This window comes from Pogoniulus pusillus, chromosome 11 (assembly GCF_015220805.1).
Source record: "Pogoniulus pusillus isolate bPogPus1 chromosome 11, bPogPus1.pri, whole genome shotgun sequence".
Classification (NCBI taxonomy): Eukaryota; Metazoa; Chordata; class Aves; order Piciformes; family Lybiidae; genus Pogoniulus; species Pogoniulus pusillus.
The window spans coordinates 27,583,941-27,727,451 of record NC_087274.1 but is presented as its reverse complement, the minus strand read 5'-3'; the positions used below and the strand labels follow the sequence as shown (position 1 = coordinate 27,727,451).

The following is a 143,511-nucleotide window of genomic DNA, read 5'->3' as shown; positions in this document are numbered from 1 at the left end:
CCCTTCTCTGGACACATTCAAGCATCTCAACATCCTTCTTAAATTGAGGGGCCCCAAAATGGGCACAGTACTCAAGGTGTGGCCTGACCAGTGCTGAGTAGAGGGGCAGAAGGACTTCCCTGGTCCTGCCGGCCACACCACTCCAGAAGAGAATCACAGAATTAACCAGGTGCTTTCCTGCAGTCCTCTAGTTCCCCTTCACTTCTTTTCTTGCTGAATTCCTACTGCTGTAGCTGATGGCTGTAGCATATCACAAATGGGCTGTGCAATGTAGGCCATGTGGGAACCAAGACTTAGGGTCAGGCTTACACAGAAGTATGAACAAATAAATTACACTATCAGATGAAATTTAATTAGCAACAAGCTCTGGTATAAAGGAGCTGTTTGCCCTTGTGGATACAACACTGTTCAAATTATAGCTCAGAGTAAACAAAAGATCTCAAGGCTATGCTGAAGTGTGGTTGACAAGATAATGTTATAGAACAGAATCAGAGCATCGTTAAGGTTGGAAAAGTCCTCTTAAGGTCATCAAGTCCAAAGCCACCATGACCACTAAAACATGTCTATATGTTTCTTGCACACCTCCTGATTCCACCACCTCCCTGGGCAGCCTGTTCCTATCTCTGACCACTCACAGCAATGTGAGTGCAACTTGATGCCATTTCCTCTCACCCTAAAATGATAACAAAAATGAAGAGATCAAACAAATCTATTTGTTACCAAAATGCAGAACTGAAACAACTACTCAGTTTCTGGTAGTAATAAGGTAATGTGCACACTTGGAAGACTTATTGCCATGGTTTAACTCCAGCCAGCAACTAAGAAAATCATAGCTGCTCGCTCACTCCCCATGGAGGAAACAATCAGAAGAGTGAAAATGAGAAAACTTGTGGGTTAAGTTAAAGAGAGGTTAGTAACTAAAGCAAAGCCTGTGCAAACCAAGGAATTCATTCACCACTTCCCATCAGAAGGGATCTGTTAGGCCATCTCCAGGAGAACAAGGCTCCCTCACACATAAAGGTGAACTGGGAAGACAAATGTCATCACTCTGAATGCCTCCTCCTTCCTTCTACTTTGCCAGACTGAGCATGACCTCATGTGGTCTGCAACGTGCCTTGAGACAGCTCTCCCATTTGTGTGCCCTCCCAATTTGTGCACTCCCAGCCTACCTGCTGGGTGCTGTGAGGAGCAGGAAAGGCTTTGACTGCCTAATCTCTGTTCAGCAGTAATTGAACCACCTCTGTGTTACCAGCACAGCTCTGTTCTGATGAAAATGAACTCCAGCCCAGCCCAAACCAGCAAAGATTTACAACTGCATTTTCTGAGACATCTTAAAGAAGCCATAGTGGCTGCATACACGGCCTGAGGGTGAGACCTGTTCACAGGCTGACATGGCAGGCTTCAGCATCCACACACATCTATTCCCAGATGCAATTCAGAGCTTGTTGTGTGGCTTGGAAACTCTGTTCTCATTCCATGCAGCCCAGAAACCTGAAAACTTTTAAAACCAGGTTCAGTAAAAGCTCTTTGTTACCTGCAGTGACTTACTTGTTTCACCAACACCAAAACGAAGCTGACAGAGATGCAGAAGTAGCACTGAAGTTTCAGAAGAAGCAAGGGAGGGGTTTTGCACTGAGATGACAGAACACTTTATGTCAAGTGTCTATTAATGATTTCAAAGGCAAGCAGAGACATCTCCATCTTTTCTGCAGCACATTCATCTTCACTGACATACAAATAATAGTGCAAAGATAATTTCACTGTACCACTGTGATTGAAAGTGACACAAAGCAGTAAATGTAAGTTAAGAACAGCAGGTATGTACAGATTAATGAAATGTTTGGATACGTGCTGGGAGGGAAGCATAAAACAACTATTAACATCAGCATTCATTGCAGAGGGAGAAGAACTGACTTTGCAAATGCAAAGCTCTGGAATATGCAGAGGGAAGTCAAATATGGAACATGAAGGCAGTCAACAGTTTGCAAGGGGCATCTATACTGATGACAAAAGTCCAAAAGGTCCTTTACAAAGTTCCTGCAGAGAAGAGAAGACTGAGAAGAGATTTGATAAATGTTTATAAGTATCTGAGGGCTGGCCAGGACTGGGTGGACAGGCTCTGCTCACTTGCTCCCTGGGACAGGACAAGGAGCAATGGGTGTAAGTTGCACCACAGGAGGTTCTGCCTCAACACAAGGGGAAACTTCTTTACTGTGAGGGTCACAGAGCACTGGAACAGGCTATCCAGAGAGGTTGTGGAGTCTCCTCTGGGGACTTTCAAGGCCTGTCTGGATGCATTCCTCTGTGATCTGTGCTAGATTGTGTGGTCCTGCTCTGGCAGGGGATTGGACTCGATGATCTCTTTGGGTCCCTTCCAACCCCTAATATCCTGTGATCCTGTGATCAATGTTTTGGTTTTGGACATCTTGAAGTCTTCCAGTTTCTTTATACATGTAGACAGATCATTAGCACCCCAAAATAGAAGAACAACTCAAGCAACAAACAGTCCACAGGATTACAGGTTGTTAGAGGTTTTGAGTGACCTCTGGGCATCATTGAGTCCAACCCCCCTGCCAGAGCAGGACCATAGAATCTAGTGCAGGCCACACAGGAACACATCCAGACAAGACTTGAAAGTCTCCAGAGAAGGAGACTCCACAATCAACCTGGGCAGTCTGTTCCAGTGCTCTGTGACCCTTAGACTAAAGAAGTCCCTCTTCATGTTAAGGTGGAACTCCATGTGCTGTAGTTTACATCCATTGCCCCTTACCCTGTCACAGGGTGCACCTCAGAAGACTCTGTCCCCTCCCTCTTGACCTCCAGCCCTCATATTTGTGAGCATTTATTAGATCCCCTCTAAGTCTTCTCTTCACCAGACCATAAAGCCCCAGGTCCCTCAGCCTGTCCTCACAGGGCAGTGTTCCAGCCCCTTCATCATCCTTGTAGCCCTCCCTAGGACTCTCTCCAGTAGATCCCTTTGCCCCCTGAACTGGGGACCCCAAAACTGAACACAGTATTCCAGGTGAGGTGTCACCAGGGCAGAGTAGAGGGGAAGGAGAACCTCCAACATAGAAAACCATTTGGAAGCACTTCATGAGCCAGAGAGCCACTTGTCTTCAGTGAGCCAAAGACTATATTTTAGAATGTAAACATTATGAGATTCAAATTTAGTTTTAATGAGTTCAAATGACTCATTAGGGAGAGGGGATGTGAGTGACCTCAAAATCTGCAAAAGGAACCTTCTTGGAAATGCCCATTGATAAAGGGGTCGTGTCTGACTCAATCTTAACAGGTGGTGTGAGTCACATTATCTGCCTCAAATAACACACATTGCAGATAGAGCCTGTCTCTGTGTGTGCAAAGTCATTTTGTGAACTGACCTTGGGTAGTGGAATGATTGAGAAGTATTCACCATGAAGACTGGAGGAACAATTTTCAGCTGCTTGATTTCAGTGAAAATTATTTCTGCTGCTTATGAAGTCACTTGAGTCCCATTTTATGATTCTGCTGCCTGCTTGAATGAAGTTATTTTCAACTGGGAAAATAAAAAGGAGAGAGAATGTGAGTAAGAAAGAAAGGAAAAGGAATTACAGTATGGTTACAACATACAATAATGCAGCTCTTCTTCAGGAGCAAGTTCAAGGTCCTGCATCTGGGTTGAGGCAATCCCAAGCACAAATACAGGCTGGACAGCGACTGGCTAGGGAACAGCCCTGAGGACTTGAGTGTGCTGGTGGACGAGAAGCTCAACAGGAGCCAGCAGTGTACACTTGCAGCCTAGAAAGCCAACCAGAATCTGGGCTGCATCAGTAGAAGTGTGGCCAGCAGGGCCAGGGAGGTGATTCTCCCCCTCCACTCTGCTCAGACCTCACCTAGAGTACTGCATCCAGTTCTGGAGCCTCCATTACAAGAAGGATGTGGATGTGCTGGAGTGTATGCAGAGAAGGGCCACTGGGATGCTCAGAGGGCTGCAGCAGCTCTGCTGTGAGCACAGACTGAAAGAGTTGGGGCTGTTCAGTCTGCAGAAGAGGCTCCCAGGTGACCTTCTTGTGGCCTTCCAGGATCTGAAGGGGGCCTACAAAAAAGCTGGGGAGAGACTTTTTAGGCTCTCAGGGAGTAACAGGACTAGGAGGAATGGAGCAAAGCTGGACATGCATAGGTTCAGAGTGGAGGTGAGGAGGAAGTTGTTGAGCATGAGAGTGGTGAGATGCTGGAATGGGTTGCCCAGGGAGGTAGTTGAGGCCCCATCCCTGGAGGTGTTCAAGGTCAGGCTGGATGAGGCTCTGGACATCCTGCTCTAGAGTAGGGTGTCCCTGCCCATGGCAGGGGGATTGGAACTAGATGATCCTTGTGGTCCCTTCCAACCTTGACTGATTCTATGACTCTCAGTTGTGCCCTGTGATAGGACAAGGGGCAATGGATGTAAACTCCAGCACAGATCCTTTACTGTTAGGGTCACAGAGCACTGGAACAGGCTCCCCAGAGGGGAGTCCTTTAGAGGCTTTCAAGACCTGTCTGGATATCTTCCTATGTGACCTGCACTAGATTCTATGGTCTTGCTCTGGCAGCAGGGTGGGACTCGATGATCTATGGATGTCCCTTCCAACCCCTAACATTCTATGATCCAGTGAAATGAGGCATACAGAGGTGGTCAAGATACTAACATGATTTATCAGTCAAAGCCAAGTAGTCTTACCAAACCATGGCCAAAGTGAGAAAAAGGTCTCAAGGTGTTTGTGAAAAAATACTTCTAGAGCAGGCTTCACTTGCTGCTGGCGAGAAAACAGGAGCTCCCCACTGAAATGAGATGAGCATTTTGTGTTTGCATAATTACATAGAAGCATACACATCTATGTTTACACAGCCATTTCTGTCTACTCAGATATATTATCACAGATCTGGAGTTAGAAGAGTACTCAACATTGATAACATCAATGACAGCACGGTACAGAAGTGTGGATGCTCCTTCACTGTACTCAGGCTGAGATCTATTGTACTCAGGCTGAGATCTATATCTGATTCTCTCATGCTTATAGGATCAGAGAAGCATTTTGGTTGGAAAAGACCTTTAAGATCATCCAGTCCAGCACCAGTCCCTAACTCTACCAAGGTTGGTGCTAAACCATGTCCCTCAGCACTACATCTCTGCCTTTTTGTAACACCTCCAGGGATGGGGACTCAACCACCTCCCTGGGCAGCCTGTTCCAGCCTTTGAGAACCCTTTCAGTAAAGAAGGTCCTTCTACTGTCCAACTTAAACCTCCCCTTGTCCTAAACACCTGTGTAAATCTGGGACCAGACTGTTGCAGTCAGTTCTACAGTCACAGATCCATGAAAATCACAGGATCACAGAATCTCTCAGATTGGCAAAGCCCTTCAAGCTCATCAAGTCCAATCATTAGTTTCACACTGACAAGTCCTTGACTAAACCAAACCCCTCACCACAACAGCTCATCACTGTCAATCCCTATGGTTGAAAAGGACCACCAGAATCAGTCAGTCCAACCTTCATCCCAGCAGCCTTCATCACTAGACCACAGCCTCAAGCACCACATCCACTCTCCTTTTAAACACCTCCAGGGATGGTGACTCCACCACCTCCCTGGGCAGCCTGTTCCAGTGCCTGACCACCTGCTCAGGAAAGAACTTCCTCCCAACAGCCAACCTAAACCTCCCCTGATGCAACTTGAGGCCATTTCCTCTTGTCCTATCATTAGTAATTTGGGAGGAGAGACCAGCTCCAGCCTCACTACAACCTCCTTTTAGGTAGTGGTAGAGGGCAATAAGGTCCCCTCTCAGCCTCCTCTTCTCCAGACTAAACAAGCCTAGCTCCCTCAGCCATCCTCACAGGTCATGTTTGCCTGATCTCTCCCCAGCCTAAAACCTGCCTCAGCACACAGCCAGCTTACAGAGAAAAAGAGGGGAGTCAACAGTAATATTCTGCATGCAGGGAACCTATTATCAGGCTGAGGGCATCCACAACTCTCATAGAATCATAGAATATAGAATCATAGAATAGTCTAGGTTGGAAGGCACCTCAGGGATCATCCAGCTCCAACCCCTCGCCATAGGCAGGGACACCTCCCACTAGAGCAGATCGCTCAAGGCCTCATCCAACCTGGCCTTAAACACTTCCGGGGAGGAAGCAGCCACAACCTCCCTGAGCAACCTGTGCCAGTGTCTCACCACCCTCACTGGAAAGAACTTCCTCCTAACATCCAGTCTAAATCTGCCCTCTGCCAGTTAAAAGCCATTACCCCTTGTCCTGTCATTACGAGACCTTGTAAACATTCTCTCCCCAGCCAACCACAACTGTCAAGTTGGTTGATGCAGGGTGAGCATCAGGAACACCAAAACCAAGAGGAGAGATGAGACCAGACTAAAACCCTGTAAAACCAGCTGTGATCTCTGCCTAAAAGAAAGGCTGACTTTAAAAACGTCCGCTGGAAGAAAAACAATTAGCAGCTATGCCTACATCTCTTCAGTGCTGTTTGGGCTCCAGAAGCCAATGCAGAACACCTGCAGGCTGCTAGACTGCTCCTAATTAGCCACTCGTATATTTTTCACACTGGCAACTTCAGCCTTATTGCAACGGGCAGCTGTATGAAAGTAATGGAATAGGAATTCATCCCCACAGTAAAAGCCTCACTGTGGAGACAACTGATGCACATTAGAAACTTTCCAACAGCAAAAGCATTGCACCAGAGTAGAAAACACTCTGTCCTGTATCACCCTTGAATCCACCACTGCAGCTGTTGTAATAACCTAGGCAGGTTGTTTCTAGAGATTACAGGCAAAGCTGAATGGTAACTCAGTTCTTGCCTCCTCTTAAATGCTGATTTCACGATGTGGGTTGGCCACAGCGAAGGCAGGAATGATCTTTGAGCAGAGATAAACCTCCCTCCAGGAGTGACAAAGCTAGCAATGATTTGCCAGCACCTGGTGAAGTGCATCCATTTAGGAAGCTCAGATTAGGAACTCAGCTCCTCCACATAGCAACAAATTCTCCAGCTAGTGTTTGTGTGCACACCAGTGCAAGGCATTCCTTTTCTTGCTTGCATATGAAGAGATGCTGTAGAAAGCCTCAGTTCCTAAGAGAAATTATGCTGCTCTGTTTTTCTTCATCTCTAACCAAACCAGGTATCCTGTGCTACCCAAGTTCCTACCCTATTATTTCAATGTCACTTCATCCCTAAAGGGCTCCTTTATAAATAACATTAAGGAACAGAGAGAAGGGTATAGAGGTACTAGAGCAGATAGGAGGTAAATGTCAGTTATTGCTCCTGAGCCATTACTTTGACTACACAGTCTCAGTGATCACATGCTGCACAACTCCTGGGAAAGGTCTGCATTGGCCTGAGTGAGGGCTGGTAGGGCAGCTTTCATTCCTTTCTTCCCTTCTTTTCCTTCCTTCCTTTCCATTCTGTCCTGTAGACACCTCTTCCAGCTCTATGTCCTTTGAAAGAGGCCTATGGCAGGAACTGACACTGAAAATCTTCCTATGCTGCTCCATATCATAGAATCAACCATTGTGGAAGAGACCTCCAAGATCAGCCAGCCCAACCTAGCACCCAGCCCTAGCCAGTCAACTAGACCATGGCACTAAGTGCCTCAGCCAGGCTTTGCTTCAACACCTCCAGGGACGGTGACTCCACCACCTCCCTGGGCAGCCCATTCCAATGCCAATCACTCTCTCTGCCAACAACTTCCTCCTAACATCCAGCCTAGACCTCCACTGGCACAACTTGAGACTGGGTCCCCTTGTTCTGTTGCTACGTTGGCTTCATGCCTAGCAGGGATTTGTCAGTGGGGGCAGAGGGCTACTGGTGTTGCTCCTGTAAGAAGCTTTGAGGCACTCCAAGCTCAGCTCCAGGTGAAACGACATTGCTCCCTGCATTGTTTGAACTGCTTTTGGATTGTCCATCTGCTGAATGGTTCTTGATAGCCAGTTTAGAAACTGAGGAGCGCTGAGGCAGAGCAGTACTTTGGAGAGCTGCCTCTGGCATATTTATTCTACCATCAGATCAAAGCATCCGATTCTTAAGGCAGCTCCCAACATGTAAGCATCCCTTTACTCAAACTAAGACCTTGACCTAGGCAGACAATGTAAGTGACCCCCTTGTCCTTTTGCTTCAAAAAGGGTTTCAAAGGACTCGCCAGGAAAATCTTGTAGAAGCCTTCCAGTCCCTGAAGGGACCTCCAGGAAAGCTGGAGAGGGACTTTATGCAAGGGCCTAAGGTGACAGCACAAGGGACAATGGTTTTAAACAAGAGCAGGGTAGACCAAGTTTGGACATTAAGAAGAAGTTCTTTACTATGAGAGTAGTGAGACACTGGAACAGGTTGTCCAGAGATGCTGTGAAGGCCTCATCCCTGGAAGTGTTTAAGGCCAAGCTGGATGAGGCTTTGGGCAGTTTGGTCTAGTAGGAGGTGTCCCTGTCCATGGCAGGTGGCTGGAACTAGATGGTCTTTAAGATCACTTGCAACTGTGATTCTATGACTACTGGAGACACTTTTTGCAAGAGGTACTGTCAGCAGTTCCTAATCACAGAGGAGAAAGGATTTCTCCTCCTCAGCAGGAGGTGTGATTATTCAGTGACTCTGAGCAGATGCCAGCAAGTCAAGCCCTGAAGCTGCAGCATATGCTGCTCAACCATGAGTCTGTTTTCTTCCCACCTGGCCAGTTCTGCCTGCAGACCTCAGAAACCTGCCACCCAAAAGCCTGCTGTCTCATTTATTGCATTTATCTGAAGGATGAGCAACCAAGAAGACACCTGTCAGCTCAAGACAGTCTGGGTAGGAGGCTGGCTGTCCTCAGAGAGGCTATGAATGACGATGGAGCTAAATTTGGTGAGGTAAACTCTTCTGATGTGACAAATAATCATGTGTCAGGTATGGATTGGTGCCTCTTAACTGAGAATGACAACAAAATGTGGTGGGAGTGTTGTGATAGAGATGCACTGAGCCAGGTGGGGGTTGGTCTCTTCTGCCAGGCAACCAGCAACAGAAAAAGAGGACACAGTCTGAAGTTGTGCCAGGGGAGGTCTAGGCTGGATGTTAGGAGGAAGTTCTTCACAGAGAGAGTGATTGGCATTGGAATGGGCTGCCCAGGGAGGTGGTGGAGTAGCTGTCCCTGGAGGTGTTGAAGCAAAGCCTGGATGAGGCACTTAGTGCCATGGTCTAGTTGACTGGACAGGGCTGGGTGCTAGGCTGCACTGGCTGATCTTGGAGATCTCTTCCAACCTGGTTGATTCTATGATTCTAAACAAACTCTGAGGTTCACTTCAGTGCATGTGCTCAGCTCTTCTCATCCTCTTCTGCTATAATTCTCTCTCAGCATCTCAGTCTCTTCCTTGCTGTTGTTTAAAGTGCAGTCTGCACAGTGTGATCCTGTTCAGCATCATTTCTCAGACATAAGCTCTCTTAATTCATCATGCAGCTGCTTTCTATATGATGCTGCCTCTTTCTGGGGAAAATGTGCTGATCCAGTGAATTACAGCTAGTTCCTTAAAAAAAAACCAAAACAACTAAGCAATTTCCTAAATTGCCTCTATAAGGCTTTGTGTTCTTCACCTCCTCTAGTAAAAATGGTGTGGCCTTTTATTCCTGCCTCCTTCCTGAGGAGAAATGTCTGCGTGCAAGTATGAACTACCTAATAAAGGCTGAGTTCCTCCTCAGCTGCGATAACAGGAAGAGGTCTCTCCAGATATTCAGTTTCATTCAAGTTGTAGGAGTTTCATTTTAAACTTATTGTTATATTCAACTCATATTCTCCATCAGTTCTAAAACTCTCTAGCAGGACAGTCATATCCACACACAGAGCTCTCATTCCCTTAGGGAACCAGGCTACGGACACAGTTCTCTCTAGCTGTCAGCACAGCAGATGGAATCACAGAATGACTCATAGAATATAGAATCATAGAATCAAGCAGGTTGGAAGAGACCTCCAAGATCACCCAGACCAACCTAGTACCCAGCCCTCTCCAATCAACTAGACCACGGCACTAAGTGCCTCAGCCAGGCTTTCCCTGAACACCTCCAGGGACAACAACTCCACCACCTCCCTGGGCAGCACATTCCAACGCCAATCACTCTCTCTGCCAACAACTTCCTCCTAACATCCAGCCTAGATCTCCCCTGGCACAACTTGAGACTGTATTTCCCTTGGTCAGTTGATCTTTTCCCTCCCTTACTACAGCTGTGTTCTAAATGAGAGCCAGTGCCACCTCCTCTGTGTTACGAGCAGCAACCCCAGCATACAGGCTTCGTGGCTGGTAGATTTTAACAACTGCAGAGGTCAGACATCTTGGGTAACCATTTTCTCCCTCAAAATTACAGCCTTAAAAGAAAGACCTTGGCACTTTTGACCCACAATGGCACATGCTCTCACTGAGGAGATTGAACAAGCTGTGGTATCCTTCAGGAGAGCTGAATGACATCACACTTTGGAAAGACCAAAAGTCCCACACCAAACTTGTTTTCCTCTCCTTTCTGTTGGTGCTGGTCTCTTCTGAAAGATAATTAGTAATAGAACAAGAGAGAATGGCCTCAAGCTGCAACTGAGTACGTTTAGAGTGGGTATTAGGAGAAAAGTTTTCATAACAAGAGTGCTCAGGCACTGGAATGGGCTGCCCAGGGAGGTGGTGGAGTCACCAACCCTGGAGGTGTTTACACTCGTTTAGATGTGATGCTTGGGGATACAGTTTAGGATGCACCTTGTAGAGTAGGGTTGTTGGTTAGACTTGGTGATCCTGAGGGGCTTTTTCCACCTGAACATCTCTGTGATTCTGTTGCTCAGGGAACCACTCCTGCCCTGAAGTTTCCCATCTGTCCCATCTCCACTCCGTCTCCCACATGTGTTCTTGTCTGGCACAGCTTTAACACATCCCACAGCAAGCAACCTTCAATATGCTAACTGCCTTCTCTTCCTCTGCTCCTCTCCTCCCTTCTAATTCTTCATCAAAATACCTTCAGGCCCCTCAGCCCTTTAACAATCATCTGAAAAGGAGAAGTTACAGATTCTGGAGTGAAAACTGGCAAAATGTAACTAAGCAGCTGCCAGGGGGTAGCTGCTTTCTATACTGCCAGCAGCTGCATAATGCATCCTTGCTCTTCTCCCTCTCTCCCTCTGTGATGGATGCAATTGAAGCCCTCAACCAAATGAGCAGTGCTTTGGTACAGCCTCCACACGAGGTGAAAGTTTGAGTTGCAGATAGGCCAGAAGCTCCTCTAGACACGCCCCCAAAGGAGCAGAGTGATGGAGTGAGCATCAGTGCTGTGAGCCTGGGACACTGATCCTGCCATTAAGGCAGGGGAGGCTTTTCCAAGACTCATTTACCAAGGCACCAAGAATGCTGTGGGTGCAAGGAGCCTCCTGCACACCTTCCCTATTTATGTAACTTGACTGCAGGCCAATAACCTTGCCCTATAAATAGGGCAGCCAAAGTGAGCCCTCTTCGAGCTCAGCATGGCTGCACAGCAGTGATCTCCCCTTGAGCTAAGGCACATCAACTGCTCCTCGGGGCTGAGAGACCTCTTAACACTGATGGATCACTCGATGAGCCCAGTGTGAGTTCTCCCTGATTTGTAATCAGACTAAACAGGAGGCAACCATCCCTTTGAGCAGGTTTGAGATTCCTTACCAGAAAAATCACAGTGGCAGTGCCAACCACCCTTATCCAAACATCACATCTCTTCTCTTCCCTCCTAGGATGATAGCTGACTTTGATATGATCTTCATGCTCTTCTGAAGCCCAGTGCCTCAAATCACCACAAACACTGCACATCAGAGATGTTCTGAGACTCTTGTTCTGAGCTTACAACTTGGTTAGATGTTCTGTGAAGTTTCTATCAAATCCCAAAGCACTCCAAGGCACAGCAGCAACTGTCTGGTTGACTGCTTGTGTTGGAGCATGCTGTGACTGTGCAGAGGTCAATCCAGCAACACAGCACTCAGTTTGAAGAGTGCTTCTATTAAAGTGGGCTGCCTGGGTTTGTGGTACCTACCAAATGGCCACCTGAACGTTCAGTCACACCAGAAACCACACAGATAAGCTGGCATCATGCTACAGTAAAACAATGCTCAGTTTCATAGAACCATAGAATCAACCAGGTTGGAAGAGACCTCCAAGCTCATCCAGTCAAACAGAGCACCCAGCCCTGTCCAATTAACTAGACCATGGCACTAAGTGCCTCAGCCAGGCTTTGCTTCAACACCTCCAGGGACAGCAACTCTACCACCTCCCTGGGCAGCCCATTCCAATGCCAGTCACTCTCTCTGACAACAACTTCCTCCTAACATCCAGCCTAGACCTCCCCCAGCACAACTTGAGACTGTGTCCCCTTGTTCTGTTGCTGGTTGCCTGGCAGAAGAGACCAACCCCACCTGGCTACAGCCTCCCTTCAGGTAGTTGTAGACAGCAATGAGGTTACTCCTGAGCCTCTTCTTCTCCAGGCTGCACACCCCCAGCTCCCTCAGCCTCTCCTCACAGGGCTGTGCTCCAGGCCTCTCACCAGCCTTGCTGCCCTTCTTTGGGCACAGTCCAGTATCACAACATCTCTCTTGAATCGAGGAGCCCAGAACAGTGGCATGGAGTGAAAGTAAGACACTGCCCAGGGTTACAACTAAAGGTGAGCACTACGATGAAGAAGCAGGACCTGGCACAGTGGCAGACTGCCCTCCCTCACTGCATTTTAATGGAGACCCAGATCTAAAGGACATATGGCTAGGACAGTCACTCCCTGCTATGAAATCCATGAGAGACAAGGTAGAAGGCATGCTGCAGGGACTACAGAGGCAAGGCAGCCCCCAGCACTTGCCAGCCAGCAGAAGATCTGGGAAGATTGGAGATTTGAACATGCAAGTGAACAACAGAGCATCAAAGAACTGCTGGTGTTGATAACTGACCCTCTCCTCTGGGAAGTCACCACTGTGACTGTAGCTTTAGAATCTAAACCTGAAAGACAAATTGCTTTACATTTTATCTGTTTTCCTTCTTTAAACCAGAGATGAAACCTGTAATAATCTAACCACTGGAACTGGTCTTACACCGGGGCTGTAACACACACAAACCCTAACCCTGCAGACGCAGGCAACTCAATGTCCTCTGCTTTGTGCTCTGCAGAATAAAAGCCAGCTAATGGCTTGCCATTTCCCTTTCCTCAGCAAGATCCTGGCTGCTGGGACATAGTAAAACCAAACAGCTGCATTCTAAATACCAACAGCTGCAGAAGCTCCTTGCTGAAACCACGCTACCAACTTAGTGAAGAGCTGTTTGGGAAGAGATTTGCTACCCAGACAAACCAGGACAGAAAGAGAAACATTTTCTTTCCTGATACTGTTTTTAAATCCCTCTTCCCCATCCCTTCATGGCTCTGTTTGCTTTTCCATCTTAAACATATGGTAATAGTATTGATATAAAATCTATAGAGAGAGCTTCTCAAGTCCTCCCTAGTCTGGGAAACCATTTCCTCTCTTCAAAAGCTGAAATAGAGAGGAAATTCAGCTTTTGAAGATCATGTGCATACAATCTCTCTCTGTTGGTGATGGTTCTCCTTCATACAAAGATTTGTTAAGGCAGCAAACTCAACTCACCCCTGGTTGGTGGGGAGGACCTGCCTGAGCCACCCACGAAGGCCATGATCATCTGTACAAAGTCCAGCTGCAGCCAGGAGCTGCTGATAGTGGCAGCTCAAGGCTGCACAGAAGAGGAACTACCACTGCTGAAAAGGGATATGAGAAACAGAAGTTAATCCCCTGACTGCTCTACTCCCCATCAAAGAGCTCCCTGACTAACAAGTGACCACTGGAGGACGCTCAGATCTGCTGCTTTCACAGGATCCCATATTTTGGATATCTGCAGTGATCTGAGCCCAATATTACCAAACCTGGAGGATTTATGGAGTGTAAAAGCTGTTATCCTTTAAGGAAAAGCCAGAATGCCACTTTCCGTCAGAAACTTTACACCTCTCTTCAGTGATACTGCCACTAGCAGGAAATGTAGTCTTGTAACAACTCTTCTGACTCCTCCAAGCACTTCTTGTCCATTAATCCACTTTATATCACCTAAAACTGTCATGCTTTTCAGATGCCTTGCCAGGGCTCATCTTCCTTATGGCCTTATTTGCAGCATTTTTCATTTTGATCAATAGTTGTAGTCAGAAAAGTGTTTGGAAAACAGAAAATCATCTCAGCATGCAAAGAGGAATTCTGACCACTGGTTCTGTCAAGAGAGCCTCCAATTACTTGGCTGGTAGAAGAGATTAATAAAGACCATGCCAAGCAGAGATCAGTCTTCTGCCAGCCAAAGGAGGGAAAATATTCTGGATGTATATAAGCACAAATCTGATTAAACACCACCCCCACCCCCAGGTCCTAACTTCTATTTGTTCTCCTTTTAGTCTCTACATTCTCCTTTACTTACCATGGAGTCAGAGAATTGGTTTGGTTGAAAAAGACCTTTGAGATCATCAGGTCCAACCGTTCTCTAACTCTACCAAGGCTTCCCCATGCCCTCAGCATGACATCCCTGCCTCTTTGAAACACCTTCTGGATTGGGGACTCAACCATCTCCCTGGGCAGTCTGTTCCATGCATGACATTTAAGAGGGACATTGAGATGCTTGAGCGTGTCCAGAGAAGGGCAACGAGGCTGGTGAGAGGCCTTGAGCACAGCCCTACGAGGAGAGGCTGAGGGAGCTGGGATTGGTTAGCCTGGAGAAGAGGAGGCTCAGGGGTGGCCTTATTGCTGTCTACAGCTACCTGAGGGGAGGTTGTGGCCAGGAGGAGGTTGCTCTCTTCTCTCAGGTGGCCAGCACCAGGATGAGAGGACACAGCCTCAAGCTTTAGGCTTGAGGCAAGGAGAAAGTTCTTCACTGAGAGAGTCATTGGACACTGGAATGGGCTGCCCGGGGAGGTGGTGGAGTCGCCGTCCCTGGGGCTGTTCAAGGCAGGATTGGACGTGGCACTTGGTGCCATGGTCTAGCCTTGAGCTCTGTGGTAAAGGGTTGGACTTGATGATCTATGAGGCCTCTTCCAACCTTGGTGATACTGTGATCGTCTCAAGACTGAAAGTTATCAAGGAGCAAGCAGTTTGTGTTGCTGCTGCGATTTTCCTGTATCACAGAGTGAAGTTTCTGTGCAATGTTAGCTCCAGAGCAGTAGTGCAACTTCAGAAACAACTACTCATGTGCTAAGGGGAATGGCAGGGAAGAAACATTCACAGACAGAGATAGAACCTGGCCTTCAGAATCACATCAGGCTCAATAACGGCATTTACCTAGCAATGACATCTGTTGAGTTGTAATAGATAATAGAGCAAGACTGCCAAAAAAGACACCATTTAAATATGCTCCTCCCCAAGTGCTGTTCTCCACAACCTCACTTTAAGCCTGTCAAGGCTTGTAATTGTCACATTTGTTAACTGCAGAAGACAGAGAAATCATAGAACATTCAGCTCTGAAGCAACAATGAAAATAATAGCACGAGTTGATAATGCCCAGATCATTTTGTGGAAGTAAAGGCTCAGGTAAAATGCAACAATTAAGGGAAGAGTTTGATCTGGAGGTAGCTATTCACTCTAATTTCAGGTTCAATGAATAAACAGATGGTATTTCTACCACAGCCAGCACCTGAGGTGTAGCAACACAGAGACTATTCAAGAGACTTGCCTTGCCCAGATGTTAAATACCCATTTTTCAGAATCTTTTGTCCTCCACCCTGAATAAAGAGCACAACTTCATTGTGCTGCTGTAATCTCCTGGAAATTTTCATCACCAGGGGAACTGAAAAATAGTAACCTAAGGGTGACCCTCACACAGATCAGCTGATGTTTTGACAAAGCATCATCAACCTGCCACCAGGCAGCATCCTCCTCCCAGTCCCTTACTCACTGCTCTGACAGAGCTCCAGAAACACGAAGATTCTGGAGACAAAGCACTAAATCATAGAATCAGTCAGGGTTGGAAGGGACCACAAGGATCAGCTAGTTCCAACCCTCCTGCCATGGACAGGGACACCCTACCCTAGAGCAGGATGCCTACAACCTCATCCAGCCTGGCCTTAAACACCTCCAGCCATGGGGCCTCAACCACCTCCCTGGGCAACCCATTCCAGCCTCTCACCACTCTCATGCTCAACAATTTCTCCTCACGTCCACTCTGAATCTCCTCACCTCCAGCTTGGCACCATTCCCCCTAGTCCTGTCTCTCCTTGAGAGCCTAAAAGTCCCTCCCCATCTTTTTGTAGTCCCCCTTCAGATCCTGGAAGGCCACAAGAAGGTCACCTGGGAGCCTTCTCTTCTCCAGGCTGCACAGTCTGTGCTCACAGCAGAGCTGCTGCAGCCCTCTGAGCATTCTTGTGGCCCTTCTCTGGACACACTCCAGCATCTCCACATCCCTCTTGTTCTCCACACCCAAGCCACAAGAATGGAAAGATGAAATACACTTGACAGAGGCACATCAGAGTTGTCTGCCTCCAGATCATCCAAGCCATCCCCAGCCAATCCTTCATCTTCAGATCAGAGGCGCTCCTACAATTTCTGCTTCAGTCTTGTTCATTAAGGCCATCTCTATATTCTCTTTCTTGGCCTTATTTCTTCCAGCATTTAAATGCTATAAAACTCAGTCTTTGCAAGCTTCTGTCCAACTGGAGTATAAAAATGCAAAGAATGACACATGAATTCTGCTCCTAAAGAAAGCAACATCTCGAAATGTCAGCCACTTGTCCCTGCACAGTTGCTAGGAGAACACCTAAACACCTTCCCCAAGTCCACTCTCCTGGCCAAGGCACCACATTTCACGAAGTGCACTTTTTGTTTGTTAAAACTCAGCAGTGCTAAACACTTTTATTCTTCTAATAAAGGCCTGACAAGTGGCTGAATGAGATAGTCAAAGGTGAGAGAACATGGATAGGAGAGAGGAGGAACTGCAGAGAGGTTGGCTCTTCTGCTCCGGTTTTGCCTCCTTAGTACACAGCACTGCTCACAACTATGATGCCTTCTCAATTCCAGCTGTCACAGAGCCACCAGCACCTTTGTGCTGAATATGAATTTCCAGCTAAAGCACTCACTCATCTCAACTCCATGTACTCCCCATGTCACTAAAGAGCTGCATAAAACATCTCCTTTAATACTTGTGAATTAAGTGCTGCTCATGGGTCCCACAAAGGCCTGAATTGTGTTACCTTAGCAACAAAAGCATCTTAATTTAACGTGTGTGTGCTTGCATTCACTTCTTCCACTGCATGTTCTACAGGAATCAAGATGGACTAAGAGATATTCCCAGTCTCTCAAGCTGGAAGTTCAGCTTACAGAAGAGTCATGGAGGTTAACACAATCATGAGTGGTTCACACTGTTCATTTCCAACTCATTCAAGCTGAAGGTTGCCTTGGGAGGTTGTGGAAACTCCCTCCCTGGAGGTGTTCAAAGCCAGGCTGGATGAGACCTCAAACAACTTGATTTAGCAAGAGGTGTCCCTGTCAACAGCAAGGGGTTGGAATAAGGTGATCTTTAAGGTCTCTTCCAACTCCATCTATTCTATGAAGCTATGAATCCTGACAAACTGAGATGAGGCCTGGAACACAAGGACCATGAGGAGAGGCTGAGGGAGCTGAGGGTGTGTAGCCTGCAGCAGAGGAGGCTCAGGGCAGACCTCATTGCTGTCTGCAACTACCTGGAAGGAGGCTGTAGCCAGGAGGGGTTGGTCTCTTCTGCCAGGCAACCAGCAACAGAACAAGGGGACACAGTCTCAGGTTGTGCCAGGGGAGGTCTAGGCTGGATGTTAGGAGGAAGTTCTTCACAGAGAGGGTGATTGGCATTGGAATGGGCTGCCCAGGGAGGTGGTGGAGTCACCATCCCTGGAGGTGTTGAAGTAAAGCCTGGCTGAGGCATTTAGTGCCATGGTCTAGTTGATTGGACAGGGCTAGGTTGGACTGGATGAGCTTGGAGGTCTCTTCCAGCCTGGTTGATTCTGTGATTCTATGATCAGAGATTGCTGTCTGGGGTTTGCCCCTCACTGTGACTCCTAGGTTATCTCTGTTGCAGGCAAGGGTAGTTCTGTGCTGAACCACATTGCCACAAGCTGTACTGATCACTTATCCACAAAATGCCCTAAGAGGTCACTTCCAACCCAGCTGTATTCCAGAAACTGTAAAATTAATTGAATTAAAATTAATTGTATTTAAAAGTACATTCATATTTCTGATTGGGAGCTGGATATATGAAAAAATAAATGAAATTATGTTTAGTCTGGAGAAAAGGAGTCTGAGGGGATGACTACAATGCCCTGCAAGGAGGTTGGAGTGAGCTGGAGGTTGGTTTCTTCTCCCACGTAACAAGTGAGAGGACAAAAGGAAGCAGCCTCAAGTTGCACCAGGGAGGTTTTGTCTGGAGATTAGGAAGAATTCTTTTGAATCATACAATCAAGCAGGTTGGAAGAGACCTCCAAGTTCATCCAGTCCAACCTAGCACCCATCCCTGTCCAACCAACTAGACCATGGCACTAAGTGCCTCAGCCAGGCCTTTTTTGATCACCTCCAGGGACGGCAACTCCACCACCTCCCTGAGCAGCCCATTCCAATGGCAAAATTGCTGCAAGAGTGGTCAGGCATTGGAACAGGCTGCCCAGGGAGGTGGTGGAGTCACTACCTCCAGAGGTGATCAAAAAGTGTGCAGACATGGCACTCTGGGCCATGGTGGTGTGGAGCTGACAGTTGCACTTCTCAGGCCAGACACCACTCTGCAAGTTGTCGAAGTGGGGCAGCTGGGACTACGATGCTTTCCTGTGCTGGCTTTGATTCCAGCTAGCTCAACAGCAACTCTGCCATGAAATGGCATTGGACAAAACTGACATTGGCTGATCTCTCTTTCTTTTTTTTTTCTTTTTCCTTTTTTACTCCCAAGAGATGCTTCATTATCTCCAGGGAATTATTGTTCTTTCATTGATTTCAGGCAGCCATGAGAAGAAAGAAATGCAGTGTTTTGATGTGTGCACAGGAACAAAGGACAATGCAGCCAGCATGCAGACAAAAGGCAGTGATGCTCCAGCCACTGTCTCCAAGCCACTTAATTACATTTTACACTAGGCTGCAATCACCTCATTCTGCTGCTGAATTGAAGCATCTGAAACAATAGAGCAGAAATTTGTCCTCTGTTCATTTTTTTTCTGCTTTAAATAGAAGACCAAAATGGTTTCAGCATGAGCAACCAAGAGGGATGTTGACTTTTGGATTGAGCTGGCTGGTAGAGAAAGAAGTGGGGTTCAGGCAGGACACTCTTTCTGTGGCTCAAACCATCAGCTGAAACCAGCAAGGCTGGAATCACACTTCCTAGCTCACTTAAATGGGTCAGCCAAAGAAAGATGAATATTCCTGCTCAGCAGCAGGATTTTAGGCTGTGACTGATGGATTGTGACACTCAGCAGCAGCAGCATCCATTGCACTGCAGTCAAGAAGACGAGACACATAAACAAGCAAACACAGAAACTGGCCTCTGGCTTTCAAGAGGATGAATACCAAAGCACTGCCTCAAAGGAAGATCTCATCTCTTCCTTCCCCAAAATGTGACATGGTGTTTGGATTTTTGTCTGTTGGTTTGCTGAGGTCTGCTGGGGTCGAAGGGGAGTTCTGCTGTTAAAGATGAGGAGATGTGAAGAAAAGAAAATGAGCAAAATCTTGCTCTGCAAAGCAGCTGGAAGCACATAACTGGAGCTTTTTGCTCCATCTTGCAGGAGGGAAGGTATTGGAGTCACAGAATGGAAGGGATTGGAAGGGATCTCTGGAAATCCTCTAGTTCAACCTCCCTGCTAATACAAGTACAGAGCAGGCTGCACAGGACCAGAAGCAGCAGAGCAGACTGGACTTATTGCTCAGTTCTAACATCTTGAGCATGGTGCCCTTCATTTGCACAGGTGCTCAGGCCCAACATAGAAGTCCCCCCATGCATCTAGTGGCCTCAAACTGTCCCAGAAATCCATATTGTCCCTCTGAAGGCAGATGAGCACAGCCAGCAAAATGGAGAGCAAAATAGCAGTTCTTTTTCAATTCCAACAAGGACCAGTAGCATACAAGAATAGAATCTCAGAGGTTGGAAGGGATCTCCAGAGATCATCAAGTTCCAACCCCCTGCCAAAGCAGGGCTACCCAGCACAGGTCACACAGGAACACATCAGAAGGACTTTGAAAGACTCCAGATTAGGAGACTCCATAAGCTCTCTGGGCAGCCTGCTCCCAGGGCTCTCTCACCCTCACACCAAAGAAGTTTTTCCTCATGTTCAGATGGAACCTCCTGGGTTCCAGCTTGTACCTGTTATTCCTTGTCCTGTTACTGGGCACCAGTGAAAAGAGACTGGCACCTTCATCTTCACATCCATCCCTGCAGAAGCAGTTAGAACGTTGGAGCTACTGAATGCAGTAGTTAACAGGGCAGGTTTTCTAGCTGTTTACTGTGGTGAGCAACACTTGCACGTTCCTTAGGCTTTTTGGGTTAGTTCTTACCACAGGAGCAATTTAAAGCTGCCAACTGTCCTTTGTATTTCTCCATCTTGTAAGGATCTGGAACTTTGTAGGCTGACCTGGAGCCCTGTTGCACCAGTTCTGCCCACATGGTGTATTTCTCTGTTTGCCACTTCAGAGGAGATCCTGAGTGTCAGACCTGCCTGACAGACCTTCAGCAAATTCTCAATGCTCCACTGACTCTGCTTCTGCATGATGCAATGCAGGTGGTGCAGTGAAAACAAAGAGGAGTAAGAAGAGCCACACAAATGTAGAATCTGGGGGCAGTTGTGCAGTGTCAGCATGTCGGAACACATCTGTTCAGCTCCAGAGACAAACTATGCTAGCTGCAGATTAATCTAAGCCAAGCCTCAAGGAGGTACACTACAGCCTGGACTAGCACAAGGCAGGGATTAAAACAACTGACAGTAGGGGTTTAACTTTGGACTAATTTTGACTCACAGAAGAAGGATTAAAGCAGAATAAGTATGTCAAAGGCTTCCTATTTCAAGAGAGACAGAGAAAATACTAGACAGAGTCCAATAGAGACATGAAGGTGCTGAGGGGACTGGAGCATCTCTCAGAGGAGAAGAGCTGAGAGACCTGGGACTGTTTAGCCTGGAGAAGAGCAGGCTGAGAGGGAATCTGAACAGTGCTGATCACAGGCAGGTGAACATGGGCCAGGTCTCCCAATTAAGTAGCAATAGGATGAGAGGAAAAGACCTCAAATTGCACCAGGGGAGGTTAGCCATTAGGAAAAATTTCTTTGCTGCAAGAGTGATCAGGCACTGGAAGAAGCTGCCCAGGGAGGTGGCGCAGTCACCATCCCTGGAGGTGTTCAAGAAACCTGTGGACATGGCACTTGTAGCCATGGTGTTAGGTTGATGGTTGGAGTTGATGATCTTTGTGGTCTTTTCCAGCCTTATGAATCTGTGAAAAACAACAAGCAAACAAACCAACTAAAGCTTCAGAGCTTCAGCCATGGGTATCATTTATGGCTGGGGTGGAGAATCCTTTAAAGTAAGCATTTACAGGATTTCTTAGGCTTTCATCTAAGGACGCTGGCTGCTTACAGAGCACAAGAGCAGAGTGACAGATTTCCCCTGGAGTGCTGTCTGTTCTTTTTGCCTCTGCTCCCAGACTGGGTAATTGGGAATTGATATTATTAAAATCCTCTGTCACTAATGACAAAGAAAGACAGTGCATATGCTGCTGGGTTTGGGTTATTTCCCTTAGAGATTAACATCGTTAGACAACAAGTTCCCCATGGCACAGCAATGTGCCCTGCTGGCCAAGAAGGCCAATGGGATCCTGGGGTGCATTAGGAGGAGTGTGTCCAGCAGATCAAGGGAGGTTCTCCTCCCCCTCTACTCTGCCCTGGTGAGACCTCATTGTGCATACTGCGTTCAGTTTTGGGTTCCCCAGTTGAAGAGGGACAGGGATCTGCTGGAGAGGGTCCAGAGGAGGGCTATGAGGATGATGAGGGGACTGGAGGGCACTGCCTGATGAGGAGAGGCTGAGGGACCTGGGGCTGCTTAGTCTGGAGAAGAGAAGACTGAGAGGGGATTTGATAAATGTTTGTAAGTATCTGAAGGCTGCCAGGAGAGGGGGGACAGGCTCTGCTCACTGCTCCCTGGGATAGGACAAGGAGCAATGGGTGTAAGTTGCAGCAAAAGAGGTTCTGCCTCAACATAAGGGGGAACTTCTTCACTGTGAGGGTCACAGAGCACTGGCACAGGCTGCCCAGAGAAGTTGTGGGGTCCCCTTCTCTGGAGCCTTTCAAGGCCTGTCTGGATGTGTTCCTCTGTGAGCTGTGTTAGATAGGATTGTCCTGCTCTGGCAGGGAGGTTGGACTTCACAATATCCTTGGGTCCAGCCCCTGACATCCTGTGATCATCAGTAAAGATCAGAGGCAAATATTCTCTACTTTTTCTTTCCTGTTGTTTCCAAAACCAGAACAAACATGCTGGTCCTGCCCTGGCTAACATCCTGCCCTTAAAAGCTGTTCTCTCTCACAGCAAAGTGCAAAAGAAGGGACTCTTCAGCTCTCCCACAGCCCCTTAGATTGCACAAGGAAAAAAAGATGCATGTTCAGGAGGGAATTTTTAATAGTCAGCAGTTTCAAAGCTACCAGGAGGCTACAGATGCTAATTTCTAGAGTGTAATAATTTGCATGATGATTCTCAGCCTACTAATTTAAACAGCCAGCTGAATTTCCCAGTTTCTGAAAGCTTTTTAAGAACATCTGTGTACAAATAAGAACATTATGTGTACAAATATCTGAGGCGTGGGTGTCAAGCGGCTGGGGCCAATCTCTTTTTCATGGTCTGAAGCATTAAGACAAGGAGCAACAGCTACAAACTGGAACATGGAAGATTTCACCTCAACACGAGGAGAAACTTCTTTACAGTGAGGGTGCTGGAGCCCTGGAACAGGCTGGCCCAGAGAGGTTGTGGAATCTTCTTTTCTGGAGACTTTCAAAACCTGCCTGGATGCATTCCCGTGCAGACTACCCTGCTTTGGCAAGGAGGTTGAAACTGATGATCTCTGGAGGTCCCTTCCAACCTCTAAGGTTCTGTGATTCTGTTATCTTCTCATTTTCTCATCAAGACAAGAAAAAATTAATGGGAAAAATCACAGAATCACAGAATGAGAGGGGCTGGGAGGGACCCTGAAAGCTCATCCAGTCCAACCCCCCTGCCAGAGCAGGATCACCCAGACCAGACCACACAGGAACACATCCAGGCAGGTCTTAAATAACTTCAGAGAGGAAGACCTCCATGGGCAGCCTGTTCCAGAGTTCCAGCACCCTCACAGTGAAAAAATTCCTCCTCATATTTACATGAAACTTCCTATGCCTCAATTTTCCACCCATTACCCCTTGTCCTGTTGTTGGGCACCAATCATCTAGGCAACTCCAGAAGGAATAAACAATTACATGCATCTATATCTATCTTTCTAGCTCTGTATATACATATATCAAATGTTATTAGTTGCTAGGTGACAACATTTTTTACCTGTCCTGTCAGAGTGTTTGCACAATGCTTACAGCCAAGATAATGAATGTTTCAGGATCTCATCAATTCTCTATTAGGTGACTCTGTGTGAAAAGAAAGTGAAAGAATAAGTAAAAGTATAAAGAATAAAATAACTCAAAGTTTGCTCTTGAGGATTAAATTCATTCCAGTGAGGGTGGTGAAACACTGGAACAGGTTGCCCAGGGAGGCTGTGGAGCACAGAATGACCCAATGTGATCGATCACATTGGGTCATTCTGTGCTCCACAGCCTCCCTGGAGGTGTTCAAGGCCAGGTTGGATGAGTCTAGTTGAGAGGTGTCCCTGCCCATGGCAGGGAGTTAGAACTAAATGATCTTTAAGTTCCCTTCCAACCTAAACCATCCTATAAATCTATGATAGAAAAACCAGAGAAGCAAGGCAACACTGCAAACAGCAGCAAGAAGAAGTTCAAACCATTCAGGAGGATCTGTTCAAGTCAGATATGAGGCTGGAAGATTATGAAATGAGATTAAACTGATTAACATGCCATGCATATTGTGGGAGAACTAAAAGGAAAGCTACATCTGCTTGATAGCCATCGTGCCCACAGGTAAAGTGCTCTGACAGGGCTTTCAGCATGAGATGAGAGCAGAAAAAACACCATTTCAGTTGTCACACACAAGGGTAAACACCAAGAAGTTGGATGTTTTGCAGCTTTCCACTGCAGGAGCAGATAAAATACAGGGCAGGCTTGCAAGAGCTACATCTGCTGAAACAAATGCAGCTGAAGGCATCCTGGAATAGTGCAGAGCAATGGTACCATGGATACCAAGACAGATTTAAGCAAGCAATTTAAATATCATTGCTTATACCTTGATCAAGGGATTACTGAAGAGAGACAGAGGGAAATGCCAATATACTAAAGCAGAGAGACAGACAGACATCAAAATCTGGGGAGACTCTACCCTTCCAGTGGATTCTCTTCATTCTGAAAGCGAAAGCAAACAGTTTTGACACACAAAAATCAACTAAACTGCTCACATTTTTTATTAATGGCCATAAAAATTAAACAGGAAATAAATATTTAAAGGCTTTTTGCTTTGATGAATTATGCACAACACCAAACACCTCGCAGTTATATTCAACCTAGCCATGGAGAGCCAGAAAATAAGGGACCCTGGAAAACAAGAGGAGCAATTCTCCTACCAAGTATGAGCTGTGCTGTGGGGATTGCTTTCCAGACTTTAACCTCACTTTGTGACACTGGCCATGATGTCACTAAAACCCAGAAGCACAGAGACCAAAGTGAGTATCCTCCTTCCTACTATCAAGTGATAGAAAGTTGGATGAAGTCTTGAGCAGCCAAGTGTAGCTGAGAGGAGTCCCTGCCCATGGTGGGGAGGTTGCAGTGGATGATCTCTGAGGTCACTTCCAACCTGAGCCATTCTAGAATTCCATGAAAGATCTTTTCCAATCAAAACAATTCAAAACTGTGTCCAGTTCTGGGATACTCAATTCAAGAGAGGTGTTGAGGTGCTGGAATGTGTCCAGAGAAGGGCAACAAAGCTGGTGAAAGGCCTGGAACACAAACCCTTTGAGGAGAGGCTGAGGGAGCTGGGGGTGTGCAGCCTGCAGAAGAGGAGGCTCAGGGCAGACCTCATTGCTGTCTACAACTACCTGAAGGGAGGCTGTAGCCAGGTGGGGTTGGTCTCTTCTGCCAGGCAACCAGCAACAGAACAGGGGGACACAGTCTTGAGTTGTGGCAGGGGAGGTCTAGGCTGGATGTTAGGAGGAAGTTGTTGGCAGAGAGAGTGATTGGCATTGGAATGGGCTGCCCAGGGAAGTGGTGGAGTCACCATCCCTGGAGGTGTTCAAGCAAAGCCTGGCTGAGGCACTTAGTGCCATGGTCTGGTTGACTGGCTAGGGCTGGGTGCTAGGTTGGACTGGACGATCTTGGAGGTCTCTTCCAACCTGTTTGATTCTGTGATTGTATGAAAACAAAACCTCTGTAATCTAGCAGTGTGATCCTTCGTCATAGCAGGGACCAAAGAGCTGCCCTGACCTGCTTTAAGCTCACAGCTAGCCTGGCTTTGTACCTGCTCTTAGAGAAGTCACCAATGCGGTGGCAGGTCCCTGTAGCTTTAAAAACAACAGATACCAGGAAAGGTGCATTAAGTAGTTACCCCTTCAAATAATCCAGGACAGCTACGGGAGCACAACTCACCTACCGTTAGGAGTGGGGCACTCGGTGGCAACAGGAACATAACTGGAATCCCCTGGCTCTCCAAAGTGAGCACAAATCAGACAAACCAGAAAGCAGGTATGAAGCCTCACCTAAAATAGCACAGAACATTAGTGCCTGATTGCTCTCTTAATCACCCCTGTTCTGCACAGAGCTTCTTTCTTAGTCATTCTTTCCCCCTATCCATAACAACCCCCAGTTAATTATGCTGCTCTACCGTAAGACTATTTTGGATTAAGGAAGCTCCTCCTCCCCTCTTAGTGACAATTATTCTCCTCTCGACAAGAAAGTGGCTACTTTCCCCACCCCCAACAGCAGAGCCGTTGTCTATTGTGCTAGCAAAGCCGTTGTTTGAGCAGTTAAATGGTGATAGCTTTCAGCAATCACTGTGTGATGAGTATCTCCCCCTTTTTTGGACATCATATTTCTAATGAGTTTTTCTTTCCTTAATCCACATATGGTGTTTGAGGATTCCTTTGCTAGGCTTTAAACCTCAGTCTCAGTAAAATAACAGAAGCAAAATGATAGAAGCTACACCAAGTTTCTTGGTGTGACACAAACCTCAGGCCTGCTTATCTTCACTGTCGTTTGCCATCTATGGAATCTTGGAATTGCTTTGCTTAGGAAAAAAACTTCTAAGGTCACCCAGCTCAGCCATTCTCTACCAAAGCTGGGGCTAAACCGTGCCACTCAGCACCACGCCTCTGCTTCTTTGAAGCACCTCCAGGAATGGGCATTTAACCACCTCCCTGGGCAGCCTGTTCCTGCCCTTTCACTGTGAAAGTTTCTTCTAATATCCAACTGAAACCTCCCCTGGTGCAAATTGAAGCCATTTCCTAGCACTTGTTTCTAGGAAGAAGATACCAACCTCCATCTCACTCCAACCTCCTGTCAGGGAGTTGCAGAGAGTGATGAGTGTGGCTCCCACTCAAAGGTCTGTCCTTGGAGGGATTTTTTCCACCATGCTTGAATGTAATTTGTTGCTCTGTGGCTCTCTTAAGGCTCACAAAACCTTGTCTGTCTGTGGCTGCATAGTGGGCAAGGCAAAATGGGTTTGATGGTCTTAGCACAGCTCCAAGTGGGCATATATGCATTCTGGGCATGATTAGCATCATGCCAATGATCAGGAATCCCTCTGCAAGCACTAGAAATGAATGAATGATGCCTAAGCTTCTCCTGACTTTGGAAAATGTGGGTACATGTGGAAAAATCAAGGATGCTGCAAAGTCTATGTACAGGGCATCCAAAAGGTGGAGCAATCTTCAGGTGGGGATCCTGCTGTCTCTAAAGTGCTTTTACAGGACCAAAAGAGGGACCACATGCTCACAGAGAATAAAGGCAAATGCATTCACCACTCACAGAGGAAATGATCTGTGTTGCACAAAGTACAGAATAGCAAACCATGAGGCCAGTTTCTCCATGGCTCAGGAAAGCCTCATTGCAGAATCACAGAATGGTAGGGGGTTGGAAGGCATCTCTGGAAAGCATTGAATGTACTCCCTGCTGAGCCAGGTTGACCTAGAGAGGGTCACACAGGAACACAGAATCATAGAACCATAAAATCAGTCAGGGTTGGAAGGGACCACAAGGATTGTCCAGTTCCAACCCTCCTGCCATAGGCAGGGACACCCTACCCTACAGCAAGATGCCCACAGCCTTATTCAGCCTGGCCTTAAACACCCTCCAGGCATGGGGCCTCAACCACCTTCCTGGGTAACCCATTCCAGCCTCTCACCACTCTCATGCTCAACAACTTCCTCCTCACCTCCAGGTTGTACCTCCCCACCTCCAGCTTTGCTCCATTCCCCCTAGTCCTATCACTCCCTGAGAGCCTAAAAAGTCCCTCCCCAGCTTTTTTGGAGGCCCCCTTCAGATATTGACAGGACACAAGAAGGTCACCTGGAAGCCTCCTCTTCTCCAGCCTGCACAGCCCCAACTCTTGCACGTCCAGGTGGGTTTTGAATTACTCCAAAGAAGGAGACTCCACCACCTCTCTGGGCAGCCTGTTCCAGTGCTGCATCATCACATCCTTTTGTAACTCTTCATGGCCAACTTTTGTGTTTACAAACCAAACCAATTTCACATTTGCTGCAGATGCTTCCTTTTCTTTCCTCGTTGCTTTTCCATGTTCTTTGTGATCTCTTCTCCTGGCATAAAAGTTTTAGATAAGTTTCAGAATGATACCCCTAGAATTCTGAGCTCCTCTCCACCTATCATCAAGATCCACAAGTAGCAGCATGGGGAACGTTTGAAATACATTAAATAGAAGGGAAGGTTGTGAAGGAAAAGGCATGAACAGAACTGTTGTGCCTGGCACTGCCTGTACTCAAGATTATACCTGGGACTGGTTTCAAACCAAATGTATCTGATTTCTCTTCCCTCTTTGCAATTGGTGATCCCAAGTATCTCTACCAAAGACAAAACTTGATAAATGTGGGAACTGAAAGCAAAAGCACTTATCTAGTCACAGCAAATTCACTGTCACCACAGCGCCAGCTTCAGCCCAAGCCCATCCAAAATCTGTGTTTAAAAAGAAGTGGAGAGAATCAATGCCAATTGCTGCAGACAACACGTTGTCATCAGAGGCATTGCTGGCCAGGAGCCCAACGATGCCCTTTGTTAGCGAGCATAAATGTTGCCAGAGAAGTTTGCAAGCCAGGTTAGAAAACTATTATCCTCTCTTACTTATAGCTCCAGGTACCTTGCCCAGCATGTGGCAACTCTCCTGTGAAAGTAAAGGAGAGTTTCTCCTGTCTCTCTGGGCTTTTTCCTTCTAAGTAGCACATTGCTCACTCTGCTATCTGAACCCCATCCCCTCTGGTGAAGCCTTTCCATACAGCACACTTTGTTTACAAGATGTGATAACTCCTCTGGATACCTGCTTTGTGGAATCCAGAACCCCTTAACGCTCCAGCAAAGAACTAAGACTCACAGACTTAGAGACTGCATTGGGTTGGGAGGGACCCTCAAAGACCTCACTGGGAGGTGCCATTTTTTCCTTTTATCTTTCCAAAGCAACACTTCATTCCTTTTGGTCTTCCCCTCAGAGATATTTCTGCAGCACTGAGTGCCATGATCTGGGAGCATTCCATGAGCCATAATGAGTTACCCTAGCATCATCCAGGGAGAGGCTGTAGACTCCAAACTGCCTCACTAACCAATCTCCTTCCACCACTCCTAACAAAGTGAACATGACTGTGAAAAATCAGGCAATTAGGCAACAGCAGTCCAGGATTGTGCAGTACATTGCAAAATAAAAGGAAATAAAATCCATAATATTCAGCTCTTTGGTGTTCTGCAGCAAAGGGCACAACATTTGCAAAGCCTGAGACAGCTACTGTCATGTTCTTGATACGCAGCTCTAGATATCCTCCAATCTTCACTAGTCAGAGCAGATATTCACATTCAAATCCATTCATTTAGTCCATTAAAAGCCATTAAAAACTCGGAGGACAGTGGACCATCCATAACCTCTGCACTCAGACAGCTCTTGTTAATGGGAAATCCTCGCATTTCAGTGAAAAGCTGAGTCCCAGCAGAGCAGCTCTCAGCTGCTGACAGGCCAGAGATAGCAGGAAATGTTCCTTTTATGGCTTAGCTTTGTGCTTTTAAGAATTAACTCGACTGGGAGAAGAAGTGCTTGGCTCCAGTGTGAGTTTACAAGTGAACTACATCAACTTGAGGGCAAGTCACTACAAATAACATCTTACTTGGCTCGTTTCTGAGTAACTCTCTCCCTGTCCTATTTTGGCAGATTCATCAGCAAAGAAATCAGCTGGCACTGCACCTATTTGTGGAAGCAAGTCTGACAGGTCTAGATCATACAGATTTTCCAGGGTTTCAGTGCCTATTTCCTGATTAAAACTGAACAAGCAGACAAAACATCTTATTTCTTCATCTTCTCTGCCTTTTAATACATATTCCCTGCCTGTTTCTTCTGGTGCTTTCCTACCAGGTACCCTCATCTGTGAAAAGAAGTTGTTTAGTTTTTACAGTCATGCAGGTTTTTTTACAGTGCCACAGGTAGAATCTGTAGAGTTCATTGAAGACTATCCTGGGTTTGGCTAGGGTAGAGTTAATTTTCTTCCCAGCAGCTGGCACAGGGCTATGGTTTGGATTTAAGATGCTGCTGCTAACAGGTTGATGTTTTAGTTGCTGCCCAGCAGTGCTTTGCACCATATCGAGGACTTTTCTACTGCACTGCTAGGGAGGAGGCTGGGGGTTGGCACAAGTAGCTTGTCAAGGGCTTTTCATCTTCTTATACTGCCCTGCTAGGGAGGAGGCTGGGGGTTGGCAGAAGTAACTTGGAGGGGACACAGGCAGAACAGCTGACCCTCAACTACCTAAAGGTCATCCATGCTGAATAAAAAGTAGGGGGAGCTGCCAGGGGTGGTGGGCTGCTGCTTGGATATCAGTGAGCTCGAGATGAGCAGCTGCATTGTGTATCACTCATTTCATCTGTTCTTTTGTAACTATCATTATCTTCCCTTCCTTTTCTGTCCTATCAAACTGTCTCTGTCTCTGCCTCAGCCCTGGAATTCTACTTGTTGTCTGATTCTCTGCCCCATCCCACGGTGGGATGGAGTGAGCAAGTGTCTCCATGGGGTTTAGCTGCCTGTTGGGTTAAGCCACGACAAAGACTCGAACCAATGTTTATCCATCAAAGGCAGACAGGAACATCTCATCCAAAACAAAGCTTCTGCTTGTGCTGTCTTTGAAAGCATCAGGCTGCAGAGCAGTGCTAAGGCAAACAGCAGTGCAGTGCCAGTGCAGGTAACTACAAATACCAGCAGGCAGTTTGTAAAGGCTGTACAAAGGGTCTGTTCAAAGCCCTGAATCCACCTGAGCAGCAGTCTGGGTCACATGGACTAAGTCATCAGATTTGTGTTTCTCTCTCTTCTCCTACTCCCTGTCTTAGCTCTTGTTAGCCATCAAAAAAACCACTTCACTCTCCTACTTATCAGTGCTTCCAGGAGAGCTTGCTGCTTCTCTGGGAACTTTCCTGCTGAGAGGATTTGTCCAAGTAAGAGCTGTCCCCTGTTTCAGTCACACACAGATCCGGTTGGCCACGAGAAGTTAAAAACCTTCCTGCCTATGGATGGCAGGAGGGAAGAGATACACAACCCCTTCTGCCCTGCCTCTGCAGCTGCAGGGTCCCAGCAATGCTCAGCTAGAGATTGCCTTAGCAACGCCATGGGACAGGGGAGAAAGATGGAGTCTGTGCAGTCTTTCCACAAACATCACTGATGTCCTGTGAAGCCTGTCAGTTGTGACTTGTTCTAGGTGAGCCTACTTGGGCAGGGAGGGTTGGACCCAATGATCTCCAGAGGTCCTTTCCAACTCCTACCATTCTAGCATGTGGACCTGTTCTTCTACGAAGCAAAACAGGAGCTCTTTCCTCAGACTTACTTTGTAAGAAGAGTGTTTGCTTTGCCCAGCAGTAGAGGAATGCAGGTGGAGCTTGGACAATCACTACTTGGATATTATCTCACCAAAGAAAGGTTAGAAAGGTGGCACCTTGTAGGTGCCACCTCCAAAAAGGCTCTTCCTGCCAAAGCCAAGGAGGCTCTTTCCCTGCTGAATAAAGGACACTAAAGGAGGACAGCATCTGACAAGAGCAAGGGCAGAGACAGGTCTGCCAGTCATGTACATGTCTGTGGCTAAGCACAACTCCACTGCCAACAGAAAAAGGTTGGTTTCTGGCAACACCTACAGAAGAGCTGATTCCATTTCTCTGTCTCTTCCCTGAGCAAAGTAAAGGCTTCCATCTCGTGAGGTTTGCCTGTCTTTGCTATGGACAAGACTGAGGCAAGCTGTGAGTAAGCCCAGGATTCCTGGGACAGTTTTAAAGTGTGATACTGCTTTCCTTGAACAGCCAGAAGAAACTGAAGAGATAAAGATGCAGTCAGAAAGCAAGCAGCTGCTGGCTCACTGGCTGCTCAACATCTGCTGTCATCAACTCAACAGTACCCACATCTGATATGTGTGCAGGGACAGCCTGCTAACGTTCATTTGAATTCAGGGCTCTTATCTCACTCCTCCTTTCCTATCTCTATTTAGCTCCACACTAAGAAGTAGGAAGCCCTTTTGATTAATTATTGGCCAGGGTATAAAAAATTGTCCTAAGCACCATTTACAAAAATGGGGAGCTCACAGAGTACCTTCCAAATTAGACCCTTAGGCATTTGAAAAAGGTATGTTTAGGCTTCTGCTTTGGGGTTTTTGTCTTAACTACCTAGATAATGACACAAAAACCTGAAGGATGCTATTCATACATATTAATGATCACTTTTTTTTCCTGCTTCTGAAAAGCCAGTGGTGCAAAACCCCTGAAATTGCACTGAGGTTAAATGAGAGAAGTGAGGGGTCCTGATGCTCATGACCAGTAGCACACACAGGAAGAACTCTCTTTAATACTCTATTCTCATTTATGCACTATTCTCATCTCTCCTAATTTATGCAGTGTTCTAATTTTCAGTTGAAACATGGATCTCTGTCTAGACACATGCTGAATCTCTGCAGCAGTGGTTAGCAATGTGTGAGGAGTACAATTTTCCAGCCCAGCTTTCAGACTGGCCATCTCCCTGCTTTATTGAAGTACTGGGAAGTAGAGAGGAGCACAGGGTAAATGTGAAATACAGTGTACTAGGAGGAAAGAGCTCTGGCAGCTTTATTGATTCCCTGGTTTGATTTCTCTTCTGATCCTTTTATTACCCACTCTTAGGCAGTCTAGTCAAAGCTGCTTAAATTTGTGGCCAGCAATACTACAGGCTTCTAAAGTTTACATTAGAACTGCTGACCCAATTTGGTTCTTCCTCCTTGTGCCATCTGCTTTTCCTCCCTCTTTCTGTCTTAAAGCACAATTGCTAGCATAGCACAGAGTCATGGAATCAGTAAGGTTGGAAAAAACCCTCTAAGATCATCCAGTCCAACCATCCACCCAACACCACCATGCCCACTAAACCATGTCCTGAAGTGCCATGTCCACAGGTTTCTTGAACACCTCCTGGGATAGAGACTCTGCCACCTCCCTGGGCAGCCTGTTTCAGTGCCTGACCATTCTTACAGCTAAGATTCTTTTCCTCATGCCTACAGTATTGTGCACCACAGAAATGAAGCTGACACCAGCTGCTATATCTGGGGGCACTAATGAACACCACGAGCATCCCCTCTTTTGGGTTTATCTCAAGTCTACCAAGTCCAGCAACCAAACTAATGGCCTTAATAAACACTGCATCCAATGTGGAGGTGTCTTGGGAAGGGGAAGAAGTAAGAAAAAAGTTAGCTGCAGTAGGAGGGATGCTCAGGAAATGTACTCAGCACTGGTCAGGCCGCACCTTGAGTGCTGTGTCCAGTTCTGGGCTCCTCAAATCAAGAGAGATGTTGAGATGCTGGAATGTGCCCAAAGAAGGGCAATGAAGCTGGTGAGGGGCCTGGAACACAGCCCTGTGAGGACAGGCTGAGGGAGCTGGAGGTGTGTAGCCTGCAGAAGAGGAGGCTCAGGGCAGAGCTCATTGCTGTCTACAACTTCCTGAATGGAGGCTGTAGCCAGGTGGGGTTGGTCTCTTCTGTCAGGCAACCAGCAACAGAACAAGGGGACACAGTCTCAAGGTGTGCTGAGGGAGGTCTAGGCTGGATGTTAGGAGGAAGTTGTTGCCAGAGAGTGATTGGCATTGGAATGGGCTGCCCAGGGAGGTGGTGGAGTTGCTGTCCCTGGAGGCGTTGAAGCAAAGCCTGTCTGAGGCACTTAGTGCCATGGTCTAGTTGGTTGGACAGGGCTGGGTGCTAGGTTGGACTGGCTGATCTTGGAGGTCTCTTCCAACCTGCCTGATTCTCTGACTGCTGTTAGAGCAAGCCCAGTACTCCCAGCACTGAATCACATCAGTGTTGTCCTTGTAGGAGACAAAATGGATCAAAATTGGCTTCTTACACATTTTGCCCTGAGGCTCACATTAATCTACCTGCCCTTTTGCACAGCCCTTGCCCTCATAACCCTGCAAAACATGTACAAAAAAGTGACACTTTTTCCATGATCTGGGAGTTAAAGAACTACTTCAAGGTCAACTCTCTCCCTCTGCCAGCTTTAACGTAACATTGAGATATCTCTTCAAAGCCCTCCCACACCTGGGTACAGACAATCTGTCAGGTTGAGTTTGCCCTGACCTGGGCTATGGAGTAAAAATGATGACAAATCTTTCCACATCCCTTTATTTCTTTGGAGCCCTTTGAGAAAATGAAGATGACAGAGAGAATTTGATTGGCCTCTCCTTGCACCTCATCCACAAAATTGCCTTTTAAGTTCAAGTCACTTAAACTTTGAGAAAAATCACTGCAATAACTAAGATGATGCTGAGGGTCAAAAGCAGCAGGTGAAACTTTTGTTCATGCCCAAGTTGTAAATGAGTGACCTTATGGAGAGCAGTGTGATGGAGGGAATGTGAGCTTAGAGAGGGAACACACTGCAAGTCATGATTTCTGTGAAACCCAAGCACTTCTGAGGAGGGGGCCACTGAGGTTTTGAGAGTTTAGGACTGGGATCCACCTCTGTGCAGTACAACTGTTCAAGCTAGAGGGTTCTTAGACCTCAGGTTGAGTTGATGGAGGGATTTTGTATGGTTAGAAGAGATGCTTAATGCAACCAGGCTGTATCCTTACAGCACTCTGGAGATGTCCCTGTTGGTGGACTTTGTGGGCAATTCAAACATGCTTGTTTCTACAAAAGCTTCTTCAGAAGACTGTGAATAGCCTATGTCTGCATAACCTCCAAAGTAGAGATATTACACAACACATTCCCAGCCAGCTGCCAAATTCTCCTGGATGTTTATGCCCTCTTTAACCTGTAGGTCAACACCACAATAGGCAGCTTGCCCAGGATCAGCTTCACCCACTTCAGGGAAAATGAAAAACCCTACAGAAGATGGCAAAGTGGTTTGAGTTAATGTCAATAACAAGGCTTAGGAGGAGGTTAGAAAATTGCTCTCTGAGCTACCTGATTTGCTTGGGGGTGTCCTTGCTCACTGCAGGGCGATGGAGGACTAGATGACCTTCCAAGGTCCCTTCCAAGCCAGTGCATTTTGTGATCCTATAAAAAATTAAACACACCCAAGAAGAGGTGACAGGAGAGGATGTCAGGCTGTAAACTCACATCACTTTGACCATCACTTAGAGCAGACTGATGTAAGTAAGAGTCAAGAAGTTCATGCAGCTAGCTTTGCACCAAAGCAGGTTTTGAGCAACCCACCATGTTCTGCACCTGAACTGTGGGGCAGTAAGACAGGGAACACTTTTGTCTCGGGTCATTCCAGCTATTCCCCTGCAGTGACTGTGCATTTTAATGACTGCTCTTTGACAAACAGCAATTAGCATGCTGAAGAGCTTGGCAGACACCTAAGCAGCTAGTATTTTTCTCATCTGTCTGAAGGAGAGGATGGAACGATGAGAGAGTTGAAATCTTCCAGACAAGATGGAGAGCCAAAAGTGAAAGAGAAGGAATTGATAAAGGCACCACAGCTATGAACCCCTCAAAGGCAGTAGGGGCAGGGGGGAATCTCAACAGTCCACACAAATGCATCTGCTCCTCTATTTCCCTATTCTACATCTGTCAGGTTGGCTTCCCAGGCTGTCTGGAGGCTCAGATGAAAGAAGTCCAGGAGGACTGTGTTAATACAGCAATGGGGGCAGTAGTGCCAGGGTCTCCACTGCTAGGAGCTGGTGTTGGTGGTGTCACTGCACTGCCAGAGCCATCTCCTTCCTCACCCTTATTCTCTGTCTGACTTTTCCACTTCTGTGTTAGTCTGAAGTGCAGGTGCTCAGTGCTTGCTTTAGTGCTTTCAGCTCTGCTTCAGCAAAGCACAGAAATACTTTCCAAACCCCAGGAAACCCAAAAAGCCACCATCTAGGACCCTCATTTCCGAGAATCACCTCAGACTTAAAAGCCTTCCTGGAAGCTGTGTTTACAGATTTTTCTCTTTAGTTTTGGGTGCTTTTTTTTCCCCCCTGTCTAAAGAAGCTCTTTCTGCTGTCCCTGGAGCTCTCTGCTTTCTCCAGACTTTCCAGTACAAAGAGACAACCTATCTTCTGTTACCTTCCTTGCAGCAAGGCACCTGGGACATATGTTAGCGAGTTAATGTGGCTAGAGAAATCCCACAGGGCACTAGCTAAAAACTTTTGATGCAAGCAGAAGTGCAGAATGCTGTGTCCATGATAATCTCTAGTGAAAACCAAACTGTGTTCTCTATGCTCCATCCTGCATTTGCAGCACAGAAACTTAACTCGAAGTCCTGCAGGCACACAAGAAGTATGCACCCAGCTTTATCTGCGTGGCTTGCCCTAGAGAGTTCATCTGCACTGGTGTTTGAGTTCAGACCAAGAGGATCACAGAATCTTAAAATCATAGAACTGTTGAGGATGGAAGAGACTTTTGAGACAGTCAAGTCCAACTACTCACCTTGAGCTCACAACCCCACCACTTCTGCTAAGGCACTGACACTAAGTTGCGCCTCAGCACCACATCCATGTGTCTTAAACACCTGTGGGGATGGGGACCCCACCACCTCCCTGGGCAGCCTGTTGTGTTGCAGCATCTGGGAACTACTTCTGGGAAGAAAGTTTTCCTAATATCCAACCCAAACCTCCCTGGCACAACCTGAGGCCATTTCCCCTCATTTTGAAGAGACTGACCCTCACCTCCCTCCAGCCCCCTGAGGTAGCTGTAGTCTCCCCACAGCCTCCTCTTCTGAAGACTAAGAACCCCCAGCTCCCTCAGTCACTCCTCATAAGACTTCCTCAAACCAGCCAGCTTGCTCTTCTGGGCAGATTTACTTCATCTGCTGTTCTTGGCAGACAAAATGAATCTGCCAGTGCCCCCACTTCCTACACTCTGGTTCATGTGGTGGAGAGGATTTAGAGCAGGTGGGCTTCATAGAGGTGCAGCTGTAGAACTGGTTCCAGCCACATCTTCATTGCTGTGCCTGGACACTTGGATAATCCTCACACCCCCCAAAGCCTCCATGCAGCAACAGAAGGACTTTGTAAGTCCAGTTTGAGTTTTGGTGGAATGAAGCTTGGATGGAGATGGGCTCCAGGAATGAGTTGTGCTGTGTTTCTCTGTCTAGCTCCTCAGGGTGAAAAGGAGATTTAAAGGCCTGCCCTGGATTTCTTGGTTCTCAGGGTACCAGTATTGCTGTGCACAAATTCCCAGGTCAAGAAGGAGAAACCCCAGTGCTTAAACACTTGCACTCTGCGCCCTGCTCTCTGTCTGTTGCCATTCTGTGGCAGGTTTGTCAGACCTGCCCACACCTCTCCATTCATCCTCAGCAAGCCTGGCAAAAAATACTGTCACTGAAATATTAATAGCAAGAAAAGAATTAAGCAGCTGGAAAGCAGCACATACATGCAGGAGTAAGGTAGTGCTGGAGCTGAGAGGAGTAATTATGCAGGGCAGTGTTTATTTTAGCTTGGTTTATGTTCTGTAGTGGCAGCTTTTATTATGATCTTTGATGCTTGAGGGGTAATTCTTGCAATCCTAAATTCTCCCAGGAGAGGTACCCATTTTGATGTGGGTTTTAATGTCATTTAAAATACCATTAAACTTATTTGGGCTACTCGTGGAACAAGATAGAACCAAGATTAGTGTTATCAAAGCCTTTGCCTTTATGGATCCCCTTCTCAGTTGGGCCAGGCCACAGTTATTCCCTCTCTTAATTTCTGCCTGGGACATGCAGGCTTAGATTAGGTACAAACAACAGTGGCAGCCTGTATTACCTTCCATATATTCTCTTGCAGGAGAAGAAATTTATGTTTCCTGATGTCTTCTTGAGGGCCAGGACAAGTTTCCACAACGGGGGTGGTCTACAGAACCATAGAAGAGGAGGCTCAGGGGAGACCTTATTGCTCTCTACAGCTACCTGAAGGCAAATTGTAGCCAGGTAGGAGCTGGTCTCTTCTCCCAGGTAACTAGCAACAGAACAAGAGGACACAGTCTCAAACTGCACCAGGACAGGTTTAAGCTGGATGTTAGGAAAGAAGTTCTTCACAGAAAGAGAGACTGGCATTGGAATGGGCTTCCTGGGGAGGTGATGGAGTCACCATCCTTGAGAGTGTTTAAAAAGAGACTGGATGTGGCACTTGGTGCCATAGAATCATAGAATCAACCAGGCTGGAAGAGACCTCCAAGATCATCCAGTCCAGCCTAGCACCCAGCCCTGTCCAATCAACTAGATCATGGCACCAAGTGCCTCAGCCAGGCTTCTCTTGAACACCTCCAGGGACAGCGACTCCACCACCTCCCTGGGCAGCCCATTCCAATGCCAATCACTCTCTCTGCCAACAACTTCCTCACAACATCCAGCCTAGACCTCCCCCAGCACAACTTGAGACTGTGTCCCCTTGTTCTATTGCTGGTTGCCTGGCAGGAGAGACCAACTAGATGGTGTTGAATGATAGGTTGGACTTGATCTCAAAAGTCTCTTCCAACCAGATTAATTCTGTGATAGGATGCACTGGGACCTATAAAGCTTATCTAGCCCAACCCCCACACAGTCAACAGGGACATCCCCAACTAGATCGATTTGCTCAGAGCCCTGCCAAACCTCACCTTGAACATCTCCAGAGATGAGAAGCTCCATCATTTCCCTGGGCAACCTGTTCCAGACTTTGCAACCTGCTGGGCCTGTTCTGTGTGACATTTAAAGCTCATGGAATTGCACTTAGGTCAGTCTCTTCAAGATGTCAGTCCTGATAAATGCTGAAATGCCAATCACAATGCAGGAGTCAAGAGGGAACTAAACGACAGTAACGGAACAAACATGAAATCCAGCCCTGTGTCCTACCTTCCATTTCAGAACAAAATGACTCAGATTGAAACAAAATAAAGTACAAAATTGCCACAGATGTTGTTTCCTCCAAACAGCTGCACCTTAACCAACCCAGCCATGAGGTGCTTGAAGATCTGCAGGGTTTCAACTCCCTTGCCTCCTAGATGAGACAGGATATCAAATTCAGCTCTCTACACACAAGCAATTTTTTGGACTTATGTGGGCTTCACACCAGTATTGCACAGCTGAAATTGATTTAATCACCTGGGAGGCCTCCAGTTCTCTTTCTCTTCTTTGCTAGTTTAACTGCACCAAGTCTGGACATCATAATCAAAGGCACAGTTTGCCTTCGAGCTGTTTGAAACGGTGAATGACTGAGAAGTAGCAGGGCACTGAGTGCTGCCATAATGGGACTAACTTGTGAGCAATCCAAACATAATTCCCTTACAAGAAGGGCATTATGGAATCAATTCCTTTGGGCAGTCAGTCAGTGAGGCAGCCAAGTACCATAAATCACCTCTGAAAGTTGGATGTTCAGAAGAAGTTCTTGACCATGAGAGTGGTGGAACACTGGGACAAGATGTCCAGGGAAGTGGTTGGGGCTGATTTGCTTTTAACAGGACAGGCAGTAAAAATTACTGTAACGTCTGCTCAGGTACTGATCTACCCTGTCAGCCCCAAAGAACCACCTGCACCATAGCAAGAGCAATCTTTAGTCCTCCTAGCTCCAAAATCCCCCCTAAGTCTGCTTGGATTTGTTCACCTTGAAACATAAGGTGCCCTGGGTATGCTGCTTTCAGAATCAAACTCTAGGCCAGCTCAAAATCCAGACAAGCTCTACTGAAGCTTTACCCATGGCTTAGTCACAGGATGTTAGGGGTTGAAAGGGACCCAAGGAGATCATGGAGGTCAACCCCACTGCCAGAGCAGGACCACACAATCTAGCACAGATCACAGAGGAATGCATCCAGACAGGCCTTGAAAGGCTCCAGACAAGGAGACTCCACAGCCTCTCTGGGCAGCCTGTGCCAGTGCTCTGGGACCCAAACAGTAAAGATGTTCCCCCTTGTATTGAGGTGGAACCTCTTGTGCTTGATCCTATTGGGGAGAGGGCCCAAATCCTGCTGCTTTAGTAACAATGCATCATTCTTCTCGCCCTTGCACAGCCTGGAAGCCCATTGCTGCTTGCACCTTTTCCTGCCCAACCCTCTTTTCTTACTCTTTTCCTTCATCCTCATCTCTTAATGCAGCTAGGAACAGTCTGCTTCGCTCTCCCTGTTGTTCAAAGGTTGGTGCCTTCAGCTTCCCCTGGTGCTCTTCCACAGGCACACTACCCTCACTGAACAGTTTGTCCAGCACAAGAGGTGCTCTCAGAGGTCCCTGTCCTTTTAGACTGCCACCACACATCTCTTTTCTCATGAGTAAGGCAGTACACACACCCTAGCTCACCGTGTTCATGAAGCTCTCACTAGAGCTGATATGTTAATAAAAGAATTGCCAGGAAAAGTGATATTCTACCTTACCTTCTCTTCCCTCCACCCATGCACACCTACAAGTACTGTCAGTTTGGAGGAAGGGGCAGGATTGCTGCCAAACAAGATTTCCATGCTGATAACTGTGAGCAGCAGCCTCACAGTGATGCCACAGGATCTATAATCCCTCACATCTGCTTTCCCCACCTCTCCCTTTGCTGTCCCCAGGGTGCCCTTCCAAGTGACGGCTGCCAGATGAAGTGTAGCATCAGGATATCAGAGTTATGATGGAGAGTCCCCTCTTGGGGAATTAGATGATTGCTCTTCATTGAGCTTTGGGATGTGACAAATAAAGCAATGATGACCGAGCCTTACCTGAGAGGACCCTGCTGCACGGCACACACAGCCTGGGAAAGCAGCTTTTGGTAACTGCTGGGTTATAGCAGAGAGGCACGAAAGGAAATAAGCAGTCACGGCTCAAGGGCTAAAGAAACACCTGATAAATGGTTACAATCATTTGCTTTGACAGTCAGCAGAGAGCAGCTTAAACACAGAAGTCCTTCTGGGGCTGGGAAGAAGGTGCAGGCTGAAGCGTGCCCTGTTCACTGAGACACAGAATCACTAAGGCTGGAAAAGACCTCCAAGACCATCCAGTCCAACTGTCAACCACCATGCCCACTAAACCACGTCCCATGTGCCATGTCCACACGTGGCTGGAACACCTCCAGGGATGGTGACTCCACCACCTCACTGTGCAGCCTGTCCCAGTGCCTGACCACTTTTGTGGCAAAGAAATTTTCCCTAATCTCCAACCTGACCCTCCTCTGGTGCAACTTGAGGCCATTTGCTCTTATCCTGTCCCTTGATCTGTTAGAGAAGAGACCAACACCCACCTGGCTCCAACCTCCTTTCAGGGAGCTGTAGAGAGCAATGAGGTCTCCTCTCAACCCCCTCTTCTCCAGGCTGAACTCCAGCTCCCTCAGCTGCTCCTCACCAGCCCTGTTCTCCAGACCCTTCACCAGCTTTGTTGCCTTTCTCTGGACATGCTCCAGCATTTCAATGTCTCTTTCATACCACAGCACCCAAACCTGAATCCAGTATGCAAGCTGAGGCCTCAACAGTGCTGAGCACAGGAGCATGATCCCTGCCCTGCTCCTGCTGGACACACCATTGCTGAGAGAGATCAAGATCACAGAATCATAGAATCAACCAGGTTGGAAGAGACCTCTAAGATCCTCCAGCCCAACCTAGCACCCAGCCCTATCCAGTCATCTAGACCATGACACTAAATGCCTCATACAGTCTTTTCTTGAACACCTTCAGGGTGCTGGCCTCCAGATGCTGTTGAGCTTCTTGGCCAGCTGGGCACACTGCTGAATGACTGAATCTCCACCAGCTGGGAGGAACAATGAGCAGACTCCAGAGAAGAAAGAGTGGCATTCACTTGTACTGACAGAGGTAGAGCAGTCACTGGCATGCTCCTGGGCTGACAGAGAACTGTTTTCTTTGAACACCACTGCTTCTGGAGAGGAGGGCAAACTTAAACAGCAGATCTTCACAGAAACTGAGCCTGACGGCATGGCATGCCTTGACCTGCTGCTGGGGGGGAGATGGAGTCCACTACCATGTATTATGTACGTACAATGGTGAGGGTTGGAAGGGACCTCTGGAGATCATCCAGTCCAACTACCCTGCTAAAGCACAGTCACCTGAGCATGTGGCCCAGGACCACAATGTCCAGGAAGGTTTTGAATGTCTTGAGAGAAGGGGACTCCACAACCTCTCTGGGAAGCCTGCTCCAGCACCCTCAAATTAAAGAATCATAGAATCATAGATTCTCAAATAAAAGAACACTCAAACTAAAGAAGTTAATTTTTAAGTTCAAATGACATTTCCTGTGTTCTAGTTTGTGCCTATGGTCCTTTGTCCTATCACTGGCCACCACTGAGAAGAGCCCAACCTGATCCCCATGTCCTCCACCCTGTAGCTACTGGTCACCATGGACCTTCTCCAAGCTGAACAGCCCCAGGTCTCTCAGCCTCTCCTTGTAAAAGTAATGTTCCAGTCCCCTCAGCATCCTCCTGACGCTCTGCTGGATGCTGTCCTGTAGTTTCTGCCTCTCTTGAACTGGGGAGCCCAGAACTAGACACAGTACTCCAGATGTAGCCTCACCAGGGCAGAGTAAAAGTGGAAGGAGAACCTCTCTCAAGCTTCTCCTCCTTCCTTCCTTCCTTCCTTCCTTCCTTCCTTCCTTCCTTCCTTCCTTCCTTCCTTCCTTCCTTCCTTCCTTCCTTCCTTACTTCCTTCCTTCCTTCCTTCCTTCCTTCCTTCCTTCCTTCCTTCCTTCCTTCCTTCCTTCCTTCCTTCCTTCCTTCCTTCCTTCCTTCCTTCCTTCCTTCCTTCCTTCCTTCCTTCCTTCCTTCCTTCCTTCCTTCCTCTTTTTATTCCCCTCCTTGTCTCTTTCTTTTCTTTTTTCTCTATTACAATTTTTATTCCCACTGATAGTGGATCCTGGAGAAGCAAAGTTGGCAAGGCAAGAAGAGCTGCTGAAACTTCACCAGGTTAGCATAAGACTATTTGTATTGCTTCAGCATTTGTTTTATAACAGAGCTGAAAAAAAACTCAAGCTAAACAGAGAGATTCCTGCCCGAGGAGGCATGTGAACATCAACTAACAATAACAACAACAATAATTATATCCAGCTGGAATTCAAATTCCCTTCAGAGCTCCACCAGTGCTGTTCAGTAAGTGAGGTGGAGTTAGAGCTTTTAACTTCTTGAGTCGGGCAGCAAACACCAGCACAGCCTCAGGAGGACACGTGGTTAGTGATGCCTCTTGAGGACAGCAGCTCCTCACAATGCTCTTTGCAAGATGCATGTTTGCAAAAACAGATTTTCAGCTTTTAATTTCTGATGCTCTTAAGGCCTAATCTCCTTTAAAATACCTGATTCTTCAAATTCCCTCTACAGCTCCTTCATGCAGAGCTACATATTAGGAATGTAAAATAATCTTAATTAGCTGTTATGTTAATATCCTCACAGCCCTTTGTAGCCACTGCAAAACTCTCCTGTTTGAAAAAGGAGCATATTTTTCCCCTAATGCAGCAAGAAAAGCTGTGTGGAAGAAACTAGAAGCTCTCCAGACAGCAGCAGTTATAATTATCTATTAATTGGACTTTCTCCTCAAGCAGTGAAAATTTCTCTAAGTGCATGGCAAGCATTTGAGTGTAGGAAAGCTTCAGCTAAGCATCTCCCCATGCTTGGCAAGAAGAGGAGAGGGAAAGTCTTCCAAAGCATCCCATCCCTAATTTTCCAGCTATCCTTCATAGGCAGAGAACAAAGATGGAAGACATAGGCTGGATATTAGGGGAAGTTCTTCACAGAGAGAGGGATTTGCCATTGGAATGGGCTGCCCAGGGAGGTGGTGGAGTTGCTGTGTCTGCAGGTGTTGAAGCAAAGCCTGGATGAGGCACTTAGTGCCACGGTCTAGTGACTGGATAGGGCTGGGTGATCTTGGAGGTCTCTTCCAACCTGGTTGATTCTATGATTCTGTGACAGAGCCAAACATAATAAACACAAACTAGAGCTTTCTTAGGTGCCATCTGAGCCACCACTGGCAAGAAGAAATAAAGCTGGATAAGGGAGGATTTAGATTGAAGACTAGGATGAAATTGTTTACAGAGAGGGTGGTGAGACACTGGCACAGGTTGCCCAGGGAGGCTGTGGATGTCTCCTCCCTGGAGGTGTTCAAGGCCAGGTTGGATGAAGCCTTGAGCAACCTGGGCTAGTGGGAGGTGTCCCTGCCCATGGCAGAAGGGCTGGAACTTGATGATCCTTCCAGTCCCTTCCAACTCGTACCATTCTGTGTTTCTGTGGGTTTTTTAACTTTATTGTTTGTTCTGATTAATTTAGATCATGGCAATTCAGTTAAAACACATTATTCTATTTTGAAGCATAAATATGACACCAAAATGCATAAAAATCCAAGTGCTGATGGCTGCAATCCAGCCCAGTCTGGTTTCTGCAATCTGATGAGGGAAAGTGAGGCTGTGGTACCACAATCATGGAATGCATTGGGTTGGAAGGGTTCTTCAGAGGTCAGCTAGTCCAACCCCCCTGCAGTCAGCAGGGACCATCCTCAACTAGATCAGGTTGCTCAGAGCCCCATCAAACCTCACCTTGAATGTCTCCAGGGATGGAGTCTCCACCACTTCCCTGGGCCAACCTGTTTCAGCGTCTCACCACCCTCACAGTAAAGAATTTCTTCTTATTGTCCAGTCTAAATCTGCTCTGCTCTAGTTTCCAACCCTTGCATTAAATCCAACAGAACTGAAAGCAATCATGAACATTTTATGAACAATGCACTTTTAATTGGCTGGAAAGAGTACAAAAAAATAATCACTGGGAGGCCAACCCCAGGTAGTTTCCTCTTTGTATTTTTGTTGCATTGTAAAGCTGAAAAGATCACAGTAGCTCCAAACATTTGCCAACAGTTGCTGCTTAATAAAAAGAAAGCAAGCTTCAAACATTTTGTAGCTGTCCTTGTTTAATAAAGAGAAAGAATTGTCCAACACTGCAGCTGTTTTGCTTAAAAGACTGAAATCCTCAGATCTCTGGATAAACTCTCCAGCAATGCAGGTATTTGCTGCATTAACTTTAGACAGAGGAAACACTTGGGTCTAATAATAGTGCATACCATGGTATTAAGCTTCTGAAGCTGGGAGAGCAGACACAGAGGTAACATCTAGGGCACAGAGTCTTTGACTCCAGTCAATTTTTCACCAAATCCATTTGCACATGGTGAAGCCTCATGTACATCCAGTCCAACCATTCTCTAACTCTGCCAAGGCTGAGGCTAAACCATGGCCCTCAACACCACATCCCTGCCTCTCTGAAGCACCTCCAGGTAGGGGGATTCAACCACCTTTCTGGGCAGCCTGTTCCAGTCTTGGAGAACCCTTTCTTCTAATTATCACAGGATATTAGGCATTGGAAGGGACCCAAGGAACTGAAGAGTAGTAACCTAAGGGTGACCCTCACACAGATCAGCTGATGTTTTGACACAGCTTCATCAACCTGATACTAGGCAGCATCCTCCTCACAGCCCCTTACTGCTCTGACAGAGCTCCAGAAACACAAAGATTCTGGAGACAAAGCACTAAGTCACAGAATCAGTAAGGGTTGGAAGGGACCACAAGGATCAGCTAGTTTCAACCCCTCTGACATAAGCAGGGACACCCTACCCCAGATCAGCCTGGCCACAGCCTCATCCAGCCTGGCCTTAAACACCTCCAGGGATGGAGCCTCAACCACCTCCCTGGGCAACCCATTCCAGCCTCTCACCACTCTCATGCTCAACAACTTTCTCCTCACCTACAGTCTGAATCTCCCCACCTCCAGCTGTGCTCCATTCCCCCCAGGCCTGTCACTCCCTGACAGCCTAAAAAGTCTCTCCCCAGATTTTCTGTAGGCCCCCTTCAGATCCTGGAAGGCCACAGGAAGGCCACCTGGGAGCCTCCTCTTCTCCAGACTGAACAGCCCCAACTCTTTCAGTCTGTCCTCATAGCAGAGCTGCTGCAGCCCTCTGAGCATCCCAGTGGCCCTTCTCTGTACTCTCTTTGTAATAGAGACTCCAGAAAAATAATACTCATCCTAAACCTGGTTTAACTTGAGGCCATTTGCTCATGCCCTGAAATGGGTCAGGATGTCTGCCCCCCCACACACCTCTGTAGAGCACTGCATTTCTGAGACACAGGATGGGTGAAGGAAGAGGAGCAAAGTGTGACTGAGCAGGGTGCTGGGTGGCAAGTTGAGAGTTGGAACGATGAGAACTCAGTGAGCAGCTTGAAAGGAAGATCACAATGAAAACTCCCCTGAAAGCACCTGAAAAGCCCCCAAATCCCACAGGTTTCCCACTGCATTTGACATACAACCAGCAGGTGCAGGGGGAAATGGCACAACAGAAGAAGAGCAGTGCCATTGGGTTTTCCCCCTTTCAGTTTGCACACGACAGCAGATAGGGAAAAGATTAACTTCTTAGCCTCCTACTTTTCCTCAAGATCAGAAGCAATCCACAGGAATGATTTCCAGGTTGAATAAACACCTTACTGCAGGAGCTCAGGAGTAAGAGACAGACATTTGGAAGGTTTCTTAGAATCACATAATCAAGCAGGTTGGAAGAGACCTCCAAGATCAGCCAGTCCAACCTAGCATCCAGTCCTGTCCAGCCAACTAGACCACGGCACTAAGTGACTCATTCAGGCTTGGCTTCAACACCTGCAGACACAGCGACTCCACCACCTCTCTGGGCAGCCCATTCCAGTGGCAAATCCTTCTCTCTGTGAAGAACTTCCTCCTAACATCCAGCCTATACTAAGGGATATCTAATCTGTGGAAGAAATTCCTCATGAGAGCCACTGGCTAAACTGAAGCCAGGCTCAAAGCCAGCTACCAGGCACAGGTTATTAACACTAGGTCCACTTTCTCCCTTTGGATCACCACCAGATGCTTTTCTGGAGGATATACTTCAGACAAACACAAGTTCATGGTTCACTAAGAGACACATGAGGAGAAAATCAGTGCCCAGGTAAGATGAACCAAAGTTCCCTTCTGATCTTCTAAATCTATTACCTGTGAAATCACAAATATCACAGCAATATTAAATATCCAACACTCTCCTTTTTGAAGGTGACCTTGTTTCCATGGCAACTTGTAGGCAAGCCAAGAGTTGGGTCATCACCTTTCTGGGATGCTCTGTGCTTTCCCTCTGAATACTGCCAGTCTGGCCCCACTTCAGTTCCACCAGTTTCACAAACCACTCCATTTAACAAGCAACAATGCAAAGAAATCTTCTGTTTGCATAAAACAGAAGCAGACCTTTGCATTTTCCTTTCTTCCTTGGGATGATTATTTTCTCTTTTGTGATTCATAAATTCCAGCAGGTGAAATGTGGGGGGGGGAAGTTACATAAAAAGCTTTTTAGGGTAATTATGTCTTCAGCTGGAAATTTTGACATTTGTGATCTCTCCCTTTGATCACTGCTATTAATATCTCTGTAGCAGATGTGACTTGCTGAGAGTTAACTAAATGATAGGGGGGAAAAAAACCTGCTTGGAGTTGCAAGAGTTTTCCCTTCTTTGTTTCAGCTGAAGCGACAAGGCTGCACTGAGCAGGATTATTACCTTTCCACTTAAGAGAATACTCCACAGACAGTGGTAAAAATATGAGTGTGGGTAGCAAAAAGAAGCTGGGATTTATGACTTCTATCTAATATTTAGGTGTTTATTTATGGGGTACAGGTATTTGCATTGACAAAGTCCCTGCAGCTTCAGCAGCTTTCAGGATCCTGGTGCTTTAAGAGCAGAAGAGGTGCTAATATCAGAGAGCTGGGGAGCTGAAGAATTAGAGAGTAAAAATACATGGACAAACTATCTGTACTGAAAGACAGGGAAGGGACAGAGGGGAAGATCCAACCCACCCAGCTAGGCACTGAGAACTGCAGGGTTATAAACCCAACAGCCCCATGGAGCACCTCCTGAGAGAAGTTAAGTTGCACTGCCCCTTGATGGTCTCATTCTCTCTTCATGTACCACACAAGAAGCCTAGGATATTAGGTTTCTCAGGCAGTGCAGAATTAGGTGGCATCAATCTACCTCAGAGAGGGGACTTGGAACTAGATTATCTCTGAGGTCTCCTCCAACCCAAACCATTCTATGATTCTATGGCTAAAGGACTTGCCCAGTATCAGACAGCAATTCCTTGGCTAAAATGAGAGTCTTGCCCACACATCATTCTGGCCCAGGCTGACCTGCTGTCAGAAACCCTTCCTTCCTCAGTTTGCACTTCTCTTCCACACCCAGCCTCGAGGTCAAGAGGTATTATCACCTCTTCTGATTGTGATGGTTTGGGTGTTACCTGCCCCCCTACACTTAAGAAAAGCACCCAGACTAGACTCAGCAGCTGGAAATCAAAGAATGAAGCTTTATATTTACAGCTTAGCACAATATACAAGCAGGTATTTACAGTCTAGACAGAATATATAAGTTAAAAAGTCATACAGAAACACAACAGCCCACCCAGAAACCAGAGTCCCCAGGAGGGGCTCCCAACCACCCTTCCACCTCCTTTCCACCTCTCTACTTTATCCTCGACTTTGCCTTACGTTCAAGGTGAGTTTGGTGAACTGCCCAGGGGAGTTAGGAAGCAGAGTTCCCCCCTCCTGGGGACTCTGGTTCCTGCCAGGGCCGTTGTGCTTCTATATTACCTTTTCAACTTGTGTATTTCTGTCTATAGCTGTATAGATTGCAAATACCTGCTTGTATATTGTGCTAAGCTGTAAATATAAAGCTTCATTCTTTAATTTCCAGCTGCTGAGTCTAGTCTGGGTGATTTTCTTAAGTGTTGGGGGGGCAGGTAACACCCAAACCATCACAAAAGTCTCCAGTGAAGGATACTGCACAACCTCTCTGGGCAGCCTCAAAGTAAAGAAGTTTCCCCTTCAGGTCAAGTGAAACCTCCTCTGTTCTAGCTTGTACTCACAGCCCCTTGTCCTATCAAGGCAAGGAAACTACTGCCATACTCAAGCACATAAGCCCACACACTCCTAAGTATTCTAACATGCATATAAATGGAGAATAAAAGTGATTTATCACCACCAGAACTGTCAGGCTGTGTGAAGTGGGTAGCTGCAGCATGGCATATCCTTTAGCTAGCACAAGGCTTTATTACTTTTTTATGATGGAAACATCAGCTCCTTAATAGAAGCTGTGCACCATGCATTCAGTTGTTTATTTTCACATCCAAGGAAATTATCCTCTTCCTTTACTCCCCTCCTCCCAAAAATGGCAGTAAAAAAAGATGGAATTAGAAAAGAGAGTTCAAGGAGGAAAAAAAAAAAGAGAGTGTTTCTTAGGGTGCAGCAAAAATATGATTGTGGTCAGTGTTAGGTCAAAGAGAGACCTCTGCTATCCAAGGTCACAGACTCATGGAATTGTTTGGTTGGAAAAGACCTTTAAGATCCTTGAGTTCAACTATTCTCTAACTCTATCAAGGCTGGTGCAAAACTATGACCACCCTCAGCACCACATCTCTTGTTCAACACCTCCAGGGATGGGGATTCCACCACCTCCCTGGGCAGCCTATTCCAGTGTTTGAGAACCCTTTCAATGAAGAAATCTCTACTTATGTCCAACCTAAACCTGCCCTGGTGCAACTTGGGGCCATTTCCTCTTTGTCCTGTCACTTGGTACTAGGGAGAAGGGACCAACACCTACCTGGCTACAACCTCCTTCCAGGGAGTTGTAGAAAGCTCCCCTCAGCCTTCTCTTGTCCAAACCACTACCCCCAGTTCCCTCAGCTGCTCCACAGCAGAGCTGCTCTCCAGATTCTTCACCAGCTCTGTTGCCCTTCTCTGGGCACTTCAGCACCTCAGTGTCTTTTACACTGCAACACCCAAAACTGAACCCAGTATTTTCAACAAATACAGAATGACCAATCTGTGCCTCACCTGCACAGGATCCCAACTGGTTCTTTCAGGACCCATCACTACATATTCACAGCACCAGCAGGGAAATGCCTGCCTTCATTTCTGTAATCGCTGCCTTGGAGCTGCTTAGCAATGCTTTTACTTGGGTGGGAGGGCAATCACTCTCATTAGATGTCAGAGCCAGACAGCAGAGTGCTTCTGTTTGAAGGACAGCGTGCAGAAGGACGATTTAGAGTCTGAGAGCTGGAGAGAGCACTCCCGAAGTGAAGGGGTGCCCCCTTTGGAAATGCAGCGACTGACAGCTGTTAGAACATCATTAAACACACACGGGAGCTCAGGCCCTCCTTGCAGAGTTCACTGCTGTACACAAAATTGGCTCACACAAAGAAGGAGCTGAAAGGAGAGGTCGCCTGCTGCAGCAGGGGTTGCTCAGCCTGGTCCCCTCTGAGAAGACTGGACTGAAAACGGAGGTGTCAGTGATGACCTTCCAGGAGCATCAGCCAATTAATCTCTACAGCAGAGGCTTTTAAATGCCATCCAAATCTCAGGCACAGGGGCATGCCAAAACTGTTTTGTGCTTCATTGTGAGCTAACTCTGCTGCACTGGCAGTGCCTGCTGTCTGATGGGAGTGAGGCAGCCCTGTCTTTATGCCTTGGGAAGCAAGCAATTATTAATCAAGTGTGAAATGTTATTGACAAGCCAGTGATGAGAATGATGTTCATGCACAGAGTTCCAGTCAGCAGAGGTGATTGAATTGTCTGCTGTGGTCTTCTGTGCATCTAGTGAACCTAGCAAAAGATGAACTGCAAGGCTAGAACGAGGAAAGATTGCTTACACAAGAGATTCAGCTGGCTGCCAGAGTGACTGCCTCTGTGATAGGAAGTAGGAGTAGGACAGTACTTGAGAGACTTCCCATATGGAGCAACTAAAACTGCAAAACTGAGAAAGACTGGGATAAAAACCCAAGCCAAAGAGAGAAGGCTAGGACAAGATATTTAAGGAAAACAGGACCTAGACTTACCAGAGGCTAAGAAGAGATGGGGACAGACAGAAGAGGCTGCAATGAATTATTAAGGTTGGAAAAGACCTTTAAGATGAGGTCCAAGAACACTGTGGCTGCTAACCATGTCCTGAAGGGCCATGTCTACACACTTTCTTAACACCTCCACCTCATGTATCATGGCTGGAGAGCCAGGCCCAGAGAGTGATGGTGGTGAATGGTGCCACATCCCGTTGGCAGCTGTCACTAGTGGTGTTCCCCAAGGACCAGTGCTGGGCCCAGGCCTGTTCAATATCTTTACTGATGATCTGAACGAGGGCATTGAGTCCAGCATCAGTAAGTTTGCAGATGACACCAAGTTAGGAGCAGGTGTGGATCTGTTGGAGGGTAGGAGAGCCCTGCAGAGGGACCTGGCCAGGCTGGATGGGTGGGCAGAGGCCAATGGCATGACATTAACAAGGCCAAGTGCAGGGTTCTACACTTTGGCCACAACAAACCCAAGTAACACTACAGACTGGGAACAGAGTGGCTGAGAGCAGCCAGAAAGAAAGGGACCTGGGGGTACTGGTGGATAGTAGCTGAACAGGAGCCAGCAGTGTGCCCAGGTGGCCAGGAGAGCCAATGGCATCCTGGCCCGGATCAGGAACCATGTGGCCAGTAGGACAAGGGAGGTTATTCTGCCCCTGTGCTCAGCACTGGTCAGGCCACACCTTGAGTGCTGTGTCCAGTTCTGGGCTTCTCAATTCAAGAGAGATGTTGAGGTGCTGGAAGGTGTCCAGAGAAGGGCAACAAAGCTGGTGAGGGGCCTGGAGCACAGCCCTGTGAGGAGAGGCTGAGGGAGCTGGGGGTGTGCAGCCTGCAGAAGAGGAGGCTCAGGAGTGACCTCATTGCTGTCTACAACTACCTAAAGGGAGGCTGTAGCCAGATGGGGTTGGTCTCTTCTGTCAGGCAACCAGCAACAGAACAGGGGGACACAGTCTGAAGTTGTGCCAGGGGAGGTCTAGGATGGATGTTAGGAGGAAGTTGTTGGCAGAGAGAGTGATTGGCATTGGAATGGGCTGCCCAGGGAGGTGGTGGAGTCACCGTCCCTGGAGGTGTTCAAGCAAAGCCTGGCTGAGGCACTTAGTGTCATGGTCTGGTTGACTGGCTAGGGCTGGGTGCTAGTTTGGACTGGATGATCTTGGAGGTCTCTTCCAATCTGATTCATTCTATGATTCTATGACCCAGGGTGGAACACATGGTCAACATGAAGGAGTAATGTACAGAACTCATGACCTTGAGAACTAGAGTAGTATAAAAGTGCAACTTGATCTAGTGTGAGGTGTCCTTGCCCATGGCAGGGGGTTGGAACTAGATGATCCTTGAGGTCCCTTCTAGCCCTGACAATTGCATGATTCTGAGTGTCCTAGTGGTGTCCATAGGGAACAGAAAGAGTTGAGGTGTTTTTGCCACAGACTATGAGCTTCCTGTCTTGAAGTGCTAATGAATGAGGCAGAGGTAGGTGTCATCAGTCAATCACGAGCTGACTGTGAGCTATCAGCGTGATGTAGACATGAAGAAGACAATTGTAAATCTAGATTATATCAAGTAAAGTATTTTCCATAGAGACAGGGAGTAATTAATGTCACCTTACAAGGGGCTGGTAAAACTTCATTTGTTCCACCATGCATAATCCTGGCAGTTGATGCTGAAGAAAGATGAAGGCAGGAAAAGATACTAAAATGATCAGAGGAACCAGCACCTAACTACTGAGTTTGATTAACCTTCTGAAACGATAGCTGTGAGGGGTAAAATGTGATCTGTCTGTCAACACATCAGTGAAGTAAAGACCAGGCAAGAAAGTTACTTAAGCCCATGGCAGGTGGGCTGGAAGTGGATCCTTGACATCCCTTCCAGCCCTGGCAATTCTATGATAATGCTGGAGGAAAATGATGAGCCTAAAGTGATCACAAAGAAATGTAATCTAGAAATGAAAACAAGCTTCCTAAATGGCTCAAAGAAATCAAAATTGATTTCCCTTGGATTTTTTGCTAATGGCTGATTAGGCCTCATGGCATCTCAGTGTGGGAATGCCACTTGCAGGTCTGCTGCTGATTTATTTCTCTGAAAGCCTTTGCTAAAGTGCTGCTATGCCTTCACCAGAGCCTGCAAGGGGAGGAAGGAACAAGAACTAGGAAATTCTGAGCTTGGAACTGACCAATCTTTGTGGTTCTCCAGGAGCCACTCCCTCTGACTGGACGTGAGGAGGAAGTTCTAAACCATGAGAGTGGTGAGAGGCTGGAATGGGCTGCCCAGGGAGGTGGTTGAGGCCCCATCCCTGGAGGTGTTTAAGGCCAGGCTGCATGAGGCTGTGGCCAGCCTGCTCTAGGGTAGAGTGTCCCTGCCTGTGGCAGGGGGGTTGGAACTAGATGGTCCTTGTGGTCCCTTCCAACCCTTACTGATTCTATGCCTGCCCAGGCAGCTGCCTCCAAGCAGGTCAGCTCAACCTCTCTTGCTGGAAGTCCTGCACACTGGTCTAATTTCCAGCCTTCAGATGGGAACAGCATGCCAGCGAGAGCCAGCCTGAAGTAGTGATGCTGTTCCTTGTCAGCAGTCATCTCCTGCCTTGTGCTAGCACTCAGACATGTCTGCCCCTGGTGCTTAGCTGCACAGCTAGCAGAAGGCTGTGTTTTTCTGCTTATTTGGCTGCTTGGTTGTTTTTTCTGGGCTAACTTTTCAACTACATCTCTCCCAGTCTGGTTCATACTGGGATCAGTAAAAACCCAGTGCTGGATGGGGGAAATGATGTTCATGCTGGAGAAGGAAGGGCAAAACAAAACCAGCACCTTCCTAGGTACTGCAACCTAAAGTGTGTCTCGCTACACCCAAATGATGCTGCAGTGCTAATTTGCTTTCTGTCCCACTTCTACCCCCATGAGAAATTGCTGACAATTCTTCCTGCTGGTCTTTCAAAAGGGATCAACAATCTGGAAAGAAAAAAGTACAGCCTACAACCTGACTGCAGCCCATGGATGGTATGAGACCGATTTCTCCTAACCATTTGCAGCCTCTGCCTGGCTCCAGAAGAGCACAGAGGAACAGGAATGATGTGGGAAGCACTTTCTGCATCTTGCTCCCTGCCAACAGCTGATAATCAGACATGACTCTGTCCTGCCTTTCCTAGGAACACCAAGGGAGTCCTTCTGGCTCAGGACTGCCATCCTAGACAGCTTGGGAATCTGCACAGGTTGATGCCAGGAGCCTTTTGATTACTGGAGCATCATTCCCAGGCGGCCAGAACTCAAACTTCAGACCCAGAATTTAAGTGACAGTGAAGCCCATTTCAAGTCACTATGTGGATATCAAGAGTAGTTTAAGCTGCCTGCCTTCACAGAGTGCCCTTGATGTTACTCGCTCACCCTTGGTTCACAGCTCCTTTCTTTCAACCATTAACCTCTTTGAGGGGCATCCTAAGGATGCCCTCACTGACATCCTTGGGAGCTGAGGTTCCCCCACCATCACAGCAAACATGAAAATACGAGAGCCCAGGCTGTCAGATGTTTGTCTTTTGCAAGCTGGCAATGCTCATGTGTTGATTTAGGAGGTTCAAAGTTCAGACTTTAGCTTCCAGGTCTGGGCTAAAGGGGAAAATTAAAAAGTGATGAGGAAGTGGCTGTGCTCTGACAGCCTCTCTTCTTCACAGCAGTGAGCACAGCAGGGCCCCTCCAGGCACCAGTGACAGAAAGCAGTCACTTCTCAGAACCCATGAGCAAACTGCAAAGCCTCGTTCCAAGACATAAAACTTTAACCCCTTAGGTGGCACACATCCCTCAGCCAACAGTCAGAAGTCACTCTTCCCTGTCTACAGATCGTGTCAGAATGAATACTGCATCCAGAATTCACTGCATTCAGTTCTGGAACCCCTAATACAAGAGGGATGTGGAGATGCTGGAGCGTGTCCAGAGAAGGGCCATGAGGATGCTCAGAGGGCTGGAGCAGCTCTGCTGTGAGCACAGACTGAAAGAGTTGGGGCTGTTCAGTCTGCAGAAGAGGAGGCTCCCAGGTGACCTTCTTGTGGCCTTCCAGGATCTGAAGGGGGCCTGCAAAAACACTGGGGAGGGACTTTTTAGGCTCTCAGGGAGTAACAGGACTAGGAGGAATGGAGCAAAGCTGGACATGCATAGGTTCAGACTGGAGGTGAGGAGGAAATTGTTGAGCATGAGAGTGGTGAGAGGCTGGAATGGGTTGCCCAGGGAGGTGGTTGAGGCCCCATGGCTGGAGGTGTTTAAGGTCAGGCTGGATGAGGCTGTGGCCAGCCTGCTCTAGGGTAGAGTGTCCCTGCCCATGGCAGGGGGGTTGGAACTAGGTGATCCTTGTGGTCCCTTCCAACCCTGACCGACTCTACGATTCTAGGTAACTTCACCAAATTCCTGAGATTCCTTGACAAAAGACTATTCAGACCCCACTTAGTTGAGGTGGCCACTGCAGAGGTACAGTGGCTGCCTTAGAGATTGCAGTATGAGTGTAAGGCTCTTTGGTGGGCTTGGTTTAACAAGTTTAACTTGTCTTACATCAGACTCATACACCTGCCACAAGAGAAAAGTGGGAAAATCTCTTCTACTTAAGTAATAAAGAAAGCCTTGGAAGGGAAAAAAAAAAACACATCATAAATTAGGTTACAGATTTAACAAGTTGGGGAAAAAAAAGGAAAACAAAATGCACAAAATTGTGGTTTAAAATCATCAGAAATATTTGGACTACCTTCCAAATATTTTCTTCCCAAAGTCTCTTGGGTTTGTAAAATGTAGGAGTCATGAAGTGATGTCACCTTTCAGGTTAACACCAGGCTAATCCTCAGTTTAGGGGGATTTTGCCCCTTTAGGTTTTGTTTCAGGCAGCATCCACCCACCCAGGTCATTAACCACCCAGCCTAAACCCCAGAAGACTGATTGTACTCAATCCAGGATTAATCTACCACTCCTTACAGAGAAGAGGGATGACTGAGTCACTGCATTATCTGCACTGACAGAAGACAGCCTGGAGGGATTGTTGTTGCATTTGAGAAAAGTGACATGATCTTAGAGGTCTTTTCCAACCAAAACAATGCTCTGATTAATGTGAAGAAAGAACAACTGTGAGGGTAAAGCCTGGTCAAGTAGAAAGGGACCAGAGCTGCTCAGAACTGTACTGGGATTTTAATAAATAAATAAGTAGACTGATTAGCTTTTACCTATGGAGCCTTCTTCTGCTTTCTTTATACCTGTACACTGATTGGATTTTACCTATGGAGCCTTCTTCTGCTTTCTTTATACCTGTAGCACTGATTGGATTTTACCTATGAAGCCGCCTTCTGCTTTCTTTATCCCTGTAGACTGATTGGATTTTACTTATGGAGCCTTCTTCTGCTTTCTTTATACCTGTAGACTGATTAGATTAGATCTTTCTTCTGCTTTCTTTATACCTGTACACTGATTAGATTGGATCTTTCTTCTGCTTTCTTTATACCTGTACACTGATTAGATTTTACCTATGGAGCTCTCTTCTGCTTTCTTTATACCTGTAGACTGATTGGATTTTACCTATGGAACCTTCTTCTGCTTTCTTTATACCTGTAGACTGATTGGATTTTACCTATGGAGCCTTCTTCTGCTTTCTTTATACCTGTAGACTGATTGGATTTTACCTATGGAGCTCTCTTCTGCTTTCTTTATACCTGTAGACTGATTGGATTTTACCTATGGAACCTTCTTCTGCTTTCTTTATACCTGTACACTGATTAGATTTTACCTATGGAGCCTTCTCTGCTTGCTTTATACCTGTAGACCTCAGAGAAGTCCTCTAATCAGGCAATTAGCATAGAATCATTTTGGTTGGAAACGATCATGAAGTCCAAGCATCACCTAACTCTACCAAGTCTGGTGCTCAACCATCATTTGAAGGATAGATCCAGTTCAAACAATTCACAGAACCACACAGAATTAACCAGCTTGGAAGAGGCCTTGGAGCTCATCAAATCCATCACCTAACCCTCTAATTAACTAAACCATGGCACTAAGTGCCTCATCCAGTCTCCTTTCAAACACCTCCAGTGTTGGCTGTCCAACAAGCAATCTTGCAGCTGATCTTTCATCTACCATAGCATGGTTTGTGTTGGAAGGAATCTTCAAGATCATCTGCATCCAATCCCCCTGCCATGGGCTGGGACACCTTCCACTAGACCATGTGTCTAGAGCTCAGCACTGCAGGCAGTTCATTCTTCCAGAGCAAACAAGCAGAATTATTTCATAACCACATTTTTTCTCACATCTATCCCATTTCTAATACCATTTATCATACAACCTCATGCTGGAATTAACCAATGTCATATTTTTTATTGCTGACTCCTGAGCTCTGCTGCCTTGACTTATTGGTGTCAGCAAATGTTGATGTAATAGAGGAAGGAATCACAGAATTAACCAGGATGGAAAAGACCTCTAGGATCATCAAGTCCAGCCTATCACCTAACCCTTCTAATTAACTAAACCATAGCACTAAGTGCCTCATTCAGTCTCCTTTTAAACACCCCCAGGGATGGTGACTCCACCACCTCCCCAGGCAGCCCATTCCAACGGGCAATCACTCTTTCCATGGAGAATTTGTTCCTATTATCCAGCCTAAACCTGCCCTGGTACAGTTTGAGACTGTGTCCTCTTATTCTGTCACTGGGTGCCTGGGAGAAGAGACCAGAGAAGAGAATGAGAGGCTGAGACTTCAATCCTGCAGTCCAAACAGATGGCTGTGAGGCAAAGCAGCCAAGACAGCAAGCTATAAGAACCTAGGGGAGGAACACCCAGTCATGGATGCAAAACCATTCAGTCCTAGGTTTATAGTACATTATGATCAGTATCACCACGATTTGGAAAGCAAACATCAGTTTGTAAGCCCACCACAGCCTTTCAGTGGTCTGGCTGCACTACCTGCAATGCAGTGTTTTAATGATATGTTCCTTCAGACAGGCAGCTCACTAAAGGTGTGTGTGAACCAAGTCAGCAGCTTTCTGCAGGCTGGCTGAAATTCAAGTGGAGAAGTGACCTAGTTGCATAAACCTGGTCCACAGCTTGGAAAGTGTACAGGAGTGACACTAAATGATGTGACTGCCACATAACCTGTCCCAGTCCATCAGCAGAAAGAAGGAGACAGCTTTCAAGTCTGTAAAGTCACTTGTAATGGCACTCAAAAAGCAGGGGGAGGAAGGGAAAGTTGCTTTGATACATTACATAACATTAGGGCAAATTTCTACCTACCTCTGCTTCTCCAAGCATATACAGTCACTGGCTCTCAAAGCAACAGTACCCTCCTCTGAGCAGATTTCCTTGGCCAAACATTTGCCTGGTTCAGAAAAGCCCAAACTGTGGCTTGGCCTATTTATTTCACGATCTCTCTAGTCTATTAGAGAGAGGTTATTCTTGCCCTGTACTCAGCACTGGTCAGGCCACACCTTGAGTACTGTGTCCAGATCTGAGCTCCTCAATTCAAGAGAGATGCTGAGGTGCTGGAACGTGTACAGAGAAGGGCAACAAAGCTGGTGAGGGGGCTGGAACACAAACCCTATGAGGAGAGGCTGAGGGAGCTGGGAGTGTTTAGCCTGGAGAAGAGGAGGCTCAGGGGTGGCCTCATTGCTGTCTACAACTACCTGAAGGGAGGTTGTAGCCAGGTGGGAGTTGGTCTCTTCTGCCAGACAATGAGCAACAGAACAAGGGGACACAGTCTCAAGCTGTGCTGGGGGAAGTATAGACTGGATATGAGTGCTTGGCATTGGAATGGGCTGCCCAGGGAGGTGGTGGAGTCACCATCCCTGGGGGTGTTCAAGAAAAGCCTGGATGAGGCACATGGTGCCATGGGCCAGTTGAATGGATGGGGCTGGGTGATTGGTTGGACTGGATGATCTCGTTAAGGTCTCTTCCAGCCTGGTTGATTCTATTCTATTCTGTTCTATTCTACTACAGAATACTGAGAACCAATGTTAGGATGGAGATTCAACTTGAAGTGAATGAGTGGCTGCAGTCAGGCTGCATGGCTCAGCTGGGGGATACAAATGCTTTCAGTTCTTTGGTTTTTTTTCCCCAGAAATGGAGCTGATTTCTGAGGACCCAGGAGAGGGCAGACTGGGAAGTACAGAGAACAAGGTGCCAGGCTGATCACCACGTTGCTATTTCATCAAGGAACTTGTGTGGAGCTAACTTCCATTACCTATCCACCAAAGAGCACTGCACAGGCTACACACAGTTTAGCAGCTGCTACTACTAAGTAAAAGTACTTCATCTCCACCATCTGCATGGGCAGTGAAGAGGTTCTAAGTGGATACCTCCCTGGGTATACCTTTTGGAAACCAGAGGTTTTCTTCCTCTGGCATTTATTTTCACTTTGAATCACACAAACCCAAAACCAGGGGAGAGCTTGGATGTAATAATGCCCTTATGTGAATCATCTGGCAGCCTTAGGGAGGGAGAGGAGGAGGAAAATGACCATAAGTGGTGGGGAAAATACACCCATTTCAGATAAACTACTTCCTAGCTTGTGTTAGTAGACTGCACACCCAAATATCTGCTGCCTTTAGGCATCCTTTCAATCCAAAAGCTGTTGAACTGATAGAAAGGACTCTTCTTTATTATTTTGTGTCATATAAACAAGCTGAAGAAGCCACAAAGTTTTCAGATTTCTTCTTTCCTGTTTCAGTTAGAACAGCAAAAGGAACTGTGTGGTAAGGTCACCGCATACAAGCATCCTAGATGCTAAAATAGCTTCTGATGCTGACAATGGTGAGAAGAACTATGAGGTGGAATCCTCTGAAGATCAGTTCTTCCCCAGCAGGCATTCCACTAAGAGTGGGTAAAGAACAGCAAGGGTGAGGAGAGATGTCTAAAGGAAAACATGTCAGACTGGAGTGATTCATAAATACGTGTTCTTGGTGTCTAAAGGAATTCCTCTGTTTCACAGTCCTGCAGATCTGAACTCTTTGTGACTGTACATTTATGTTTTGTAACTTCTTGACCAGTCTCCCAGTGCTTTAATGACTTTTGCAGACACAGAACCATAGAATGCACTGAGTTAAGATGGAATTCTAAAGGTCACCTAGTCCAGAGAAACAGAGTAGCACTGCCTCAGGATTCAAAGAATCATAGAATCAATCAGGTTGGAAGAGACCTCCAAGCTCATCCAGTCCAACCTAGCACCCAGCCCTGACCAATCAACTAAACCATGGCACTAAGTGCCTCATCCACTCTTTTCTTGAACACCTCCAGGGACAGCAACTCCACCACCTCCCTGGGCAGCCCATTCTAACAGCAAATCTTCTTAACCATCCCATTCCATCTTCCTCTTGACTCTTTATTAAGAATTATGTCTTGCACTAATGCTGTAATACATGACACAAACTCTCTGAATGTTCACTCACATCAAGAGAGTGGTGATCAATGGCACAATGTCCACCTGGAGGCCAGTGACAAGTGGTGTCCCTCAGGGGTCAGTGCTGGGACCAGTGCTGTGTATCTTTGTCAGTGAGATGGACAGAGGAATCGAGTGCACCCTCAGCAAGTTTGCAGGTGACACCAAGCTGTGTGGCACAGCTGACTTGCTAGAGGGCAGGGATGCTATCCAGAGAGACCTGGACAGGCTGGAGAGGTGGGCCCAGGCAAACCTCATGATATTCAACAAGGCCAGACCTGGGTCAGCACAATCCCAGGCACAGATACAGGCTGGGTGGCAAATGGCTGAGAGCAGCACTGAGGAAAAGGACCTGGGGGTCTGGGTTGATGAAAAGCTCAACATGAGTCAGCAGTGTGCATCTGCAGCCCAGACAACAACTGTGTGCTGGGCTGCAGCAAGAGCAGTGTGGCCAACAGGGCAAGGGAGGAGATTCTCCCCCTTTGCTCTGCTCTCCTCAGACCCCACATGGAGTCCTGTGTGCAGTTCTGGAGCCCCCAGCACAAGAAGGACATGGAACTGCTGGAGCCAGTCCAGAGGAGGGCCACGAAGATGCTCAGAGGGCTGCAGCAGCTCTGCTGTGAGGACAGGCTATGAGAGTTGAGGCTCTGCAGCCTGGAGAAGAGAAGGATTTGAGGAGACCTCATAGTGGCCTTCCAGTATCTGAAGAGGGCCTACAGGAGGGCTGAGGAGGGACTATTTACAAGGTCTTGTAATGACAGGACAGGGGCTAATGGGTTTAAACTGGCAGAGGGAAGATTTAGACTGGATGTTAGGAGGAAGTTCTTTACAGTGAGGGTGGTGAGACACTGGCACAGGTTGCCCAGGCAGGTTGTGGCTGCTTCCTCTCTGGAGGTGCTTAAAGCCAGTTTGGATGAGGCCTTGAGCAACCTGCTCTAGTGAGAGGTGCCCCTGCCTACAGCAGGAGGCTGGAGCTGGATGATCCTTGAGGTCCCTTCCAACCTAGCCCATTCTATGATTCTAATAGCTGAGTTCAAATGATTTCTCTGGAATCACTTGTCAGCTGCTAGTGCAGTTCTTAAATGACCCAATTGAAAAGACATTTCTCTATAAATAACCCCTTTAAACATATTAGAACTCAGAATTGGTTTTAAGAAGACAGAATACATAAAACTAGATGTTTTATGCAGATGAAATAGTAGATTGAAGAGTCAGTGTTATTATTACTGCTATCTGAATCCCTACCAAGCACCAGAGTTGCCAGCCTGACGTACAATCTAACATTTAAGTCACCAGAAATAACTCAGCCTGAGCACAATTTGCTGCAGAGGTCTTAGTGGAGATGTTTTCTTCCCACCATGCATCATGGAAAGCTCTTTCTATGAAATGAAATGGTTGCTCCCCTTGAAAATCTCTGCTTCCTCCCTCCCATGCAGATGTCTTCTCTACAACTTACATAACTGCAAGACTCTCTTCAAAAATAATCTTTTAAAGGTGTATCTCCTGACTCAGTCTTACCTTTGGCTTGCCAGAACTAAACCTGGGAAGCCTGTAGATGACTTATGCACTACTGGAAAACTTAAGGTGTTTTTGAAGGTCAGCTACACCCCTTCCCCAGGTGGTTTATTGTTCATTTGATTTGAAAGGTTTGGAAGTCACAGGATGCTAGGGGGTGAAAGGCACTTCCATAGGTCATCCAGTCCAAGCCTCCCTGCCAGAGTGGGGCCATAGAATCTAGAACAGGTTACACAAGAACGCATCCAGACAGGCCTTGAAAGGCTCCAGACAAGGAGACTCCACAGCCTCTCTGGGGAGCCTGTGCCAGTGCTCTGGGACCCAAACAGTAAAGATGTTCCCCCTTGTATTGAAGTGGAACCTCTTGTGCTTGATCCTACTGGGGAGAGGGCCCAAATCCTGCTGCTTTAGTAACAATGCATCATTCTTCTTTCCTTTGCACAGCCTGGAAGCCCATTGCTGCTTGCACCTTTTCCTGCCCAATCCTCTTTTCTTACTCTTTTCCTTCATCCTCAGGTTGAGGTAGAACTTCCTGTACTGTAGCTTATACCCATTACTCCTTGTCCTAGCACAGGGCACAACTGAGAAGAGTTTGTCCCCTCCCTCTTGACCCCCAGCCCTCAGAAAAACATTGATTAGATTCCCTCTAAGTCTTCTCTTCACCAGACCATGAAAGTTCCTTCATCCACATCACTGCAAACAGCATCAGTGAAGAGTTAAACCAGGAAAGCTCCTTGAGCTCAGACAATTGTCAGTCACAAACATTCCCTTAAAATCAACTCTTTTGGTGCCTTCTTAGCAATACACAAGCAGCTAAAGTGCATGCTCACAGGATCACAGGATGTCAGGGGTTGGAAGGGACCCAAACAGATCACTGAGTCCAGCCCCATGCCAGAGCAGGACCATATAATCTAGCTCAGGTCACAGAGGAACACATCCAGACAGGCCATGAAGTCTCCAGAGAAGGAGACTCTACAACCTCTCTGGGCAGCCTGTTCCAGTGCTCTGTAACCCTTACAGTAAAGAAGTTCCCCCTTGTGTTGAGGAGGAGTCACCTGTGCTGCAGCTTACACCCATTGCTCCTTGTCCTATCCCAAGGAGCAAGTGAGAAGAGCCTGTCCCCCCCATCCTGCCCCCCTCCTACCACCTCCAACATCTAGCCCTCTGTTCACACAGAGATGTGCACCTCACAGGCAGGGGAATGTGGATCAGTTCTCCTAAGTAACAGGACAAGACGAAATGGCCTGAAATTGTGCCAGGGGAGGTTTGAATTGGAGAAGAGGAAAAATTTCTTTGCTGCAGGAGTGGTCAGGCATTGGAACAGGCTGCCCAGGGAGGTGGTGGAGTCATGATCCCTGCAGGTGTTCAAAAATCATGTGGCCACGGCCCTTGGTGACACAGTTTAGTGGGCATGGTGGTGATAGGTTGATGGTTGGACTTGATCTCAGAGAGCTTTCCCAACCTTAGTTATTCCATGAACTTAGTGAAGTTCATTATCCTCTGCCAGCTGGGCAGGTCAGATGGGTTGAGATAGATTGCAACAGACAATGACCATGCAGATAGATCAAAAACTCATCATCTACTTAATGACATAGATCTGTAAAAGTTCTGCATCTTGACCAGCTTTGAAAGAGGCAAAACATTCTAAAACTTACATCCTACCATCACCTGTCCCCTCTGCTGAGTGTGAGGCTCTCATCATCAGGACTGGGTAGCTAACATCATGTCATTACTCCTGATCACTCACATTGCTCAGTTCTGCTGCTGTTGAACTCCTCTGCTGGCAGCCATGGCATGCCTTAGACAGGACACATCTGCCTGTGCCTGTCAGAAGGCACAGAGATCTCTAAGAACAAGGAGCTGCAGAGGAACTATTCATGTAGGCTACATCTTGGGTTTCTTACTGATAAAAGAAACAATACTCAACAAAGTGTTGAACAAGTCCTGGGGTTGTTGGCTTTTTTAATCCTGCAGAAGTTGGAAAATTAATTTCCTTTAAAAGCCATTTTTTGCTCTCTGCTGAGCTAGAAGCCAGCCCTGCTCCCTGAAGATATTGGTTCATCCCCTCTGCCTTCCCCACCGCAGGAGGATTAAACTATTTCTCAGTGCAGTGAGCCAAATCATTTTGTACAGCCAGTGCAGCTCCTCTCTGGGCAGGGGAGCACTACAGATTTACAGTTTTCATTACCTAAGGCTGGGACTGTTAATGAGGTTTGTGCTGGCTGCAGGGTAGGGGGGAAGGCAGCACTCCACTTGGTTGGCTGGGCCGAAAGGACCCCTTGGAGAAGACCCTCGCTGTAACTCCAGACCCATGCACACTCTAGAAATGGTTATCTAACTTGCTTGATATGAGCACTTCCCTCTTGATTCACAATCCAGGGGGAAACCTTGGAGCCTTTTCTTACAGCTGCACTTCCTGACCCAGGTTACACTGCTTGCTGTTTGACCCAGCAGCCTGACTTTAGGACATGGCCATAGACCTACCAACCCATCAAGCCTGCAGACCCTCTCACATGCACTAACTACACTAGCACCCCTTAAACTGAAGGGATGAGCAGCCCTTCTTCTTGCCTCTTGTTCTAATTACCCGAGGAGAAGGAAGGAATCCCTTTAATACAACAACGAAACACTGCTCCGAGAAGTGAGACATCTCTTCCCAGACTGTCTCCTCTCTTCATTCCCAGGGGATCTCTCCAGCCAAAGAGCTGGGAGTTGAGCTCAGTGAGAAACACTCAGTGTTCTTCCTGCTGAAGCTGTGCCACCGTGGGAAAGTGACTCCCAGGGCTGGAATGGGAAGTGCAAGATAAGCCAAGACACATGGCCCTCTGGACCTGCAGGGATCCCCCTGTCCTGGTAGCTCTGCAAGTCTGCAGCTCCCCATGAATCTGCTGCTGCAGAAACAGAGCTCCTCTGGGCTTCAGATGTCTCAGGGTGACAGAGAAATGCCAGCAGCTCCTTTTGAGCAAAGCTGAACATGGCCTGTTCAGAGTGAGTGTGTTGGACTCTTTTGTTGGACTCTAGGGGCATTGTGTACAGCCTCATCCTTTTAGAGATGGAGATGAAGAAGATGCTGCACAGCTGTGAGGTCTTAGGCTGCCCTTCTTGTGTGGATGGATGCATCCCCTGCTCCCAGTGACCCAAACACATCAGTGAGTTACAGATGCTTAGGATCACAGGATGTTAGGGGTTGGAAGGGACCCAAGGAGATCATTGAGTCCAGCCCTTCTGCCAGAGTAGGACAATACTATCTAACACAGATCACAGAGGAACACATCCAGACAGGCCTTGAAAGCCTTCATAGAAGATGACCCCACAACCTCCCTGGGAAGCCTATTCCAGCACTCTGTGACCCTCACAGTAAAGAAGTTCCTGTATCTATGGCAAAAAGGGACCTGAAAAGATAAAGTGCTTCCTCCTAGGTAGGAAAGAGTTACTTGTTTGGATGCAGAGCAGCAGCCCAGCTCTGTTCAAAGGCCACATTACACAGCTGAACACAACCTCTGGGCTGTTGATGTAAGCACTAAGAGAAGATGAACTGTTTTATGAAATAATTATATTGGACAGGTTTTTGCCAAACCCATCCAACAATACACTGTATTTAATGTGTCTAATTAAAACTTGAATGGAATAGCAGTGCTGCCCTCTTTTCAGTTTTTCCAGAACACAACAGGTCTAAAGATAATAAAATGTTTACTGTTAGTTACTGTGCCTGCCTGAACAGAACAAGAGTGACCATAATTCTTAGCTTATAACACACAGAGAAGAGCCATTTTTTATTGAAGAGGGCATTCCTGAGTGCCAGAGAAGGAACCAACTCCTTCCACTGTGTAGTGTAATTCACAACCCAAACTTTATTTTCCTGCCTCACTAGATACAAGGCTCTTTTAGAGTCAAAGATCAGTGCATTGAGTATTTAGACTAAAAGCAACCTAAAAGCATTCACAGAATGGTAGGGGGTTTGAAGTAACCTCTGAAGATTGAGCCCAACCCTCCTGCTAAATCAGGAGCACCTGAAGCAGAGCACATAGGAACACAGCCAGGTGTGCTTTAAAGGTTTCCAGAGAAGGACACTACACAACTTTTGTGGACAGCCTGCTCCAGGACTCTGCCACCCTCAAAGTACAGAATTCCCTCCTCATGTTTAGATGGAACTTCCTACGTTCAGGTTTGTGCCCATTACCTCTTGTCCTGGAACTGGGCACTAATGAGAAGAATCTGGCCCCCATCTTCCTGACCCTCCCCCCTTAGCTATTTGTAATTCTGGATGTGAGGAGGAAGTTGTTCACCATGAGAGTGGTGAGAGGCTGGAATGGGTTGCCCAAGATGGTGGTTGAGGCCCCATCCCTGGAGGTGTTTAAGGCCAGGCTGGATGAGGCTGTAGCTAGGCTGATCTAGGGTAGGGTGTCCCTGCCCACGGCAGGGGGATTGGAACTAGATGATCCTTGTGGTCCCTTCTAACCCTGATTCTATGAATTCACTAAGTTGATTCAAAGAGCCCAAAGAAACAGCAAGTTGCAGACACAGAGACACCACTAGGAACAGCACAGGGGCTAACAAGCACTTGGGAAGCCAGATTGTCTTTATTTATCCATCTCAAACCTCAAACTCCTGTATAGCTGCAAAGTTTGACCTTCACAGGCTTGGAGCTGTGAAAGGTTTTGCAAGCTGCTATTATTTTAATCTGATGAGTAAGCTACTCACAGAATTCAGAGCACAAAACATTGCAAACCTGCATCAGCTGGGTTTAGGGAGATTTGGGGTTGTTATTTTTCACATACAACTGAGCTTAAAGCAAATAAAATAATCTGTGTAAGCTAGCTGTGCAGCAAATGTGCTCTTGAACATGGCACTACTGCTGTGGTAGGCTTGATAGACCCTAAATAGGCTTACACATGTCCTGCCTTGCCTAGGCATGTTTTCTGCTCCACCAGAGAGGCATGTGTGGGAAATGGACACAAAAGAACCTGGAGCCACTGAGTCTGGCCTGCCCAGGGTCCTGTGGTGTAAGGCACACACACTTAGCTTGTGCCTGCCCAGTGCAAGGCCTGTGCTCTTCCCAAAACAGGGAAAAGTGAGCCTGTGGCTTAGCCTAGTATGGTAAGCTTTGGCTAACTGCCATCCTGACTGGCTACTCTTGTGTCCAAAGGGCAATTAATCTTGGCTCATGTTGATGAAAGGAGATATGCAGGTGAACAACCTGCTTTGTTTCCCTGCTTTGCTCCCCTGCTCTGTGCCTGCTCTCTCTGCTGTGCCCAGCCCTGCTGCTCTTGCACACTGCCTTATTGCTGCCTGCTAAACTCCACTGCTGCCAGTTACCAGGAGCAGACCCTGGATGCCTGCACACCATCAGCCTGTGTGGCCAGCGTGACATGGTGCTGAGACTGCACCACATCTGCCTCTGCACCTGAAGGTCCTGCCTAGAATCCCTGGACACATACACAGATGATCCAGGGGAAGCCAGGAGACAAGGGCAGAGATTGTCTGCGTCCTGTCCCCAGAAGCTGGGAAGATTCAAGCCACAACATTCAACAAGACAGAGTCCCCTGAAAGCACTTGGGCACTGTCAGGAGTGTGGCCAGCCTACATGAGTGGGTAGTAATAATCTGTGAGTAAATGCTTCAATGCCTCTTTGTAGTTCTCCATTGTCTGCTGCCATAGAGCAGAAAGAGCTCCTTGAGCCCATCCACTGGGCAAGAAGCATATAGACTGCAAGTGGTGTTTGAGCACAGAACCTTCTCCTCCAGTCCAGTTAATGTTTATGTATTTTGCTGGTTATCACTAGATCTAGATATGATCCATAGAATCTTTCCATGACCGTGTAAGATTCCAAGTATTATTAAAATTAGTGGCCAGGGGTGGCAGAGTTCTGCATAGCAACAGCAGTAATTTTGGATAATATCATCTCGCATCAATTCATTTCCCCTCCTCAACAACTACTGACTGGGCTGAAATGCTGTAAAGCAAATTTTGCTTCAAAGGAGGCAATAGCCCAGCTGTGATCAAGAAGAAAACACCCTTAGATATGAAAACAGACCAAATACAACTTCTTGAACACAGATCTTCAGGAAATATGTTTTACCAACACAGAAAAACACCCCAAACTCCTCAGAGGCATTGTGATTTAACACAGAAGCAGATGTTTTATGGTGAGCAGAGCATTACAAACCATCCTGAAAGGTAAATTTTCCATAGCCAAAGCATCAGACCGTGCCTAGCTCTGCTACATTTCCCACACACACACAAATCACCCAGATGGGTTCAACTAAAAATGAAGCAGGATATCACTAGGTTTACGTGGCATAGGAGAGCGAGGCTGAGTGTTGTTTGGAAGCACCCTCGTGTGATTAGCACTTTGTTTGGCCTTTCACTGATGTGTTTCCTCTCCCTCAGAGTGGAAATAAATGCAGTGAAATGTAATTTTTATTCACAGAATAGGCTTGGCTTTGCTTGCTGAAAGCTCCTATCTGGGTTAATTTAAAAACTCCCTCTGGGTTACACTTTGAAATGAACATTTAATGAAGACAAATATATTCACCCAGCCAGAAAAAAAAAACCTCAACAATATATTTTAATTGCTGTATCTTTGATATTCCTGTTTTCCAGAAGCATTCCAAGTGCATCAAGAACACCAGCAATGCAGCAGACGCTGGTATTTCATGCAAAAGTAGAGAATCAAAAGTGTTCAGGGCATGATTAATCAGGCCCCTTTGAAGGCAGTGCAAACATGCCTCTGGGCTGCAACAGATGTTGGCTGAGACCTTCAGAGAGAGCGTGGTACCATGCACTTGCTTCCATAGAGACCTTCAGAGAGAGCGTGGTACCATGCACTTGCTTCCATAGAGACCTTCAGAGAGAGCGTGGTACCATGCACTTGCTTCCATAAACACGTGTACCCAGATGCCAACAGGGCTGTACACCTGAGCTGTATCTGTGTCTCTGCATAGTGGCATTTCAGGGGGCTTTTACCAAAGAATGGCTCAGGCTGGAAGGGACTTCAGAGATCATCTCCTCCAACCTCCCCACCATGGGCAGGGACACCTCTCAACTAGACTGCGCTGTTCAAAGCCTCACCCACCTTTGCCTTCAACACCCCCACAACCTCCCTGGGAAGCCTATTCCAGAGTCTCATCACCCTCACACTGAAGAACTTCTTCCTAAGATCCAGTTCTAACTCTGCTTCTCCATTCCCCCTTGTGGTGTCTCTAGACACTCTTATGAAAAGTCCCTCTGCAGCCTTCCTCTAGGATCCCTTGAGGTATTGGTGGGCAGCTCTAAGGTCCCCCTGGAGTCTTCTCCAGGCTGAACACCCCCAGCTCCCTCAGCCTATCCTCAGAGCAGAGGTACTCCAGCCACTGGATCATCTTTGTGACCTCCTCTGGGCTCACTCCACCAGCTCTGTGTCCTTCTTATGCTGGTGACACCAGAACTGGATGCAGTACTTGAGGTGAGGTCTCAGCAGAGCACACTAAAGAGGCAGCATCCTCTCTCTTGCCCTGCTGGCCACAATCCTCTTGACGCAGCCCAGGATGTGATTTGTGTACACAAGGAGGAAACAAGAAGTAGAAGCAAGTAAACTCTGTATGCTTCTGCCATGGGAAAACTCATCCCTGACAGAAGAGAGGTGGAAACTTCAAAATGCTTTTAGCCTATTTCTCTAGTGGGGTTTTTTGTTTTTACTTCACATCTTAACTCCACAGCTCATCCAGAAGCTAGGTCTAAATGACAGGAAACAAGCCTAAAATCCCCTATGCCTTTTCTAATTCCCCCCAATCCCTCTGCAAACCAGGGCTATTTGTTCCAGCATCAGCAGGAAAAAGAAACACAGTGCTTCAACTGCACCTCAGCTAAAGCTCTTCAATCCAGTTCTCTGATGGAAAGGCTTTCATTAATTACAACACAGGCTTTTGATACCGACTCTGTGCCATGGTTTAAGGAGCTGACAGGTTGCTTTATTGCTTCAAAAGGGCCAGAACAACAATGGTCACAGGCAACAGATTGGAGAATGGTTGGGAAGTTTAAACAGAGAAGCAATTCACAAGCTACAGTGTTACAGGCTGTTTAGTCTTGAGATGAGGACACTGATAAGGGATCTGATCAACTTCTATCAGTACTTGAGGGGTGAGTGTCATGTGTTGCTCCAGTAGCACAGACACATAGAATCAAGTTGGAAGAGACCTCCAAGATCATCCAGTCCAACCTAGCACCCAGCCATGTCCAATCAACCAGACCATGGCACTAAGTGCCTCATCCAGTCTTTTCTTGAACACCTCCAGGGATGACAACTCCACCACCTCCCTGGGCAGCACATTCCAATGCCAATCACTCTCTCTGCCAACAACTTCCTCCTAACATCCAGCCTAGACCTCCCCTGCCACAACTTGAGACTGTGTCCCCTTGCTCTGTTGCTGGTTGCCCGAGAGAAGAGACCAACCCCACCTGGCTACAGCCTCACTTCAGGTAGTTGTAGACAGCAATGAGGTCACCCCTGAGCCTCCTCTTCTCCAGGCTGCACACCCCCAGCTCCCTCAGCCTCTCCTCACAGGGCTTGTGAATGGGGTCAATCTCTTCTCACTGGTCAGCAGCAATAAGACAAAGAGCAACAGCTACAAACTGGAAGAGAGAAGGTTTCACCTCAACATGAAGAGAAACTTTTTTAGAGTGAGAGTGACAGAGCACTGGAGCAAGCTGCCCAGACAGGTTGTGGAGTCTCCTCTGGAGGTTTTCCAAACCCTCCTGGATGCACTCCTGTGCAGATTACTCTGGGTGATCCTGCTTTGGCAGGGAGGTTGGCCTCAGTGATCTCTGGATCACTTCTAAGGAACCACCTTCTAAGGTTCTGTGATTTTACACAGTGGTGTGCGTAGCAAAGCATATATAGAACACACAAATTCAACTTCAGCCTAGGCCAAATCCTGCCACCTGGGCTTACAACAACCTCATTCAACCTTCTAAAGCCTTCCCCCAACCAAGCCTCAAATGCTCCCTTCACCCCCATATCTCCCTGCTCAGGCAGCAATGGCACAGTAAGAATTAGCTCTGCCAAGGCCAAGCCAGGCTGTGAGCCTTCCCCATACCACACCCAGCAATAAGGGAGCCTTATCTCCCAGGAAGGGAGACAGGGAGGAGAAAGGGAGGTACTGACTTGACAGACAGATTTATAGGGATGCAGGATTGTAGGAATAAATACAAAGATTACACTTTCCAGTACACCCTCTGGACCTCTCTAGCTTCTGGAGGTCTTCACCTGTGTGGCTCTTAAAGGCACATACAGGCTCAGACTGCCACACACCAGAACAAACCATCAGTTTGTACATGAGCCATCACTCTCTCTGCATCTGCTCCTTCCACAGCCTGTGCCTGTGTGCTCTTGCTGAAATCTCTCACTACCATACATGCCCTGAGTCACAAGCATGTTGTCACTTAAATTGTTTCTTCTGTCCCTGCTAAATGGAGGGAATATAAATAGCAAAGCCTGTTCACTCACTGGAACTCTGGAAAAACAGCAAACCAGCAGCATCTCATTGACTTTTTCATGCAAGTCATCCCCACTGACCCAGATAATCATGGCTTCAACCAGTCTACAGCAACCATTAACTGGGTTGATTCTTCTTAAGCAAAACTGTTTCAAGTTAGACCAAACTCTGAATGACTGTAATTTAGCCCAAACAATTCTATTGGCAGCCCAAGCCCTTACAGCTCCTTTTTCCCCTATCTTCCTCCCATCATATTAACTGTGGCACTGGAACATCACCAAGGCAGAGTAACAGGATGAGGGGCAAGGGTGTGACACTACAGTAGGATAGGTTTAGACTGCACATTAGGAAGTTGTTTATTATGAGGGTGGTGGAACACTGGAACAGGTTGCCCAGGGAAGTGGTGGAAGCCTCATCCCTGGAGACAGTCAAGGTTAGGCTTGATGGGAATCTAGCTGGGGATGTCCCTGCTGACTGTAGGAGGCTTGTGCTAGATCACAGAATAATCACAGAAATTCTTAGATTGGAAAAGACCTTCAAGATAATTCAGTCCAATCATTGGTTTCACACTGACAAGTCCTTGCCTAAACCAAATCCCTCAGCACAACAGCTCATCACTATGAATTGCTATGGTTGGAAAGGACCTCTAGAGCTCCCTTCCAACCCAAACCAGTCAATGATTCAATGCAAAGAGAAAGAGATAATAAATATATCCCTCTGGGGCAGCAGAGCAGCCTTTACTAAGTGACAAGGAAGAATAGTTTCTTGAAGCCAGTGGAAAGAAGAATGTTCTCCCAGCCTGCTGGACAAGCCAGACTTTTAATGGAACACTTTGTAGGTGTGAGAGGCAGACTTCCACTACACAAATTCAATTCATGGAGCACAACTGTGTTCTTTACCACTCCAAGCTTCACACACCATGCCAACAAGTGCTTCATTCTTTGATATGATTCTACCCCATCCATCCCATTGGTAAGATAAATTCTGCCTGCAATTTTGGAGAGCATTTTCCTTTTCCCTTTCCTGTTGCTCCCCTGCAGTGATACTGCCTGACAAGAACAATGCCACCAGCTCCTCTGCAGCTTGTCCCCTCCCCTGCATCTCAGGCTAAGAAGAAAAACACCCAAGATGCAGAACACTTATTGTGCCTTCCCAAAGCTCTCCATATCTCACAAACTAATTCTCATAATGCTGCAAAAGGCAAAAGAAAGGCTACAGCTGCTAGTCTGATGTGGCAGTAATCACATTTCAACCAGCAACTCAAAACTACCACACTTTCCTTTGGAAAGAAACAGAAAAGCAACTCAGCAAAAGGACTTTGTGAATTGAAAATTGACATTAATTTAAGCATTAAACTTGAAGCATTTCAGTCAGCATTTTCTTAAACATACCTAGGGTACAAATATCCATATATATTTTAAAATGAAATGGAATTAAATTAACAGTATTACAAGTACTTTCACTAAAGCAATAGCCCTGTGCCTCCACAGGCACACAGACCCTGAAGGAGGATGTGTTCCTCCAGATACCATGGGTGTGTCAGTCTGGGTACCACCTGCAAGAACTCCTCCTGGATAAAAGTTGGAGAAGGAAACAAGCATCACTCAAAAGAAGGAGGGAAACCTTCCTACACCACTGCAAGCAAACCTCCTGCTGGGAACAAAGCTGTCTGCTTGCTAATATGCTTGATTCTTGCCAAGCTGTGTGCAAAGAGCTTCTGCACCATTAGCTAACACAAACACAGGTTCAAAGGGATCTTTGAAGTGACAAACCTAAAATGACAGGGGATGGAAAAACAAACTGTGCAGCCAGCAAGGCAGAGCTCTCTTTAATGAGGAGTGCACCTGGAATACACAACAGAGCACAAGTATTGGCTGTAAGGTCCACTGTCCAGGCAGCACTCAGTGAGTAGTTCCAGGTGAGTGAATTAGAGGGGAAGGGATAGCCAAGTTCTCATGACATGGCTTGTGATGTAGAGATGCTAAAGGCCAAGACTCGTAGAGTTAAAGCCCCCACACCACACAGCCTCTTACAGCTCTGGAGTGCCAATGGTGCTGTGATGATTGGCTTGATTTTCTTGAGACATCTCACACACACAGGTAACACTGAGGCATGGATCAGAAGGTGTAAGTCTGCAACAGGTAGAGTACCAGAGCCACAGGAAATAGCAGGAATGAAGGCTGAGAGGACAGCAGTAACCAATGGGATGAGAGAAGATCAGGAATAACAGGTCTGGTGAGGAGCAGCTGAGGGAACTGAGATTAGTTAGGCTGGAGAAGAGGCTGAAAGGAGACCTCATTGCTCTCTATAGCTCCCCAAAAAGACGTAGCAGTGAGTCAGAGGTTGGTCTCTTCCCCCTAGTATCAGGTGACAGAACAAGAGAAAATGTCCTGAAATTGTGCCAGGAGAGGTTTAGGTTGGAGATTAGGAAAAATTTCTTTGCTGCAGGAGTGGTCAGGGATTGGAACAGGCTGCCCAGGGGGGTGGTGAAGTCACCACCCCTGGAGGCATTCAAAAACTTGGGTCAATACAGCACTTGGGGACATGAGTTAGTGGACATGGAGGTGTTAGGCCAACAGCTGGACTTGATCTCAAAGGTCTTTCCAAACCAAAACAACTCTGAGATTCTATAAGTAAAGACTACTTAAGTATGCAGAGATGCTTAAACCTGAGATGATACTGAAAGAAGCCAATTGTACCCTGAGCTTGCATATGTGTTCAGGCAGTGACCTCCCTCCTCTCTGCTGCCAGGAGCTAAGCTCCAGCAGGATTCTCACATTAGAGTGTTTTCTCCAGAGCTGATCTATCTGGGCCTCTTAAAGCAGACCTGACCTTACACAGGATTTTCCTAAAACCTGTTATACACAGCTAGGAGAGGTTAGGAACAGAGCTTAATGCACAGGCTAAATAAGATCTCATAGCCTCAAGGAAAGACTGCAAGGCCTGAGGCTGTGGGCACTGGGGTAAATCATGTCTTCAGCTGTAATTTGTGTGAGGCTTGACACTCAAGAACATCTGAGAGCCTGCACTGAAAGCCTCCTGTTGCATGCCAGGCTACCAGATGCTCAGGGGCATCTGAATTAGGGGGTGATCTGGGTGCTGTCTGGCAGAGGGGTCAGCTTCTCCTGGACCAGGCAGCAATACCTAAGCAAGTGCTTTGAGGATTTCAGTGACACACTCCCTGTGGCTCAGGGGCTAACGTGACAATGACCTAGCCTGGTCCCTCTGTGGATTTAGTCCTACACACCCAAATACTTGTGCAAATCTGAGCTTTCATCTGCATCCTCCTTTTCTCCAGCCATGAGTGCTTTGTGTGCTCTTTCATGTAGCCTACAAGGACTAGTGTCAGTTATTGTTCTATCTTCTCTGCTTTGGGCACTTGAAACTCAAACATTAAAGAACAAGAAGCTACCAAGGGCACACAGTATACACCTGAGACCTGGAAGCCAGCATCTGAATCAAGTGGTTTAACAGTTAGCAAAAGCATTCAAACCTCTCCTTGAAATCTCCTACTGAAACATCTAAAAAGAGGCAAATACAGTGCCTTGCTTTAGAAGAAGTTTCAAGGCAACTGAGATTTAAAGGTGACCTAGTTTGACTTTGAACAAGCAGAAGTGAGGGCAGAACACTAAAGAGATAGTGCCATTAAAAAAAAACCCAATTTGTTCCATTTCATTAAGGGAGAATGTAAACAGCAATCAGGGAGCAGGAGTTCCCATGTCTGCTCTCTGACAACACAGGAGCCAAAAAGCACTCAGATAAAACATGCAGCAAAGCACCAACCATACTGGCTGGAAAGTAATCTGCTAGAGAGCAGCCCTGTAGAGAGGGACCCAGGGGTCCAGGCAGATAACAAGTTAGCCATGGCACAGCAATGTGCCCTTGGGGCTAAGAAAGCCAATGGGATTCTAGGGTGCATTAAGAAGAGCGTGTCCAGCAGATCAAGGGAGGTTCTTCTCCTCCCCTACTCTGCCCTGGTGAGACCTCATCTCAAATAACATGTTCAGTTTTGGGATCCCCAGTTTGAGAAGGACAGGGATCTGCTGGAGAGAGTCCAAGGGACAGCTACAAGGATGATGAGGGGACTGGAGCACTGCCTGATGAGGAGAGGCTGAGGGACCTGGGGTATTTTAGTCTGGAGAAGAGAGGACAGAGGGGATTTGATAAATGTCTATAAATATCTGAGGGCTGAGGGTTGGGGATGGGACAGACAGACACAGGCACTGCTCACTTGCTCCCAGGGATAGGACAAGGAGCAATGGATATAAGCTGCAGCACAGGAGGTTCTACCTCAGCACAAGGGGAAACTTCTTGACTGTATGGGTCCCAGACCTCTGGAACAGGCTGCCCAGAGAGATTGTGGAGTCTTCTGCTCTGGAGACTTTCAAGGCCCATCTGGAAGCATTCCTCTGTGACCTGAGCTAGATTGCATGGTCCTGCTCTGGCAGGAGAGTTGGACTCTTTTTGTGTCCCTTCCAGTCTCTGACATCCTGTGACCTGCTCAAATCCACAGGACTCACTGTCCTAGGAACTCACTGTGATCAAAAGTAGAGACTGGTTGGGCAGTTTCTAGAGGAACATTTTTGTTTCATCAGACAATGGCTGCTAGGTGAAAACTAAAATAGGGCTTCAGAAACCTGCCCTGATAGAATTGTTCTCTGCCATCTAGGATGGAAATACTGCTGAATAACAACGAAAGAAACATCTTTTTTTACCTGCTGTCCCACCAAAGCAGCGTGCTGGGCAATGTGCCTCTTTGGCATGTAGAGCATGTTCACATCTTCACTGCCACTTTAGAACTCGAATTTCTTTCCCTCCTTTCTTAAGCAAGTGGTGAATGAAATGAGCTGTGAGCTCATTCTGGCTGACCCAGCAGGAAGCCTAAAATTACAGAAAATAGCCACTGAAGTGGAGGAACAACACAGGTTTGGATGGAGGAAGGAATTGAGCCACAACTTGGCATTCGAGTGCACACTGCAGCCACAAAGCAGAGGCAACTTTTCCCCTTCACAAAAGGCTCAGAAAACTCGTGAGCATAAATTGATTTTTAAAGTGTCCTTTTCTTTTTACCCTTGGCCATCCCCTCAGCACTCCACAACACTGAGAAGCAATTAGCCAGCAGAATTGATACTGGAGCCATTAGCAAATGTGTTGCCTATGTTTATACTTGGTAGTTACCAACCTGCCCTTTTCACAGTATCACAGTATTATCAGGATGGGAAGAGACCTCACAGATCTTCAAGTCCAACCCTTTACCACAGAGCTCAAGGCCAGACCATGGCACCAAGTGCCATGTCCAGTCCTGCCTTGAACAGCTCCAGGGACGGCGACTCCACCACCTCCCCGGGCAGCCCATTCCAGTGTCCAATGACTCTCTCAGAGAAGAACTTTCTCCTCACCTCCAGCCTAAATCTCCCCTGGCGCAGCCTGAGGCTGTGTCCTCTCGTTCTGGTGCTGGCCACCTGAGAGAAGAGAGCAACCTCCTCCTGGCCACAACCACCCCTCAGGTAGTTGTAGCATGGCTCAGGTTGGAAGGGACCTCAGAGATCAGATACTACAACCTCCCCACCATGGGCAGGGACACCTCTCAATTAGACTCAGCTGCTCAAGGCCTCATCCAACCTGGCCTTCAACACACCCAGGGAGGAGGCAACCACAACCTCCCCAGGAAACCTATTCCTGAGTCTCACTACCCACATAATGAACTTCTTCCTCAGATCCAGTCTAACCCTGCTCTGCCTCAGCTTTAACACAGTCCCCCTTGGCCTGTTTCTAGACACCCTTCTGCAAAGTCCTTCTGCAGCCTTCCAGTAGGATCCCTTCACAGGATGTTAGGGGTTGGAAGGGACCGAAGGAGATCGAGTCCACACACCCCACCCCCCAGAGCAGGACAATCCTATCTAACACAGATCACAGAGGAACACATCCAGACAGGCCCGGAAAGGCTCCAGAGAAGGAGACTCCACAACCTCTCTGGGGAGCCTGTTCCAGTGCTCTGGGACCTTGACAGTAAAGAAGTTCCCCCTTGTGTTGAGGCAGAACTTCTGCTGCTGCAACTTACACCCATTGCTCCTTGTTCTAATCCAGGGAGCAGTGAGCAGAGCCTGTCCCCCCTCTCCTGGCCAGCCTTCAGATTCTTTATCAAATCCCCTCTAAGTCTTCTCTTCTCCACACTAAAAAGCCCCAGGTCCCTCAGCCTCTCCTCATAAGCCATGCCCTCCTGTCCCCTAATATTCTTGAAGCCCTCCACTGGAGTCTCTCCAGCAGAAAAGTACCCTTCAGCTACTTTTTATGTCTATATATGTATATATAGACACACAAACACACACTTCTATACACATGTGTATAGATGTATATACAGACACACACACACACACATCTCTCTAAGGTCCCCCCAGAGTCTTCCCTTCTCCAGACTGATAACCTCAGCTCCCTCAGCCAATCCTCACAGCAAAGGTGTCATGCCCAGACTCTGCTGCACCAACTCAAGTAGCTTTTCTTTGTGATCCTAAGTGGCTCACAAGACCTCCTGGGCAAGCTTTCTGTTAAAGCAAGGCACTGACTTCCTGAAGCATGATGAAAAGTGCTGATTGTACAGTAGCTTAACTGCACTTTTCTTTGATGTACTGCAAGTGTCATGTGTTAAACAGAATAAACAACCTGATAATTGCTAGGTAGGACTAAAGTAGGCCCAGAAATTGCACTATGTTCTGAAAATTGTGACAAGGGGTGTAAAAAAGAAAAAGGGGGGGGGGGGGGGAAGGAAAAAAACCAAACAACAAAATATATATTTTATCTCAATCACCTTCAGAAGCTGGCTTAGAAAAATGAAAAGCTGAAATCACAGCTCCAGATCTTGGGGACTGAATGTCTCAAATGCTTTGGGCTAAATAGGCAAATGTGGGTGTGAAAAATAACGCTTTAAACACTGTGTTTTCCAGGTGAGCAGCTCGATGCTGCTCCAGGCAGTCACTCACATGCTCTTTCCTGTGGCAGCTGCTGTTAGCGCTCTTAAACCAGATTTTCACTGCCTAAAACAAGACCAAGTGTCCTTATCAACCTGAGGTCAGTTCCTGCCACTCCATTTAAACTGAAGGGAATCTCCCAGGAATAGGAAGTTCAGCAGCTGTTCCTCGTGCTCAACAACAAATTGGCTTTTGCAGAGGAACTAATGATGGTAAGTCAAATAGGAAACTCAGAAGCACATGAAGAGCTGATCTGAACCATGTCCTGCAGGGGTTTCCTAGCACACGCGTATCAGAAGTCTCTGCTATGTTGCACTTCCCAGACACAAAAGGAGAGGATTATTTTCTCATAATTATCAGAAGAAAAGTACTTTTTTTTGGCACAGGATCAGTTTCTACCCCTGAAGCCAAAGGAAGGTATAGGCAAAATCCTCCTAGAGGTCTTTTCCAAGCTTAACAATTCTATGACTCCATAAAAGATGTGCAGCCGCCCTGACTGATGAAGCACCTCAGCTGGCTGACTGAGTTCCCATAGCCCTGGAGTGCCTGATGCCTTCACATCCTCTTGAAATCCCAGGCACACAACCCAGCAAAGTCTAACAGTGCAATGCACTCCCAAATCCTGTCAAATTCCACCACGGCTAGCTGCACCAACAGACACTCAGGGAGCCAAACACTCACATCCCTAATCCTCCCTGACGCTTCTGGGTTGCATTCTTCTCTCCAGCATCTCATTTTACACCTTCTCACCACCCTAATAAATTTTCATCCATGTTTCTTCTTTCTTACTTGAAATGCAAACATCTGGATTAAATCAGCTGAATTCACCCTGTCAGCCTTGCATATGCTCAACAGCTTTTCAGACAGAGCTCTCAGCCTCTCTGTGTTTTCAAAACTCCATCATTAAGAAAACATGAACTGCCAGCTGATAGATTCCACTGTCTGGCCGTGTTCCTTTGACTGATTTGTGCTGAAATGTAAATATAATCACTGCTGTGGTTTGTTAACAAGCTGCAAATTCACAAATAAACACAGATCTGTACAGGCTGCAGAGCCTTCCTCTTTTATCCACAACAAATGGAACTCAACCGAGTCTCAACCTGAGCAAGCATTTCTCAGCAGGTCTGAGGCAGTCAGAGGAGACCTCACAGCATCAGAGAATGGCTTCATTTGGAAAGCACCTTAAAGATTGTCTAGTTCCAACCCTTCTGCCGTGGACAGGGACACCTTCCACTAGACCAAGCTGCTCAAAGCCTCATCACAGGATCCCAGGATGTAAGGGGCTGGAAGGGATCCAAGGAGATCATCGAGTCCAACCCCCTGCCAGAGCAGGACAATCCTATCTAACACAGATCACACAGGAGCACATTCAGACAGGCCTTGAAAGGTTCCAGAGAAGGAGACTCCACAACCTCTCTGGGGAGCCTGTGCCAGTGCTCTGGAACTCCCACAGTAAAGAAGTTCCCCCTTGTGTTGAGGCAGAATCTCTGCTGCTGCAACTTACACCCACTGCTGCTTGTCCTATCCCAGGCAGCAGTGAGCAGAGCCTGTCCCTCCACTCCTGGCAGCCCTCAGGTACTTACAAATATTTATCAAAACTCCTCTCAGTCTTCTCTTCTCCAGACTAAGCAGCCCCAGGTCCCTCAGCCTCTCCTCATCAGCCATGCCCTCCTGTCCCCTAATCATCCTTGTAGCTCTCCACTGGACCCTCTCCAGCAGGTCCCTGTCCCTCTTCAACTGGGGAGCCCAAAACTGAACACAATGTTTAAGACAAGGTCTCACCAGGGCAGAGTAGAGGGGGAGGAGAACCTCCCTTGTTCTGCTGGACACACTCTTCCCAGTACACCCCAGGATCCCATTGGCCTTCTTGGCCACAAGGGCACATTGCTGTGCCATGGGGAACTTGTTAGCCACCAGCACCCCCAGGGCCCTCTCCTCAGGACTGCTCTCCAGCAGATCACCTTCCAGCCTGTACTGGTGGAGTTTGTTATTCCTCTCCAGATGCAGGACTCTGCACCTGTCCCTGTTGAACCTCATCTGGTTCCTCTGCGCCCAGCTCTCAGTCTGCCCAGGTCTCTCTGGGTGGCCACAGAGCCTTCAGCTGTATCAGCCAAAGCCTCTCAGTTTGGTGTCATCGGCAAACTTGCTGAGCAGACACTCTGTGCCCTCATCAGTGTCATTGATGAAGATGCTGAACAGGACTGGCCCCAGCCTCATCCAGCCTGGTCCTCAGCAATTCCAGGAATGAGGCATCCACAGCTTCTCTGGACAACCTATTCCAGTGTCTCACCACCCTCATAGTAAAATGCTTCTTCCCAATGTCCAATCTAGATATACTCTGCTCTAGTTTAAAACCATGGAGCCTCATCCTGTCACTGCAATCCCATATAAAAGGTCCCTCCCCAGCTCTCCTGTACCTCCCTTCACGTACCAGAAAGCTTCTCTAAGTGAGCAGAGCCTCCAACTGTCCAGACTGAAGAGTCCCAACTCCCTCAGCCTGTCCTCATAGCAGAGGTGCTCCAACCCCCCTGTCATCTTGCTGGCCCTACTCTGAATCCTTTCTATCGAGCCCACACCTTTCTTTTGTCAGGGGCTCCAGGGCTGAACACAGTACTCCAGGTGGGGTCTCACAGGAGCGGAGGAATAGGATTTGTGCTGCCACGCCGAGGCCCCAGCACTAGAAATGGCGAGTCACAGCCCTCTGCTTAGCACAGAAAGCTTTGTCCAGCTGCAAAACCAACCCAGCCCAGCCCCACCAAAGATTTTTTTATTCATTTTTCTTTCCACTTTGGTGTGTTGACTAATAAAGCACATTTCTAACTCGCTTTCTGAATCATGCTTTCCTGACATCTCCTCAGCAGGGCACCTACAGGGCACTGCCAGAGCAAACAAGCTGTGTCACAAACAATTACGCGGCAAGCATCTCAGGAGCACAAAGGAATGTGGAAGCTACATGTGGAATAAAAGCTTAATGGAAACAAAATACAGGCAAATTCCTTGCTAACCACACTGAAAACCAGAGCCAACCTTCAGATCAGCAAGAGAAAACAAGGCTGCCACGCATCTTTAGCAGAAAAGGTGTTGCCAACAGCACCCTGCAAAAGGAAGCCTCTGACAAGGGGGGGCATGAAAGATGGAAGTCAAAACCTGATTAACAGCAGCTTTTGCCCAGAGAATTCTGAGGGGAAATAAACCCAAACCAAACATATGTGCCTTGGTTGTTACATCCCCTCCCCACCACACCTTCTCAAGAGCCTTCCACCAAACCTCAGTATTCTGTTATGCCCCACAGAACTCTTGCGCCCCTCTACACCCCAGGGGTGTACAATCACAGAACTGGAAAGGTTGGAAAAGAGGTCTAAGATCACCAAGTCCAACTGTCAACTCAACACCACCATACCCATGAAATCATATCCCAAAGTTCCATGCCTACACCTTGTGCTAGTTTGAAGCTATCTAGAATGTTCTGGTGAAAGGAATTAGATTATAGGCCTGCTGAGATTATTGTGGCTAGCTCTGGACTCCTCTGTACAAGAAGGACCTTGGGGAGCTGCTTGAAAGAGTCCAGCAGAGAGCCACAAAGATGCTGAAGGCAATGGAACATCTCCTTGCTGAGGACAGGCTGAGGGAGCAGAGGAGCCTGTAGGGGACCTCATCCATGTTTATAAAGATACGGAGAGCAGTGCCAAGAGGACAGAGCCAGGCTCTGCTCAGTGATGTCCAGTGACATGACAAGGGGCAATGGGTGCAAGCTGGAGCAGAGGAGGTTCCACGGGAGAAGGAGGAAAAACTTTTTCACTGTAAGGGTGCTGGAGCCCTGCAGCAGGCTGCCCAGAGAGGCTGTGGAGTCACCTTCTCTGGAGACATTCAAAATCCTCCTGGATGTGTTCCCACGTGCCCTGCCCTGGGTGATCCTGCACCACAGCAGGGTCAGACTTGATGACCTCTGGTGGTCTAACTCTAAACATTCTGTGATTGAGACCTCAGAGCATGGGGGCATATAGCAGTCACCAGCACTTCACAGCCAAAAGATGACAAAATGCATGGATTTTAAAGGAAAGATTTCTCTACCACAGCAGGGGACAGCAGTCAGCCACATTCAGGTAACATTTTGCTCTCCAGGAAAGCCAAGCTGAACATGCAGATGAATTCCACATTCTCCAAAAGAGCCTGTTATTTTTTTTTTTCCATCAGATACAAAGCAGACAAGAGAAGGAAGAAATTAAAATAAGCTCTAAAAATAAGCCTGGAGTTGCTGGGATAAAGATTCTTTGCCTTTTCATTAACTGGCTGTGATGGTTTCTTATGTACCACTGGTTCTTTTCGTTTGAAAGTATATTCAAGTCTTAAAAACACTTTTGAACATGCATAATGAGGTCTGTGATTTGCATAAAGTAAATTGTGTCTAGAAATGTCTCTTCCACTCTTTTTCATGTAACAGAAAGAGGTTTCTCCTCAGCTGCATTTCTTCTTTCCCTTCTCTCTGAAGGATGAAGGCTTCGCTTTGATCATTCCACATCAACCTTTTCCCAGTCTGTGCTCACTTTACATTCAAATACTTTGGATCTATCTGTCCTCTCCCACAGCAACATTAGATTTCATTTCCTTAATGCTGACATCAGTTAAAAAATGTGGAGAGCTGGAGCTGCTGTATTTAACAGGAAATACTTGGCTCATCCTTTCCCTCCAGCCTGTGCCACACTGGATAGGCAGCAACTATGAAGCCTTTCTCAGCAACACCACCTCTGTGCTTCATAGCATGACACCTTCTAGCAAGACAGCTGCCTTTAATCTGTTTGCACAGTATGTGGGGCAAGAAAACAAGGGATTTGATTTCCCCCCCCTCCCCCCACTTGAATGTCATAACAGTGAAATAGATGGAAATGTTCTTTCTTTAATGTTAACCCTGCTGCCTACCTTCAGCTGAGGCCACCAAACAGAAGGATGTGAGCACGGGAGGTGACCCAGAGTAGGGAGTGACTTCAACACCAAGAATCTCATCAAGTTTCCTCCTCAGCTAATTTGTTGCAAATTGACTGGTTCCTCTTGTGAGCAGGCAGGGTGCTTCCTGGCACAGAGGGAGAACAGGCTGGATAACCTGGAGGGCAGCACGCTTCAGCTGGCTAATTACTTAGTGCATGTGTGAGTCAGGAACTCCAGCTCTGCGTACCAGCTCCAACACTCACTCTCCTTAGGGAGAAAGTCGAGCACTGCCAGAGCACTGCAGCCCAACTCCTGCAGAGCTCAACAACTGCCTGTCAGATCTACTGAAGAGTAATAACAGCCAGAAAGTCATAAAGAGCAACATTTGGTGGTGTTAGCAGGCGACAGGATGAGAGGAAACAACCTCAAGTTGCATCACTAGAGGTTTAGGCTGGATATTACAGAACCACAGAAATATTCCAGTTGGAAAAGACCCTCAGGATCACCAAGTCCAACCACTATACCTACTCTACAAGATGCACCCTAAAGCATACCCCCAAGCACCATATCCAAACGACTTTTAAACACCTCCAGGGACTGTGACTCCACCAGCTCCCTGGGCAGACCATTCCAACGTCCAGTCTCAACCTCCCCAGTTGCAGCTTGAGACTTCTTCTGCCAGACAACCAGCAACAGAACAAGAGGACAGTCTCAAATTGTGCCAGGGGAGGTCTAGGCTGGATGTTAGGAGGAAGTTCTTCACAGAGAGAGTGAATTGCATTGGAATGGGCTGCCCAGGGGGGTGGAGTCGCCGTCCCTGGAGGTGTTCAAGAAAAGCCTGGATGAGGCACTTAGTGCCATGGTCTAGTTGATTGGCTAGGGCTGGGTGCTAGGTTGGACTGGATGATCTTAGAGGTCTCTTCTAACCTGGTTGATTCTATACTTTGTCACTGAAAGGGCTCTCAAAGCCTGAAACAGGCTGCCCAGGGAGGTGGTTGAATCCCCATCCCTGAAGGTGCTGAGTCAGAGATGTGGTGCTCAGGGCCACGGTTTAGCACCAGAGTTGGCAGAGTCAGAGAATGGTTTGACTGGATGATCTTAAAGGTCTTCTCCAGCCTAAATGATTCTATGCTGGGGTTCAGTCATCTTCCTCCTTAAAGCAGTCTGAGTGCTTGTGGCACCACTCTCGAGCTTTCCATTACTGCAATTGCATAATTAAAATAATCAGATTTCTTAACTTTCAGGTTTTCATACTATTACTTTCCCCTAGAATGAGATTTCTAGATCAGCAGAAGCTTAAAAGCTCATTAATGTCATTACAGCACAACCCTCAATAGGGGAGGACAGAAAACATGACATTAAAGGGATTGGTTTTTTTTAAAGGTAAGATTTTGACTGCTTTGCCACTGGCAACTGCTAGGTCCATGCTGGTATCTCACCATTTCCTTGTCTGACTGGTGAGAAGATGACAAGGTCTAAAATGTCCCCCAAGTGTGTGAAGCTGGAGTAGTTCCTGCACAAAGCACTTGGCATTCTGTTTCTTCATTATCTCAGTTAGCATTTTGCATCTTTTAAGCCTCTGATCCAGGTGCAGTTGGCACTTGGCCCTTTGCTCTCTTCTGTGGGCTGCTCTTACTCCTCCTTTTTTCATCTGCATCACACCCCAGGCAGTTTCCCCCTTTCCTGTCTCACTGTAATGCTCTTTCCCATTTTAATATACCTTTATTTCAGCTCATCCTTCTCTGCTTGTCAGCAGGCTTGCTCTTTTTCTCATGCACACAGGCACACTAAAGACACTCTGGTCTGAAATGTCATCTATAATCTTGGCTTTCATTTCAAGCATTTTAGGAGTTCTTCCAAAGTTTGGAAGAGCCTGTTTTGCTTTCAGTTTGTGACCACAACTCTAACCTCACTGCAAGAATTTCACAGTTACAATGGCATCAAGTCCCACAGAATTTTGCACTACTACTCTACTGTAGGAAAAGTGTGGCCACCAGGTCTAGGGAGGTTCTTCTCTCCCTCTACTCTGCCCTGGTGAGACCACACCTGCAATACTGTGTCCACTTTCGGGCTCCTCAGTTCAGGAGAGACAAAGACCTGCTGGAAAAAGTCCAGCAGAGAGCCATGAGGATGATTGTGAGTCTTGAGCATCTCCCCTACAGACGAGAGACTGAGAAACCTGGGGCTGTTTAGTCTGGAGAAGAGAAGACTGAGAGGAGATCTGATCAATGTATACAAATCTCTTTTCACTGGTCAGAAGCAAAAAGGAGCAGCAGATACAAACTGCAACACAGAAGATTTCACCTCAATGTGAAGACAAACTTCTTTACAGTGAGGGTGACAGAGCCCTGGAGGAGGCTGCCCAGAGAGACTGCGGAGTCTCCTTCCCTGGAGACTTTCAAATCCCACCTGCATGCATTCCTGGGCAAACTACCCTGGGAGATTCTGCCTTGGCAGAGAGGTTAGACTCTACAAACTTTGGAGGTCCCTTCCAACCTCTAAAGTTCTGTGAATCTGAAAAGCAACCAAGCTGGTGAATGGTTTTGACCAAAAGTCTTGAGGAACAGCTGAGGAACTGGGGTTTAGTCTTCAAAAGAGAGGAGGCTGAGGGGAGACCTCATTGCTCTCTACAACCCCCTGAAAGAAGGTAGAAGTGAAGAGGGAGTTGATCTCTTCTCACAAGTGACAAGAGAAAATGGCCTGAATGTGTCAAGGGAAGTTCAGGTTGGATATTAGGAAAAATTGCTTCCCAGAAATGGTTCTCAGTCACTGGAACAGGCTGCCCAGGAGGTGGTAGAGTCACCATCCCTGAAGGTGTTTAAAGAACAGTAGATGCAGAACATCAGGATATGGTCAAGTGTTTGTGGCGGTGTTAGGCAGATGGTTGGACTTGATGATCACAGGAACATTCCAGTTGGAAAAGCCCCTCAGGATCACTGACTCTGATCAGTATCCCTGCCCTACAAGGTACACCCTAAACCACATCCAGACAACTGTTAAACACATCCAGAGTTGATGACTCCACCACCTCCCTGGGCTGCCCATTCCAATGCCTGAGATCACAGAATGGTCTGGGTTGGAAGTGACCTCCCAAGGTCACCTAGTCCAACCTCCCCTGCAGTCAGCAGGGTCATCCTCAACTAGACCAGGTTGCCCAGAGCAACCAGATCTTAGAGATCTTTTCCAATCTTAGTGATTCTGTGATTGTAACTGCTACACAAAGAAAGGAGGAGCTAGTTTCCAACCACAACAGCAGAAGCAAAACAAGGAAAGTTCACAATAAAGCCAAATGAAGAGTTCAAGAAGCCCTAAGGATCAGTGCTTGAGTGGAGCATTGCCTCCCAAAAGCCCTCTCCCCATCTTTCCCAAGCCAGCCCTCCTTCACACCCAGTCTGATTTAAGCTTCAGCCCATATACACCAGAGAGAGGTTTGACTGTCTCAGCTCTTCCTCCTGCCATGATTCAGTCACTATTGACCCTTCAGTGCTGCAACTCTTGCTGAGTTATTGTGGCAGCTATCAGGCCATGCTGCAATAATTTGGTGCCTGAAGAAGTAAATTAGGGAGAAAAATCTCAAAGCAGTCTTTAAAGTGTGTCCTGTGTTACATATTAATGATCAGAGTGAAAACAAGGCCAGTAAAAAGTCTGGAGCTGGGGGAAAACACTCAAAATCCTTCTACACCATGGATTTCCACTGGAGTAAGCTGAAAGACTGCTCTAAGTCACTCTCGTCTGGATATGGAAGACAGCAGAAGACTTACTTGCAGAGAAAGCTTCTGGACAACCCAAATTAGGAGGACAATGTTCCTGCTCTGACAGGACAGTCCCTGTGTTCACAGACCCTGCTCAGTCAGTGTGTGCAGACTGGGGATGCACTGACAAGTTAGGAGTTTACTCTCAAGCCATGCATGTTTCATGCTTTCAGACCAGAAAAGCTCTTCTGGCAGCTGCTTGTCCAAGATGCTGTCCCTCTGCCTCCTACCACATTGCAGCGTGCATCTCCACACATGAAGGCTGACAGAAAAAGTCAGTGCAACAGTCTCTCAAAGGAACTATGACCCCACAGAAAACTTTTTAAACCCTTCCCAACACAACTGTAAAGCAAACCATGGAGCAGAGAGAAGGAAGCCAGCTGAGAACCAAGACAGCTGCTTTGCAACTCCAAACAAAACCACACAGGAGACTGTGGGCTTTTAGCTGAGGCAGTGGAGTCCTTAGTGCTGGCTTCATTTCATCACCAATATGTGCTCCATATATTGAGATTTACACTGTTCATGCCAGTTAAGCCCCTAGTTTGGTCATGTGAAGGTTTAAGGGAAAGCAGGACAAGGAAGCAAGCTGGAGTTTAAACTCTCAGAGGTTGCTTTGCAATGCATTTGGCGTTGTGTCTGCAGTTTGAGCTCCTAACTCATGTCTGCACATAATCATCTCAGCTTTCATTTGGGGAACAAAACAGAAGTTCCCAGGTTCCTGGGTCTTAGGAAGATAAGTAGAAAATGTACAGCCTAAGGGCTTCCAGAGCAGAAAAACAAATAAAAGAAAATATCATCTCAGAGGTGAACTACTTTCCAATCACCATTTATAATCTGCTCTGGCACCATCTTCGGCTTCTGATTTCATTACTTTGGGAAGCATGGAGCTGTAAATATTTCTCTTACCCTATTCAGTTCTCCTCATCCTAAGGTTTTCCTTCTTATATAATTTTTTTGTTAATTCCATGTAAAAGTGGCCTGTACAATATTTTTAGAGCCATTTCTTTAACACTTGCTTCTAACAAGGTATATTCATATCCTGTTGATGAATCCAGCTGGCATTTCATAGTATCATATCATAGTATCATCAGGGTTGGAAGAGACCTCACAGATCATCGAGTCCAACCCTTTACCACAGAGCTCAAGGCTAGACCATGGCACCAAGTGCCACGTCCAATCCTGCCTTAAAGTGCCCCAGGGATGGCGGCGACTCCACCTCCCCGGGCAGCCCATTCCAGTGTCCAATGACTCTCTCAGTGAAGAACTTTCTCCTCACCTCGAGTCTAAACCTCCCTTGGTGCACTGCCACGAATAAAACACCTCCATGGGATGTTTTCTCCTTCTCCCCCCATCTCCACGAAGATTTGTGATTTACAAACCAGAAATCATAATATTTTAATGCAAATGAAGTTACCTCATTCCCTCTCCATCATTGCACAATCAAATAAGTGGCAAAAGGAAATTACTGCAATTCCCTGAACTTGTTTTGTTACACAGAGAAACTTCTGACTACATCTCGTGTGAGGCAGTAATTAAGTTCCTAACTTATTTACTTCTGTTGCTGCTGCATCATCTGAGGCACAGTTGTTTGGCAGGAAACACACATATTCATCTGTTCAGGGATGTATAACATCCTGAGCTATTCTAGCTGCTCACAGTTGAATTTGGAGATTAACGTGAGCAGAGCTGGAAGTAGACACAATGGCCTTACACTACCTGGCATAAAGAGGTTGCAGAAACACCCCTGGGGAAAATCTCCTGGGAAAACCAAAGTGTTATTGAGGAGGAACTTACACCAAAGCTCTCTTCCAGAAGGATCTGAAGCAGAAGCAAAGCAAAAGCAGCAATGGCTGGGGTAAAACTACCCGTGTTTTACACAGGTCTCAAAGAGGGATTGAAGGAAAAGTGCACTTTGCAATGCCACAGACTCTCAAGATTTTCTGGAAGAGGAAATATTCATCTTGAACAAGTGGAGACGGAGTCAGATGTCTGGCTGAGGGCAATTATCCTGACCAGCCATACAGTCCGAGGAGGAGCAGCAGTAAAGAATGAAAAGCAAAAGTCACTGGGTCACAGCCACCCACCTGTGCACTGAGCTCAGATCCTCCCAAAGGCCATTCAGCATTAAAAGTTACATCCCACTCAGGCCAGAAATTTGATGCCATCAGATTTCATTGGGTGAGTCAACCTTTGATAGCAGAAGCTTATCATTTCCTCCATTATCTTGCTGTTCTGCCAATGATCTTTCCACACAGGGACAGTTTCCAAGCAGAGGCTCCCCTTGCCAATCCTTCACAGACACTTCATACCTGACAGGATAAAAAAGAAAACATAAATAAATCTGCACCAACAATTCCAGATGGGGAAATATTTCCTTCTGTTTTCCACAACTACCTACACTTCCTTTCTACTGCAAGTGCCAAACTCTTCCTTGATTCCATACTTAGTACTCTTTATCTTTAAATAAAGGTAGCTGTAACAACTCTATCACGTTTTCCAGGCTTGCCCAGCCATTACCTCCTTGATCTGTTCTCGTTCCAAAGGCTATAGGTGAATTTTAGTTCTTTTAGTGTCACAATTATTGGTGGGGTTCTGTCTTCAATTTGTGCTTGGATTTTATTGGGGTGTCTAGAAAAGAGCAGCCTGGCTGTCCAGGAATGTGTCCAGTCAGGTTTTGACTATCTCTACAATTAAATAAGGCAAGCTATAGGTGAATTTTAGTGTCACATTTACTGGGGGGTTCTGTCTTCAATTTGTGCTTGGATTTTACTGAGGTGTCTAGAAAAGAGCAGCCTGGCTGTCCAGGAATGTGTCCAGTGAGGTTTTGACTATCTCTACAATTAAATAAGGCAAGCTATAGGTGAATTTTAGTGTCACATTTACTGGGGGGTTCTGTCTTCAATTTGTGCTTGGATTTTACTGAGGTGTCTAGAAAAGAGCAGCCTGGTTGTCCAGGGCTGTGTTCAGTCAGGTTTTGACTATCTCTGCAATTAAAGGAGGCTATAGGTGAATTTTAGATTTTAGGGTCACATTTATTGGGGGTTTCTATCTTAAATTTGTGCTTGGATTTTATTGAGGTGTCTAGAAAAGAAAAGCCAAGAGAGTCACAAAGACTCCCAGTTACATAAAGTGACACTAAGCAGAATAAACTTACAAGAATAATTAACATGCAACTTATTACTTAGTAGTTAAGTTAGTTACTGTGCTCCCAGTAGAGACTTCTAGACAATTTCATTAAGAATTCTCTCATTGTTTAGCTCTTAATTGCCAAATGTGCTCACTGTTAGACTGATAGGGGTGAAAATGTTACAATAATAAAGGATCCTCAAGCTGAAGCCCAGAGGTATGAGTGAAAATGCTATTGAGGGATGGAAGTAAAGCATCTGAAAAAGGAGCTACAGAAACATGGACATGGACAAGAGCTCCTCCTCTGGAGAGGGTCCAGAGGAGGGCCACAAAAACAATCAGTAGGTTGGAGCACCTCTGCTGTGAGGACAGGCTGGGGGAGCTTGGGTTGTGCATCCTGGAGAAGAGAGGTTCAGATTGGGTACAAGTAGAAACGTTTTGTGCTAGGAGAACAGTCAAGTGGTGAAGCAGGCTGGCCAGTGAGGCAGCTTCTGTCCTGTAAAGGTTCATCCAAACCCAGCTGGGTAAATTCCTGAGAATCACCTTCCACCCTCCCAGCTGAGCCAGTTTTGAAATGGAAGCCACTCTCAGTCTGAATTCTTACAAGATTCTGTATTCCACCAGCACCTACGTGACACCATTTAGCTTCCTCCTAGTTGCCATGTTTTCTTCATAAGTACATCCACGTCTATCAGTGCCCTGTCCCTTAACACAGCTAAAGACAAAGTCAAATGCTGACTCACTTGCTCCAGGACAGGCCTGCTACCTGGAAGTTAGGAACAAGTTCTTTACTACAAGGGTGGTGAAACATTGGAACAGGTTGCCCAGGAAGGTGATTGAGGCCCTTTCCCTGGACACTTTCAAGGTGAAGCTTGACAGGGTCCAGAGTGACTTGATCTAGTGAGGATGTCCCTGCTGACTGCAGAGGACTGGACCTCTAGAATCATTCTACGATAGAGAAACTCAGCCTAAATAAGGAGACCCAGCCAGCACCCACAGGTGATGTTAGAGTGAGCATCAAGCCTCTAGTCTGCATAACCGGGGGGCCACCAGGCCCCCCGGCCTCTGTCCCCTCCACCATTCACCCAGTGTGCACCATGCAGACTCACCAGCAATGATAGGAGGAGGATCCCTCTGCCCAGTTGGGCACAGCTTAGCGTTTCTGGCTGGCCTGAGGCACATTATAAAGGGGAATGGGCAGGGAGGGCAAAGTGGCCACACCTGGGGTGGGAGGAGACTCCAACAGAACCCAGGTGCTCTGGGTTGGGTTTGGGGAATAAAAAGGGGAAATGCAGCGTGGGGTGGGAAAGGAGCAGCTATGACAGGTGGTGGAAAAGAAGAGGTGGTACTGAAAGAAGGGAAATGGAGAGAAAAAGGCTGGAAATAGAGATGAAAAGAGGAAGATGAGGCAAAAGGAAGAAGATGGAGCAGAAAGAAAGAAGATGGGGGGAAAGGAAAATGGAGAAGAAAGGATGGAGATAGAAATAAAAGAAGAAAGATGGGAATAAACAGTTTAGAGATAGAGAGGAAAGGAAGGCGAGAAAGGAGATTAAAACAAATTAAATGGGTAACAAGGCTGGTGAGAAGCCTGCAACACAGCCTTGTAAGGAGAGGCTGAGGGAGCTGGGAGTGTTTAGCCTGGAGATGAGGAAGCTCAGGAGTAACCTCATTGCTGTCTACAGCTAACTAAAGAGAGGCTGTAGCCAGGTGGAGTTGGTCTCTTCTGCCAGGCAACCAGCAACAGAACAAGGGGAAACAGTCTCAAGTTGTGCCAGGGGAGATCTAGGCTGGATGTTAGGAGGAAGTTGTTGGCAGAGAGAGTGATTGGCATTGGAATGAGCTGCCCAGGGAGGTGGTGGAGTTGCCCTCCCTGGAGTGTTTAAGCAAAGTCTGGATGAGGCACTTAGTGCCATGGTCTAGCTGATTGGACAGGGCTGGGTGCTAGGTTGGACTGGATGATCTTGGAGGTCTCTTCCAACCTAGCTGATTCTATGAACTGTGATCAGTGGCAGCAGACAGCATTTGGAACAGGAGGAAACACACAAAGGAACCAAAGAAGTGCTCATCGCTGGACCAAGAAAGGTAGGAAGAAGGCATCTGATTGTGACTCTGCACCAACAGGGGTGAAGTTGTTATGAGGGTAGAGGGAGGTGTGTGAAGGAGGAGTAAGCTGGGCTATAAATTCTGGGCTCTGCAATGACAATAATTGAATATAAGAGTTGAAAATAAGTAGATTTCAAGGCATAGTCTTTTGTAAGAAGCTTTTGTCTCTGGAGGCAGTTTTGGATGAACTGTCAGTGTCTTCAGTAGCATAAAAATCTTCAGTAGGCTGATAATAAGCTTTTATTAAAGATCTTCATTTTGGTTAAGAAAATAACTTCTGCAGCCTAGTACCAGCCACAGGGTTTCCTCCAGTGGGTTCACTGTGCCAGTGGAAGTTTGGGATTGTGTCCAGAGAAGGGCAATGAGGCTGGTGAGAGGCCTTGAGCACAGCCCTATGAGGAGAGGCTGAGGGAGCTGGGATTGTTTAGCCTGGAGAAGAGGAGGCTCAGGGGTGACCTTATTGCTGTCTACAACTACCTGAGGGGTGGTTGTGGCCAGAAGGAGGTTGCTCTCTTCTCTCAGGTGGCCAGCACCAGAACAAGAGGACACAGCCTCAAGCTGTGCCAGGGGAGATTTAGGCTGGAGGTGAGGAGAAAGTTCTTCACTGAGAGAGTCATTGGACACTGGAATGGGCTGCCCGGGGAGGTGGTGGAGTCGCTATCCCTGGGGCTGTTCAAGGCAGGACTGGACGTGGCACTTGGTGCCATGGTCTGGCCTTGAGCTCTGTGGTAAAGGGTTGGACTTGATCTGTGAGGTCTCTTCCAATCCTGATAATACTGTGATACTGTGTTTCTTCCCATTACTGCTGGCTGTCAGAAAGGTGGAATCCCAGCAGCCTGTGTAAGATACACCAGCATTTTCTTACCACTGCCTATAGAAACCTTTTCTGCTGAATCCAAGCACGCTGAGGTCAAAACTGCTAAAGAAAAATCAGTGGAACGAGTTTAGATTCATGCTTGTTATTCTTTGCTCTCCTTCCTTTTAGTCTCCTTCTTTCTTGTCTTTTGCCCAGCTTCCAGGCTAACGACTTTACATTTCTTGCCTCCACTCCTCACTGTGTTAAGCAGTGGGAAGCTGTGCATTGAAGTATTGGGTGTGCCCAAATGGTCACCCAGATACAAATCACAACACAAGAGGCTGGAAAAATTACTGCTGTCATGAGTGCTGGGTAGAGGAACCATCTATAGAGGAACAGAGAGGAACTCTGCAGACTGGACAACTACAAAGTTCTCCAGCCTAAACAAGCAGGGAATGTAAATCATCAGGGTGCTCACTGGGCTAATAAACATATTGTTTTGCATGTGACAAGTGGCATTCCTCACAAAATGGTCATTATCAGGCTATAATAGTTCACACAGCCTGCAATGTCCAGAATTAATGAGGCATTTGTTCTCAGGCAGTACTTTACTAGGAAAATTATTCTCTTTTTTTTCCTTTTCTTTTTTAAACAATGAATCATCTGAATTAATTAATGGCAAATGACTTCATTTCTGCAAGGATGTTCTGTGCTTTCACCCCAGATCCTGCCACTGTAGTCTACACAGAGGTGATGGAAAGGCTTAATAACTATGGCACATCAAGCAGCACGTCTGCTATGACAGCAGCACAGACCCACATTCCCCTGTGCAGGCTGTCCTGCCTATGGTCTCAGTGCACAAACTTCAGAGCTTAAGGCTGATTCCCTGACATGGGAAGAACAGGACAGAGAAAAAGATCAGCAAAAAGTTCAGGCTGGATGTAGGCCTTGGCTTAGCCTTGAGAAATAAGATGTCTGAAATGCTGTACTGTGGAAAGACACAGGAGTCAGAAGCATTCAGATCAGAATCAGATATTTGCTCTTAACAGCTTTCCTTTGGAAGGGAGACACTCAGTAGTGTTGGAAGGGACCACAAGGACCAACTAGTTCCAATCCCCCTGACATGGGCAGGGACACCCTACTCTAGATCAGGCTGCCCAGAGCCTCATCCAGCCTGGCCTTAAACACCTCCAGGGATGGGGCCTCAAACACCTCCCTGGGCAACCCAGTACCAGAGGCACAGCCAGGTGGTTAGAGATGAACAGGCATAGAGAGGAGCATGGGGAGCAGAGGGGATGGGGAAGTAGAGGAGGCTATTTCAGTTGGAAGGAACTTACAATGATGAGCTAGTCCAAAGAAGGTGTCTTGTAAAAGCAAGTCTACAGATAACCCTTCATGATTTGATATCCACTCTACATGCTGCTCTAGAAGCCAGTAAATGAAGCTATAAAGACCACACAGCTGCCAGGTGGGTAACTCCCTTGCTGCACTAAAAGATACCTTGAACTCTCTAGGACTGAGGTTCAGTTCCTGGAAGAAAACAGCCAAGTGGTTTCTGATTCATTCTTCAGCCCAGTGGATTGGAAAGGTCCCTAACAGTTAAGATTGAGAAAAGTGCCTATGGGAACTTTAAAAGAAGACAAACAAGGAAGGCTTTCTCTCAGAACAGAATGGTGAACTCATTTATCCACTTCCCATTTTATAAAATGGGGCTAAAAATATATACTCAGACAATAACATTCTGCAGCTGGACAATAACATTCTGCAGCACTGAGTCCACCAGAATAAGTAAGATTGTCTCATGTTACTTCCTTCATAGCTGTCCCTAGAATGGTTTCCCTAACACAATCATTCTTTGGTCTTTCAGAGTCTTCAGACTTCTAAGTCTCTGGTGAGTGCATCCCCCTGCAATGATCACAAGCCTTTGCCAGATGGCAATTCCTGAATAATTAACTGACTGCACATTTGCTGTGTCTTCTCCAGTACTATGCAGCCAGGAACTTCACCTCAAGGCAGGTAGCAAGGCATGGCCTGCTCCCCAGGGATGGCAGATTAAGGGGTTTAACTTCCATGTCAGTGTTAACTCAGCCCTGGCTCAGTGGCTCCAGCCTGAAACTCAGAGGAGGAGCAGGGCAGTTGATTGCTCTTGTCACTGCCCACACAGTGCTGTGGTCTGCAAAGGATAACCAATTCTTGGTTCCAGAGGACAGTGTCTATACCTCAGATGCCTGAGTTAGAAAAGTGTCCACCTACAAACTCTGCCAAGGGGAAAGAAACCCAAGAGATCTACTGAAGCTCACACCCCAGACCCCCAGTCCCTGTCTTGGTTCATTTGCATCTTACACATCATTATATTCAGAGCAAGATCACAGGGCATGAATTCACCCCATATTTACCTTCCAGTCTCAGAAAGGTCTTCAGTTCACATACTGGGAGCAGCTTCAAACATGCTGCTGCTTCAACATCTCTGTGTCAGGTTCCTTTTGACCTCATAGAAACTCTCCAGGGACCTGGGGTTTTGTCAGCATGAGATTCTCTGTCGAACATCCCAGCATAGCTGTAATTATGAAGCCATTTATTTAGGACAGTTTTTTTTTTGACAAGCACTTTCTAATTTATAGATGCTTTGAAGAGAATTGCTTCATTTCCTTAACAGTCAATCTGAGAGGGGGACAAACTGGGCTGCTGGAAGTGCTCACATTTCAGGGTAATGAAAAGAGATGGGGCCCATGGTTTAGAAGTAAACAAACTATGGAGCTCTAATGAGTATGGCCACTTAGGCTGATTGAAAAATGAATGAATATTGGTCATGTTAGTGTGGGTAAAAGTGGCTTTCCTCTTGAGAAATAATGATGTTTTGCTGCCCAGCTGGGGAGCTCACATTGTTTTCTTTGGTCAAAAGATGAGAAGAATTCAAAGGTGGATCCATACATTTAACACAGGCTCATTTTTCAGTGGAAAAATGCCATTTGGAAACAATGCCAGAGTTAACTGAGATGGTATATTTGGATACTTGAACACTGTCCCCCAATTTTTTTGTGGCCTAAACTATTTGTTTGATCTAGAAAACTCAACTTAGTTCTTCCCCTTACAGCTCAGGTTTTAATTGAATCCATTTCACTTGAAAGAAAAAAAATAAAAATCAATCTCATTCTGCCTCTGTTGGGAGTATAAATAAATCATTTTAAATCTGTTGTGCTTGCAACCAAGCATTTCCATCAGTTATACAATCAGACTGCATTTTGCTTTGAAAGATGTCATGAAATACATGGCATCAAGTGACCAGGCTGTCCTGAGAAATCAAAAAGCAATAATGGACTGTCCTCCTCAAGTGGGCAGGAGGAAAGTTATTATCTCTGTTTGCCCTTCTGTTACCATCATTTTTCCATCATACTTGTTTCCATTCCAAGCAGCCTAGAGAGAATACTTTATCTTGAGGCTTCTCTTTCTCTACACCCTGAGAAAAAGCAGAATAAGATTATGTCCTGCTTTGAGAGAACAGATGAGCCACAGCAGGAGGACAAATTGCACTGATAGACTAAGAGATAAGACAGGTCAGTAGCTGAGAAATGAGTCCTTGTGCCTCCTGACTTGCCAGCCTGCCATCCCATACCACGGTGTCTTTCTGCAAGCTATCTTCTTCCCTACTTATCAGCACTGGGACTGGAGGATTTCACATTGAATCCAGGTAGCTTGGCTCTATGATAGCTAAAAAAAGAGAGACATTAACTAGGACACTACACAAGCAAATCCACTCAAATAGGCAATGAACACACTGCTGCTCTGCTATCCCAGTGCTGTATTAATGACCATCTGACAGTTGCCTCAGGAGAATGGGTTGTGTTGGAAGAGACCTTCAAGATTATCCAGTTCCAACCCCCCCGCCATAGGCAGGGACACCTCCCAGTAGACCATCTTGCTCAAGGCCCCATCCAGCCTGGCCATGCACACCTCCAGGGAGGGGACAGCCACAATCTCCCTGGGCAACCTGTGCCAGTGTCTTACCACCCTCACTGGAAAGAATTTCTTTCTAATCTCCAGTCTAAATCTCCCCTCCTCAAGCTCCTCAATTTCCTCATTTTGAATGGAGTTAAAACTGAATTAATTAGTTTAAGTACAAAGGAACCAGAAATCAGTTCAAAAGATCCTCTCAGGCAAACATACCTGAAAACACTGGGAAAGATTTTAAATTGCTCCAAGCAGAATGTGAACTTTGTGGTGTTGTTTGTATAATGATGAGAGTTACCTTACATTTACAGTCTGGCTTCCCAAACCAAAACCCATTTAAAATGCCAGAGGGGATCTGAAATGTCTTGGTTTAATATCAAGAGAAAATGAGCACTGAGAGGTCAGTGGAGGTACAGAGCTGTGGCAGTGTGCTGCCCTCCAGAATATGCTACTTGATATTATCAGACAAGCTTTGTCACTTCAGAACTGAATGCCCAGGTAGCAGGGATGTAAACAAAGGAATCACTCTAAAAACCAGGCTATTGAGCAGCAGCAGAACATCACTGAGGCAAGCTGCCGTCCTGTCCTCCCCACTGAGAGATCTGGATGCCATCCAAGCATCCATTCAGCTCTGCATGGTAGTAGAAGCAACGCTACACCTTCAAGCAGCACCCCAGAGGCTGCTGGCTTTTAGACAGTAAAGCTTTGCTCTAGCACTACAGGACCCAGTGTAGCATAAAGCCTGATCCAGGAGGCACAAGTGAAGGCAAAGAAAACCCAACAACAACAACATCCAATCTTACCTTTCCAACCCATTGGCCACAATCACCTGAAAACACATCTCTTGATCAATACATCCCCCAAGCACAGAAGGCTGGAATTTTCTCCAAGATGAAGAGGGTAACGTTTGCCAAGTAGATGAACTGGCAGATGTCTGGAAGAGGAAAAAGAAATGATTACAGTAATTAAAACAGTATCATAATAAATATACACTCATTAGCCTAAGTGGTTTTCACTCTGGCATGTCCTACATGTCTGTGCTTTTCTTTGCTCTCTTGCAATTCTTTACTATCTTTATTTAAAGCAAAACAATACTTGTGTTGTAGATCTCTACCAGACAATTAAGGCTGCTTTCTGATGGCTTCTGTATAAAGCCCTCCATATGTCAGTATCACTGGTTTATGAAATTAACACATTGATTGCCAAGCTCTTCAAAATCTGCCAGAGAAGGCAGTGAAGCCTTACTTTTGTAGAGTTATGGGGTATCTGTGACCTTTCTGAGTTGAATGGGGCAGGGCAAATGGAGCAAGGTTGGGGAACACTGCACATCTTGTGAGGTTAGAACTATGGTTTGGAAACTGTAGGTCTAACAATAAACATTTAGAATACCAAGAAATGTATTTCATATTTGTCATCATAGAAGAAACTGAAACCACAACCAGAGCTGGATTGCAAGGCCCTGCTGAGCAGGCACAGCCTATGAAAGGTGCACAGCTTGCAAGAGTTGCAGCAACAGAGGGGACAGGACATCTTGAAATGAAATAGCTTCTACTTCCATCTTCACACAGGTTTATGAAGGTTCTCAGGCTGCTCACATGTTATTGAGCAGCAATATTTGCTCTGAAGGAGGAAATGTAAATTGAACAGCAGCTGCCCAACTGATTTAACCAGTCACTAAAGCTGCTCATCAGAACTACAAAGCAACAAAAGGTAATCTTTGCTTGGCCACACACCACCACGTTTTAAAGGATTCAGTGTGGCCAAGAGGCCAGGACCCTGTGCCATGCACAGTGTCCCTCTCCAAAGCTGTCAGGTGTCTACAGTGCTTGTGCTGTAGAACCAGAAGATAGATGTTTGCATTAGCCTAAAGATCCTCTCTTGGTTCACAAATGAGGCTCCCAGATCAGTCAAACACAGCACATTTGTGAAAAGTTAATTTTCAAGAACACAATCCTCTGCCCATCACACTGACAGCCAGAGATGTTAGAGGCAAGAGATGGATCACCCAGTCCTCTGCCCATCACACTGACAGCCAGAGATGTTAGCGGCAAGAGATGGATCACCCAGTCCTCTGCCCATCACACTGACAGCCAGAGATGCTAGAAGCCAGAGATGGATCACCCTCTCTACCCTGTGCAGCCCCCCTAAAACATTTCACGTATGGCTTACCTCTCAGGTATAAAACACACTCCTTTTGATTAACACCCTCCTTTGCTTTGCAGCAGAGCTGATAAGTCTGCTCACATCTGAACTGACACATCCAATATTTTACAGACTTTTCTTTTTCCTATAAGGTTCAAGGACTGTTTTTTCTATCACTGTCAGCTGACTCCCTGGTATAGAGTCACAGAATCATCAAGGTTGGAAAGGAGCTCCAAGATCATCAAGTCTAACCATCAACCCAACACTCCCATGCCCACTAAACCATGTCCCTGAGTGCCACATCTACTTGTCTTTTGAACACATCCAGAGACAGTGACTCCACCACTTCCCTGTGCAGCCTGTTCCAATACCTCACCACTCTTTCAGCAAATAAATTCTTCCTAATATCCAATCTAAACTTCCCCTGGCACAACCTGAGGCCACTTCCTCATGTCCTACTGCTTGTTACTTGGGAGAAGAGACAAACACCCACCTCACTACAGTCTCCTTTCAGGGGGCAGCAGAGACACTAAGGAGACAATCTTCATTTTTGTCTACTGATGTGAGAAAAAGCCAGAATTTGACTCACAATTTCTTCGTTACTATTAGGGACACAGTTTCAAGTTATGTCAGGAGAGGTATAGGTTGGATGTTAGGAGGAAGTTCTTCTCAGAGAGAGTGACTGGCAGTGGAATGGGCTGCCCAGGGAGGTGGTGGAGTTGCCATCCCTGGAGGTGTTGAAGTAAAGCCTGGCTGAGGCACTTAGTGCCATAGTCTAGTTGATTGGACAGGGCTGGGTGCTAGGTTGAACTGGATGAGCTTGGAGGTCTCTCCCAACCTGCTTGATTTTATGATTCTATGATCTATTATCTCCTTGCTTTGATGAATATTTCTACTTGGCTTATACCCATCATTGCCTTCCATCTATTACTGCTACACTCCCACCTCTGCAGGAAGACAAATAGAAAGGAATTCAGCAATGCCCTCTCTGGCCGTTTGCATCAAGCTTTAATAACTTGCTCTACTTTTCGCTCAATATTTCCATTAAGAGAATAGTTTCTTGGATGCAGGTTGCTTGTAGAAAGCAAAGTTAGAGTTTACTACAACATGAAATAGTGATTTATTTTCTACTGGAAGTCAGGGCACATGAAATATTTAAAACCAAGAAAATAAAGAAAGTTCTTCCACTCTAAGTGCTAAAGCACTCTGTTAACCTGCCGCAGCTTTGTAGTCATTTCAGAAGGTCACAGGCTCCTTTATGAACTTTATACCACAGTGCACTGGCAGCCTCCTACCACCCAATGCAATTCAGCCCTCTTTCAAGTCAAGTGGAGCAACAGCAATTTCTGCAAAACACTTGGGGCTCTCCATTATGAGCACTACTGTTCTTTATCTCTCTGATTTCCTTATTGCCTGCTTCATTTTACCAGCACAGCCAGGGAGATGCTGTCAGCACAGAATGTCTCTCTAATGCTAAACAGAAAGAATTTGTCATTTCAGGCAGCTCTTGTGCCTTGTTATTTCTGTGCTGAGGGAGTAACAACCATTTCTCCATATGGTTAAAGTAGCTCTTTAATAGAGATTGCCCAAGCAGGGAGCTTCGTCTTTCTTACTGGGATTAGATTGCCTGTGAGTTTTGGTTTGTCTTTTGGTTTCGTAGCAGGAACTTTGACATCAGAGTGAAATACCACAGACAAGAAAAATTAAACTAACTGATTCTAACAAACTCTCCACTCAAGTATAGACATATTTACAACAATCAATGCAGTCAAGTCAAATGAGTATGTGTATGATGAGAGCACCTGATAAAACACACCACAGAGTAAGGCTTAACAGGGGAATCCAAGAATCAGCCAGGTTGGAAGAGACCTCCAAGATCATCCAGTCTAACCTATCACCCAGCCCCATCCAAGCAACTAGACCATGGCACTAGTTTTACATAGTGGCTGTCAGCCAGGACTCTGGGGTCCTTGCTGCTCTGAAACCTGACTGCAAATGTTGCATCAGCTGGTACCACATAACAACCAGATCTTTGCAGCTTGCTACCAACACTTACTTGGGTAGACCAGAAGGAAGACTTGGTAGAAACCAGGATTGTCTCCTTGTAGACTTGACAGCTGAATCCCCTTGAAGCTCACATGTCTGTAGGATGGGGCAATCATAGAATCAGTCAGGGTTGGAAGGGACCACAAGGATCATTTAATTCCAACACCCCTGCCATGGGCAGGGACACTCTACCCTAGAGCAGGATGCCCACAGCCTCATCCAGCCTGGCCTGAAACACCTCCAGCCATGAGGCCTCAACCACCTCCCTGGGCAACCCATTCCAGCCTCTCACCACTCTCATGCTCAACAACTTCCTTCTCACATCCAGTCTGAATCTCCCCATCGCCAGCTTTGCTCCATTCCCCCCTAGTCCTGTCACTCCCTGAGAGCCTAAAAAGTCCCTCCCCAGCTTGTTTGTAGCCCCCCTTCAGATACTGAAGAGTCACAAGAAGGTCACCTGGGAGCCTCCTCTTCTCCAGACTGAACAGCCCCAACTCTTTCAGTCTGTCCTCATAGGAGAGGTGCTGCAGCCCTCTCATAATCCTCATGGCCCTAAATCCTCTTGGCAATAGATCTCAAACTTTGGTGCTACCAAGCTGTTGTGCAGCTGTTCCTCATTCAATCAAGGCTGTGTTTCTGCAGGTCCTGTGAAAGAGAAGAAAGGCAGAAACTGAATGCCTTCTGGAAAAAATGGCACTTTAAGAAGGATTATGAACCTGGCAAATGGACATCTCAGCACTTGGACCAAACCCTGTTCCTGCTGAGAACAAGAATTCCAGCAAGAACAGCCATGGGATCTCACTGATTCTGACTGCTGAAACATGATGCTTTGGCTTCCTAGCTGTGTCCCTGTCAATAATGCTGTCTGAGCAAGATAGATGGGAATTCCAGAAATTCAGTTCCATTATGGCTCTTTCTTTGTCTCTTACTTCTTTGATTCCATTCAGATTTTTTTCTATGCCATTCAAAAGGCACCTGTCTACAGTTTAAGAGTGAATAATCCAATAACACAACTGCAGAGCAATCTGAATTGATTGGAACGTGGAGGAAGGCTGTTCTAGCTACTAGAAATTGTTTTGGTTTTGAACTGACACACATTCATCACTGCCCTTTGTCTGCTTCTTATATAGTACTTCCTGGGTTAATATTTGCATGAAGTCATCTTGGTGCTGTGATGGGACTCCTATTTTCTAGGTTTCCAAAGGGAAACAAAAAAAAAAGTGAAAGGTGGTGTGCCAGTTTAAGGCTAATTGGAATATTTTAATGAGAGCAATTAGATGATAGGCTGTGAAAGGAAAACAGTGGGGATGTCTATTTCCCTCATAGGCTTGCTGAGATGTATAAGAACAAGAATCAAAACATAGATAAGGTACTCACTTCTGCTAGGGAGCTCTGAGCTGCATCTTTCTCTCTAACCTCACCCTCTGTTTCTCTGACTAATCCACTTTGCTTCCTAACCCCCTGACTAAACATCCATTCTTCCTTGGGACTGGGGTAAGGTTGAGAAGGGTAGAGGGCAGGTGGAAGGGTGGTTGAGAGCCCATCCTGGGGACTCAGGTTTCTGGGAGGGCTGCTGTGTTTCTGTATTACCTTTTACCTTGTATATTTCTGTATATAACTGCACATACTGTAAATATCTGCTTGGATATTCTGCTAAACTGTAAATAATAAGCTTCATTTAATTTCCAGAGCTGGCTGAGTCTAGTCTGGGTGATTTCCAAAGTGTAGGGGGGCAGGGAACACCCAAACCATCACAACAAACATAGATAAGACACAGTGTGTGGGTCTATGTCAGAGTCTGTGTTTCTCCCTGGGCTGCTTCGGCATCTTCTGTTCCAACCTGCCCTTACTGATCCTCCAAACTCACCTTGCACATAAGGCAAACTCTGGGATAAGGTAGTGGGATGAAAAGAAGATGGAAGGGTGGCTGGGAGCCCCTCCTGGGGACTCTGGTTTCTGGGAGGGGTTATGTGTTTCTGTACTGCCTTTAACTTGTCTATTTCTGCCTATAGCTGTAAATATTGTAAATACCTATTTGTATATTGTGCTAAGCTGTAAATGTAAAGATTTATTCCTTAATTTCCAGCTGGCTGAGTCTAGTCCAGGTGATTTCACAAGAATGGGGGGGTGGGGAGCTTTAAACCATCACAAGTGGTCACTGCTCCAACCTTGGTGATACTGTGATACTGTAATTTAGAGCCAAAAGGGAGTAAGAGGAATGAGAGCCACAAACACCCCAGGTACAGAGGAATGAGAAACAACATCACCCCTGGAAACAACAGTCAGTAGGAGAGCTGACAGACTCTGTCTGCCAGTGCTCCACACATCAATGGGTTTCAGGAAGCCTGAGGGAGCTGGGCCTCTTTAGTTTAGAGAAGAGGAGACTGAGAGGTGACCTCAGTCGTGTTCATAAAGATGTAAAGAGTGAGTCCCAAGAGGCTGGAGCCAGGCTCTGCTGGGTGATGCCCATTGACAGGATAAGGGGCAATGGTGGAAGCTGAGGCATAGGAAGTTTCATGGAAACATGAGGAGGAATTTTTTCACTGTGAGGGTGATAGAGCCCTGGAACAGGCTGCCCATGGGAGCTGTGGAGCCTCCCTCTCTGGACATATTCAAGATCTGCCTGGATGTGTTCCTGTGTGATCTGGTAGAGGTGATCCTGCTCTGGCAGGGAGGTTGGACTGGATGAGCTTTGGAGGTCCCTTCCAGCTCCTGACATACTGTGATTCTGTGAATCAAGTTGAGATGCTCTGATGAAAGGTGTCTGGAAATGGCTTAATTAGGGGGTGGTTTAAATTACTTAACTCAGCAGCTCGGTGCAAGTGATCAGTTCTCAACACCACGTTAAAAACACAGCTAAGGAAACTACTGGACAAGCATTTTGCAGAAAGTCAAGGTTTCTGCAACTCCAGCTTGGGTGAGGGGGCTGTGCTAGTTAAAACCTGCATAGGGGTATAGAGAGAGATCAAAGCAAGCTGTTGCCACAGCCCTGTGCCCACAAGCTCCAGGAAGGCCAGTAGGTTTTGCTTTCTTGGTGAGAGTCTGTAGCCTATGCTTATGGAAATGAACAAAACCCAAAAGTTTAATTTTGGGGACACTTCTCTGAAATGGCAGAAGGAAATGCAATGGTTTCATTTCACTAACAAAAGCCTTGCTTAATTAGCAGATGAGAGGCAATGAACCACATGAAAACTAAATAAACAAACAGGGGGATTACATGCTCAGATAGTTAAAGATTTTGGCTAACAGTTAAAGATTTTAGCTAACTGAAAGGATAACTCTGGTGGAGACAGAGAGAATGAACTTGCCTACATCAGTGGCATGAAAGCAAGACCATGAAAGAACTCACAGAGCTACTGCCTGACGTTTTGCTTACTGAAAAATTTTCAGTGTCACAGGTGGTGATGACATTTCAAGAGGCTTGAAAGCAAAAGCTACACAACAGCTTCTAGAAACAGCTGAATGAGAGATTTTGTGTGTGTCCCTCTTCATCTGTGTGTTAACCTGAAATAGGTATCACAGAACTGAATGGATCCTACAGAAACAAGTTCCTGAAGGGGCTAATCAGAGCCATTCAAGGTGGATATGAGAGGCTGCCGTTTCCATCACTAGCCTTGCTCAGAGACACTGAGTGAATCTGCTCTGGATGCCTGTTTCTCTGTTCATCTGCCACAAACATTATAGCTGTTCTAGGACTGGGAAATGGTGTAAGTTAATAGTCAAAGAAAGGGGACATTGACTCTGTGACAAGACAGGCTTCAGAGGTATGAAGTCCTTATACTAAAAACTGTATCTCTTTTAATTGAGGACTGAGGTGGAAAAGTTCAAGATCATAGAAACACAGAATCACAGAACAGCTCAGGTTGGGAGGGACCTCAGAGCTCATCTGCTCCAACCTGGCTGTCATGGGCAGGGACACCTCTCAACTACGCTCAGCTCCTGAAGGCCTCATTCAATCATGAACACTCCCACGGAGGAGACAGCCACAACCTCCCTGGGTAACCTGCTCCAGAGTCTCACCACCATTGCTGTGAAGAATGTCTTCCTCAGATGTAGTGTAACCCTGCACTCCCTCAGCTCCAAACCATTTGCCCTCATCCTCTTGCTGGATACCCTTATGAAAAGGAGATACTGCTGATGAGCTCACACATGCACTAAGAAAACCAGGCAGCAACTGATGGCTGCCTCTGGACAGAGATCAATAGTCAACAAATCACTCTGTACTGCAATGAAGAGCAATGATATGTTCCTACACAATCCATAACCAGAACGAGCTCCTGCTAGCTCTGACCTATATTCCTTCTTTACATAATGCTTTGACCTGGCCACTTTGCAGACTTCAGTCCCTAGGTAAGTTTGTCTGGTATGACTCACTCTAAATTTCCACGGTCAGAGCAAGTTTACATGCTGATGCTGACACTTCTGGCCCCTCAGATCACACATATCCATTTTAAGACCTTCTTGCTGAAGGTATTACTGCAGCTGAAAAAGAAGGATTTTACCACACCACATGATGATGATCCTGAACAAATACATATGTCCTGATATCCCCCTGTGGAAAGAGGAGAATTCAGAAGAATACAGCTTTTATAAGACATGCTACCCAGGAGAAAAGCAAGGGGGAATTTTATCTACAAAACAAGAGCAGAAAAAAATATCAACCAGTGAAAGTTTAGCTCCTGAAATGTTTTCTCTTTCACTTTGTTATGAAAGCTTTCTGCTGGTGAAAAGATTTCACAGCATGGAGTGTCCCTCTTTTTAAGTGCTTGCAGTGTTTGGAGTTGAAATTTGTGATATTTGGAAAGAAAAAAAAAAGAAAATATAAAAGAGAGAGAAGTGATTTTTTTCCTGGTTTGGAAATGTAAACTACATTCACTGTGCATTAGTCATTAGCAGCTGCCTGCCTGTCTTTGGGCTGCAGTGGTCTCAAGTGGGATGCCAATCCCACACCTGCAATTATTTGTCAGGACAAGCAATGATCACCAGACCAAACCAACAAATTAGGTGTCCTGTGTTGTCCAGGCAGAAGTGGAGGCTTTGGTAAAGCTGATACATCTTCTTCCCAAGAAGGTCTGATGAATTAGGTCTCGCCTCCACTTCAACTATACCCGAATTTCCAAAGTGGTAAGCACAAAACCAACATCTGCCAACATCAGCTGGGGAAAGCATCTTCTACTTTAGGAAGAAATATTTCCCCACAAGGTTGGTGACACTGCAATAGGTTGCCCTAAGACATTGTGGAGGTTCCAAGTCTGGCAATGTTCAAAGCCAGGATGCACAGGGCCTTGAGCAACCTGGTCTAGTAGGAGGTGCCCCTGCCCACAGCAGGAGATTGGAACTAGATGATCCTTTTCCAACCCAAACCATTCCATGAATTCCCCTACAGGGAGTGACCTCAGAGGACAGGATTAGCTCATGGCACAGAACTGCACCCTTAATAGCTTCCTGGGGGGACAAGTCTCTGCAGCAAAGAGTGGCTGCAGTTTCTGTTACAGCTTTTCTAACCACCTCTGTGAAGTGCTTTACACTCAAAAGAAATCTAGTGTCATGGCTATTATTTCACCTCAAGGTGAGTAAAAATGTGGTCCTAAATCCAGCAGCCATCACTTTATACCCTCCCTCTGGTTCATCCCTACCTTACTAACATTAGAGATGCCAGCTGCAGATTTCCATTCCCACATAAAACATTTCATATCAATGTAGGAATGAAGGTAGGAAGGAAGAGTGGCACAAGAGAGATGCAGAACATCCCTAGCACAGACACAGATCTGCATGACAAAGAGCTTTGTGCCTCTGATGAGCAGTGAATTCCATGAGGCTCAGACAGTGTTAACCCTACCTATGCTAACGTTTGGTTTCAAGCCGAGAGGAGAGGGGAGGGGAGGGGAGGGGGAGGGGAGGGGAGGGGAGGGGAGGGGAGGGGAGGGGAGGGGAGGGGAGGGGAGGGGAGGGGAGAGGACCTGCACTGCTTAGGTCGCCAAGGCTGTAAGGCAAGGCTCTGTTTCAGATCTTCCACACTACGCTTCCACATTATCTATGAGTTCTTAAGGCACAAGCAGTGTTTTGAAGCCTTATCCCTCACAGACTCTGCATCTTTATTTAAGTACTGCCATGTCTCTTCGAGTGTCTTCTGATCACAGGTTTCCAACTAAAGCCTCCACACACCCTGATTTAGGGATTTACTCAAAGAATTCTGTTCTACTGCCTCTATCTTATTTGTCCATACCCCAGAGCATGCTCAGCAGTACTTCTGCTTGGCAGCTGTGTGTATCTTTTTAAGATTAATATCAAAAACCAAATAGCTGAGGCAGGAGAATGTGCTGGCAAGATTAAATACGATTTATTTGGAACTAACAGGACACTGTCACAGACTTTAGACCTATTGTAAATAAAGGCCAAAGAGAAACCAAGAGTAGCTTCATCTGTGTAACTCTCTGAATTAGCAAAGCTGGAGAATTTAAGGTACTCAGAGAAATTGTTCTGGGAGCTGCTTTGTCCATTGGTTTCAGTAAATAAATAAAGATAAATAACAAACATACCTTACTCCTTGCCCTGAAATCCGCTGCTTTCAGCCTGCAAATCTTGGATCTTGTTATACCTTTGTCTGGCAGGCTGAAGAGTCACCTACAACCAGATTGCTTCACACAGTTTTAGCCTTCTTCTATGAACTTCTGGATCCTTTTCCAGCCAGATGTTCCTCAGTGATATGTTGTGAAGGGATAAGGTGAAGCTGTACAAGAAGATGAGCAAAAGGTGATTTTTTGGAAGGTCATTAACAAGAGGTTTACTAAGGAAACACGAAGCTGCTCCTCTCATCATTGTTCCTGTCCTGGTGTAAAACATGCAGCCCCCGTTCCCTGGTCTGGCCACAGCTGCATAGCTCTTTCCTGGCCCGTTCCCACTAAAGCTGTCTCTGACTTATTTCCCAGCAGATGGGCCCTTGCTCTGCCCATGAACTGCTGAGACACCATGACAGCAATGTCCTCTCTTGACAGACACATTGACATGTCAAGCACATCAATCCAAGGTTCAGAAGTATCTGCAATATTGGAGACATGCCCAAAAAGTAGCATGTGTCACTCCTCTATATAAAACACCCTAAGAAAGGAGCAGCATCTTAGTTGCCACAGAACCATAGAATGGTAGGGCTGGAAGGGATTATCCAGTCCTACTCCCAGGCCAGAGAAGGATCACTCAGGGCAGGTCACACAGGAGTTCATCCATGTGGGTCTTGAAATTCTGCAGAGAAGAGAACTCCTCAACCTCTCTAGGGAGCCCGTTCCAGGGCTCCAGCACCCTTACATCTCATGTTGAGGTGGAACTTTCTGGCAGGGGTTGTGTCTGTTGCCCCCCATCCTGTTACAGGACACCATTGAGCAGAACCTGGTCCCTTCTTCTTGACACCCACCCCACAGATCTTTACAAACATTCATAAGATCCTCTCTCAGCCTTATCTTCTCCAGACTGAACAGCCTCAGGTCTCTCAGCCTTTCCTCATCAGACAGATGTTCCAGTGCACCATCCTCACAGCCTCCACTTTATCACCTCTTCAAGCCTATATACAAAGCTCACCTGGACTGAAACTATCCATCAGCATGCCCTGTTAGACCCTGCTTCATCTCCCACTGAAGTCAGCAGACAGCAGGAATGTTTGAGGTCTTGACAGGTCTCATAAAGGTATTTGGGTTTGTGCACTCTGACCTGGAGCCCACATCCACCTGCATCCACATTTACACACAAGCCAGCACCACACTTTGTCACTTGTCAAACACTGAAATCTGGAATGAGAACCTCTGTGAGGAACTGAAAGCCACATCAAATGGAAAGGAGAGCAGATGGCTGCCTGCAGAGGGAACCAGAATTATGAAGCCTCATAACAAAACTATTGCTCAGGCATTTAAAAGTCCCCTTTCTTTTCAGCAGCACTTCCATTCCCTTCAAAATTGCTCAGCTACAAACAAACAAATCTATTTGTTTTTTTTTTATCTGGTGCTTCCACTTTATTTTCAAAGGGCAACTAAATTTCCAGGCACAAATAGAGAATGATTTATTCTGAAATATTTATTGGAGTACATTCACTGTTTTCCAGGCCATTTTTGTGATGCTTATGCACACCAGGCACTGCCCCTGGCCTGCATTACTAAGTGCTATTACAGAACAAACAGTAACTAACTGCAGCTTCTGACTTTGCTTCACGAACTTAAGTTCATAAATCACAGCTACCTAAATCTGATGCTACCTTCAACTACAAAGGAATGCATTGGACGTGGCACTTGGTGCCATGGTCTAGCCTTGAGCTCTGTGGTAAAGGGTTGGACTTGATGATCTGTGAGGTCTCTTCCAACCTTGGTGATACTGTGATACTGTGATTATTTTGTCTCTAATATTCAAATAAGAAATTCATTTACCTGTGAGATAAAGACACAGAAACATCCCAGCCCTTGGCTGACGTAACATTTAGGGTTAGGGAATGGGTGGTCAAGAACATGGACAGGTTGCCCAGGGAGGCTGTGGATGCCCCTTCCCTGGAGGTGTTTAGGGACAGGTTGGATGAGGCCTTGAGCAACCTGGGCTAGTGGGAAGAGTCCCTGCCACGGCAGGCAGGGGTGGAACTGGGTGATCTCAAAGGTCCTTTCCAACTCAAACCATTCTGTGATTCTATGATTCCATGAAAATGTGTTTTCAAGAGTTCAGCTCTTGAAACTGAAGGAGGTTGTGGCCACTCTTGTGTCTCTGTTTTGCAGAGGTGGTTTTGTTAGTTCTTTTCATGGAGTTGGAAATCTAGAGCATGAAGTTCCCTGAGAAGGTAGCCTTCTTTTTAATTAATCAGTAGTTTGTGTGATGTGGGGAAGCAGACAGCAAGGATTTATCTGCCTTTGTGGGTGTATTACATAAATAATGCTAAATGGAAAACGTGTAGATTGTGCTGAATGTCAGCTAAACAAGGACTGAAAAGTCTCCCAAGTGCACCTCCCAGGCACTTGTCAGTACAAAGGCAGAAAAGCACAATTACTTCTCTTCTGAATATCCCAGCAAATGCAAACACCCAGCCTGGATATCTGCAGGTTTGGCTGACAAAGAGGAATGAAAAAAATCATAGAATCATAGAAGCAATCAGGGCTGGAAGGGACCACAAGGATCATCTAATTCCAATCCCGCTGCCATGGGCAGGGACACTCTACCCTAGAGCAGGCTGGCCACAGCCTCATCCAGCCTGGCCTTAAACACCTCCAGCCATGGGGCCTCAACCACCTCCCTGGGCAACCCATTCCAGGCTCTCATCACTCTCATGCTCAACAACTTCCTCTTCACCTCCAGCCTGAACCTACCCATCTCCAGCTTTGCTCCATTCCCCCTAGTCCTGTCACTCCCTGACAGCCTAAAAAGTCCCTCTCCAGCTTTTTTGTAGGCCCCCTTCAGATCCTGGAAGGCCACAAGAAGGTCACCTGGGAGCCTCCTCTTCTCCAGACTGAACAGCCCCAACTGTTTCAGTCTGTCCTCATAGCAGAGCTGCTGCAGCCCTCTGAGCATCCTCGTGGCCCTTCTCTGGACACACTTCCAGACATCTACATCCTCCTTGTAACAGGGGGCTCCAGAACTGGATGCAGTACCAGCATGCTTTAGATCTTGCCATAAACAAAATGCAGCATAACCAAAAACCTCTTTGCATGACACACAGGATGCCACAAGATGCAGTGAGTTCCCCTCAGAGATTAGGATTCAGGAAGCAAATTGCTGAATGTTTGTCATACCTGTACTTGAACACCTGCAGCTTCAAGGGTGGTAGGAAATCATCTAGATGAGGGGATTAGATGAGTCAAAAACCAAACCAAGTGTAATAAGAATATCCAGACAGTGCAAATTGGAACAACTCCACAGAAGTCAATCAAGCTCTGACAACTTGCAAAAGCCAAACTGCTGCTCTAGAGGCTGCTCTTAGCAGAAATCTTTTGTATTGTGCTGTCTCACTTCATCAAACATAAACTGCTCAGAGAGTCAGAAAATTTATTAGTTCTGAAACAGGCATGCTTCCATCAGCTTTGGGAAGGTCTTGGACAAGTGCATGCTCCAGAACTCTGAGCATGCAGCAGGCTCTTTCTGAATCAGGACTTTTGGTGGTAAATTACAACTTGTGACAGGTATTAATGAGAGTCTGCAACATTCGGCTGCCTCAGCTAGCAAGCTGGATGGTCCTGGAGCTGGGATACAATTAAAGTCTGTGGAATGAAACCTAACTCCCAGTTCATCTGTCAGTTACTGAAGCAGCACAAAAAAGGTCTAAGCTCCTGAAAATGAACAAGGCCTGGATATAGATATGCAGATGAATGCCTGCCTTTTGGGAAGGACAGGTTAATACTTCAGCTGACTTCAAGCATTGAACTGAAATGCTGTCTTGAAGGGGTTTTTTTTTTACTCTTCACTAAAACTGGAAGCTGTGAATCTGATAGAAGGCAGGGCCACAGAATCCTAAAATGGCTCAGGTTGGGAGAGACCCTAGAGATCACCTATTCCAGCCTCCCCTCCATGAGGAGATGTCTGGATGATGTAATTAGTCAGTGTTGCAAATTGCTAGAAATGGAAATTTGGAAATGGCAGAGTTTATTAGACACTAAGCCAAAGAAATGGACATTCTTTGCTGCAGCAATGGTTTTGCTTTGAATGATAGCAAGGAGGTGCTCAGACTATGAAAGACCAGAAAGGACCTTTGTGAAACCAAATTCTGACTTTCTAGAGAAAGCAGAGCAACAAACTTCCCTGGCTTTAACCTTGAGTGAAGCAGGGCACAGCCTTTAGACAATCTTCATTCCTGACTTAGAGCTGCCAGCAACAGAGACTCCATCAAACACTTCATGGACTGCTCTGCTGACTGGTGGTCCTCATTTGCTTTAGTGAAAATAGACACATACTAGGAACACAGCAACGATCCTCACAGCTACTCTAAATGGAATTATGTTTAAACCTCCAGGCTCCTGCTCTTGGCAGCAGTATTTGCCTGTTTGCTAGAAGAGTTCTAGCTATAGTCACAGTATCACAGTATCACAGTATTATTAGGATTGGAAGAGACCTCACAGATCATCAAGTCCAACCCTTTACCACAGAGCTCAAGGCCAGACCATGGCACCAAGTGCCACGTCCAATCCTGCCTTGAACAGCCCCAGGGACGGCGACTCCACCACCTCCCCGGGCAGCCCATTCCAGTGTCCAATGACTCTCTCAGTGAAGAACTTTCTCCTCACCTCCAGCCTAAATCTCCCCTGGCACAGCCTGAGGCTGTGTCCTCTTGTTCTGGTGCTGGCCACCTGAGAGAAGAGAGCAACCTCCTTCTGGCCACAACCACCCCTCAGGTAGTTGTAGACAGCAATAAGGTCACCCCTGAGCCTCCTCTTCTCCAGGCTAACCAATCCCAGCTCCCTCAGCCTCTCCTCGTAGGGCTGTGCTCAAGGCCTCTCACCAGCATGAGTTGAATGATAGAGTAAGGAGGGAGGCTGTGCACAGCAGTGTGACCTGCAGAACACAAGTTCCTCTTGACGCCTTCCGCAAGACAAAATAAAATGGGAATCAGAAAATTGTTTTGGTTGAGAAAGCCCTTTAAGATCATCCAGTCTAACCACTCTCTAACTCTACCAAGGCTGGTGCTAAACCACAGCCCTCAGCACCACATCTCTGCCTCTTTCCAACACCTCCAGAGATGGGGATTCAACCACCTCATGGATGAGTCCTATGCTGCAGAGCTAGAATACACTGCTTCCTGAGGGGCCAGAATCACAGGAAAAACCTTCACTTTGCCTTCCCTTCAGGGCCAGAATCACAAAACATAAGGGATTGGAAGGGATCTTGAAAGATCATCTAGAGAACACAATACACATTTCCAGGAGCAGAGAGGCCTCATGCCATGAAAACTGGGTTTGGCACACACATACACTTGCTTTCCTTTCCCTTGCTGTTCAGGCAGAGCTCAAGGACTGAGTATCTGAGAATCAAATACAGCTACATATGCATTAAAGTATATTTATGCAAATGGCATTTAACACCTCAACCTTCCACTTGATGCAGAACAGCTATTGTGATCTAATGGGCTTGCGTGGTGACCTTTTTCTGGTGGAATCTCTATCAGCATTCCCAGATGTTAAACTCTTTGGCATAAATCATGAAGACTTTCTTGTTTTCATGCTGATTTTCAGTAAAGCCTGCTATCCACAGGAGATCACAAACTGAAGCCTTAGGAAGAGGTCAGATATATCAGAGACCTCATTTATGAGCTGGTTAAATAAGTAGAAAACAAACTGTAATGATTGCTGCCTCTCTGTAATTGGGAAGTACTTGTGTAGGTTGGATTCCCAAGCTCATAGAAGTTTAACAAGACTCAACTCTGAGTTGCAAACTTCTGCCTGAGCTGGTTTTTGGCATGTTGTTCTGGAATGGTAATAATCTGGCTGAGATGGAATACAATAAATAATACAAGGGATGACTTACCAGGAGAGCAATAGCTCACAGCAGATTAATGGACACACATAATATTTCTGTAAAGTTAGTATCTCTTAATGCATATAAAGTGTCAGCAACCTATCTTTGCCAGATATTTTTTTCCCCTCAAGCTCACTATGGAAGTGGATTCACAGCCTTGCTGCTGAAATTTCTTTTCTAAGAGCAGAGGATATTAACACATAAACCTGAATCTTTGCTCAAGGGTCTAGTTTCATAGACAGACAGGCAGGGCTGATACAGCAGAAGGTAGCACAATGTGCCACAAAACACCTGCAATTGCCCATTTGATCAGTGGCTTACAGAGCTATCTCACAGTGTTCTGAAACCTTTAAGATTTTCTTACATCTGTTCTTTCATTACATCTGCCCAAGAGCCTTTTTAAAGACTACCTGACAGAGACACAGACCTGACAAGCACAAAAAGATTGCAGGTTTGTTCTAGTCAAGAGGTTGAAAATTGTGTTATTGAAGCATGAGAGGAAAAGCAATACATTCACATTTCTCATTTTCAACACAGTTGGATCCTCTTTAAGAAGTCAATACAGTGCTCTAAAAGCTGTCTTTATGGCATTTCTTCCTTCTTAAAGGAAGCCTCCCTATACAGTTTCCTGATAATCAGGAAGTCCCCTGGTGCTGCCCAGCAACTTCAGGCAAGTCACTTACCTAGACAGAAAGGAGCTTTTGGCTGCATTTGCTGTGTTTGCCTAGGAGACCACCCTTCTGCTCTCAAAAATGCTGCTGCTGCCTTCCAAATCTTCAACAGGTGTTCTTAGAATTGTGTGGCATGGGGAGAACAATCAGGTTTGTATGCTGACCAGTCTGACAGCATGCTGCTCACTAACAAATACGCTGCTCTGCTGTCAACTGAGGTGAACACACAGGCTGCAAAGGAACAAAACCAAATGATGTCCCAAAACTCACAATTGTTTGACAGGTTTAAGTCAAATTCCTTTTCCCAGCATCTCCTATAATAATTTAATATCCCTGCTGCTGTGTTTTCTCTGTCAGCATTCACTTTGAAGTCAAGACATTGAAATGCACTGGGTCTGTAGAAAAGAGGATAGCTCTAAAGAGGCATTCACATACACAGGTGGGAAAAGAAACAGGACAGCTCTTACATTTGTTGTATCCTGGTATACAAGAAGTAGCTGTGAAAGGGCTTCATCAGCTTGAAGCTATCAAAGCCATCTTAGAATTGGAACCTTCAAATCATATTATGGCTGTGCTTATCAGCCTGGAGTATCTTAGAGTGATCCTGTCACTACTAATCCTTCTGGAGATGTTTATTAGAAGAAGAGACCAAGAAAACACACATTCATTTTGGCTTGAGAATTGTCCAGCTGGACCACAAAGCTATGAAGCTGTGTGAAGCAATCACTATATGATGGCTAGAACCACAAAGGCAGATTTGGGGTACCTCAGTGTCCTTCCAGAATGACATGAGACACTGGGCACATAAGCACTCCCTTGGAACAGTCCTCAGCCAAACAGGCTGCAACCCCCCAGGTTCTGAGCACTCCACTTATAATATGGACAGAAAGCTTTGAGATTGCTAAACAACAGTGGAAATTTAACTGCAGCCCAGGGGCTAAGCTTTGATGCTTTCCTTGTAGGACCCAGAAGTGTTACACAAGTACCAATGACTTATTCTTCATCAGCCCCTATGAAAAGCATTAAGGATTAGGTCAATTTTGAAGATGAGGAAAAAACGAAGTTAGGCTTAGCTTATATTTCACTAACCCCAGTGTATGATGAGTTGAACAGTAATACAGTGCCCTTTAGGTAAGCTGGAGAGCTCTCTATCATGTTTTTATCAAATAAAGAATGCAGTGGAAGCCATGAAGTACTTAGTCCTGGATTTCTCTCTCCCTGTTTCAGAAGATGCTCAGATTAACTGTGTGAAGCTACTTACACCTCATTTTCTAATACCTGCAAGCAAAAACTTCCTTTTATTTATTCCTGCTATTTATTCAGGTGAACCTGTATTATATTTGCTTCATGAAACAAACCTGCTATGATCACTATGCTTGGGAGTTTATTTTTAGTTCTACTTGAGCCTGCTTATGCTTTCTCTCCTGTCCTCCAGCCTTCTCGAGCTTAAATTCTTTATTACAAAGAAAGCAGCTTTCAGCAAAGAGGAGACATTTCCAGCTGCACTCAATTTGGGTTAAGACCCCCAATCCAGAGATGAAAGAGTTCCATGTGGCCAAGTAGTTAAAACTCAATAATATCTCAGAGCTAACTCCCTCAATAGAGAAAAAAACCCAATCCTAAAACTACAAGATATTGATGTAGGGCAAGACTGACATCAGTGTAATGCAGTCACTGGTGTGCTCCACCAGCATTTTGTCCAACAAAGAATCATGCAGGTTTCTCATGGACACAATGTGCTTTTTTTGTGACCTGCTGGGCTAAACTGCACCATTTGCTATAGCAAATCATGAAAAATATCAATCCAGACTTTTTCCAGCCTGAGCTGAACAAGGAAAGTCAAATGCAGCCTTTTACTATCAGGCCTGGACAGCTCTGGGACTATATCATATCTGAAAACTGGAGGAGAAACAAATTCAAACTAGCAAAGCCTTAGGTATTTCAAATCCACTGGCTGTCATCTCAGCTGGAGCCCCCTCCTAGAGAAGTGTCTTTACCAAACTGAGTAGAAACTGACACCAATCACAGAATGTCAGGGGCTAGAAGGGACCTCCAAAGCTCATCCAGTCCAACACCCTGCCAGAGCAGGATCACCTAGATCAGATCACACAGGAACACATCAAGACAGGTTTTGAATATCTCCAGAGAGGGAGACTCCACAAACCCCCCTGAGCAGCCTGTTCCAGGGTTCTGTCTTACCCTCATAGTGAAAAAATTCCTCCTCATGTTTCCATGAAACTTCCTAGGCCTCAGCTTCCACCATTGCTCCTTGTCCTGTCCTTGGGCATCACCCAGCAGAGCCTGGTTCCATCCTCCTGGCACTCACCCTTCACATATTTAGGTCAGTCATTCCATGAAATTAGCTGCAAGACACAAACCATCAGGTTCATGCAATCTGCAACTGCAATTTAGACTGAAGTATTTTTGATTGTAATTAAACTCTAATTCCAAGACAGGAATGATGAATTGTCATGTTTTCCTCATGCTATTTCATTTTCAGATGCTGTTCCCTCACCTCTTCCCTCTGGAGGCAAGGCACTGGAGTACAAATTATCAAAAGAGTGCTATAATTTTGGATGTGACATAAAAAAATATGGGTGACTCATAGACACTATGCATCTGTTATCTTAACCCTAAAGACTCAAGTGTCTCATAGATTGAACTTCTCATTTCTGGAAGAGAAAGTTCAAGTTTCTCCTTTGAATAACATTTCAGCTTTGGTAAACAAGCACAGGCACACTTTTACAGTTGATGACTCCAATCAAGGTAAAGCACAAAGCACTTGGTAAGTGGCAGGTGTATTTTAAACACTAAAGATCGTAGAATCATTGAATGGTTTGAGTTGGAAGGGACCTCTAGAGGTTATCTTGTTCAACGCCACAAGCCCTGTAAGGAGAGGTTGAGGGAGCTGAGATTGTCTAGCCTGGAGAAGAGGAGGCTCAGGGGTGACCTCATTGCTGTCTACAACTACCTGAAGGGAGGTTGTAGCCAGGTGTGGGTTGGTCTCTTCTGCCAGGCACCCAGCAACAAAACAAGGGGACACAGTCTCAAGTTGTGCCAGGGGAGGTCCAGGATGGACGTTAGGAGGAAGTTGTTGGCAGAGAGAGTGATTGGCATTGGAATGGGCTGCCCAGGGAGGTGGTGGAGTCATCGTCCCTGGAGGTGTTCAAGAAAAGCCTGGATGAGTCATTTAGTGCCATGGTCTGGTTGACTGGCTAGGGCTGGGTGATAGGTTGGACTGGATGATCTTGGAGGTCTCTTCCAAACTGGCTGATGCTATGCCAAACTTCTAGCAGGTTGCCCAAAGCTCCATCTAGTCTGATCTTGAATGCCTCCAGGGATGGGGCCTCCACCAGCTGCCTGGCCAAACTTTTCCTACGTTTCACCACCCTCACAGCAACAATCTTCTTCCTCACATCCACAGGTGACCTGGGGTTAAGAGCTAAGACCCAAGAATTTCACAATGCAATATGAAATAGATCTACTCTCTCAGCAGCGCACTGAATATGATGCAAAGCCCATCACCCTGCCAAGTTTATAATAGTGGCATGGTCACAAATAAGATTAACACACCATGGAATACATAAAAGGAGTGGTTAAGATCCCATCATCAACACTATCACTGTAGTGATTTGCATTTCAGTGCTATGAAAGGAAGGTGGTGCAGTGGTTATGTTATAAGGAACCTGAGGAGCAATTAATGGATGTGTGCCATATTCCCTGTATTTGCTTGAGGACTGTATCTCTATTAAAATCTGGGGTGCTTTCCTGCAAAATTTGGCCCCTCAAAACTCCATCTAATTCTGAGAGCCTGGACTGCCTACATCTTGAAGGACACATAGAATCATAGAACAGTCTGGGTTGGAATGGACTTCTGAAGGTCATCTTGTCCAACCCCTCTGCAGTCAGCAGGGCCATCCTCAACTACATTAGGTTGCCCAAAGTCCTGTTGACTATCTCTAGGGATGGACCCCCAATCACCTCCCTGGGCAACCTGTTCCAGTGTTCTACTACTCTCATAATAAAACACTTATTCTTAACAGCCAATCTAAATCTGCTCTTCTCTAGTTTGAAGCCATTGCCCCTTGTCCTATTACTGCCTTTGTAATCAGTTTCTCTCCATTCTTCCTGTAGCCCCCTTCAGGTACTGGAAGGCTGCTATTAGGTCTTCCCAGAGTCCCTGTCCGGCTCTTAGCCCCATCCAGCTCACACTGCAGCACAGCCTCTTGCTGCCTCACTTGCAGTATGGCTGGTATTTGGAAATAAACCCAGTTAAATAATGAACTTGAGCCAGAGAAGGATTTAATTCCTGTTAACTCACTGCTCTGACTGTCAGAGTAGTCACCTAAGCTGGATGCAATTTGCCTGCCTTCCCCGCTCCTGTCTGAAGATACTTTTGCACACAGCTCACTTGGAATTTCTTCAGACCTTCTTATTAAATTTATGCTTCTCAAATAATGATTTAGAACTTAGTTGGAAAAGGAGGTCCTTTCCCAGCACACAGTCCCAGTATTTTCTCTTAGGTGCTCAGCAACTGGGGTCTAGCACTGACCTCTCTCAGGAAAACACTACAGCTTCTAGGCTGTAAAATCACTCTCAGACTTATTTGCCACAGCCCAGTAAGCACCCTCATTACTTTACACAAAGTGCCACAGAAGGAATTGAGAGATGTGCCCCCAACTCAGATCAGGACAGCTCTTGCAAAGCAAGGGCTACTGCTCTCCTCATCATCTGCCTTTTCTCATCTACTACAGCTCTAAGTAAACTTCTCAGCACAAAGCACCGAGCTGCAGTACAGTCACACAGTTCTCTGTGCAGATGGCCAGTGACTCCAGCTGACTTTGCTGGGACAGGACTGTGACACAGGTAACCTTTCCTGCTGCCCCCACGAGCAATCTAAATCACTGAGGGGGCATTGTCAGACTCCACTGTGCAGCTGCATTCATTAAAAAAAATAAACATACTTTCCACCAAACTTTTCAGTTTTGACTTGCTACACTGTCTGAAGGATTCATGGCTCTTATTTCTTTGTTCCAGTTGCTTCTTCCTTCAGCACAGGCAATGAATAGGCAGCAGGCTGCCAAAAACCCTTCATCACCTTCTGTAATTGAGTGCTATCTCTTAGGCACCTCAGTACCAGGCACCTTGGGATTAACATTTAGCCCATAACAAAGCAGCTGAACTTTAATTCCCTTGTTCATGTGAAGAAAGCCTCTGAGTCCATAATTAAATCAAGCTGCTTTTCAAACACTCAGGAGCTGTGAAGCTCATTTTGTAACACCAGCTAAGCAAACCACACAGAGGTTGAATTTCTGGTTCCAGCCTGTGCCGTGTGGTGGTTCTGTTTTCATGGGGCTGACTGAATTGCTACCCAGCCCAAAGTCACCTGCCAGTGTCAATATTTCCTTTGTTTTAGAAACAACTGCAGCTCTAACAGGTTGCCCAGGGATGTGATTGAGGTTCTGTCCCTGGAGAGATTCAAGATCAGACTGGATTTGACGCTGGGCAGTTTGATCCAGTTGGAGATGTCCCTGCTGACTGCAGTGGGGGTGGACAAGATGACCTTTGAGGGTCCTTTCTGACCCAATGCAATCTGTGAATCTAACAAATCTGATGAATATGCCATGTGTGTCTCCTAGCCTAGAGCTAATTAAATACTTCCTTCTTCCCTAATAAAATACATCTACTAAAAAAAAAACCCAAACAAAACAACAAACAACAATTCTGATGTTTCAAACTTACTCAGAGTTTTTTCTGTGCTTCAGGTAGATTCATGCCCAGGCACCTTCTTGCAAAACAATGCTACCTCACTGTATGTGACTTAGTACTTCTTAAGTGCAAGCTGTGATTTCTGAAAAACAAGAAAGACAAAAGTGGAACTTCAATCAGAATCACAGAATGGCTCAGGTTGGAGCCTCACAGATCATCTACTCCAACCTCCCTGCCATAGGCACCTCTCAACTAGACTCACCTGCTCAAAGCCTCATCCAACCTGGCCTTCAACAACCCCAGGGAGGAGGCAGCCACAACCTCTCAAGGGCTACCTGTTCCAGAGTCTCACCACCCTTGTACTGAAGAACTTCCTAAGCCCAAGTCTAACCCTGCTCTCTCAGCTGCAAACCATTCCCACTTGTCCTGTCTCTGGACATCCTTATGAAAAGTTCCTCTGCAGCCTTTCTGTAGGATTCCTTCAGGTACTGGAAGGCAGCTCAAAGCTTCCTCCAGACTCTTCTCCAGACTGAGCAACCCCAGCTCCCTCAGCCTGTCCTCACAGCCAGAAAGCAGTAAGCAATTTTTTTGTCTGCCTGACAGCACAGTTACCAGTAAGTGAATTTTACAAGGAGCTTCACCCATGCCCTTCAGTCTTCATTTTCAGTCCATGTTCTGAATCTGTTCTTTGCAGAATCCTAATGTCAGCTGAGGAGTTATTTTGCTTCACAGCAAAAATTACTCTGTGTTTCCTTGCTGGTTTATTTAACTACACTGCAAATTTCTACAACAGACAAACCTTTCTAGGGGACAAAGTGCAACAAGGCAGCTCAGCCAATTAATTGGCTTTAACCTAAGCATCATTATAGAACCATAGAATAGAATCAGTCAGGGTTGGAAGGGACCACAAGGATCATCTAGTTCCAATCCCCCTGCCATGCCCAGGGACACCCTACCCTACAGCAGGCTGCCCATAGCCTCATCCAGCCTGGCTTTAAACACCTCCAGCCACGGGGCCTCAACCACCTCCCTGGGCAACCCATTCCAGCCGCTCACCACTCTCATGCTCAACAACTTCCTCCTCACGTCCAGTCTGAACCTTCCCACCCCCAGCTTTGCTCCATCCCCCCCAGTCCTGTCACTATATTACAGTATCACACAGTATCACAGTATCACCAAGGTTGGAAGAGACCTCACAGATCATCAAGTCCAACCCTTTACCACAGAGCTCAAGGCTAGACCATGGCACCAAGTGCCACATCCAGCCTTGCCTTGAACTGCCCCAGCAGTAATTTCTTTTGTTGTATGGTTGGAATTTGGGGTTTTTGCTGGAAGGGGGGGGTTGGATTTTTTTACAGGGAGCACAAAAATCATCCTTCCATGTACCTGCTTCTCTATGGTCCCAAACTAATTGGGCCAATGCCTCACAAATTGCCTAATTGCCTGAACATACCTAGCCTCCTGATTTTAATCAGGGACACATGGTGCATATCAATAGCCTGCTTCATTAGGCTTGAAGAAGATCCAGGCTCCTGCCCATTTTCAATTAAATTGTATTTAAGAAAGAACAGCAACTTGACCTTTTGGAATACTGCATAATAGGTTTAAAATACTTAAGCAGCTTTTTTTTTTTACTTCCCTTTTCTGCCTGGAATAACTAACAGACAGAAATAAGCACTCATCAGCACCGTGTATCACCAAGCAGCAGCCTGTGACGTGCTGGTGGATCTGTTAGCTGCATCTTGTGATGGTAATGACACTAGGTAAAAAAGAACTAAAAGAAAATCAATTGCAAAAAGAGTGCAGATCTGTGTGTATCTACAGCCTTGGAGTTTCCTCTTAGCATTTTTTTCCTTATTGTTGTTTTAATAGAAGAACCTAGAAGCCATTAAAAAAAATAAGGGGAAGGGAAACACTGCCCAAAACATAAAGGCTCCTCCTTTAACCCTACCACTGTAAACAAGAAAAAAATGATGAAAGGCCTAGCCAAAATGATAAAGAAGATAAAGAGCAGGGTACTGACAGAGCTGGCAATACAACATGCTGTGCTAGTTTGAAGCTAGCTAGAATGTTTTGGTGAGAAAGGCTGTGAAAAGGCAACAATGGTGATGTCTACTGCGCTCATAGGCTTGCTGAGATGTGTAAGAACAAAAACACAGATAACAGAGTCACTTTCTGGGCTTTGTGGGCTGCACCTCTCTCTCTAACCTAACCTGCCATCTGTGAGACTAATCCACCTGCTTCCTAACCCCCCTGGCCAACCCTCCTAACTACCTTGAGCATAAGGCAAAACTAGCTTGAGCATAAGGCAAAGTCTTGGGTGAGGAAGAGGGGCTGGAGGAAGGTGGAGGGGTGGTTGTGAGCCCCTCCTGGGGACTCAGGTTTCTGGGAGGGCTGTTGTGTTTCTGTATTACTTTTTAACTTGTATATTTCTGTCTAGATTGTAAATATCTGCTTGTATATTGTGCTAAGCTGTAAATATAAAGCTTCAGTCAATTTCCAGAGCTGCTGAGTCTAGCCTGGGTGATTTCCCAAAGTGAGGGGGACGGGGGGGCAGGTAACACCCAAACCATCACACATGCTCTTCCCATTCCTGTGACACCAATTCAAATGGCCAATTCTATGTTCTTCTCCCTAACTCTGATGCTGACTGGATAATCTATTCTTCTAAGGCTCTTGGCCATAAAATAGCCAAGAAAGGTCTACCATGAGCACAATTTTCCTCCACAGGAAGAGCCTCTGTAATCTGGTGACAGCAGTTGTCAGCCAGGATAGTTCTGTGCATGAGCCAAAAGGAGAAGTGAATTGGGAGCAATTTATTAGATAGCCAAAGACATGCCTGTCTGCTCATGAACTTTCAGCTACTGCATGATATTCAATAAGCATCCTCTTAAAGACTGAAGAGCAGACCTGAGACATCAGTTCTGGGAAGGCTGAGAGACAAAGGAAATCATGCCTCTGCGACGTGTGCTGGGCACATTGCTGACAACCTCTCTGGTCTCTTTGCACAGCTGACTAACTCGAGGACACTCTCCTGTGTCACAACCAAAATCTGCAATTCGTGTGTCCCAGGGGTTAGGAACAATAGTTTTCTGCAGATGGAATGCCATTGTGGCTCCTGTGAGTGAGAAGTGACAAAGCACTTTGCTGTTCCCATTGCTTAGGAACAGTCTCACACAGAGTGTGCATTTTCATCACCAGATGAAATGAAAGCACAACAGAAAAATGAACATTAACCACAAAACTCTGCAATAAAGAACAATAAAATGACTCACTGAAGAGTCTTAACAAAGGGTACACTGCACCTCTCCAGCCTGAGGGCAGAGGTGGGTTCAGGTTCAGTTTATGTAATTGATTAATAGAGACTTTAAATGTCCTTGGCCTACATCAGTACAAGTATTTTCTCACCCACAAGAGTAAACAATCACCTACTGCTCTCCATCGAGGAGTTCAGATGGCAGAGGAAAGAAAATTCCTCTGAATTCAAATATAGATCATTTGCTGTTCATTGCCAGACTCTTCAATGCAAGCTAATCCATTCCTCTTGGAAGTACACTACCTTCAAACAGCCTCCCACATGCAGCCAAAGGGTTACTAAAGAGAAAGGGAACAAAATTTAACCCCTCAGAGAAGATGTGGACAATGTGGACCCCATGGGATGTTCACAGAGAGTCCTCCAGGGCCCTGGGTAAACAGAGACCTAACTTGGGTGTTTGGAACTACCACTCTGTTCTTCTTGCTGACAGAGAGACACTTGGATTCTTTGGGTTAAAGCTGGCCTCTGTAAAGGCTCATTCTCCTGCCACACCTACCTCCCAAAACACAGCCCTTCCAAACCTTGCTGTAGGTAGCTAGGTTTGCTTTTGCTAAGCTTAGCCCCCAAAATATTTGTGGATAGCTCAGCCAGACTACTAAAGGCTTTAGGGCCCAGGAGCAACAAGAGAAGTTAATCTTTGTTATCTTTCCCAGGTACTCCCTCCTGAGAAACTAACCAGGCCTGTCCAGATCCCATAGCAGGCAGATGGCACTAATGATATCCAGGCTGGACAGAAGATGCCATTTTTTAAGTGAAGGTAATAAGGCATTTCAGAGACTTACCTGGTAATAGAGTGAGTTTGTTGCCACTGAAAAATCTTAAACCAAAGTGCAGTGTCTTTCTAAAAGCCATGTTTTCCATCTCAAGAATTTGTACTGGGATTAGAGTTCAGGTCTCTGGTCTGGTTTGTACAAGAGAACAAATGAGCCAGCTCTAATGGCATCTTCTAGCCTCTAAATCAGTGAATAAAGAAACAGCAAATATTTCCATGATTAGGCAGGAAAAGAGGTTGGCATATTAAAGAGAATGAATTAAAAAAAGAACTAAAAACAATTGGGTTGGCCTAGTAACATTCAGAAATGAGACAGAAATAAGTATTTAAAGTAACAATCCTTGTGAAATATTTAAAGAGTAAGAAAACAAAATGTATAAACCTCAATAGAACAGAAAAAAAATCTACCAATGCTTGGCCATCTTCTTCATCCCCATGCAGTGCATCATTTAATATGTTCTCTCTGTCCTAAAGGTCACAAAGTAAGTTTGTCTTCCCTGCTGCATGAAGCTATTGGACACCTTAACAGATTCCATGATAAGGATCACTTCTCTGACACTCAATTGATATTTGATTGCTCTTGACTTCTGCTGAAAAACTTCTTGTGACAGAAAATATGTGCAGGGGTCTCTAGGAGCCCACTACATGTGCAGAGAGAAGGAATAACATCTCAGGAAGAAGTAACATCAGAATAATCTTTAACATGGCTACTTTGACACATGCTAAGTCTTAGAAATCTGACACTCAGAATCATAGAATCAACCAGGTTGGAAGAGACCTCCAAGATCAGCCAGTCCAACCTAGCACCCAGCCCTGTCCAATCAACTAGACCATGGCACTAAGTGCCTCATCCAGGCTTTCCTGAACACCCCCAGGGATGGTGACTCCACCACCTCCCTGGGCAGCCCATTCCAATGCCAATCACTCTCTCTGTGAAGAACTTCCTCCTAACATCCAGCCTATACTTCCCCTGGCACAGCTTGAGACTGTGTCCCCTTGTTCTGTTGCTGGTCGTCTGGCAGAAGAGACCAACCCCCACCTGGCTACAGCCTCCCTTCAGGGAGTTGTAGACAGAAATGAGGTCACCTCTGAGCCTCCTCTTCTCCAGGCTAAATGGCTCAGGTTAGAAGGGACCTCAGAGATCACTGACTCCAACTTGACTGACACAGGCAGGGATGCCTCTCAACTAGACTCAGCTGCCCAACATGGCCCTGAACACTCCCAGGTAGGAGCAGCCATAATCTTCCTATTCCAGGCAACAGGAAAGAAAATCTATTCCAGAGTCTCACCACCTTCATACTGAAGAACTTATTCCTGAGATCCAGTTTAACTCTGCTCTCCTTCAGCTTCAAACCATTCCCCCTTGCCCTGTCTCTAGACACCCTTATGAAAAGTCCCTCTGCAGCCTTCCTGTAGGATCCCTTCACATATTGGAAGGCAGCTCTAAGGTCCCCCCAAGATTCTTCTCCTTTCCAGGCTGCACAACCCCAGTTTCCTCAGCCTGTCCTCATGGCAGAGGTGCTCCAGCCCTTGGATCACCTTTGTGGTTCAAGTAGACTATGAAGCAAAGCAAGAAGGAGATTTGCACTAAAGTGCAAAACAGACTTGGGGGACTGGGTCCTCCTGGTTTATCTTCTCTGCACCTACAGATTAATGATGTGTAAAATGAAATAAAAGCAGTCTTACTTAAGTGCTAATTGCAAAGTGTAGAATTTGCCCCCCAAAACCTTATTCATCTGGGAAAACTTCACCACATCATGGTTATATTATCACTGCCCACCCTCTCCCTAAGAGCCATTCATTATCACTCACCAGAAAGAATTCATCCCCTTTTCTAATCACTTGAGGATACCAGCTCCCAGAATTATTCCAGCAGTTTGGAAGGAGGGAATTGCCAGCTTGGGTAACAAGCACTGCAAAGGACTTGCCATTTTTATCTCCCTGCCAATGCAAGCAGATTTCTTTTAGTGCCTTTCAGCCAGGTTTAAAAATAAAAACAATAAACTGTGCTCTTGCAAAACAAAGGACAATGTTGTGGATTATGAAACTGAAAACACACTTCAAAAAGTGAAGGCTGAAATAATTAAATTGACATTTAAGATACATATGGCATAAATGCTTTTCCTTCCCTTAAATACATTCAGCAGAGGCACAGCAGCTCCTAAAGACAAGCTGTCTGCAGGTCTGTCCCAGGTATTTGGAGGCCCAGCAGAAGTGTGCAATCTACAGACTGAAGAGCCCTCTTTCAGAAGAGGACCTCTTTGAGCCTTGGCTTGGAAACAGAAGCTAGAAGGGCAGCAGTTCAGTAGCATTTGTTCTCTGAAAGGTTTTCATTTCCAGGTGCCCTCCAAGGTTGGCTGGGAAGCTACCAAGCTTCATAACATAAGCCTTTCTGAGTCAAACCTCTCTTGGAGACCATTCCTGGCATCCCAATAACACAGGTGAAAGAACTGGCCCTCAGACAGCTTCTTGTTCTTTTCTATTGGTTTAGGGAATTCAGCTGTCTCCAAACTCAGGAGATACCCAGATTTCCATATACTGCTGTCATATGAATTTTTGAGTACCTGAAGTACACTCACTGAAGCATGAAGTACTCAAACTAAGTAAACCAAGCATTCCCCTCCTTGTAGAGATTAAATCCACTAGACTCAAAGCACTCCCAGCAGGTTAAACTTCACAGAGAAGACAGAGAAGTTTCTCTTTTCTTTCATAAAGCCCAACAGTGGTATCTCCTATCCACCCAGAAGCCACACTTCACACTCTAATCTGCTCTGACAATTTAAAAACCTCAACATTTGGAGATTCTTCTAACTAAAGAACCTAAAGAGCTTTCCAGGAAAGGCCAGCTAAGAGCAGTGGCATGAATCAATAAACAAGTAAGAGTTCTGGGTCTCAGTAAAGAACATGCCCTCAGCCTTTGGGAATCATAGAATCATAGAATCAACCAGGTTGGGAGAGACCTCCAAGCTCATCCAGTCCACCCTATCCCCTAGCCCTATCCAGTCAACTAGACCATGGCACCAAGTGCCTCACCCAGTTCTCTCTTGAACACTTCCAGGGACGGTGACTCCACCACCTCCCTGGGCAGTCCATTCCAATGGCAAACCTTCTTAAGGAAGAAAAGGGGAAAAAAAGATCCACCCTTCCCAGCTACCAGTATTAGGGAGAGTTACACACTCTCAGGTTCTCATCATTTGCAGTTAAAACACTCCTTAATTTGAAGAGGTCCTGTGCAGAAGAGGTGCAGGACCAGGGACAAGGAAGCCTTCACCAGCAGCAGGAGGGGCTGCCATACTATTGCACTGCTTCTGCCATCCGCTAGCTCTGGCCCTGAAGGCAGAATGCAGGAAGGAGGAGGCCACAACCCAGTCACCTAACCCAGGGATGGAGAAGCAGCAGTTGCTTCAATCACAGCTCTCGGTTGCTGTGCTGCAGTTGCTCTTCTGAGAAGGATGGCGACGATCCCAGCAGCGTTGAGAGGAGTCGCTGGTCAATGAGTGCAAACATGGCTAGAGCTGTAAATCCACTTTACGATCAACGTGACTTCGATGGCTGTTAAACATGCTCAGCCCCATTCCCCCCCTCAGGTAGCTGCCTGCAAGCCAGATTTTCAGTGAGTAAAGCTCGCCAGGTTTGCTGCAGAACAGTACTGCCCTCCGGTGGCCAAAGGCTGCTCTGCCTGTTTCAGGCTGTATGCAAGAAACAACTGAAGGGAACTGACAGACTCACCTCCAGGTCCCTCCGAAATCTAGATCCTTAGCTTGGACATCAGGGGGAAAAAAATCTTCCCTGTAAGAGTGGTCAGACGTTGGAACAAGCTGCCCATGGAGGTAGTGGAGTCATCATCCCTGGAGGTGTTCAAGAAACCTGTGGACATGGCACTTTAGGACATGGATAATGTCCAGGTTGACAGCTGGAGTCGATGACCTTTGAGATCTTTGCCAACCAAAACAATTCTGTGGCCCATAGCTGGGTTTGGCATGTTATGCTCTGGTAGCTGAAGACAAAGAGGAAGCAGCAGACGTGGTGCCAGCCCCTCTGGATCCTTAAGTTTCTCCCAATGATATTATTCACAGCAGAAATGATGATTGCCTGAAGTCATCTTCAACAGTGTTTAGTAGTGACAGCATTTCTTTCTGTGCAGCATCAATTAACCAGTCCTCTTCTACCTTAGACTCACTGCTTTTTTATTCATCCAGAAGCAGACTCATATCCTGCCCACTTTCAGAGTAAGAGGCAACCCTCTCTCTTTTCACTGTGAGCAGTCAAGGGCCTCCCAGACCTTACCTAAAACCCAGATAAGTAAACAGATTGTCTCTGACTGATGGATCAGGTCCTCAGTGACTTAGAGATAAACAAGAGTTTGCAGACACAGACTGGAATGCATGTCAGGGACTGACACAGAGCACCCCGGGGCAAAACCAAGGTCTCCTATGCTACAAAAGTGATGTGCAAAGCAGAAATCACCCAGCCCTTGAGTGCACAAAGGACTCCAAGAAATCCCCAAACTTAGTCAAGCAGTCCACCTGAACCAACACAATTACAACTTTTAATGGGTAAAAAACCTCAGAGATATTAAAAACTTCTTCAGTATTAGATCAGTCACACAGTCGTGAGAAAGCTGTTGCTAGACAGGACCAACAACAGGATGAACATTGCTTAAAGCACTCCAAATTCTTCACCTTTATGTCAAAGTGCTGCTGGAAATCAAGTTACAGTTTCAGTGGAGATTAACTGGACTTGACAGATCCCATGGAATCTGCTTGACCTGATCCATTTCACCTGCCAATAGTCAGTTAATATGACTCAGCTTTTCTGTGCTGCTGTCAAAGCTGAAGACATCAAGTTAGGCATCTCTGTCTGCCTTTTCTGACTGCCAGCTAGGCAGTGCAAGAATGACTTAGCTTTTCCTTCTCACAGATGGTCTCTTTCTGACCCTGTCAGTGCTGCCACAAATTTAAACACTGCGCTGAAAGGAATTATGGTGATGGGACTTTAAAACACAGCCACGACTGTGCATGTCCTACCCTCATGGCTCTTCTGAGAGAAGCCCACAGGATCATTACCCTTGACACAGCAAAAGAAGAGTCAGCTCTTATCACTAAATCAAACAAAACTGTGGTAAAGACCCATTTTCTATGATTGATGTCACCTTTAGGGTTAGATTCGTAGGGAGGAAGCCCCCTTTGAATAGATCAGAATCAACTGTCTGGTTTTCACCAAGTCTGACTTGACTTTATACACATGGCTCAGCATTTCCCACACTGGGGTTTTGTGTTCTTCTTTCAAACTGAAGAATCCACTTACAATTAATCCATACAATCAGTCAGGATAAAGGAGGAGTTTACCTTTGTTAAAGAGGACTGGGCTAGGGATCAATTAAGCAATCTGGACATTCATAAATCCATGGGTCCTGACAGGATGCACCTGCAGGTGCTGAAGGAGCTGGCAGAAGTCATCACTAGGCCACTCTCCATCGTATTTGGTAAGTTGTGGGGAACAGGACTGAGGACTAGAGGAAAGCAAACATCACTGCAGTCTTCAAAAAGGGCAAGCAGGAGGACTTGGTAACTATAGGCTGGTCAGCCTTACCTCCATCCCTGGAAAGGTGATGGGGCAACTTCTCCTTGGCACTGTCTCTAAGCATATCAGGGACAAGAAAGCCACTGGCAACACTCAGTATGGTTTCACCAGGGGGAAGTCATGATTGACCAACCTGATAGCCTTTGATGAGGGCATCAGTGGGTGGATAGATGATGGTAGAGCAGTGGATGTGGTTTATCTTGATCTCAGGAAAGCACTGGACACCATTTGCCACAGCATCCTTGCAGCTACACTAACAGAGTGTGGCCTCGATGTTCTGGGAATGAACTGGATATGAACTGATTGAAGGAAAGAAGTCAGAGAGTTGTGGTCAATAGGACAGAGTCTAGTTGGAGACCTCTATCTAGTGGAGTGCCTCAGGGGGCAGTACTGGAACCAGGACTATTGAATGTAATCACCAGTGCCCTGGATAAGGGTGCAGAGGGCACTGTCAGCCAGTTTGCTGGTGATGCCAGACTGGGAGCAGGGACTGACACCCTTCAGGCTGTGCAGCTTGGAGAGCTGTACAGGGAGAAACTGAATGAAATCCAGCAAGGACAAGGGTAGAATCTGGCATCTGGGAAACAACCACCTCATGGAGCTGCATAGTCTGACCTGTTGGAGAGCAGCACAGGGGAAAGGGACCTGGGGGTCCTGATGGATAGAAGGATGCCCATGAGCCAGCAACGTGCCCTTGTGGCCATGAAGGCCAGTGGCATCCTAGGGTGTATTGGAAAGGGAGTGGCAAGCAGGTGGAGAAAGATTCTCCTTCCCCTTTACTCTGTCCATCTGGAATATTCAGATTTCTTCTGGGAACCTGGGAGACATCCTCCATTTTTTTTTGGCCACCCTCTTCCTAGCCCCGTGGCAGCAAACAGCCACATTTGTATCTTGCTACTCACCCCAAAAAGGCAGCAGATTTGGGACTGTTCACTGTATTGTTCCATCATCCCTGATCAGCTGTTATTTTGGATGCTCTCTAGGAAAAACAAATAGAAATGATTAAGTGGCTTGTCTTTAGCTTTTCCCTTTCTTTATATTTCTGGCTGGTAGATTTCTCATCTGTAGTGCTCTGTATTAGTTATGCTACATTTCATTCTATCCAGAACCATCCTTTTCATTTAACCACTCTTCCCCAGAAAATCATTTTTCTTGACAATTACACTGATTTCTTTTTGGTTGAGACTCCATTTTGCAGAAGGAACAGAATCCAACTGAGCCAGCTGCATACAACAGCAGGACACCACCAGTTAGTGCAGGTATGCCTAACTCTCCTCTTGCTTTTTGACCCAGACTATAGTAAAGAAAGTCACATCATCACCACTATCATTATTCCCATGGCTTTCATTCACCATTTCTCTTACATTTTTAAGCTCAGTCCTTCTTCCTCTGTGGTATAACCCTACCTATATTCCTTCCTCATGGCACATCTGTACTTGCATAGTGTGGATTCTGAGCAAAGCTTTTCTTCTGGCTTTCATGGTATTTTTCAGGCTAACAAAACAATGAGAATTACTCTCATTCTTGAAGCAAGGTGACCTCTTCTCCTCCCTCTACAGTTTCTGTCCTTTTGGATGCACTCCTCTTGAGGAGATGTTCAACCACTGCTTAGATTTTGGTTTTACACTGGCATGTGTTTGGCTGGTGAAGTCCGTCCAATTTAACTACAGACTTTCCTTCCTTGAGCAAATTCTCTGTGACTCCTGCTGGAAAACACTAAGACATCAGACGCAGCTGGCGATGTCATTTTCTTACTAGCCCTGAAACCTTCTCTCTAAACCCTCCATAGGAAAAGTAGTTCTTTCAGCTGGACTAGAAGATCCCATCTGTTTAGTTGGCTCAGCTTTCTACAGCTCCCAAGACCCTTCTTCTGCCTAAACAGCTGAAACCTCAGGAGCAGTAAAGAGAATGAAAACTACTCCTTTTATCCTCCCAACTGTTCATGCCAGAGCTTGTAATACTCAAAAACACCAACTCAAAAATTCAGTCCCCTGTATAACAGTAACCTGAAAAATGTTCCTGCTTCTCTTCAAGGATTCTGATACAAATATGCCAGCAAATAAAAACATGCAAGCACAGAATGGCTTAGGTTGGAAAGGACCTCAGAAACCTTCTACTCCAAATTGTCTGCCATGGACAGGGACACCTCTCAACTAGACTCAGCTGCTCACTGCTTTGCCCAGTCTGGCCTTGAACACCCCCAGGAAGGAGGCAGCCACAACCTCCCTGGGCAACCTATTCCAGAGTCTCACCACTCTCATAGTGAAGAACTTCTTCCAAAGATCCAGTCTAACCCTGTTCTCCATCATCTTCAAATCATTCCCCCTTCTTCTATCTCTAAGACACTGATGAGAAGTCTCTCAGCAGACACAAAATGATACTGAGCCACACCTGAATAATGCAGACCTGTGACAGAGAGCTCATCCTTGTGCACCTAGGAAAAGCGACAGATGTCCAAGCAGTCGGGAGCGCTACAGCCAAGGATGCCAATGAGTGCCTTTGTTTCTTCCCCAAACAAATCAAAATCCACTTAAATCAGCTGCAAAGATCATTTCTGGAAGGGCTGAATTTATCATCATTCACACAGTTTAGCTAAGGAAATCATTTCAGTAAGATAACAGGAACAGAAAGCTATTACCAGTTCAGAGAATTAACTACACCAGAGAAATGTTTTGCAGTCACACTGCACCAATGCTTGGTTTGTTCTTCCACCAAAATGAAGAGCAGAGAAGCAAGGAGCCACTCCCTGAGAATACCAATCTAGGTGGTTCTCTTCAATGTTCCAGTAATTCACATGACAGACATAGGTAAGAAGCTAATGTAATAACAAACATCTCCCCAGTTCACCTTTTCAGCATGTTATGAAGTTTGTTTTCTTCAGGTTGCCTCTGTTTATCTTTCTGCTTGAATGCACAGAATGGAATTCAAGGCAACTAAAAAAGCTACTGCAGAAAAAGAAGCTGAACTTCATTTGAATGGACAAAACCATATGAAAAAGAGAAACAAAACAAACCACCAAACAAGTTTCATCCGTACTACAAGAGCAGTTTTCCTCTGATTCAGATTTGAAACAAGAAACCATCTGATACTTGAAGAAGACACACTGCTTGGGTTTGCTCGAGCAGAGAACTGAGAGCCAGCCATGCAGAGGAGCATGGAGACAGATGCTGAGATGAAGACTGCTTCTCTGGGATGCAAACTGAGTCTGCACTGAGCAGGAAACTTTACAGCAGTGTCTCAGGTACAGCTGTGAGCCTCTGGGCTGCCTAAGTGTGCAAAATGCTTACCAGACAATTATGACTTTCCAGCACAGTGAGCTACCACAGGTTCCTTAAGGGAATATTAGAGCAATCCAGGCTCCGTTAGCTCTGCAGCTTAAGTAGTCAAAATTGGTGTCTAGAAGCTGACTCTGACCTTGGGCTGAGATGTGCAGAACAGCACAGTGAAGGAACAGGCTTTATGTCCTGACAAGTAGGATTGTGTCTTTGATGAGAGATTTCAGCTCGGTTACTCCAGATGTGTACTGCAGACTATTTTATCCTGGGAAACCCAAAGCTCACCTGAATGAATGCTCTTTAATTTAAGGTGAATTAGAATATAAGGAACTACATATAACTCTGTGAAAATGAATTGATAAGATGCAGAACAATGCTTTCTCTTCTGTTACTTACCAAAAACAAAACAAAAGGGTGCCTCCACATTTACCAAATCATACTGAGAGGCAGACACCAGGCACAGAGAAAGTTTTGTGTCACCAACCGAGCAAAGACAACCAGGCATCTCCAAAACCACCCTGATTTGGAGGCTTCCTGTCCTATCAATTAGGTGTAGAGACAGGATACAGGGCAACAGCTTAAACTGGAAGAGGGGAGATTTAGATTAGATATTAGGAAGAAGTTCTTTGCTGTGCAGATGGTGCTGATGGAACAGGTTGCCCAGAGAAGCAGCAAATGCCTTCTCCCCCAAACTGTTCAAAGCCAAGTTGGATGGAGCTTTGATCAGCCTTGTCGAGTAGGATGTGTGCCTGACTATGGCAGGAAGGTTGGAACTGGATTATCTTTAAGGTCCTTTCCAACCCAAACCATTCTGGGAGCCTATGGCTTGGACTCTGCCACCCTGCTGAATGGCTGAAGCAGCAATCTGAGCCCACAGCCTAGCCTGCCACCATTCTCAACCCCAAACTTACACCTCTTTGTTAAAGGATTTTAATTAGGGATGAAGTCTGCAACCTTTTGACTGAAAAGGGCCAGCATTTGCAATCCCAAACATTAATTCCCACATGTCCCCACCAGTGCAGCCTCAGAAGAGAGAAGCAAAACTTGCTACTTTCTTTTCTTCCTTTTTTCTGGCCTTGTTCTGATTTCCTCACACTGTGATCATGGAGCTTAATGCCCTAGCCTAGCTCTTGCAGCAGCAGCAGGATTGGTGTTGCAAGAATTTGGGCTCTGGCCAGTCCCTGCTGAAAACTCAAAAGGAATCTGAAAGTCAGAGCCCCTTGGCTGGCACTTCCCCTTCTGCAGTTGATGGAGACCTGGCATAACTCCCTTGGCACAATGCATGCACTTTCTTTCCTAGAAACTTTGGGGAAACAAAGGGAGGACCATAGGGGCTGAGCATCAAGCAGAGGAAAGCTCTGCAGCTACCCCAACTCCACCCCCAGTTGTGGTTCCCCTGGGCCTCTCAGAGCACCATGAAAGTCACAGAATGGAACTGTAGAATCAGTTAAGATCCGAACCTGAAGATCAATGTGTGCAGCTGTGCCACAACCAAGCACATCACTAAACCATGTTTCCAAGTGTCACATCTTTTAAATACCTCCAAGGGTGGTGACTCAACCACTGCCCTGAGCAGCTTGTTCCAATGACTGACAACTCTTCCAGTAAAGATATTTTTCCTCATGTCCAGTCTAAACCTGCCCTGGTACAGCTTGAAGTAGTTTCCTCTCATCCCATCACAGGTTACTGGGGAAAAGAGACTGGCACGCACCTGGCCCCAATTCCCTTTCAAGGAGCTGTAGAGAGAAATGAGGTCTCCCCTCAGCCTCCTTTTCCTCAGACTAAGCAACCCCATTTACTCAGCTGCTCCTCACCAGATCTGCTCTCTTGAATCGTAAAGTTGCAGCCTTGGGTCAGTGCTTCCCTTTCTGTGGTTTTTTTGCCTTCCTTAGTTCAGCAAAACTGGGTGATCCCAGCATCATTCTCCCAGAATGACACACGTGTTTTCTCTTCTTAGAACCCTGCACCCATAGATACTAGAGGATAAAAGGAGAGTGGCAGCAGCAGGGGGTGAGCGTTTTGCAGAGGAGAGTCCTGCAGCCGCTCCAGTTCTAGCTCCGGTCTCGGTTCCTTTGGCCTCTGCAGCACCATGAAGGTCCTCACAGCTGCGCTGGCCGCTCTGCTCCTGCTGGCCATCTGCTCTGGCATTGCCTCATCCTCTGAGACAACAGAAGGTTTGCTCTCCCTGGGAAAAGCCTCACTGAGAAGATCCGCGTGTCTGTGGGCAGGGCTGGAAGCGGGTGGTCATCACGGGTGTGGGGAGGCAGCCTCAGGCACAGAAGCTTCCAGAGGGTGGCCCTCAGGGATACAGCACTGGTGACAGCAAAACCTCCAGGAGCCTCAGGCAGAGCCTTTGCCGCACTGAAAGGTCTCACTGGGGCTGTCTCTCTGCATCCACAGTCCCCAGCCTGTGCTGCTTCAAGTACATGCAACGCCGTGTCCCGCTCAGAATGGTCGCCTCTGCCTACCGCGTCAGCGGGACCTGCTCCCTGCCCGCCATCGTGTGAGTACCCAGCACTGCCAGGCTCGGCGTGGCAGCCAGCCCTGCACCCACGCCTGCCCCAGGCAGCCTAGCAGGGGGACGGGGCAGGCCAGGGATGCCCAGGGTGCTGCCAGCAGCACAGGCACCCCGCTGCCCTGGCTGAGCAGCCCAACACTGTTTTCCGCCTGGCAGCCTGGTCACCAAGAGAGGGGCCCAAGTGTGCACGGACCCCAAGGCGCCCTGGGTGCAGGCCTACCTGAGGCACTTCCAGAGCCCACAGAAGTGACCCTGCCCTGCTGCCGCCCCAGCGCAGCTCGGCCCCACGCACACGACAGGCTGCTCCAGCTGCATCTGTCTGCAACCAGGACGCTTCTTCTAACCAGCCAACACCGCTCATACTAGATTTTGTTTGCTGAGCAAGTTGAAATACAACCAAAAAGCCATTCTGAAAGCATCGACATGCCTGTTAACGGATCAGGACTTGTGACAGCTACCTAAATAAAGTGGCTTGCTTATCATCAAACCTTCCCTGTGTCTCTGAAGCCCTTGCTGGAGCCCCGGCACAAAAGAAAAGGGCCCATGGGTACCCTCTTGCCCTCCTCGTACGTCGGCTTCACTGCTTCCCCCTGTGCAGGGCAGCCTTGGCCCCGCAGCATCTCCCACACTGCTTCCCTATCTCCATCCCGGGTCAGCTCCTGCTCCCCAGCCAGTCCTTCCCAGTGTGCTCTCCATCAAGCGTTTCTCTTTTAAGAAGGACAATACGAAATAAATAAACAAAAAGCGAGCCCGTTCCAGTCTTGACAACCCTTTCAGCGCTGAATTTTCTTCTAATGCCCAACCTAAACGTCCCCTGGTGCAGCCTGCGTCCGTCTCCTCTCGTCCCATCACTTGTTACTAGGGAGAGGACACCGACACCCACCTGGCTCCAGCCTCCTCTCAGGGAGTTGCAGAGAGCGAGGTCTCCGCTCAGACACGGATGACACCGAGTCGCTTGACGATAAACAGCTCAAACCCAAGCGTCCCGCTACGCAGAGCCCACCCTATCCACCAGCTTATCGCCCTGCCCTGGTTTTCCAGCGCCCCTCCCCACCCAGACCCCTGCCGCGGCCGAGCAGGACGCACCGCCGGGGGCGGGGAGCCGAGCGGCATCTCGGGCCCTGTAGTTCCGCACCCGGCACGACATGGCGGCCTGCAGCGCTCTGGCGGCTCTCGCTGCCGCCTGCCTCCTTGCCGCCGGTGTCCAACCCAGCAAGTACTCCCGGGAGGCCAACGAGGGCCTGGCAGACGCCGGCGCCAGGCGCCGGGAGAGCGGGGAGTTTCGGGTGGTGAAGCTGAACCAGGTCTGGGAGAAGGCGCAGCGGGTAAGTGAGGCGGTGCGCAGGAGCGGGGCCCTGGCGGCCCTCCGCGGGGCGCTCCCAGCGGCACCTAGGGTCGGGCTTGGCTGCTCCGAACGCTCCTCTCGAGGCAGCAGTGGCAGCAGGTGTGATGCAGAGGGGGAAGCGGCGCAGGCGGCAGCTGGGGCGGAGGGCTGGGTATGAGGGGAAGCCCAGGCTGCCCAGCCCGGCGTCGCCACGGCAGGCCCCGGCTCGGTGCTGGGCCTCTGGACCGCCAGGGGCTTTGGTTTTCAGGCCGGGCTGACACTGACCGGCAGCTCTGAACGGGACTCGCAGAGCCCCGCTCCCCGGGGCCGGGCCAGGCGGCGGGGAACGGCGATGCTGGCAAAGGGCTTCGCACAGGAGCTCCTCTCGTTCCCACCTGCCGTATTTCTCTCCGTCTAGGGATATTCCCATGTGTAAATCCAGCAGTTAAAACACATACGTGCGCAGGAAGGGGGAGAGAGGAGTTCCTCTGGTGCCGTGCAGCTCGGGGGCTGGTGCCTGCACTCACCGCTTTACTGCTTTAGCCCTTTTTGTTAAGGGAGGTGATGGTCACATCTGTCTGCTGCAGATAGCCATAGTGCCTACTTTGCACAGAACGGGAGCTCACTGCACTGGACAGAAAGACATCCTCCACCTTCTTTTATACCAAGCAATGTAGTCACCACTCCCAGAAGGGTTGATTTTGACAGTGATAATTAAGTATCTCTCACTTGGAGCTAAAAAAAAAAATAAATATTTTAAGTGAAAATACAGTAAAAACATTTTAGTGTGGTGGAAACACTTAATTACAGCCAATCAGAATGGTTCCAACAGGAGGGGAGGAGCACAATGCCAACCCATACTCCTCTCCTGAATATTGTGGAGGCTGGAAGTTAGGGGCATGGATGGTAAAGGTTCAGTGCTTGCAGGCAAAAGAATGTGGTTAATATTACTTCTGCATTGCCTGTACCCTGGATAGGCCCCTAAACCATGTCCCTAAGCACCACATCCATGTGTCTTTTGACCACCTCTGGGGATGGTGACTCCACCACCTCCCTGCACAGCCTGTTCCAAGGCCTGAGAACTCCTTCTGCAATGAAATTGTTGCTAACATCCAACCCGAACCTCACTCCCTGTTCATAGATGAGAGGTGTTGTGTATGCAGTGGCTCATACCTTAAGGCTCCTACATTCAGGTGGACACAAAGCATTGAAATAAAAGAATGCTGTGCTGTGCTGGCTTCTTGCAGCAAGAGGTGACTCCACATAACTGCATGCAAACCTCTTTCTGTTCCCGGTAGCTTCATCTCTCTGCTGTGAAACTGGCAGAGTTGCACAGTGATCTAAAAATACAAGAAAAGGATGAACTCAGCTGGAAAAAATTGAAGGCTGAAGGGCTAGATGAAGATGGAGAGAAAGAAGCCAAACTCAGGCGCAACTTAAATGGTAAGGTATATCTTTGGAAGGACTTAGAGGAAACTTAACAGATAAGCTATTACCTTTGCAGAAGGACTTGGCTTCAGACATGTGGTTAGATACCTGTGTTTGTGTTTGAACCACTAGATTACAGGCTGTCTTCCCAGAGCACACAAAAGTTCTCTGGAGGTCAGCAGGGGGGAGCTACAGGAGGCTGACAGATTCCTCTGCTCCCGATACTTTCAGAAGAGGCCATTAAATCTGAGGCCTCTCTTGTTACATACTGTCAGCTTTTCTGGCTATGAGCTGCAAAATCCAGCTCTGCACGTCAAGGGTGCAGCCCATGCACCTCCTCTTCCACACATCCATGGGTTAATTCTAATGTTTCTGTATCCTCTATTCCCTTGTAGTCATTATGACCAAATATGGAATGAATGGAAAGAAGGACTCTCAGCTGGTCGATACCAACTACATTAAAGATGGTACAGAAAGTGATACACTAGATGATCCAAGACTGGAAAAGTTATGGAGCAAGGTGAGGAAAGTTTCCAGGAACTGGAGTGTAGGAAAGAAGTGTTTTTTCACTGCACTATTGTCTCTGTCCTTCTGAGAGCCCCCAGACTTGGCACTGAGTAGTTTTACTACTTTGAACTATTGGCCAACCTGCCGTGCTCTGTAGCTCACCTCTTTGTGCCCCAAGGGCATCCTACCTGCCTCCAGGCTACCAGATGTGGCAGGTTCTCTTTGCCAAAGCAAACACCTAGGTGAGTCTGCATGGGGAGTAAGATCCTGGATCCAGGTTTCACTGGTCTCAGGATTTCCCTTGTGGGGCTGTCAAGACTGTGTGGCAGTAGAGCTGTGCCACTTTCCCTGTTTGTTGTGTTTTAAATAGATTCATTTCATAGGCTCTTAAAGAATGAAATCTATAGTGAGAGATAAGGACTTGCCCAACCTGGTATTCCATTGAAATTAGGTATGCATAAAACCCAGGTAATGTACTGTCAGGTTCAGAAGTTAAAACTGGTGAAGCCAGGATCTTCAAAATTGAAATAGTTCAAGCTTTGAGAAACAAGAGAGCAAAGAATTCTTAACACCAGTCTAGCACAGTGGTAGTAAAGCAGAGAAAATCTTTGTGGAATTGAAGATGTTACTTGTAGTTAGGTGCAGCTCTGCCAAGGAACATGAGGTCAGGTGCTTTGGGGGACAGTGAAGTGCATTGGTTAGAAATAATCCCTAAGCACACCACAGAAGCGGATTGAGGCAGGTATGAAAAATATTCACTTCTGCTTTGTGCACTGCAGAAAATCTGCCACCAGATTTCTGGGTAGAGCTCCAGCTGCCTGGCTCTTAGCAAGTGCTGCCTGTCTGCTTGCTGAAAGTAGTCTAGTGAAGAAGAAATCGCTGCAGAGCAGATGCACAGCAGTGATAAAATCTCCACTTGCAGAACAGCAAGATCAAGTAAAGACTGTGCTTAAGATCAGGTTGCATCCCTCGTGCAGACAGTGCCCTTGCAGTTGGCATGTGGAGCTCCAGGGCCCTTGTTTCTCTTTAAAATGTTTCCTGTGGAATAGAAGTGTCCCCTTTCACTGGGTAGTCCAGAGCAAGTCTGAAGCAAATTGTCTTTTGACATGAGCACAGCCACCATGTCCACCAGTGTCTAAATCCTGAGCTCACATTAGTATAAAAGGATTTGAAACAAAATATACTCAGGAAAAGCTGCACTTAATTTTCTAAATGTGATGGGAAGTGCAAAAAAAGAGGTTTTGTTGAGTACACTCAAAAGCACTTGGCCTGGAAAGCAGAACTTGCTGGTGTTTCTTTCAGGCCAAGAGCTCTGGGAAGTTCTCTGCCGAGGAGCTGGACAAGCTTTGGCGAGAGTTTAAGCATCACAAAGACAAGATTCACGAATACAACATCCTGCTGGAGACCGTGAGCAGGACAGAAGGTGCCTCTAATGTTTCCAGCTGGGTTCTGCTCTTTGCCCTGCCTGTTGCCTCCACTGTTTCCAGTTGTCTTTGAAACACCTCAGGGCTGACATTCCTGCTTGTAGATGCTGGCATTGCCAGACACTTGGGGGGTTGAGTTCTGCAGTAGCTGCCAGGGATCTCACCAGCTGATGAAAACGGTGCCGTTTCACTTTGCTGCTTCTGCCTGTGTTTCACCAGATGAGCAACCATGGCCATGGCAGCTGAGTGGAAATTATGCAGCAAACATAGATCCACTGCTGCAAAATGTAGTCCTACAGTCTGCAGAACATGCATGTTGTATCTCACCAGCCGGGAGCCCAAGGGGATCTGTTGTATAATCTTAGGCACTGAGCCTGAGATGTGTTACAACATCAAGGATCCGAGTCCAGCTTGCTGTACTAATCCAAGTAAAATCTTTGGAGCCAAAGTATTCTAAAGCTTTGAGGGAGTTTGATGTTTACACTGTAAAATCCAAGCTGGAAGCTGCTGGAAATCAACATCAGATGTCCTCATGGGTTCATGAAATGGCCAGGAAAGAAAACACAGGACTCATCAGCCATCCCTATCTCATTTCTTTGGGATATTGCTAACCTAGGAAAATAAGAACATTTCCTTACTAAAAATCTTGGCTGTTGGCCAGTGGGACTTAAAATGCATTTCTGTAACTCCACTCTCCAGAGCACTGAGAGGCATTGATCTTAGCTCTGACCTGCAAAAGGATTTACTGCTTCTCAGTTGTGCTTGTTGATGTTTCCCCTCACATTCACCTGCTGCAGATTTACCATTTTTAATTCGCCTCACATCTGGGCTATTTTTGGAGCTTCTGACCTATTGGAGTTTGGCCAAAAACCACTAACACTTTCCTTCTTCAACAGATATCCACAAAAATGTTATCAACCCATCTGAGGAGAACCTGGTGAAAGAGGAGATATTGCACAACAAGCACAGAGAACTCAAAGAGAAGCTGAGAAGCATCAATCAGGGCTTTGAGCGACTGCGTAAAGTCAGTCACCAGGGATATGACACCACCAGTGGTATGATGCAGTGGGGTTTCTGCTTATTTGGGGTTCCTGCTCATTTGGGGTTCAGTTCACTTAGAAAAAAAAATACAGATCATGGGCAGGTAACAAGATGCAGCCACAGTGTCACAGTACCTGGTGTCCCTACCAGGGACTGGAGAGGTACAGCAGCCTGTTGTGTTTAAACCCAACACTAGAAGCGTGATGAAAGGATAAGGAGAAACTGACAAGGATGGTCCTGGTCTGCTGTGCCTCTCTGAGAAGGGATGTTACATCTTCAGGAGGGCAGGCAAGGGAGGCAACATGCAAGGCAAGAGATGCCATGCTTTAGCTCCTTTAAGGGGCTTTACCCCTTAAAAAAATCCTTACTCCAGCAATGCTACAGTGAAGTACTTGCATTTTCTCCCTTTAACTAGACCTGTTAGCAATGCAGTGCTCAGTGTATCTGTGGGTTTGCCTGTGGGAAAGCATGCTCAGCTTGGGTAAAAGCAGCATGTCCAGATGTTCATTTGGTGGTCTGTGTTTGTTTAGAATTTGAAGAACCCAGAGTGATTGATCTGTGGGACATGGCCAGATCAGCCAATTTCACTGAGAAGGAACTTGAATCTTTTCGGGTAAGCAGAATTCCAGTTAGAAGTGAAAAAGTTTTCTGTGCTTGACATAGTAGCCCAGCATTTCAAACATCTCTAATCTTCAAACTAGAGAGGAGAAGATACAGATTAGATGTTAGGGGCAGGTTCTTTACCATGAGGGAAGTGGAACACTGGAACAGGTTGCCTGGGGAGGTGGTTGGGGCCCCATCCCTGGAGACATTCAAAGTGAAGCTTGACAGGGCTTTGAGCAACCTGATCTAGTGAGGATGTCCCTGCTGACTGCAGAGGGAGTTGGACTAAATGAGTTTCAGAGGTCGCTTCCAACCCAGACCATTCTGTGACTTTATATCTTGGTAAGAAGAGAGAGAGAGGAAAGCTTGGAAAGAAAACCCTTTGAAGCTTTGTGTGTGTTTGTTGTCTTAGGAGGAGCTGAAACACTTTGAAGCAAAAATTGAAAAACACCATCATTATCAGAAGCAATTGGAGATTTCCCACGAGAAGCTGAAGCACATAGAGGGAACTGGTGACAAGGATCACCTGAACAGAAACAAAGAGAAATATGCCATGCTGGAAGAAAAGACAAAAGAACTGGGATACAAGGTATGTATAAATCCACCAGACTCACAGGCTGAAAGTGTACCTCAGTGGCAGAAGGGATGTAGATTATCCAGCATGGATTTTTTGGTGCCATTTGAGTGGCTGCCAGAAGAGGAATTTAAGACACAGCCCTGCTCCACATCTGCTACAGCCTGTGCATGATTTTTCACAGACCTTGTTCTGTAATGCCTGAAATCTCCCTGGCCCCTGCTCTTCTGGTGTCACAGACCCTGATAGCAAAGTGTGACTATAGGATAGGGTTGCTAAAGATTGACTGATGTGTTTTGTTTCCCTGCTAGGTAAAGAAGCACTTGCAAGACTTATCCAGCAGAATCTCTCAAGGCCTTCCACACAATGAGTTATAAAAACATATTGTCCTTTATGGGATCAGTGTATTAACACAGAAAATGTGGAGTTTGAATAGGACTGCCCAAGGAGTCCCTGAAAGAGCAAGGATGGGACAAGGTTGTCCTGTTAAGAATTCTTTTTTCCCCTTCACTCAATTGCCAAGTTTGTATTTGCACTACCAAATGAAATGATTAGATTATAAATGTGAGTTACACATCTTGGATCATAGAAATATTACATCTGAATCAAGTAACAGCCTTTGAAAGAAGCAGTCATGTCTGAAGGAAAAGATGTGTATTCACAGATGATTCCTGCTGATGAGAAACAACCACTCTGACAGTCAGGAAAGGTTTTCTGATCAATGAAAGCAAACACCGAGGTACAGGGAGTTAAAAGAGGCCAGAAACGTCTTTTATGTCAGTGCTTTTCCTACTGAAGGTAACAAAAGTATTTCTGCTGCCTCTGAGCAGTGGGTCAGAGCTGCACTGTGTATGAATCTTTCATGTGAGGGGGAGGTAGAGGGAACAAGTATTGAGATCAAGTTACAGACTTTAGTTACAGACTAACACATAGGAGGTTACTGTGTATGTACAATTACCTCGTTCATGGTTGCTGCGGTTTGTTACAGTTAGTCATTAAAAACATCCCAACTGTACCCGAGAGCCTTTGTTTTGTTTTCCTCTCATTTAGGGGAGAAATAACCAGACCAGTGCTTTGAGCATGTTGCTTTCCTTTCTCCTGAAGTTCACTCACACATTGGCATTTAAGACAAGGAGGGATGTCTTTGCACCACAAGAATGCGTTCCTACCTTCTTACCTTCTGAATTAGAGAGAAGACTTAGGCAGCCTCTGCCTGAGCACATACTCCAGTACAAGTTAATAGTCAGACTGCTGCCACTTTTGAGACCATTTTTCTGTTGTGCCTGAGAACTGTGGCAGGTATTTTAACCTGGGGTTAGGGCCAGTGCTGACTCTTTCTTCCTAGGGAGTGTGTCACTCTTCACTAAGCACCTGTCCAGGAGCAAGGTTAAGACAAAGACCCAGTGCAGATGAACAAATACAGTGGCTTAGTTAAGCAGCAATGTCCCTTACACGCTGCAGCCCTCTGGTATGGCAGCTGTCCTTCAGCCTCAGCTGCTGCACTATTCCCTGATAAATGCTGAGTCAGAATTGGCCACTCTGAGCCCACTGTGGACCCAGGCAGCAGGTTAAGAATACACCAACTAGCGTGATCCCTGTTGCATGAGGTGCACA

At 46.6% G+C, this 143,511-nt stretch overlaps 2 protein-coding genes and 2 long non-coding RNA genes across 4 annotated transcripts; 3 read left to right on the top strand and 1 right to left on the bottom strand.

Annotated features, from left to right (window-relative positions):
* Nucleotides 1-91,655: 91,655 nt before the first annotated feature.
* On the top strand, nt 91,656-94,940 carry LOC135179610 (uncharacterized). The gene is made up of 4 exons (XR_010304052.1): nt 91,656-91,734; nt 93,909-94,019; nt 94,419-94,442; nt 94,535-94,940. It is a non-coding gene; the product is annotated as an uncharacterized LOC135179610 (long non-coding RNA).
* Nucleotides 94,941-107,231: 12,291 nt separating this feature from the next.
* Nucleotides 107,232-130,183, bottom strand: LOC135179607 (uncharacterized). The gene is made up of 4 exons (XR_010304050.1): nt 130,106-130,183; nt 119,566-119,674; nt 113,836-114,054; nt 107,232-107,417 (listed from the first exon to the last, which is right to left on the bottom strand). It is a non-coding gene; the product is annotated as an uncharacterized LOC135179607 (long non-coding RNA).
* Nucleotides 130,184-134,459: 4,276 nt separating this feature from the next.
* Nucleotides 134,460-135,483, top strand: LOC135179606 (C-C motif chemokine 3-like 1). Its single transcript, XM_064151618.1, has 3 exons — nt 134,460-134,652; nt 134,879-134,981; nt 135,153-135,483. The coding sequence occupies exons 1-3, from the start codon at nt 134,568-134,570 to the stop codon at nt 135,244-135,246; spliced, it is 282 nt and encodes a 93-aa protein (XP_064007688.1). The 5' UTR covers nt 134,460-134,567; the 3' UTR covers nt 135,247-135,483.
* Nucleotides 135,484-136,092: 609 nt separating this feature from the next.
* On the top strand, nt 136,093-142,912 carry LRPAP1 (LDL receptor related protein associated protein 1). The gene is made up of 8 exons (XM_064151617.1): nt 136,093-136,321; nt 137,619-137,763; nt 138,144-138,268; nt 139,558-139,678; nt 140,576-140,734; nt 141,251-141,333; nt 141,736-141,912; nt 142,209-142,912. The coding sequence occupies exons 1-8, from the start codon at nt 136,142-136,144 to the stop codon at nt 142,272-142,274; spliced, it is 1,056 nt and encodes a 351-aa protein (XP_064007687.1). The 5' UTR covers nt 136,093-136,141; the 3' UTR covers nt 142,275-142,912.
* Nucleotides 142,913-143,511: the final 599 nt, after the last annotated feature.

Coding starts and splice junctions, on each gene's coding strand:
- LRPAP1 (XM_064151617.1), top strand. CDS start 136,142: ATGGCGGCCTGCAGCGCTCTGGCGGCTCTCGCTGCCGCCTGCCTCCTT. Junction 136,322..137,618: donor TCTGGGAGAAGGCGCAGCGG/GTAAGTGAGGCG, acceptor TGTTCCCGGTAG/CTTCATCTCTCTGCTGTGAA. Junction 137,764..138,143: donor ACTCAGGCGCAACTTAAATG/GTAAGGTATATC, acceptor ATTCCCTTGTAG/TCATTATGACCAAATATGGA.
- LOC135179606 (XM_064151618.1), top strand. CDS start 134,568: ATGAAGGTCCTCACAGCTGCGCTGGCCGCTCTGCTCCTGCTGGCCATC. Junction 134,653..134,878: donor ATCCTCTGAGACAACAGAAG/GTTTGCTCTCCC, acceptor CTGCATCCACAG/TCCCCAGCCTGTGCTGCTTC. Junction 134,982..135,152: donor TGCTCCCTGCCCGCCATCGT/GTGAGTACCCAG, acceptor TCCGCCTGGCAG/CCTGGTCACCAAGAGAGGGG.